Genomic DNA, 144,179 nt, shown 5'->3' on the forward strand with positions numbered 1-144,179 from the left:
TACACATGCCACATCTTACAAGATGATAATCATGTTAATTTTAAAATTTATAAGATTATTGCTGTACTGTAATGCGATATTTAAACACAAATGCAGCTTTGTTTGTTGGAATGTTGATAATGGCTAAAGTACCGATTCCACATTCAATATCAATGCCTGTTACGGCGACTGATAGCAGGCCGCACAGTGCTCCTCCAACGATTGCGATGGTTTCCAAGGCAGCTTTGCGTCTATTCATCGTTGGACGTGTCAAATATATTTAAAATATGTCAAATATATTTAAAATATGACAAATATATTTAGAATAAATATACTTAGAATATATTTGACAAGTAGAATACTACATCATTAGACCTCCTTTGCCAGTACCAAAATATAGTAATAAGGTTTTTCCCATATTCTTAGGGTTTTTTTCGGTAAAGTCACGTAGATAGAAAATAAAAATAAAAATTAATGAAAGTAAAATAAAAATAAAATAAAAATCACGACGTTTCGGAGGCAACACAAGCTTCCGTCTTCAGGTGGAACCGTCACAGCACGATAGCTGTATCAAGTAAAACCTTTTTTACAAGGAATCATGTCTGCATTAACCACACTACTTGTGGTCAAAATGCAAAAAAAAAAACACTCTTGATAATATATGCATTGTCCTTGAAACTGATTGATCCAATCATATATTATCAGTGTGTTTTTTTTTTATTTTGACCACAAGTATTGTGGTTAATGCACACATGATTCCTTGTAAAAAGGTTTCAGTTTTGTTGCCAAAAAAAAGGAGAAAACCCTATTTTTATTATCAGTAGAGTACTGTAGCATGTGTGAACTAACCTCCATTTGTTCCATCTGTATGTGATCAAGTGTTGGCCCCTTTCCCCTGGTGCTTCGGTTTCTCCTCCCACACGCATAAACAACTCGTTATTTGGCTAAAAACAGGTTAATTTATGAGCGCTTCCGAGTGCTGTGGATTGTGTAGCATGTGAGATGCAGTTTGGACAAATTACGCTATGATGCACTGATGATTATTATTGTTGTTGTAAATGTTTATTTTGTATTGATGCAATGTTCACTAGGAAGAGTAGCATTATGCTAAACATTTGTGTATTTTAGTAATTTGTGTGCAATTTGTATTTTGAGTATATTGTGAGTATAAATCAACTAATTATAACGTAAGTTACAACAAATAAATATTCACATCAACTAACATCCATGAAAGAGCAATGAGCAGGCTAAGGTTTTTCAGTATTTTTATTTTATAATGAACGAAGTGACTCTTTGATACAATTGCAGTTGTAAACCGCATGAAATGGCAATCCGTGAATTAATTCATCTTGATTTGAATCTTGATTTGAAGCTTTCGTGACTGCAGGAATCCAGCAGTTTTTTCTTGTTGTGGTTGTCTCACCTGATGACAATTGCTTGTGTTGCGATCGAAACGTCGTGATCTATTATTTTTCTACCTACATGACTTTACCGAAAGAACCAAAGAGTATAATTAAGTCATCGTCGTACAACCTTTCATAACTTTACATTGCATGTAATTCATGTTTAACACGTCTTTCCAGATAGCTTAAAGCTATCACCATGGTGTAACAGTTAAAGGAGATACCGTGAATATGTTTTTTTATTACCATGCTTCGAGAGAGTTATACTGGCATGACAGCTAAAATTATTTGGATATCAGGCGGGGGCGTGGGAAGGAGGGTTGACGGTGGGGTCATGGTTAGCGCACAGCACTTTGAACCTAGAAATCTAAGTTCAATTTTGAGCTACAGCAAACAACAGCAGCACATGGCTACCAATAGGTCGCCTTAAATGGGTGCCTGGTACGTTGTGCAGTTGAGCATGTTAACTACCAAGCACTTTGGAGGCAAGTGGTGGGCATTGCTAGGGGTTCGTGGATTTTATGGGAGGAGAGTAGGAAGGGGGGAGTTGATGGATGCAAGTGGTTTGTGGATAGGGGAATGGTGGCTTATCATTAGCTAGCTTATCATCTCGTGTGTAGATGATGTTGGTGATGATCATGGTGATGATGGTGACTGAAATGGGTGAGGTTCAGGCCTGTGGCTCATGTAGCTGCAATGGCAGCTTTGGGTACGCAGTAAAGTCGTTCCCAGATACCCCGGCTGAGAGAAACGGCAGACCCGATTCCACGGTCTACAACATGTCACATCAGAGAATAAGTAGGCTTATCACAGGCTTCTCTCGGAGGATCGGAGAGCTGTGTAGGAGAGTGGAGAAGTTTACATAGCTGGGTAGTGTGCCTATGAACAACTCCCGTTTGGTAGCAGAGGTCTCACTCCGAATCATCTGAGTGGCATATTTGCATCACTCTGTGAAAATTGCCTGGTTTGTTGCTCCACACGAAACTCCTGGTCTTCTCGGCCACAGTCATGCCCTGCCTACCCTATGCTTGCAAGACGTGGACCCCTCTAATGGAACATTTGCACCGGTTTGAAAAATTCAGCCTGGCCTGTCTACAATTCATCCTGGGTTTCACCAGGCTGGATTTTGTGAGGAGCTCACAAAACCTTGAAAGATATGGACACATTCCCATCAGTGAGCTCTTCCTCCAGCAGGCAAGGCTGCATTGGCTGAGTAATGTAGCCCGCATGCCCAAGCAGCTTCTGTTTAGCCGGATAGAGGGGACTAAACGGGTGTGTATCGGCTGGAGAACAGATTGAATGATGCAGTAGAGATGTGGAGCTGAGTTGACTTGCGGAGACTGGTACCAGCAATGTCAAGATCAGCCTCTATGGAGGAGAATCGTGAAGGATGCTACTGGATAGTTGGAGGCAGTCGCCCTCCAACAACAGCGGAGACGCAGAGGAGCGATGCTCAGAACAACGAGCGGAGCACCGGGCGGCTAAAACACAGCAAGATGGCACAGTAGGGGGCACAGGTGGCGCATCTGACAGCCATCGCAGTCAGTTAACCCTTGGCACTTGGGTCTGTCATGTGACCTGCCAGCGAGTCTTTGCCACTTCATGTCGTCAAGGAGTGCACCTGGTTTGACACAAGTGAGCGCTGTGGTCACGTCACCGCCACTTTGTCGAGAACGGTGGCTGTTGTTGTTGATGGTGACTGATGGAAATGACAATGATGATAATGTCCCACTTCAGGCAGTGGTTTTGTGAAGAAAAACAAATCTCATTATGCTGAACGTTTCTGGAAAACACTGGAAAGTTTTTGGAGTGCAATGCACGACTGATGGACTGTGGGATTGTATGTACAAATTAGCTTTATCCATTTTTCCCAGCTCACTGGGCCAAAAACACGTACATAAATTTGGCAAAATTGCTTTTATAGAATTTCTGTCCTTCGGTGGAATGCTGCACAAGTGTGAAACCAGATCACACATGAATCAGCCCCATTTTTTTTATTTTGCCCATTTATAATATGGCCAATATTGGTCAAGTCATTGAGCAATAAATTTACTGTATTGTTTCAATTTAGACTTACTTGATAATGTCCAGCTGAGGTAATATTAATGTGTTCGAATTTGTAAGCTGCATTCAGGCTCTTTCCAAAATCCACATAACGGCAGTCATGCAGAGTGCATTTATCACGGGGGAGATCAATCTTGAGTGATCCACATTATGAGACCAACAGGCAAATTTAATTGCCGACTGAGATGAGAGACATCTGTTTGGCAGGAACATAATTGTTCATCTTTCCATGCCTACTAATGATAAGTAATGTTTTATTTTGATTTAAAGCTTTCGTAACTGCAGGGATTCATATTCTTGGTTCTTTCGTAAAGTCACGTAGAAGGGAAATAATAAAATAATATTAATATAAAACAATAAAAATTCTCACGACGTTTTGACTGCAACACAAGCAATCGTCATCAGGTGTGAAATCCACGGCAAGAAAATTTGAAAAAAGTGGCGGTAATTTTCTTGCTGTGGATTTCACACCTGATGATGATTGCTTGTGTTGCAGTCGAAACGTCGTGAGAATTTTTATTGTTTTATATTTATATTATTTTATTATTTCCCTTCTACGTGACTTTACCGAAAGAACCAAGAATATGATAAGTAATGTGTATAAAACATAAAAAAAAATTACAGCCTTTGTCAAGCCACTGTTCGATGAAGGCAATTCCCACACCTTGCCGGGCATCAATAAAATCTTGACTTCTTCTTCGTGGGAAGTTAACAGAGGCCTTCCTATGGAGCGATTACTTTCCGCCGATCGTAAAAGACGTTTGTTAAATAATTCGAGATATCTGTCGGACGGAGACAACTGGAAGACACAGCAGAGTACATGTGTACCTAACGACAGCGAGTCAAAGACGAACCAAAATCAAATATATTAAACAAACAGGTGGACGAAAGGGGGTTGGAGTGCATTTGAAAAGCTGAACTTTATTATGAATATTAACACACCAGTGCGCCTAAAGAAGAAGGTTTTTAGTCAGTGTGTCTTACAGTATCTGTGCGCTGAAACTCAGACACTGTAAGCATAGAGAGATTCGTGTCTAGAATTCCACTAAGACCCGGAAAGAAGACGAACACACGGATTAGAGAACACTGTGCAGGTGAATGACAACATCCTAATAACTGAATAAAAATAACTGGGCTTAAGCAGGACACTTCTCTCGACGGGACGACGAACAGCGGTGATGAATAATTGTGGAGTGGCAGCCTTGGAATGGAATGCGTCCAAGGGGATGTCCAGGAGAAGAGTGATGAGGTCAGGTCATGTGCGGGTGCTGGATAGATTACTGCATCGCAGGATCGTAGGATGTGGTGGCGGCTTGGAAAGCATTCATTCAGCAGTGGATTGATTTCATGGCTGATGATATTATAATAGATTTTTTTATTCAAGTTTTTCCACACTCCAATATATTCAATGATTTTAATGAAATCAGTGTTGCCGTTTAAACCCTGTTCAATCCCCTATCAAGTACCCAGGCTCTTGCCTGATCTTTCAACTGCCTTGTTCTTTCTCGATTTAAAGCTTTCGTGACTGCAGGGATTCATCTTCTTGGTTCTTTCGGTAAAGTCACGTAGAAGGGAAATAATAAAATAAAATAAAAAATCATAATAAAATAATATAAAAATAAATCATAATAAAATAATATAATAAAATATTATTTTATTGTTTTTTATTTCCCTTCTACGTGACTTTACCGAAAGAACCAAGAAGATGCCTTGTTCTTTATGAACATACGTATTTAAATCATAAAGTTAAAAACAATCTGTTCTTTAACTTTCAATGCAGTTCAGTGTCGCAAGAAACAATTCACTTGCATGGACAGGCAGTTGTATTAACCAAGTTACACTCTTCATTTACATTTTATTCTCCATGGATGCATATTAACGTGACCCTTAAAATAGAAACAGGGTTTTACTGGTAGGAACGAAGTGGACCAGCCTACAATAGATTATATCGTCCGTCCGTCCGATGTCCGATTAGGTGTAGCAACATCGCCCGCTACTGCAAACACTTGGCAGGACCCTACAAAAACCTTTAGACTCAGTGAGGCTTTCCTGGCTAAACAAGTGTAATAATACATTATGTTTATATTCTTTGGTTATTCGTTCCTACCAGCCCACCCCGCAGGGTCCTGTTTTCGACACCTCGGCCCAGGGTACAGTGAGCATTTCTGGTGTTGGAAAATTCAGGGTGATATATTACGAAACAAATTGAAATAACTTCCAACATAAAAAAGAAGTGTAATGTCTTGCATGTGAATGTATGTCTACGTTTATACTTCAACATAAATATCTCTTTAACGTTTTACAGCCTCTCAAATTAACAGCCTGTAAATGTTGGCTGCGTTGCTGCTCACTCGCCAGTAGCGCTCTCCATCATTCCACCACTGCACTGTGGCAGAGTCTATAACAATAGGCCACGTTGTGGGGGGTAGCTGGTATCAAATCTGGATGTTCTGGCCTACTTGTTTGTAGGAGCAGCTTTCAGACAAGTCAATCCTAGACTTTACACGGATTGCAACATCAAGATTCTGCTTGTTTACTAGTTTGGGCCGTGTGGGATGAATTCCAAATGCCATTTCGAGCCCCGTAATGAGGTCACAGATCGAACCCACATAACACTGTCTGCAACATCAAACTGCTCCAAAACATCTCTGAATAGAGGCAAGGGCTCATTTTGACCATAATGATGGCAGCAACGATGGTGCCACCACGAATACATAATGTACGTCAATCTGTATGATTTGTTTAACTTACATACGATGTTGAACATCATTATGGGGTGGAGTGGTGTTGCATGAGTTAGCCCCTAGCGCTATAAACTTAGTGATCCTCGGCCACAGCTAACATTAGTGGCAAGCGATATCTCAACTGGTCCTGAGTCCCCCTAGTCTTTTGATGAAAGCCTCTTATGTGCAAAAAACGTTTCAGATAAGAGGCGTGATGATGTAAGGCACACAGAGATATAGAGACAGATACATGGAGAACATTACTTGTTTTTTTTCTTCTTGGTTCTTTCGGTAAAGTCACGTAGAAGGGAAGTAATAAAATAATAAAAATAAAACATTATAAAATATTATTGTTTTATTACTTCCCTTCTACGTGACTTTACCGAAAGAACCAAGAAGATGAATCCCTGCAGTCACGAAAGCTTTAAATCGAAACATCACTTGTCTCTCAGTATAATTCCAAGCGTGCACCGCTCCGTGCTTCTTGCAAATTCCATATTATTTCTGGTAATAAAATACGACGTACACAATAACGTTCAAAATTATTCGCTATTTTGTGTTGTTATGCTGTTATCAGTTGTAGCATCGCGATTTCCGTATGCCACAATATAAATTAATGTGTTAGCATCGCACAATCAAACTTAAAATAGAGGATGGAGGTTGTAAATATGATAATCTCTCTCCTATTCGCAAAGAAAAATGTTACCCGTATATTTCGCGGAACATGCTTACATGTGTACAAATGGTTGATAAACAATATAAAAATGAGATGTTTATGTCACCAAGCAGTGTTCAGCAGAGTAAAGTGGGTCTTTTGGCAGAGATTCTACGCGAGTTTCCATCGTTCATGTTGGTAGGATGGGCAGCGATGTCTTGCAGGTGCCCTTGAGCTTAATGTTTTATTTACGCCTCGTTACGTGCCCTGCATAGCAAAGGCGTGTCATCCTCGCAAACTGATTGTTAATGGAGCAAATGGAAATATGCATCTATTAGTGGGCATTTGTAATGTGGTCGGATGACTCAGCGGTCGTGAGAGCCAACTCGCAATCGGGAGGATGCCACTTCAAATCCTAATTGGGGGCTAACTCGGGCCATCATCCCTCCGTAGTTGATAAAAACAAAGTAGCACGTTGTGAATAAGTCAACCAACAGTGGTTGTCGTACGGATAGACTCGGTAATTTCCAACACTGGCTCTGGGCTGAGAACAGTTGATGAGCATCGCCTCAGTGCACACGTGATGAGGAAATCGCTTTAAACTTTGAGGGAGTATTAGATAGGGCAAATATCACCAACTGGATTTTAAACTTTGAGCCCCCCCCTGGATTTTCTAAAATTGTATTAATCTATTTTATGACATTACATTCACTACTTTTGTTCTACAATTGGTAATATTTTACCCCAGGTCTCCCTTGACAAAGGCTTGTAACCTCGGGTTTAAGACCTTTTGGAATGTCACTGAAGGGTGTAAGTTCTGGAAAAGTGATTCTCCAACTTAATTTCGAGTTTATAGCAACTATCCACCAGGTGGAATGGTTGTGACATTATTTTACTCAGGAGCTGGCAATCAGCAGCTTGGGCAGGGGTGGGGAACGTCCGGCCCGCGGGCTGTACAAGGCCCGCAAAATCATTTGGTGTGGCCCTGCCAAGGCAACCGCAGGCAGGACTCGAAATTCAATAAATCTAGGAGCAAACCTGGAAAAGCAGTTGCGAGTAGCAACATCATCAATACCAGCTAACATCACACGCCTCGCCAAAGAGAAGCAGTTCCAGCCCATCGCATTAGGGGTGAGTTAATAAAATGTTTAACCAAGTATAACAGGCACATTTTTAAGTTTATAATTTTGTTTGGCCCGCGAATGATGTTATAAATATCCAAATGGCCCTTGGCAGAAAAAAGGTTCCTCACCCCTGAACTAGAGGAAAGGCAAGGGAATTTGGGGTGGTGACATGGCCCAGAGGTTCGCAGATTCGTTTCAGAGGCCACCCTGGTTAATACTGCAGGTGTACTGACCATAACATATGCTCCGTCTGTATTCACAGTGGATTTTAATGACGTCATTTGAAAAAAGTAGGCCATTGTACATGGGCGTCATGGGCCATATTGGTCACACTTGAAAAGGTTATTCAATTGGGAATATAGACACCAACATTCAGGCCATGTGATGGCTTTGCATTTTATGTGGAGCGACAGGCCAGGCAATGTTTACTTAGTTTTTCGCGGCCAATGAATATATAACGCCACTCGACTGATTAAAAGCGATACCTCCACTTGCAAACAGAAGTTGATCACGCTGCCCAGGTACATACTTGTCAACCCATACGCTTTACCCGTATTCTTGTACAGGGAAATAGAGTTTTCAAGTCCATATGGCATACAGCCTTTTCAATACAGGCAGCAAAAACAATTTCTATTTGTGTTTCTCCCTTGTGATGGGATTTTGTAGGATGAACGTGTAGATATATATGGACACGGGATGACCAATACGGTCTGAATTGGTCTGTAAAAAGGTAGGCACTGATAAGTGGTTGACAGGTATGCAGGTACAGGGAACTCCTGTACCCTCGGTAGTTGAGTTTATGAAATAAAGCACGCAGGCAGGTGTTTTCTCTTGGCAGGGTTAATAGTAAGGACACACCTTTTTTCTAAGCTTCAACTTCAACAGCATTGTCTCCAACTCCTCAGAGTGAGCAGCAAATCACCAAGCTATCAGCATAAATGTCATAGTTGATCAGTAGAGCACCATCCCTTGACGTTATTTTGGCCTAGATTAGCCTCCCATTGTACCTCTACCAGATGGGAATTCCACTGTTACAGCCATGAAAGGCTTCTCAAACTGTGGTAAAAACAACCTACATTAAGTATTTTGTGGCCAGATGACATCCTTGTCGTACCGCAACTCAAACAGTCAATGGCTCTGACTCCTGGCCACAACGCTTTAGACGGGCCTGACCACCATCATGAAGGTCCTTAATGATCACGAGCAGAGGGCCAAGAACATCAGCTTGAGCATCATTGTCAGCTGCAAAAACAACATTAGTGGCAACAGCATCACCATGAACCTCATGCACTTCTTTGTCCTCTACACCATCACCGTCGGTGGGTGCATACATCCTGCCGCGTTTGACCCCGTTAGAGAATGTTAGAAAGTGCTGTCATTTTGGAGCAGGATTTCCGCCGTAAACTGTCAGAATGGTGGCAACAGACCACCGCATGCATCGGGGGCCGAATGGCACCCCACACCACCTCAGCACTCCCTTCTCAAACGTTCACAAACACTGACGGTTCCAAGAAAACTTCCACCCTAGCTCGGCTCCGCCGTCATCCCGTCCACCTTGTGCCTTCCTGCCAGTGCAGAATGAGGAATTGACCTTAGAGGAACGAGAGAGCCAAAAAAACTCTACAGGAATCATACCTACCAAAAGCCTCAATCGGCTCTCAGTAGGTTAAAATAATGGAACAGAACCGCGACTTCCATGGACAGATCACTGACAAGAGACATACACTGTTGTTTAAACTGGTTTGATCAGTAACCACCACCTATAGCTTATCTGCAGGTCGTGTGTGGTGGGTTAAAGTGTGGGTGTTGCCCACCTCCTCTGAGGGCATCTGGCCAACGTGGATGGAGGTTGTGGACCAAATACATCCTTTAGATGGGATCCCGAGAGCTGCCTCTAGCGAAGCAAGCCCCTTCCACCACCGGTGATGTGAGCAAGCATTTGCAGGACTGCACCTTTGTCTCTTCTTTTTGACTGTTACTACGACAGCGCCCGTAGATGCGTGCAACAAAAGCCGTGTTTATGAATCCCTGCAGATGGTGGGGGTGGGTCATTTCAATTGAAGCGTCATCATGTTTATTAAACAATGTGACAAGTACAGTGGGCTGCACGCCACCGTGTTGCCACGCCAAAGGGCCTTGGTCGGCTTTCCACAAGTGTACAATCGTGTAGTTGTGGCTGATTTGAGCCTTTCGATTTAAAGCTTTTGTGACTGCAGGGATTCATATTCTTGATTCTTTCGGTAAAGTCACGTAGAAGGGAAATAAGAAAATAATAATTATTGTATTATTTGTATTTTTATTATTTTATCATTTCCCTTCTACGTGACTTTACCGAAAGAACCAAGAATATGAGTTTAGCTTGTTAAAACAGAGGCACCCCCGTGTTTTCTCAGCAGCCGTGTGTGCAAAGAGACGCTCGTCAAACATTACTCGAGCATAACATTAACCCAAACACCCTGACAGCTTTACGAGTGGACATTCTAGCGCAGATCGCTGGTCACATCTCTCTCTCTACGTTGTCATTTGGCTGGATGAATAGCAACGTATGAATCTAATTGTCCAGTTTAGGTGTCAAGGAAATTTGGTCAGATGGTTGAGACGGTGTGGTGTGTTGCGTGTTCTGTATAAAAAGTGATATTTAAAACAACTTTTTATGAAATGTACTAGTAATGACAGAACTCCACGACTCCAGGAAGTGGCCCCGAAGCTTGCCATAACGTAGGGGACCATGGCCCATTACAGCCAACGTCAGTTGACCGTGGACAATCAGAGCCAAGTCGAAACATCACATATAAAAAAGAATGTTTAAAAAAAATTCATGATATAATATAGTATTGTCATTAGTATGACATAAGTATACCAAGTTTGCAGTCGATACCACATTGGGAAGTGGGTTAAAATTGAGTTACAAGATTTTAGGATACAACAACGATGACAACAACGACAACAGAAAGACAGAGTGAGTTAAATTAAAGCGTGTAAAAAAAATCAAAAATCCAATGCCCGCCTCCTTATTATTTCAGATGGGAATGGGTATCGGTGAAATGGTGAACTACAGGATGGACGACGTTTCAATACGATACTCACGACAACTGCTGCTCAGTGCGGTGCCACGTAAACGACACGTGTGTCAACATTGTGCATATATCGCGACAAGGGTGTCTCGTCTTCGGAGTGGCTCTCTGCTATGTTCTTGGCAACCTGGGTTTCCATTCCTCGCCAGCGCACGCTCGATCAGTGTCGAGTGGTTTAGTGGACGTGTCTCGAGCCTCCTGTAGGTCCACTCGGCCGTAAGTACCCACTGTGGTATGGGGCCGTCCATAAATGACGTCACGCACCTAGGGGGGGGTCAGACATTTGTGACGATGTGTGACGAGGGGGGGTGTTGAGAAATGCGACGTCACATCAAAATGTGTAACTTTAAATAAATATAGACAACACTATGCTAAATTCCTCTTGATATGCAAATTCTTTTGTCAAGGCGCTCTTTCCCCCTCCAACCCAGCTTAAATATACGCTCCAAGCCTGGTGGTGTTTCATTCATACGCTGTCTTTCCGACAGACCTGTTCTTCACCTGAGGACGGCTGCTTGCGTTGTGGCCGAAACGTCGTGAGAATTATTTTATTATGTTTTATTTTTATTATTTTATTATTTCCCTTCTACGTGACTTTACCGAAAGAACCAAGAAGATATAGACAACACGTTCTACTTAACTAAATAGACGATGGGGAGGGGGGGGGTCAAAAATCGTCCAAAATCGCGTGACGTCATTTATGGACGGCCCCTTTGTTGACAGAGCCAGCAAGCGGGGCAGTGGTGTGCTGTGGCTGTGGCTGCTGCTGCTGCTGCCCTTACTAGGTTCTGGCGACAGCACGAGTAGTCAGTCCCCATGGCCTGCGAGGATGAACGAAGGTTATTTTTAGCTCGTTTTTTTACGACGAAAAACACACTCGTGGGTTGTCTATTTGAAAGCAAATTTTTTTTATTCAAATGCATTCATAACGGTTGTCGCCTGAGCTTGCTTGTTGTGTTGTTGTATTTTTTTTACGTGAACATGCGCTTACCGTACACTAGCAGAGGGCTGATTTGGTATTTGCTCTCATATATTACTCAAAGTATGTATTTTATTGTCAGTCGTTTTGAGTCACAGGGCCTGACTCATGCAGAGTTGTTGTTATTGTTGGAAAATATGTGCAAGGCAAAAGCTATGGAAGAATTCCTTTCTTAATCGTGTTACATTTGTCTTAGTTTCATGCAAATTCGCTATGCGGAATGGGCGTCTTTGACATTCTACACTGGACCCAAAGCTGCCAATCAGCACCTGTTGTAAGTGGACGAGGAGAATGAGCCGTGGGAGCCGTGAGTGGCATCAAGATGCTTGGCTCCGGCTCACGAACCGAGGTTGAACAATCAGGCTCTATAGCCTGTCCCACATACAGACACACACACACGGTGAAGATGGCTCCAACCCTGCACAGGTGCTGAAACAAACAGGGAATTGGATACACCAACGATGATGGTGATGATGATGCTAAGGATGTACATGTACACACACACAGAGAAGCAAAGAGTCCCCAGATGGCCTTTATAGACTGTAGGGGAAAGTCCTGTTTATTGGACATATATTAATGAGCACGGAACAGGTGTGTTTGATGAGGTGGCGTGGTAAGTAATACGCACGGCTGCCTTTGCCAAAGTGCCGATGTTTAAACAACTGCGCCGGGTCCTCAATTACGGTCGAGTCAGCTGTAATCGAAACAAGCTGTCAAGCCAATACATTAAGCGCCCGTCTCCAGCTTGATAGGGGATTCCTAGGCTGATACTGGACGTGAAGAACTTCACACGTTGTAGTGACGTCCCAGAACAGAACGTCACAGTGCCCGCTTGGAGTCGATGCACGGCGACATAGGCACGGAAAGGCGCAAACGTCCACACACACACACGCGGATTGACGCACGGTGCCATGTGTTGGTACAAACTAGAGTGGGACCAGCGTGTCACTGCTGCACTGCGGACGAACGACGGCTCTCATTGTGGCGTGGTGCCAAAAAGACAAAGATCCCCCGTATAGCCTTCACAGACTGATGGGTCAAGTGCTGGTAGCGAGCAGCACCTACGAAGGCCGGCACGGCACACGAGGTGGTGGGTGCGTGGCCAAAACCACGCCCGGATGCCTTTGTCTCCCGACTGACGATGTTTACACACCGCGACGAGTACTCATTTGCGGCTGAGTCGACTTAGGGGAGGCCCAGGACCGGTTCACTGGTGTTGGCCGTGAGCGGAAATCGAACTCGGTCCCCCGGGTTCGTAACCGCTGCACGACCGCTCCCACTTGCGCACACACCGCAATGCCCCCACGCGTGGTTGTGTGTGCCGGTACCCTCCGTTGTCAAGCGTCACCGTCTTCATTCGGTGGCTCATGGTGACCCTGGCTCGGAGACTGATCGACGTTTGGATGTGGACGGCATCGGAGCCGACTACTCAAGATCTCATGGGTGGAAAAAACCCGATTTTTCCAGCGACAGGTATCGGGTTTTTTCTTGAATACAATTAAACCCGATTTCGGGGAATTACAACCTGGTTTAATGAACACGAAACTCTGATCCAAGGCTTAGGCTGCTTCCTCGTCGGTGCTGCTATCGTACTCGGGGGGCCATCGGGCACGGGGTAGTCGTAGAATGCGGCGGGCAGGTTGGTCTTGATGAACACGAGCTTCTCCTCCACAATCGTGGACGCCAGTGAGTTCCTTAATTTGGAATGGACGAAGCCCATCGTTGAGAAGTTGGCGAAGTGCGGTTCTGCAATTAGAACCAATTAAACCGGATTTCTCCCAATCTCAGATGATCGGGTTTAATATAAAAAGACAATTAAACCCGATTGTAAAAAACCCGACTGTGCCACCCTTTCAAGATCTACATTGTGGAAAACATTTGGAAAGGCTGTTTAAGTTAATCTGGTGGGAACCAGATAGTCATAGCTGTGGTGAGTTAATCTAGTCAGTCGCGGTCTTCGTAAATACATTCTCGAGAAATAAACATAATTCCCCTTAAAAATTGGAACCTGCGACGGAGCTTCTTGACAAATGTACTTATATACGCGTGTTTACACCCACACACATGCTTTCCAATGCGTGTGTGCTAATCAACCATTATACAGTATCAGGCCACTCGTAAATAATGTGTAGACTAAGTGATTGGTTTTGGGAGTTTTTAGTTTTAATAGAAAAATTGTAGGTGTCCTTGGAAATATGGATGGATGGACATAATAGTTGCCGGACATGTCAGGGATGCAGCCTATTAGCTTCCCATTAAACGTACAAATGCAAAAGCCACGGCACTATACACACAACCGCAATGCACTATTCCGTGAATTATTATTTGGTTCTTTCGGTTAAGTCACGTCTAAAGATAAAATAATAAATTAAATAATAGAATACGACGTTTCGATTGCAACACAAGCAATCATCATCAGGTATAATGAAATAGCGACATAAAATCTAACCAGAAAACTATAGACAGACATATTAGCAGACAGATATCACCAAGATACATAGAGCAACACAGGTAACAGAGAGAGGTGATCGTCTCTGTGGGGTGGCCTTAAATAGACAGAGGGGGGCGGAGGCAGAGAGAGGGAGGGGGGTTAGAGAAAAAATTAGCATATCAATGAGTGGACAACAAAACGTGGTGCTGCAAGTGCGATGACACGGCAAGCAAGCCTGAAAATCAGGAGGACACACTCAAATTAAATAACCTAGTAAAATATCGAAATGTAATGTAATCCAACACAGAGGGTCGGTCAACACACAATTAACGCATAGCCTGGTTGATTACGTATTTAAAAGATAGCTAAGTTAGAATTTAAGTGTGAACATTCCAAAGAGAGGACACAGGCAGAGAGAACAAGTAGTCAGAGAGAGAGAAAAAAGAAGATAAGTTTAAAACTTCCCCGTAGAAGTGGTTCAATCTTAATTTTATGAATTGAAAAAATAGATATACATCGCACTTGCAGCACCACGTTTTGTTGTCCACTCATTGATATGCTAATTTTTTCTCTAACCCCCCTCCCTCTCTCTGCCTCCGCCCCCCTCTGTCTATTTAAGGCCACCCCACAGAGACGATCACCTCTCTCTGTTACCTGTGTTGCTCTCTCTATGTATCTTGGTGATATCTGTCTGCTAATGTCTGTCTATAGTTTTCTGGTTAGATTTTATGTCGCTATTTCATTATACCTGATGATGATTGCTTGTGTTGCAATCGAAACGTCGTATTCTATTATTTAATTTAATTTATTATTTTATCTTTAGACGTGACTTAACCGAAAGAACCAAATAATAATTCCTGCAGTCACGAAAGTTCTAAAATTAAGACCGTGAATTATTGTCTGCATACACAAGAAAAAATGCACAACACGCTGTACATATAAAATATACAATAATGAACACGGTGTGATATTGTTGAATTCATTCCTGTCCGATTAAAAGTATATCTATTTTTTCAATTCATAAGCAAGGATTACAGTGGTGGGGTGCTAAAATATATGTACAGCTCTTGAAATCGCCTTGCTCACTCACGGCCAATGCTGGCAGGTCTGTCACTAGAGGGAGCTTTCGAGAGCCCTTCAGAGAGAGGAATGCTCTTAAGTAGCTGTCAACAGTGGCTGTCGCCAATCGTGAGATTAGGCGAATCTATCGCGGTGTGAATACCGTACATGAGAAATAATCGGACAAGCCACGTAAATGATCTTAACCGGTGTTCCTCAAACTGATGGTTGGTTACCTGTGTGGGCAATAATTACGAACATAGTCTGAAATGTTTGCATTGAAGTGGTGGCGGCTGACAACATTCCTCGTATAATCCACAGAGTCCACAGGTCAAAGTTTGGCCAAACGTCGCTTAGTAAAGACACTGCCCTGGCAGAAGGAGGCTACGGATAAAGATGAGATGATGGATACAATGAAAACAATCTCACCGGCACTAAATTCATCTTAGTGATCACACCATTGGAACCTCATTTGCCAGTAAAAAATATGATAATTGGTTTTTTACCCTTTTATCTGGCAACAAGACTGACACCTTTTTTACGATAATGTATACATTATCAGAGTTGTGTTTTTGTTTGCATTATGACTGCAGGTATTGTGGTCTATGCAAACATGACTCCTCGTAAAAAAGGTGTCAGTTTTGTTGACAGATAAAAGGGTAAAAAACAATTATCTCATCTTAGTGATGTTTCACCGGTACACGCAGAAGAATATGTATACCCAGGGCAGTCATTGAAGGTAAACCAAGATTCAACTGACAGAATAAAGAGGCGAATGAGAGAAAGTTGGAGTGCTTTTGGGAAATGGAACTTAATAATGAAAATCAACATATTCTTGGTTATTTCGGTAAAGTCACGTAGAAGGGAAGTAATAAAATAATATTAATATAAAACAATAAAAATTCTCACGACGTTTCGACTGCAACACAAGCAATCGTCATCAGGTGTGAAATCCACGGCAATATTTTTTTATTTTATTTTTCTTGCTGTGGATTTCACACCTGATGACGATTGCTTGTGTTGCAGTCGAAACGTCGTGAGCATTTCTATTGTTAAATATTTTTTATTATTTCATTATTTCCCTTCTACGTGACTTTACCGAAAGAACCAAGAATATGAATCCCTGCAGTCACGAAAGCTTTAAATCGAAAAGCAACATACCAACGCGCCTAGAGACGAAAGCTTTCAAGCAGTGTGCGCCATCTGCTATGACATACGGATCAGAGGCATGGACAAGGATGAAGACGGCCGAACAAAAGCTCACAAGTTCACGAATAAAATATGCTTGGGCGTGAGACACTTGGGAAACTAACAGAGAAACACATGGATCAGCCATACTTCGCAAGTACGGACCATCATGCCGACGTCACGCGAATCTTTTACATCAACCGCAAAGCAGGCGGCGCGTATTGTTTTAGTTAATACAGTTGTACCCGCATTGAATACGATACATTCCCACTCTGCAATGTTCTGTAACTGCCGTCACTGGCGACTGCCGTGGGCTGTGGTCGTCTTTGTAACATACCTGCTTAACTCAATAGGGCCTTAGCAGCTGAAATAAAGTCTAAAAGAGTCCAAATCTAAATACAGTACAGTACTTCAATAAGACACATAACCTCCTCCCTCCTCCACTTACTCATCACACACGCGCCACTCCACTCGCCCCTGCGGGTTTTCCGTGCGCCACCAATTTAATTACTCACCGGCCACCACTGGGAGAAAATGATACCTGAACCCGTCCTGTGACTCTCCTTCACCGACCAGCGTGGTTAAATACGTGGCGAACCCCACGACCGATCATTATGAATGATTGTAAAGATGTCACATTCGTTGCCATATCTCTATATATCCTGGATATACGGTATGTATATATAAAAAAAACTCTACACATTCGTCAACAATGTGGCTTTAAAATAAAAATATGTTGGTGACGTTTCAGGCAATGTCCCTTATTCATCGCACATAAAAACAGAGGCCAGAGTTACGGAGTGAATAAGGATTGTAAAATGCACTTAACTCCATGGGGCCTGATGAGAATTACACGTTTATCTATATTCCGTGCTCCAGCCACAAAATATAAAATGACACTCCAAATGCACAACACCCTTCGGCATTGTAATCACCCTCAGCCATGGTCAATCCACTGCTAGATCAAGGCCACTCCAAGCTGTTGCTATCTCTCACATTTCTACAAGCTAAGAATCCACTTAGCATATGCACACCGGGCTGATTTCATCATTCCATCTCCTTGGACACCACTTCATCATTATACTTCCATCTGCCATCATCCCTTCCAGATATAATGCATTACTAAGCAGGTAACATGGCGTGTTTGACGCTTGTTGCAGAGGTTTGCAATTTGAACTTGGCAGGTAGCCCTGGTATATACCATGGGTGTATTAACCATAAATACAAGCCATATGCTTCATTAGCGACGTTAAAGAGCACCTGACGTCATTCAAAGATGTGGAAGCCATTGTTTGTTGGCATCATGATCCAAAATAAACCCAAAAGCTCGGAAATTACAAAATTTGAAACCCAGAGCAATCGTCGCCCCTCCTGTGGACACTTAACATGACCCTCCTGAACAAAAGTTTTGAGACTCAGGCTTTTTGGGTAAATAAGTGTAACACATAACATCCATTCTGGTGATGTGGACAGCCTCGTTTGATCATTGGCAGTGTGAATAGTTTGTTCTCCCGGTGGGCATAGTCTATTATGCTGCATTGTCCTGTACATCTACCGGCTTCCCTTGACCGTGAGGGACGGGCGGGTTATTTTTAAAGCAACCACATGTCTGGGTGGCTCAACCAGGACGCAAACTCAGCTTTTGTAATATTGGTGACCCACGCCGTTCTTGCAAACGAGACTTGTCCTGGTGTCTTGAGTTCTCATCAGATAGTAAACTCGACACTTGGATTTGAAACAGCGAGTGGCCTCCTTGCCGTATGTGCGTTGAATTTCTTTCGATAGGCCCTCCGTATCTCGAGTGGAGCAAAAGGCCGGCAAAATTTCGAAATCTGGAGACAAAATCCAGATTTGAACAGGGATAGACTTTCTGAACAACCAAGACCTTCGATAGCTTTACGTTATTTGAAAGGATGAACTTGGGGTTTCACATCACTTAACGGAACGCTTTTCAGAACGAAGGTTTTCATATTTGAAGTTGTCCAAACTGGTTCAACACCTTGCTCAGCGATCGCCATTGGTCAGCACGTTTGGCTACGTACGGCGCGAAAGAAGTTCAACATATACTAATAGGGTAATAGGGTTTTCCCCCTTTTTTCTGGCAACAAAACTGACACCTTTTGCAAGGAATCATGTTTACATTAACCACAATACTTGCGGTAAAATGCAAAAAAATAATACTCTGCTAATTTATGCATTGTCCTTGAAACTGATTGGTCCACACCAGAGACAGCTTTCTTTAGAGCCTAGTCTCATATGGTGTTCGACCAGATGACGCCAAAAGGCGCACAGTTCAAAGACAACGCCTTTAAGGCGTCATCTGGTCGAACACCATATGAGACGAGGCTCCAAAGAAAGCTGTCTCTGGTGTGGACCAATCAGTTTCAAGGACAATGCATAAATTATCAGAGTATTGTTTTTTTTTCATTTGACTGCAAGTATTGTGGTTAATGTAAACATGATTCCTTGCAAAAGGCGTCAGTTTTGTTGCCAGAAAAAAAGGGGAAAAATCCTATTAGTATATTTTGGTACTGGCAAAGGAGGTCCCATGATGAAGCTCAACATACATACACGCTAATACGTAATTTATGGGCAAAATGTTTTTTTTTTACCAATATGGATATTGTATGCCTTCATGATTATGGTCGAAAACCGGGAGGAAATCGATGCAGAACAGTGGGGGGGGGATTGGAGGGGGAGAGAACATACCCCCACCCCACCCACTCAGAATCGAACCCAGGCTCTTCTTGCTTTGATGCACAAGTCATGCCGCCCACAAGGTGACCATACTTCACCACTCTGGTCTCTTCTCTACGTGCGGTGGCTTGGTCACAAACAACCGGCCGACCCGAGCTCGCGCACGCGCTGACCCGCGTCACGTGATCCATCGCCCCCTCCACCCTCCACCCGCCCCCTCCATTCGCCCACCCCCAAAGACAAAGGTCCCCCGTGTAGCCCGTAAACAGACTGATGGGAGGCAAGTGCAGTTCGCGAGTAGGCAGCAATCTATGAAGGTCGGCACGGGGGTAGCCCAGCACCACGTCCGCCTTTGTCTTCCCGATTTTTATTTTTTTAAAGAGACCCACCAGGTAACGAATTTGAGGCTGAGTCGACCTCGGGGGAGGCCCAGGACCGGTGCAGATAATCGTCGCTGGTGTCGGGGGGAGCCGTGAGCGGGAATCGAACTCGGAGTCGCCCGGGTTCGTAGCGTGGTGCGCTCACCGCTACGTCACTGCCCCCCCCCCAACTCACCCCCCCCCCCCAACTCACCCGCCCCTCCCCCCCAACTCACCCGCTCCCTCCCCCCAAACTCACCCGCCCCTCCCCCCAAACTCACCCTCTCCCCACTCACCCCCACCCCTCCAGCTCACCAGCCCCCTCCCCCCAAACTCACCCGCCCCTCCCCCCAAACTCACCCGCCCCTCCCCCCCCAACTCACCCGCCACCGCCCCCCAACTCACCCGCCCCTCCCCCCAAACTCACCCGCCCCTCTCCCTCAACTCACCCGCCCCTCCCCCCACTCACCCCCACCCCTCCCACTCACCCGCCCCTTCCCCCCCAACTCACCCGCCCTCTCCCCCCCAAACTCACCTGCCTTTCCCCCAAACTCACCCGCCCCCTCCCCCCAAACTCAACCGCCCCCCCCAACTCACCCGCCCCTCTCCCCAAACTCACCCTCCCCCCACCCCTCCCGCTCACCCGCCCCTTCTAGCCCAACTCACCCGCCCCTCCCCCCAAACTCATCCCCCCCTCCCACTCACCCACCCCCTCCCCCCAAGCCCACCCTCCCCCTCCCCCAAACTCACCCGCCCCTCCCCCCTAAACTGACCCCCCCACTCACCCCCACCCCTCCCACTCACCCCCACCCCTCCCGCTCACCCGCCCCTCCCCCCCAAACTGACCCCCTCCCGCTCACCCCCACCCCTCCCGCTCACCCGCCCCTCCCCACATATTCACCCCCACCCACCCGCTCACCCGCCCCCTCCCGCGCATGCGCAGTGCGCGGCTCATCGGCCAAGGTGGGCGAGCCGCGCGCGCTGGAGGAGGTGGTGGTGGCGGGGGGGTTGGGGCACGGAGATCGTCGTCCCTTTAAAACATTGTTTTATTTCTCTCTCTCTCGCTCGCTACTTCTTACTCTCAGCATCAGCATGATTATTATTATCATCGCGGTACCACTCGGCGTGCTCTCAACTTAACGCGGCTCAGCATCATCATCATCGGCATCGACTCTCGCTGCTGCTGCTGCTGCCCCGCGTGAAGCTGAGACCGGCTGCGCTACGGACGCAGGGAGCGGCGGCGGCCAGGAGGAGTGGTGGTGAGTGGTGATGAGTGGTGGTGAGTGAGTGGTGGTGAGTGAGTGGTGGTGAGTAAGTGAGTGGTGGTGGTGAGTGAGTGAGTGGTGGTGGTGGTGAGTGGTGGTGGTGAGTGGTGGTGAGTGAGTGGTGGTGAGTGGTGGTGAGTGAGTGGTGGTGGTGAGTGAGTGGTGGTGGTGAGTGAGTGGTGGTGGTGAGTGGTGCTGGTGGTGAGTGAGTGGTGGTGGTGAGTGGTGGTGAGTGAGTGAGTGGTGGTGGTGAGTGGTGGTGAGTGAGTGAGTGGTGGTGGTGGTGAGTGGTGGTGGTGAGTGAGTGGTGGTGGTGAGTGGTGGTGGTGGTGAGTGGTGGTGGTGAGTGGTGGTGGTGAGTGGTGATGAGTGGTGGTGAGTGAGTGGTGGTGAGTGAGTGGTGGTGAGTGAGTGAGTGAGTGGTGGTGGTGAGTGAGTGAGTGGTGGTGGTGGTGAGTGGTGGTGAGTGAGTGGTGGTGAGTGGTGGTGAGTGAGTGGTGGTGGTGAGTGAGTGGTGGTGGTGAGTGAGTGGTGGTGGTGAGTGGTGGTGGTGGTGAGTGAGTGGTGGTGGTGAGTGGTGGTGAGTGAGTGAGTGGTGGTGGTGAGTGGTGGTGAGTGAGTGAGTGGTGGTGGTGGTGAGTGGTGGTGGTGAGTGAGTGGTGGTGGTGAGTGGTGGTGGTGAGTGGTGGTGGTGGTGAGTGGTGGTGGTGAGTGGTGGTGGTGAGTGGTGGTGGTGGTGAGTGAGTGGTGGTGGTGAGTGTTGGTGGTGGTGAGTGGTGGTGGTGGTGAGTGAGTGGTGGTGGTGAGTGGTGGTGGTGGTGAGTGAGTAGTGGTGAGTGAGTGGTGGTGGTGAGTGGTGGTGGTGAGTGGTGGTGAGTGGTGGTGGTGAGTGAGTGGTGGTGGTGAGTGAGTGGTGGTGGTGAGTGGTGGTGGTGGTGAGTGATGGTGGTGAGTAGTGGTGGTTGGTGAGGTGGTGGTGGTGAGCGAGTGGTGGTGAGCGAGTGGTGGTGAGCGAGTGGTGGTGAGCGAGTGGTGGTGAGCGAGTGGTGAGTGGTGGTGGTGAGTGAGTGGTGAGGAGTGGTGGTGAGCGAGTGGTGGTGAGCGAGTGGTGGTGGTGAGTGGTGGTGGTGAGTGGTGGTGGTGAGTGGTGGTGAGTGAGTGGTGAGTGAGTGGTGGTGAGCGAGTGGTGAGTGGTGGTGGTGGTGAGTGAGTGGTGGTGGCGAGTGAGCGAGTGAGTGGTGCACGGTTCGAGGCCAAAGTGAAGTGGTCGGGGCAGTGTGGGATGACGGACATCGTGGACGAGGGGCATTATCAGCAGTAACAGGGACGGGGGGGGCAGCGACCTCGTGCGAAGCTACAGACTGAGCAGCACGGGGGGGTAGAGTGAGCGGTGGCGCAGCGGTTAGCGCACTGCTCATGAACTAAACCAGAGTTCGACAGGGCCAACGCAGCTGAACGTGAGCGGGGAGTGAGAGAGTGACTGATGGTTGGAGGTGTTTAAGGGCCACTTCTTATAACTGTGTGTACCATACCTCCATACCTGTCAACCCATGCGGTTTATCCCCTATTCGTGTGCAGGGAAACTGAGTTTTCAGGTCCATACGGCGTGCGGTCGTTTCAAAAATGTCTTATTTGTTTGTGTTGCTGCCTTTTGATGAGACTTTGTACGATGGACGTTGAGATTTATATGGACACGGGACGAACCAATAATGTCTGAATGTGTCTGTAATAAGGTAGGGCTTTGATAAGGGGATTAACAGGTCTGTAGTGGTGAGTGTACACGTGGTGAGTGTAGTAGTTGTGATTGCGTGTTTCTCCCTTGTTGTGATAGGACTTTGTACGATGAACGTTGAGATTTATATGGACACGGGGTGAACCAATAATGTCTGAATTTTTCTGTAATAAGGTAGGGCTTTGATAAGGGGGTTAACAGGTCTGTAGTGGTGAGTGTAGTAGTTGTGATCGTCTTCGTGTTTCTCCCTTGTTGTGATGGGACTTTGTACGATGAACGTTGAGATTTATAAGGCCTGAATTGTTCTGCAATAAGCTAGGAGGGCACTGCCAAGGGGTCGACAGGTCAATGGGGTTTAGTCAACCCACAATACCGAAACTGGGGGGGTAGAGGGCAGTCCTTCATCCAGCAGTGGACTGACTCCACTTTGATCACGAGACACGAGCAGCAGCATCAACAGCAGCAACAGGGATGGACGTTCGAGCTGAGAGAATCGTGGTGCTTCTCTCTCTCTCTCTGGCACGAGAGTTCAACTTTGCACGATGTCTCTCCTCTCTCTCTGGTGGACGAGAGTTCAACTTTGCACGATGTCTCTCCTCTCTCTGTCTCTGGTGGACGAGAGTTCAACTTTGCACGATGTCTCTCCTCTCTCTCTCTCTCTGGTGGACGAGAGTTCAACTTTGCACGATGTCTCTCCCCTCTCTCCTCTCTCTCGTTGTTTACTCGCCCACGACCTGCCACGACTTTGCGCGCCTGCCAGGAGGTACACGTGCGCGCACGATCACCCCTGGGCTGCTGCTGTTGTTGATGTTGTTGATGTTGTTGCTGTTGTTGTTGTTGCTGTTGTTGCTGCTGTTGTTGTTGATGTTGCTGCTGTTGATGTTGCTGTTGTTGATGTTGCTGTTGTTGATGTTGCTGCTGTTGATGTTGCTGCTGTTGATGTTGCTGCTGTTGTTGTTGATGCTGTTGTTGTTGATGCTGTTCCTTATGCGGTTGTTGCTGCTGCTGTTGTTGCTGTTGTTGCTTATATTGTTGTTGTTGCTGATGCTGTTGTTGTTGCTGTTGTTGTGGTTGTTGCTGTTGTGGTTGTTGTTGCTGTTGTTGTTGATGTTGTTGCTGCTGCTGTTGTTGCTGTTGTTGTTGCTGTTGTTGTTGCTGTTGTTGATGCTGTTGTTGCTGCTGTTGTTGTTGATGTTGTTGTTGTTGCTGCTGCTGTTGTTGCTGTTGTTGTTGCTGCTGCTGCTGTTGTTGTTGCTGTTGTTGTTGTTCATGTTGTTGTTCATGTTGTTGTTGATGCTGTTGTTGTTGCTGTTGCTGCTGTTTTTGCTGTTGTTTTTGCTGTTGTTGCTGATGCTGTTGTTGCTGATGTTGTTGCTGCTGTTGTTTTTGCTGTTGTTGCTGTTGCTGCTGTTGTTGTTGTTGCTGATGCTGCTGTTGTTGATGTTGCTGATGCTGCTGTTGTTGATGTTGTTGCTGCTGTTGTTTTTGCTGATGTTGTTGCTGTTGTTGTTGCTGTTGTTGTTGCTGATGTTGTTGCTGTTGTTGTTGATAATGTTGTTGTTGCTGTTGTTGCTGCTGATGCTGTATTCCCCATGGTGTTGATGCCTCCGAGCTCATTCGTCGTCAGCTGTGGTGCAGCAGTGTATGGGTATGTTGCCTTGCGCGACATGGAATACGTGCGTCAATACAGGTTGACATAGACTCACGCAGGATGATCATGATGATGATGATGCTGCTGGGCTGTGCAGAAAGAACACAATTGTGTACTGTGCGTATCATTGTTGGCCTCCCTGTGTTGAACTTCTTTCGCACCGTACGTAGCCCACCGTGCTCGTCGGGAGGTGTGCAGGGGAAAGGCAGCAACAACACCTTGTTACAAAGACTAAGATCCCCCCTGTAGCCTTCACAGACTGTAGGGGCAAGTGCTGTTAGCGAGCACCTGTTGAAGGCTGTCACGGTACACGAGAGGGGTGGGTGGCCAGCAACCACGCCCGGCCGCCTTTGTCTCTCCACCCAGTGGCGATGTTGACACACCGCTACACCAGTCACTCATTTGAGGCTGAGTCGACCTAGGGGAGGCCCAGGACCGGTTCAGATAATCGTCACCGGTGTTGTATATACTGTACCACAAAGCCGCTCACGACCAGGGTGGTGAAGCATGGGTGGCTTCTCATCCAGCAGTGGATTGTGTGACAGAGAGCACTACTATGTTGTTGTTGTTGCGTGACGATGTGGCCAGAGACGTGTCCCCCACAAGTCACTGCTTGTGTGCGTATTTCAGTCGTTCCGCGGCAGTGGTGGCCGAGAAAGAATAACACTAACAACAACAACACAAACGCGTACGGTATTTTAAAGAGACGAACTCCGTCTTGCCGGTAAATGGGAACCTTCTTGGAAACGTGGAGTGGATGAAGCTGGCAGACTTGGAGTGATATCCTCCTCCTCCACTGTTGTTGTTATTGTGTCGTCTCATCGGTACGTGTAATCACCACCACCGTGTGTGTCCTCCTCCTCGTGGTGTCTGCGTTACGTCTTGCGCGTATTATCTGAACAGGTCCTTACGCCTCCCCTAGGTCGACTCAGCCTCAAATGAGTACCTGATGTGTAAACACGGCCGGGCGTGGGGCTGGCCACCTTACCCCCTCGTGTGCCGTGCTGGCTAACAGCGCTTGCCCCAACAGTCTGTTAATGCTTTACGTGGTGTCGCTATGTATGTGCCTGCGTGTGTTTGTGTCTATAGATAATGTGTGCGATGTGACTATGTGTGTTGTGTCTTGGTGTAGCAATGTGTGTGTGTGTTGAGAGCGGTGGTGCATCGGTCTGCGCAACGAGGTTCTACAATCTCGGCAATACACAATGGATAATTGGTATCCGAATTTTAGTACGCAAAAATTCGTACGGGGGGGGGGGGGATACAAATGTGGTCGTGGAGACACCGCGATGGTGAGATGTCAACTCCCTCGCCGGGTACGCAGGAGTTCGTGGGTTCGTTCCCGACCCTGACGCCTGCTGCTGTATATACTTGGAATTTGCGTGTCTCTCTCCCCGTTGTCGTGCGGATTTCTCTACGGCTCCTCCGGTGTTTCCCTTCCACATCTAGGCACATGCGTTTCGAGTCTTTGGCTGTGATGAAGATTTCCGCGTGACAAGTCACTCCGTTGAGCCGTCATTTGTGGCCAGGTCGCTTTCCAAAACGAGCTACACCACTCAGTGGGCCTCACCACTTAGCTGGTATAGAGACAGCGACTTGAAGACACGGAGAGACATCAAGGCAGGAGATGAGGGCTATGTCTAACAGAGAAGCTGGATCTCAGGATTTACCCCCAGCCCCACTATGCGTGTGATCTCTGCTGTGGAAGGATGCGTGTGTCGTTCAAACGCTGGTCTTGCTCGTCCCAAGAGAAACCCCACAGGAACAAAACACAACAATCGTTTATAAGATACCCAAAGGGTTACCTACTCCTGATGGGGACAGACTTGCGTGACTGACTTACTGGACATCCGTGAAATACTGGGACATCTGTGAAAAACATCTTTATAGCTCATCGGATTCCTCCAGTATAAATACAGATGTTGATTCTGACTGACCTGATAAAATAAAAGTGGATTATTTCAGCCCAGGCGTGTTTACTAACCACACCGCCCCCGTGTGCTGTTTGGGTCTCGGTAGGCTTCTGTTCATATATCATGGTACTATTCCCCCCCTTGGGGCGTTTATGGTGAGACACGGGGCATTTGGGTGTGTTAAGTGTTGGTGTGTCGTCGCAGGTGGTGAAGTGTCTATGTATGCTGCACAAACTCGCACTGACGAGGCTGGTGAAGTATGACCGAGAGTTGTTGATACATGCTGATGTTTGTGGTTGTGTGCCAGTTTGTTCCCTGCATGTGTGTGTGAGCGGTAGTGCAGCTGGACCATGAACCCGGCGACAGGAGTTCGATTCCCGCTCACGGCCAACACCAGTGATGATTATCTGAACCCCTCGTGGCCCTCCCCTAAGTCGACTCGATAATGTATGCACTGTCCTTGGTGCATTGTCTTTGAGTTGTGCGCCTTTTGGCGTCATCTGGTCCAACACCATGTGAGACTAGGCTCTTAAGAAAAGCTGTCTCGGGTGTGGACCAATCAATTTCAAGGACAGCGCATACATTATCAGAGTTGTGTTTTTTTTTTGCATTCCGACCGCAGGTATTGTGGTCAATGCAAACATAACTCCTTGTAAAGAAGGTGTCAGTTTTGTTGTCAGATTAAAGGGTAAAAAAACAATTATCAATGTATGTGGTATGTGTGTGTGTTCATGATGGGTTGGGGAGGGTAGGTGATGACGTGCGTCCAGGTGTTTTCTCTCACTTGTTTGTCAACAACGCCCATGAACAACATCCGAGGGCACATTCTACATGATAATGACTATACTATACAGGAGTGTGGTGCGGAAAAAAAATGAATTCACTGCCAAAACGCACTTATTCACTGATCTGCACAGTTAATCACTATAAACACGGAATATTAATGATGTTTTCCTGCGACTCCTCGCTATGAAACACTGTGGCTGGCAGGATGAATTAATTACTTACCATGACCACTTTTTGGCAACTGTTTAAATGGGAAACATAGCAGATAATAGCGAGACAATCTATAACCAGCAAGGGTTATTGCAGATTGAGAGGCTTTGCAAGAAAAGGAGAGAAGTTTACGAATGAAACACGAGTGTTTATATATTATATTAAACACTCGCATTGCTTTCGTGACTGCAGGAATTCATCTTCTTGGTTCTTTCGGTAAAGTCACGTAGAAGGTAAATAATAAAATAATAAAACATAATAAAATACTTTCTTTTTGACATTTTTTGTATATTTTTTATTATGTGGTATTTTTATTCTTTTATTATTTCCCTTGACTTTACGTGACTTTACCGAAAGAACCAAGAAGACTCACATTGCTGCTTTTTGAAAGGTTTTCTCTAGCCACGTAAACAGTTTGGGGGAGTTATGTTTGCGTCTCAAACTGGAGCTAATTAAGCGAGAAGGTGTCCTCGCCAGTTAAACTTGTCATATGAGAAATAGATAAATGTGGTCAGAAGAGTGAAAAGGCCAGCAACGTCCAGCTGAGCTGCAGGAGTTGGCCACGGACTAATATTGTCCAGTAAGTTGTAGACCGCAAATTGACACCTGATTGAAAATAAGTTAAAATTGTATAAATATGTTAAACGTGACTTCGTGAATCTTCTAGTTTTTAATTAACTGCAATTCCAGAGGTGTTAGAATTTATAAAGTTATTCAGCACTGGGAATGTGGAGTTTGCAAACAGTTTAAGACGAAACTTAGGGGGAGAGCGATTGAGGCGACTATAACAGTATTAACATTGTAGCTTACGTAGACTTAAATAACGACCCGGAGCTTAATTAAAAGTAACGTTTTAGTGAACGGTCTCTTGAGAGGAAAGAAAGACATTCATATTGCCCACCAATTAGTCTTCTTCAAGCATTCCCTGGGCCAGTCGGCCAAAACGTCGAGCTCTTAAGAACGTGAAGAGGTTGTGACTAACGGGTTAGAATAATAATATTAATCTATTCTAATGGATTAGCTGGCGTTTTGGAAATAATGAAAGTAGTCCGCGTAGAGTGGAACAATACGTTTTGTTGTTATTCAAGAGCCCAATGCACATTAGCAGAGAGAAGCTCAGGCAAGAGCCCAGGAGCAATGCTCCGTCATATAAGGAGCCGACTGGAGGCACATGGGCTCAATGTCCTCTACCACCTTACGATCGGGAGCAGCGAGTTGAACAATACGTAAAAAACATTTTTACGAAGATATTTAGAGGCTAGTGTAACGTTGTACATTGTGGAATGTTGCGATGTTGAGACTGAATGCGTTTGCCGTGTGATGATATTCAAATGTTTTTTAAACAGCGAGCAGGGTGTAGCTCAGAATAAAAATGAAGATTGGTCACAAGTGGAAGTTGCCGATAAGGAGTGAGGTCGCATCTTGCTATCCTGTCATAGAAGGTCCCCTGGAGTAATTGGAAAGTTGATTTTGCAGGGGACGAAGGGAAGAGGAAAGGAACATGATTGGTTCAGGAGACAATGTGGGGCAGTTTGATGGGACATTCCATGAGAGAAGCTGGTAATCACAAGCAGAGCATTTATCATGGGCATTAACCCTCATCTATGAGGATTACGGATAAGCGCAATTGAGTTTTTGAATCTGGCGTGTGGCACTGTCGCGGGGCATATTACCCGTGGCAAGGTTGGCCGCTAAAATCCGAGTTGGGGTGGATTGATTCACTTCATTAACTCTCGACTGATAAAATCAGCCCCCTGCCTCGTGGGAAGTCAACAGTGGTTGTCCTTTCCAGAGGGACTGGCCCCTCAACAGGAATGTGGAATTTCCACTTTTTTTAGTTGTTGCTCAACACTGTTAACCGAGTTGAACACTGCCCTATTCTTGTTTTAGCTGGACGCCTTTTTTAAACATTTTATTTAGCTCCTACAGAAAGATGCTCTTCTAGATTTTCTGGGATAAACACAGTGCATGTATAATGTAGCCCAATAGGCTCCACAACCAGAAGGCCTGTGGTTATAATCTTGGTAACAAATGAAATATATTGGCTTCTTAGAATTACAAGATGTTTGAATTGATAAATATTTTTTAAAGTTGAAAATATATGCTCTTTTCATATCTCAGGGTGGAGAGAAAAGGAAGTGGACCAGCGCTATACCCAAAGTACTGGACGTAGATTGTGAAGTCACAAACTCGTGAATTATTCATGAGCACGTGACGACCAACCGTTCACTTCTGTGCACCCGCGAGGTTATGGGGGCCAGTGTGAGACGTCAATGTCGTGATTGATCCCAGGACATTTAAGGTTCTACTCATTTTTTGCGAGCCTCACACCGTGCATGTGCAACATCTTGACTGATTAGGAGATCAGCATAAATGGCCATATTATATTATGCGTAATAGTGCAATATACCATTATGGCTTGAATGGTATTAAAACTGCTTCTGATTTGTTATTGTGATATTGATTTTCGCATTCCGCTTATAACTTGAGAGGCTAAATTAGAACAACAGTGGCGCATTACACCAAAAAATCAGCAAAAAGTCCCTTCTCGAAAATGCAGGCTTGTGTTTTTTTGTGAGGGTGTGATTTCAGCTGTAGAGAGCGGGCAATAAAAGTGAATGAAGTGATTGGTTGGTTGTCCTTGCTTGTGAGAGATGCTTTTTATTTTATTTCAAAGCCTCTACGCCCCCCACCCCTCCCCCCTAAAACTCCATGCACGTATTAAATCCCTGAGCAAACTCCTCTGTAAAAATTGGAGGAAATCGCTTTCGAAATATTCAATCACCTGTTGTAGAAAATAGGTTGAGAGACTTTTAGAAATCATTGGGATGTCTGTAAGATGGGTCCTTTAAAAAAAAAAATCAAGCTGCTCTTGATTTATGCAAAGATTATTTTTCATCCTCCATTCTGTTTTTTTACTCAAACACAAAGAAGAGTTTCGATTTAAAGCGTTCGTGACTGCAGGGATTCATCTTGGTTCTTTCGGTAAAGTCACGTAGAATGGAAATAATAAAACAATAAAAATAAAACATAATAAAATAATTCTCACGACGTTTCGGCCACAACGCAAGCAGCCGTCCTCAGGTGGAGAACAGGTCTGTCGAGAAGACAGGTCTGTCGAGAAGCCTCTGTCTCCCCGACAGACCTGTTCTCCACCTGAGGACGGCTGCTTGCGTTGTGGCCGAAACGTTGTGAGAATTATTTTATTGTTTTATTTTTATTATTTTATTATTTCCATTCTACGTGATTTTACCGAAAGAACCAAGACGACAAAGAGTGTAAGGACGAGCCCCCCCCATCCCCCATGTGTTTGGCCCATGGTGTTGGCGTTACAATGTTGTATTTTAGTAGTTAATTATATCTGTCAAAAAATGTTCTGTAAAATTCCTGACATTCAGGTCGTGTTTGTAATTCTCACGTTTAAGTGGACACTTCCAAGACTCATTGGGGTCAAACCTTGGTATACACTGGGTCTTGGGGATAACTTTTCCAGCTTACTGATATCTTGTTCAAGTTCATTTGCACAATGTTCAAAACAAATATCGTGCCCTCGATGTAAGTAAAAACTATTAGAAAATCTTAAATTGGATGTATTGCGAGCTGCACTGATTGGGGTGCACTTCAGCCAGCCAATAAAAAAGCTTACATGCTTATGTACTTGGCTTGTGAGCATATCAAGTACCAAAGCACTCTCTTGTTGAAATGCGTGCCCTTAATGAAATAGGTTAAAGCCCATTGAGATTAATTGTCTCTTGTTGTGTTTTACTTACAGAGCGTATCCACACTTTACCCCATCACACACCATCAAGTTGCTGTGTTCGTAGCGCAGCTCGATAACCAATATCCTATGACTATCACTAACTGTGGTGTATCCATTTAACACACTCTTGTCACCAAAATAAATGGACAAATATCCCCCAGATAGCCTTTTTAATAGACTGTTTGGGCAAGTGCTGTTAGCGAACACCTTTGAAGGCCGGGATGGCACCAAGCCTGGCCACCTTTGTCTGCTTCGTGGTGATGTTCACAACACTGCACCAGGTACTCATTTGAGGATGAGTCAACCTCAGGGAGGCCCAGGACCGCTTCAGATAATCGTCACCGCTCCCCACACACACACAATCACACACAATCACCCACGCACACAACAAGATGTAGAATGATGGGAGCATAGCGCTGCACAGTGTGGGCGAGACGGATGTGGTGAGATGAGAAAAGATGTAAACAGGAGAGAAAAGAGTGATAAATATAGCGAGGTGCTTGAAGAGAGATGCATTCAGACAAGCAGCGAAGTAAAGAGGGACAGAGTAGAGATAATGGTGATGAGAGATTTAGTCAAAATAGGAGTGAGATGACCGGAAAGATAAAAAAAAGTGTTTTGAAGAGCGGAAAAACATGTGGAGGCTGACCAGACACAACAACATTGACCAGCCCCCACCAACTTCTTACCCCCCTCCCCACTCCAATGGGACGTCTCGTGACCACCGTGACCAGCGGGCTGTGTGGCTCAGTGCTAATTTAACGATTTCACTTGCAAATGTGTAAAATATTGCAGTGAAATCAATCCACTTCCTTAACGGAGACAATTCGAGTTCAACAGAAAGTTCATCCGGAATATCCTTATCGGTTTTTTCCCCATTCACGGATAATCCTACGGATAATCGGATCCGCAAAAAAATCACCCCCACACACATCACAACGGATGTTCCTTGTCTTGTAATTATTGAATTCTGGATAAATGAAGATGATCTAAAGGATCATTGTTTTTTTACATTAATCACAAACTTATAAAACAGAGTCGCGCAGAAAGTGGATCATATATCTCACTATTTAAATCGTTTTAACGTTGATGAACATTTTCATGCCCGGTGTCAAGGAGAAGGGATGGGAAAATAATTAGTGTACTGTGTACATTTTAGATAGTTCTGGTTATGCTGAGCACTTCGTATTAGAGAGAATGCAGACGTGTTCCATCGCTGCAATGTTTGTTTTATTAGTTGCATGGATAGTGTCGTTTATGCAGTTGCCCGGCTATTTTACAAGGGAGATCCGTGGTGCTGTTTGAGTACAGCATCAACAACAAAATGAAAAAAAACCACATCAATACGAGGTATTTAATGGTCGTAAAGGAAACGCAAGAGAATAAACAAAAACTTCGCAAATTAAATTTGAGATCAAGAAGTGCCATGAAAAAAGTTAAGTGCAGGTGAAAGTAAGAGCTCTCTCTGTGTTTTAGTTTAATGGGGGGGGGGGGTGGTGGGACGGGGTGGAAACCAATCTGCAGATGAAGGGGGCAAGGATTTAGCAGAAACTTGGAGCAGCAATGCAGAAATGTTTTTTTTACCAAACAATTTTTTTAGCAAATTGATTTTTTTTTCTTCATTAAGTACCCGGTTATCTATAACGTCCACTTCACAGCAGGAGTGATGCTTTTACGTACGTTGAACTTCTTCTGCACCGTACGTAGCCAACCGTGCCAATCGGAGGTACGGAGGAAGGACAATAAACTAAACACAAAAAGCAATTCTAAAGTAATTAGCTTTCTATCTAGATGGTAAAGTGCCATGGCTTCCTTTTTTAAACACATTGCCTGTACGTGAAGTGCTACATTTCACCGTCGTCGTAATGCACAGCACCGTATAAAACAGTAGCATTGACAGCTATTGCCCTTTCGTTCTGCATCATAACACAGCACTGGTTAAGAACGTAAGCAAGTTGTTGCAAGCAGAGGAAACGTTGACTCGGAGAGATCTCTCAATTTGTCTTGCAGTGCCTGCTTTTGAGACTGCACGTAAAACTTGGTGATGCACCCTTTTTTTATTTACACGCTTTTATTGAACTCACTCTGTGTGTTGTCGTTATTGTATCAAATCTTGTTACTCAATTTTATTGAACTCACTCTGTGTGTTGTCGTTATTGTATCAAATCTTGTTACTCAATTTTAACCCACTTCCCAATGTGGTATCGACTGCAAACTTGGTATACTTATTCTATCATTTAAAAAAATGTAAAAAATCTTTTTCATATGTTATGTTTCGGCTTGGGTCTAATTGTCCACAGTAAACTGACGTTGGCTGAAATTGGCCACAGTCCCTTGCGTTATGGCAAGCTTCGGGGCCACTTCCTGGAGTCGTGGAGTTCTGCCATGACTAGTACATTTTATAAAAGCGTGTTTTATAAAAAAAAAGTTAAAAAATATGACTTATTTGAGCATCACTTTGAATGGGATCACACCTGGCATGTTTTACGGCCAAACTGAATGTGCAATCGGGGCTCGTCTTAGCCATCTCGGGCCTCAACCAGCACGCGTACATTCATTGGACACTTTTTCTCGTGGCCCTATCGCTCTTCTCATGAATCGCCACGTCTTCAGCGGCGTGATGGTGGACGCGGCGACCAGCGGTGTCATCTCGACGGAACGCATCGCTCTGCGACACCTTCCCTTATTTCGGTGCAACTAACGAGCGCCGGGGAGTAGATTCGCAACGCAGTTCGTGCGCTCGTGAAAGCGACAGGAGTGTTTGGCGTGTTGGCATAAGTGCCCACTGTACCAATGAACCCGCCGACCTGAGTTGTCGATTGCCAAGCCACACCGCTAAGTTGGCACGGCGTGGTGACAAGAGGTAACCCATAAACCGGTTCGGCTATCGCGTGTTCCACAGCGTCACAGAATCCGGACAACGCATGTATGGATTTCAAGAGCAGCAGGGTTCTGACCGTACTTGTTAATTCATTGAGATCCTTTTTGAAACTGTTAAATCATAAGGCTTGTAACACCGCTTGCCAGCATATTCCAGTGATGGAGTGCAGGGCCAAGTGGAGTGTCCTGATTTGAACCGAAGTTTGTCCTGTTGCTTGGCTCGCTCGCTTGTTGTGTCATGTGCCAGTGCAGGGGCAAGCGTCCAAATGTCCCAGAGACTTGGAACGCACAGCGTACTCTCTCTCTCTCTGCACCAGCTTATATTTGTGTGTACATATGTTTAAGAGATGCTGCTGCAACAACAACAAGAAGGATAAAAAAAACCACGCGCTCTATAAGCTTCACCGTGCTGAGCGGATCCACAATCCAGGTAGTTTTTTCGGATGGTTATGGTGGTGCTCTGTTGTTTTTCAGTTGTGGGGTGGGTGGTGGTGGTGGTTTGCATAGCTCCCTCTTGTGCGTACAAAATAATTTGTGGCTCCTGGGGTTTTAGCAGCTGGATGGTGTCCATGTTATGGAGTTAAGTTAGACGCAGCTGTGGCTTGCCATAATTATGGGCATTTCCCTCTTCTTCCACCCCCCCCCCAATCCTTTCATAATTTGTGCTTTGTGTATGTTGGACTTGTGCTCGAGCACAGCTTTTTTTTGTAGTCCGTTATGGTTAATGAGCGTGTAGGAATGTTCTTGTACAATTTCATATGTAGGCAACGTACAGAGTGAACCGCTCGATTTGCCAGTACTTTGTTATGCATCACAACGATGACTTACAATTGACGGGGGGGGGGGGGGCACCCACTGCTGTCGGACGATAGCCTCCCCAATGCCTCGTTGGCAACCTGGCTTGTTTTGACCATACTTCACCACTTTTTGCCCGGTTTGGGTTTGGGCGAAAGGGACTCGTTTCAAATATTGCTTCGCCACTGATGTTAGCCGTCGAGGGTGTTTCAACCCCACCGTGCCACTAACTTCTGCACCCCCCCCCCCCATTACCCTTTAACTTTTATAGAGTCCTGACGATGTGTATTAAAAGAGTGGCTGGGACATTTCAGATTGAACGCCCGATGGTTTGTCGCTCATTAAACCGGCGGAATCGTTTGAGAAACATTTCCAACCGGGAACAATTAATCATCAAGTCAATGTGCTGTAAAAAAAACCACCACATACAAGCATATAAAAGAACTTAAAAATGCATAATGAGCATCTACAGTATATTTACACACGTACTGTACAGTGTGTGTACTGTACGTACAGTGTGTACTGTACAGTACACACACTGCATTGTCGAGGATGTTTTCCTGCCTGTTGCTGTTTGTTTGGCGCAAAAAAACTCACAATCGGAAGTTGAGAGGTCACATCCCCGTGGGAGTCGGCTTTGGCCACCGTCCTTCTGGGGTAGAGTCAGCAACGAGTGTCATTTTGTGTGGGGAAGCCAAAACACAACGGTGACATCGCCCTGCGGAGATGCTGGTCTCTTGCCATGGGATTGGCGAATTTCCCATCGCTCGTTCAGCGATGCCAATGGAATTGAGCACTGTGTAACGCTTGTTTGAGACGGGATACACGGTGGCATTTAATATCGGATGTGTTGTACACAACACAGGGCGTGACAAACTAAGAGCCAGTGTACTAGGGCTACATTATTACACACAAAAAACAGGGTAACTAAATGCTGTGAGTTTGTTTGTGAGTGTACAATACATTTTAAATTCTTAAACTTTCATTTAATCCCAAGAACATAAATGTATACGTGTATTAAAATTAAACATGTTAACAACCCATCTTTGATGCGTATTCTATGTGCCCATCTGGCACGGGTTTATTTGTACAAGAAGATACTTTTTTATAATGTGTTGGTCATCCAGAGAATTGCCCTTCTGTAAACTGATATGACATTTGATGTTGCGTAACCAATTGGACTCATACAATGGGAGAGTTTCTGGACATTTAAAAACATCACCACTTCCATCACTGCCCTGATCACTGTTCTGTAAGATTTCACGCAGCATATCCTGGACATTGCGTAACATTACATGAATTTGAGTATGTGTAAAGAGCACAACTGATAACCAAATCTTCTTAACTCACCCCTCTCCCCTCCAAAAATGCTAAACATTAAAGTGCCTTCATTATTGCAATATGTTCTGAATAAATAAACAACCTTTTAATCATTCCAACTTACATTTATTGCTCACCAGATGCTGCGCATATAATTTTTTAAAGCAGACGTTTAACAAAAATGTCTTTTAGTCCATGACAAGGTCTTGTAAACAAATTTCAACCTCTGCAGTGCTGCAGATTTAAATCGGTGGTTTAGCCTCACATTGCAGCCCATTTTAGGCCATACCTTTCGGTACATTTTTTAAAAATACAGTACAGTTGAACTCCTCTTATCCTTGCTGATATGGAGCAGATGCTGTGTGGTGTTGGATCCTAATCGCGTTTATCTGGGCGTTTTACTGTTGAAAGAGGTGAAGGTAAACAGGCACAATCGGATGATTTTTCTACCACTTCTGGGCTACTATTGTTCACGCTGGAGCGCAGACAATAGGATGAATCACATACTTCCATGGGAACATTTCAAGGTCCATTCTGAACATGTCCAACACGTGGGTAGGTGCAGACAAATTTTCCACCAATCCCTTACCGATCCACTGCTGGATGAAGGCTTTCCCATGCTGTGTGTGGGGCATTGGGGTTCTTTGACCATATTTCACCATTCTAGATTTGAAGCTTTCGTGACTGCAAGGATTCATACTCTTAGGTTTTTTTGGTAAAGTCACGTAGGAATTTTTTTTTTAAAATTACTAAAAGTAATAATAGAAATAAAATAATAAATCACGACGTTTCGGAGGCAACACAAGTCTCCGTCATCAGGTGGGACCGTCACAGCTAGATTTGCTGTATCAAGCAAATCTGGCTGTGACGGTCCCACCTGATGACGGAGACTTGTGTTGCCTCCGAAACGTCATATTTCACCAGCTGGTCATTGTCACTTGGTTAATTGGGTGTTCCAGGTGCATTTAAAATATTAGCCACCACTCACGTTAGTCATGGCTGGGATATTAACCCGGGTCACTGGCTTCATATTGAATTGCGCTGGCCATATTGGGTCTCCTATTTCGTGCTTTGTTTAAAATATTCTTGAACACTGGAAAGTCAAGTTCGCATCTCCCTCCTAATACGAGTATCGTGATGGGCTCCAGTGGTAGATTCAATACGGGAGAACCCCTTATCCACAGCAATGAGGAGGACCAATTTCACACATCCTATTATATGTGGGGTTACCTGTGTTTTTTTACTGCACTTATCTGTGAAATAATTCACAGATAATAGAAGTTATGACGTATATGCTCACAGTGAATGCCAGAAAAAATTGCTATTGAACAGCTGTGTGTATAACTGTGGATAATTGGAAGAATTTGCTCAACTCCAATTACGCGCAAAAAATGTGCGCATCTTTGGAAGTCTTTGTAGCTAGGTGGTGGGTCGATGTGCTTCAAAGGCATGTCTCTCTGTGCGTTCATGTGTCGGTATCTTCCTCCTAGATCTCTCCTTGTGTTTCTCTGTCAGAAGAGACACTAAAAGCAGAGGGACGTAGGTACGGAGACACAAAAAGACAAAGGTCCCCCATGTAGCCTTTAACAGAATGGTGAGGCAAGTGCTGTTAGCGAGCACCGATGAAGGTCGACACGGCACACGAGGGGGTGGGTGGCCAACACCACGCCCAGCCGCCTTTGTCTACGTGGTCGAAATAGATGTTAAATAAGGTGGGAGCCAGAGGACATCCCTGTCGCACCCCAAGCTGAACAGGGAATGACTCCGACTCCTGGCCATGTAGTTTTACCCGGGCCTGCTCATCATCATGAAGGTCCTAAATGATTGTGAGCAGAGAGTCAGGGTCTCCGAAAACACGAATAATGACCCAGAGCCCAGGCCTACTGATGGTATCATAGGCCTTGGCCAGGTCAATAAAGCAGAGATATGTAGGTTCTGTTGGAATTACCTACACCTCTGCTGTGTAGCAGACAGACAGGAAATATGGCATTTTTTCAGGACCGCCCTTTCCTGAAACCATTTTGGGGCTCTGCAATCCTCTCCTCAGCGTGCCTGGCAAGGCAATGTTGAATAACTGTGTAACAAAACAAAACATTGTTCCTGGGTAGTAAGTGTTATTTCCTAATTGCCTATGCCTCAAAAGTACAGAAAATGGCTATTATTCCCCAAAACTTTGATTTTGTGACCTGGGGCTTACAGCTTCCCACACCTCACCGCCATGCTCCCACGCCCCCTTCATTCATTGATCTGAAGAAAAGCCACTCCCTGTTGTTTGGCAGTCTCCTGCCCCGAGTAGAGGACTGTCCACCTCTCATGGTGGCAGGAGCCAGAGCCGGTCCATGCACACACATGTACACACACACATACACTTCTTAAGCATCCTTGGCACATCTGGTCCCTGAGCCAGATTCAGCGCTCGTGAGGCCAGCGCATCACAATTTTGTACTGGCTCGGCTATACCATGAGGGCCTCGTGGTAACTCGTCTTGGATATACCAGTTAAAAGTGTCCCCGTGTCTGTCTGTGTCTTTGTGTGTGTCTCCGTGGGGAGCGGTAGTGTAGCGGTTAGCGCGCTGTGCTATGAACCCGGAGACCCGAGTTCAATTCCCGCTCACGGCCAACACCGCCAGTGACGATTATCTGAACCGGTCCTGGGCCTCCCCTAGGTCGACTCAGCCTGAAATGAGTACCTGGTGCGGTGTGTAAACATCGCCACTGGGGAGACAAAGGCGGTCGTGTGTGGTGCTGGCCACCCACCCCCTCGTGTAACGTTCCGGCCTTCATAGGTGCTCGCTAACAGCACTTGCCCCTACAGTCTGTTAAGGCTATACGGGGGATCTTTGTCTCCGTGGGTGTCTGTCTCTTTGTGCGTCTACGCATATCCATGTCTCACACTATGTCCCTGGGTCTCTTTGTGTCTCCATGTCTCTGTGACAGTATGTGTTTGTTGATTTGCATGTGGTGTGTGATCAAAGCATGTCCTGCTGGTGGCACTTGCTTTGATCGCAGCACGTTTCAGTCACTCGGTGTATCTATGGGCATTTTTTTCTTCCTTATAAAACAATTCACGGATATCTCATGAGTCATGAGAATTAATTTCTGCACGGCGGATAATTGGAAGAATGGGGCCACAGATAATAGTGGTTTTCTTGGACCCTACTGCTTCTGCGGATAATAGTCTCAAGTAATAGGGTAACGGATCATAGGACTTCTCCTGTATTGGTCCTGACGTAGTGGTTGAATATGTATATTCCCATGATGAGAACCAGCATGGTGTAAATAGAGCACTGTTTATTGTGTAATACTCGATGTCAATCAATAACACAGTGCTTTTAAAACTCAGAGTTTACTTGAATATTCCAAAGATTTTTCCAGGAAGTCACATGCCGGTTATTTTATCTGTTGATGTGTGTGACTGCATTTTCTTTTATATTGCAGAAGAATGGAAACATTCAGCTGTGCATAACTCAGATTATTGGGAAAGAAATTTCTGCCATGGGCATAATCCAATTAACAGATATTTGGAATTCTACAGCATATGAAATAATGAAATCGGACTACATTACAGCCATGTACCATCGAGTATTTATACGACTGGGTGTTACTGTTGAGCACTCGACTAACATTTGAAAGTGAGCCAGTTAAAATCCCAGTCTGGGGTTGAATAGGTCCAATATGCTTTGGGCTCTGATAAAATAAACTGCACTTTGTGGGAATTTAACAGTGATTGTTCAATAGAGACACTCACCAATGTGACATGGGGATATTGAATTCTTACCACGCCCGGCTCGGTCCCGCACATGGAGATGAGTAACGGAACACTTTGACCCGACTATTGGCCACCCAGTGAAGGTTTCATGTCGGAGTCTGAGAGAGGGGGCATGGTGTCAAGGAGCAGACTTTTGGTACATTTGTGCCACGTACTTCATTTCAGTACAGAACCATGGTCTTTTTCTTACATGTTTTTTTTGAAAACCAATGGATATATGTGCATATACACCTTTGTACAGCATTGCAATTATGGAAATACACAAGCGAGACGCATCTTTGGGTTACAATTGCCAATTGCAACTAGATGAATGTATGATTGGTACAGGAGATTTTTATTGCTTAAAATAAAAAAAACTAATAAGTTGTCTGGTGTGCTACTAATGTGTATGTGCTCCCTTTACTTTATGCAGAGTATTGCGCTGTGTGTTTTCATGCTGCCCGTATGGTTTACCACTGCACTACTGCAGAGTATTGTTCCAATTTCCCTGTAATATGCCCCACAAATCAGCCAATTTGCTGCCATTTGACCTCGGTTTATGTACAAGCCCCCACACAGTCTCGTATCAGGACTCAGCCTTGGTGGTGAGTGTGCCTTCAGCCTCTGCAATGGCCAGATATCGTTTCACCACAGTTCTTTGGCATGAGGGATCGCAAGCTGCCCGTACTTGTCAGCGGTCAGGATGCCCTGGGCTTTGTGTCGATCACAAATACCGTACCAGGGGCTGAGGTGCAGCCTAAAACTTTTCCTGATCCTCCTCCACACTTTACTCGTACATTAACCTTGGTGTCATGCTTCCCTATGGGCACTGTGTACGCAGTGATCTGTGTTCGATTCACACCCACGGCTCATGTCAGTGGCGAAACGGTATGTGAGCTGGTCCTGGGGCCCACCCTTCACCAGTCCACATTGGTGAAGAATGGTGCTAATAACTTCGAACAAGTACAACAATAGAACAGCATTAACAACATGCATACGTACATACATGAGTTACTGGAGTTAGCCCATCGTGTGTCCTCCGTTAAAACTCATCTCTTCTCCCTTGGTCATCTTAATGCCCTGGCCTGCCCCCCCCCAGCCCCCAGCTATGACCAGGTCTACCACGAGCCCTCCTTACACACTCCCACCTGTCCTCCTGCCACCACAACTATACCACCACTTTTAATAACCACACTCTTTATTTTATCATCTTATGTACAAATACAATTGTACATAAGTGCCTTTATTTAAGGCGATATGTACATCTGCGTTAGATAAAATCACGTGAGTTGGGCAGGTTCGCTTGCTTGCAAGTCAAAAGTCAAAACTGATTTGTTGGCAAAATAAATGTTATATTGCAAATGTAATGTTTACACTTGCAACGTGTTGTTATTTGCTTTGTGATGTTTTTCAGCTCAGCCTGCATTCTGACCTACAGAATTCAGGCCAACCTGTGAAGCAAAATCGGCCTAGAGAATTTCGGCCCGAGGCTAAAATGGCAGCCAACTTGAGTTGATCAAAACACGGAATGGTGGGGCCCCAAATCGAATTCCGTGGCTCATGGTGAATGGTATTGCCGTAGTTCCATCTACCGGCCCCCTTTACAGCTCTGCAAATACAGCCAACTCTCAATTATTTCTAGAGTAATTTTGGGGGAAGGGGGGGGGCCTGGTGACCTTGATTAATAAAAAAATGCAGATAATGCAAAACACATGCCAATTAGGATGCAAAACATTTGTTGATTGGGGCGCAGACCTAGAATGTCTCAAGTCTGTCTTTATTGCTGCTTGGAGTAATATGTTTACTTCCCAGCGCGTGTGTTGGTATTTGCGGTGGGCACGTGACAGCGGGCAGCAGCTAATAATGAAAGCAGTGTGTGCTTCGAGATATTTTATTGATTTTGTTTGCAAGCACAGTCAATCGACCCAGCCAGGGAATCTGCCCGCGGATAATCGAGAATTAACACGGGTGCCTTGGTGTATATGACTACGTTTGGCGTGATCCACTGATGCAACGGAAAGATTACTGGGCTATGGGCAGGCTCAGAATACAGAGTGTTGAGGAGCAGGATGGACAGGTGGCTAAGCACACACGCGTGCGTACACAGCAGCCTGGCCACATGGGCATCCAGGCATGAATACAAATGTACACATGGGAAATCGTGAGACTGCCACTGAACACAATGCGTATTATCACAAAGCATTTGACTGTACTTTTGTGTTTATAAACGTGTTTTTATTTTATTTTACCAGTTTTGGTGGCGTTCATTATTGTGCGCACGTGAATTCTTCTTTTGGGGGGTTGACGGTTTTTTTACTCTTACGGAGTTGACGGAGTACGAGCTTACGGGAGTAAAATCCATTTCCCCTACTCAAAATAGTCAGGCAAAATTTAAACCTTCCTGTTGCAAATGAAGATCAGACGTGAATACGTGGATAAACGCAGAAAATAACGTTACAGAATTTTACATTTAACAAAAATATCTATTGAGGTCCTATTGCTTATGAGGGTTTGGGGAAGGGACTGTTTTGTGGATGAGCAAAATTAACGGAGAAGATGAATTTTTACTTTTATCTGCGTTTTATCCATGCCAACACGGATATTGGGATGAATTTCAGATTTATTCCTCTTTCTTGCCGCAAATATTTGGATAATAATGTGTTTCTCACGCCGTTCATTTAAATGGCATCTCACAATCGCCAAGGAACCACTAACAAGCTGGAAGTCAGCCACACGCAGTTCTCTATATATGAAGATGTTTTCAGCCAATTAATGAGTGTTCATACATGTGGGAGGAAACCGGAGAGCAACCAGCGAAAATAGAACGATGCTGAAGTGTAGTGGTGCTGTATAATGGAGTTGTATAGTGTAATGTGCCTTGTGTGACGGCTGTGATAGCGTCAGCAGTGCAGGAGGCAGCAGTAGTGGCATCGCCATCATGATATTATCTTCTTGTTATCATGGGCCATGGTCTATCCACTTACGGATGAAGGCCTCTCCGTGCTGCCGCCGCCTATGGTCTTGCGATGCCGCAGTATTTATCTCGCTCCTGTGCACAAACTTATGTCATGTCGCTCCATCAATGCCATTGGAGTTGTTGTGGACCGCCGGTGAATCGTGGATATTTAGGGCGTGTACATTTTTTGGGGGAATGTATTTTTGGAGTTTAACTCCACGTTCGTTCTGTTGCACTATTGCCCAATTATTTAGCACCATTGCCTCCACAGACAGAATGGTATACAGTCCATAACAATGATTGTGTAAGAAAATACAGCGTCTGACTGCTTTCCCTGAGCCGCAAGTGGCAGAGTCCAAAGTCACATCCCCCAGAATCCGCCAGAAGTCCCATCAGATTTTTTGAGATGCAATGAAATGTTTTCATGACGATTATAAATCTAAACTGGCCTGTGCTGCTGCTTTCCTAGAATGGCATGACGTGGCTCTTTCCTGTACCAAAGCTTCAAGGATAAAGATAAGCAATTGCATTTATAAAATGTGTAAATACTACAGCATCTGATACGAGCACAGCACCACCAACAACGAATCCACCACAACATTTCAACAACCATGGAACTCACAGGCACCGAGCAAACCTGACAACACTTATGTACGCATGTATGTTTAACTTCTTTCGCATCGTACGTAGCCAACTTTACTAATCTGAGTAGGTGCAGACGTGGGATAGCAGAGGGGAGTCCCCACTGTAACAAAGCCCCCCAGCAGCAGCAGCTCCTAGATGGGACGTGGCACAGTCGCTGCATGTCTCGCGTAAGCCCCAGATGAGCCAATTGCTGCCCAGGCGTCACCCAAAACGGACCCCGCGAGATGCAAACAACCCCGCAGAGCACAACATCGGCAGCCCCCCCCCATCTCCAGGGATGTCGAACACAACCCTGAGATTAACTATGGCCCAAACCAAGCAAGAGGTGGTGGGTGGGGGGGGGCGGAAGCAATGGCTAAGAAAGAAAACAGGGCCCAGCGAAGAGTGAAAAGCAACAGCGAAATAACACGTAAATAAGTAAAAAAATAATATTCTACAAAATCCTAATGAAAGTTGTGTGTGGCTCTTGTGGGCTCAGCCCCCATTGCCTGCACTATGCCCTCCCTGCACCCTCCTCCCACTCTGCGTCCAGGGTTGGAGGGGGGAGTGGTTTTTAACTCACGCCGCCTGTCCTACTTGGCACGTGGCGCTTGGGTTTAGATAGAAACGCTTCACTCCGGTAAGTGGAAAAAAAATTTTGGTCGGACGACAACTCGTATCCGTTCATACGTTGATTTGTGTGCGATGGATGACACGTGTCATACTACTAATAAAACACCTCGTCCCAGGGTCGATGAAAAGGAGTTGTATTGTATTTGGGGGTGGAGGTATGGCTCTGTGGTTCGTGCACTGCGCGACAAATCTGAGCTTGAGTTTCGACCACGGTTGACATCAGTGGTAAGTGGTATCGGAACCTGTACTGAGTTACCCTTTTCGTTAAGGGGCCGTCCATAAATGACGTCACGCACCTAGAGGGGGGGGGTCAGACATTTGTGACGATGTGTGACGAAGGGGGGGGGGGTTGAGAAATGTGACGTCACATCAAAATGCGCAACTTTAAATAAATATAGACAACACGTTCTACTTAATTAAATATACTTTTTAATACATGTTTTCTCCTACAGTATCAGAGTGCAGCGCCACATTAAATACGCACTGCAATGACAATAGTTTAAAGCGATTTGAAGCATGTTTTATATTTGGGGGGGGGGCAGAGCTTTGTGACGTCATATTTGAGGGGGGGGGGTCTGACTTTGTGACGCCGTATGACTCGGGGGGTGGGGGGGTTAAAAATTCTCCCAAATCGCGTGACGTCATTTATGGACGGCCCAACCTGCACTGACCAGCATGATGAAGTATCGTCAAACAACCGCCATTACCAACACATGGAGAGGCGTGTTCTTACGGTAGTTGTTGAAATGCTTTTCTTTAATACTTACCCGTGTTATTTTTTTAAAGAATCTTATCTGTGTGGACCTTGGAGTGGCAGTCCCCTCGTATACATAGATTTGTCATGAGTAACCATGCCAAACATGAATACAATTGGCCAAACATTCCAATGCAAAGACCTGCCTAGGGAAGAAAAAAGCTTGATACACGTTGAGGTTTTCCTGGGTAATTAAAGGACACAAGGCCGTAATTATAATTTAGACACATCCCCCCCCAATATTCAAATATGCTCAATGCCTCCCCCCCTAATATATTGCTATAAAATAGATTTCTGTTTATATGATTGTGGTTATGGTTGTACTTTTATTAATCCCGAATCTCTGCCATTACATACAATGAAACAAGAAAAAGTAAAATAGAAAAAACAGAGCAATGTAATACAATACACTCTTAGACATTATTGTAAAAAATAAATAAAAAGTCCATCCTATGTGTTAGTGAATTTTTTTTTATATTTTAGGCAGAAAATGGCAGGAAATAAAATTTCGATTTAAAGCTTTCGTGACTGCAGGGATTCATATTCTTGGTTCTTTCGGTAAAATTTTCAAATGTATGATTTGGTCCCCCCCAATGTTGACTCCATGGCTACGGCCTTGAAAGGACAACATCTTCATTATTACTGGTCATGTCACGAATATATTGTTGACTGCCACCGAATTGTGGAATTTTAACATGCACTGACTCAGTGCTGCAAGTAGAGTTTAGAGTTTATTTAATTATGTTGCCTAGCTATTTTTACAAGGGAGATCGGTGGTAGTGAGTGAGCAACCACAACATGAAGACAAAGACACAAGCAGTCCAGGGTCCTTGCAGCATATTGCACAAATAACAAACAGGGCGTGTAACGATTGTCAACAAAGATTAGCACTGTCCAAACCCATTTTTGAGTGTTGAGACACGTTTGACTTTTGCCATGCATTCGTCTACCTGTATACCCGTAGACGTGTGTGCCACTGGTTAAGCTAATACTTCGTGCCAAACAGAATGTTTCATCTGGTTAATGCAAGCATGAATGGTGACTGCTCATGACCATTGCCGAGCTGTCGTGTATGTAGGTTGAATTTATTTCCACCGTGCATAGCCAACCGTGCTAATCGGACAAATAAATGAGTTGAAAATCTTGATTTAAAAAGTGCATAGCGCCAGTGGCTTTCTAATATCGGCAGGAAGAGCGTTCCAGATGGCCGCACAAGCGCATCTGAAAGTGCGTGATGTGGTGATCGTCTTTGTTCGATGGATAGCCAAAAGTTGCTGCGAGGAAGACTGGAGTTTGCGTGATGGTTTATGCTCCTTGATGAAATCAGCAAGGTATTGTGGTCCATTTGTGGCAAGCAATTTGTAATGAGCGCGACCTTATAATGTATTTGTTAACATCCACACGTAAGCTGCTAATACAGTATGTGTGTGTGTGATGCTCTAGCTTCACCACAAAGGGCAACGGCAAGTGAAAACATCACTGGACAGTATCTCATGCAACCGCCTCTGACGAAATCGCCCGGAATGTGCCCGATATCATCAGATCTCGGAAGCTGAACGGGGTTGAGCCCGGATAGTGCTTGGGTGGGTGCCTCCATGCGTAGCCACTAGTAGCAGTCCGTGGGGCTGCATGGCGAGCAAGAGGGCAGTAAAACCAAATCTGTTGTTGTCCTGTACTCTGCTATGCTCCCAAACTTACTCGCCCTGCCTTCACCGATGCGCTCTCACCAGCGCGGTGAAGTTACGGTTCAAATAACCCCCATGACCCGCCTGGTATGGGTGTAATCTCATCCAGCAGTAGATTGACAACAGAGCTGTACATGTACGTCAAATAATCTAAGCAAAATGCAGCTGTGTAAAGGCACCGTGGTGATTGATAAAACTGGAGTTTTGCTACTTAAAATGTGAAACATTACGTTTCGGAGGTCTTTTTGATTCTCCACTTGAATTGGCAAGTCTGCTTTAGTAGGTTGTATGAGGTTATCGTGCTATATTAAGTTGTAAATATCCAGCTCTGTGCTTTGCAAGGTTTGCATGTTCTCTTTATTTCTGTTCTGAAGATTAATTAACTTTTAATATGTTATTGGGAGGGCACTTGAAGTTACAGTTGTGGGTTTGTAATCTTCGCTGTAGTTTGAGCAATCGTCACTGAATAGACGTCGCTCTATGTTTGATTTTTTTCTATTTTGAAAGACTGCACAGACTCCAGATGGGCACTGCTCAATTTGCAATTGATCCATAGTGATTTGACATACTGGTCAGGAGTTGACTTGGCCCATCATCACTATCGGGTTGATAAAATAAACACTCAGGCAAAATGCTTGCTCTGTGGATAGTTGGCCCTGTCATAGCGATGTGGACTTGCCACCGTGAAGTGACCATCTCACCCACACATTTGTTGAGCAGAAAGGAAGCCAGGTGTTTCTCTCGCAAAGAAGGCATTGCCTTTTGTGCAAATAATTGGCACGTATGCAATATATGTGCTGCAATTACAGGTTTTAAATTAGTGACCGTTCAAACGCTTCTACAAAGTCCTGTTAAAATCGCTTGTATTAAATGACCTGTACTGATACCAGTTGACATGCCGTATATGGATGCTTGTGTAAATGTATTTTATTTAAAGTGATGTTCAGTTTAAGTGTTTTTTTTCTGGTTGCTGCAAAGAAACGAATTCCTATTTATTGGAATCAATAGTTTTATAGGAATATACTCATTGAAATGTACTACTCATTGCACTTTGCTGTCATTTAAATATAGAGTCGAACTGTCATACTATTCTTGCTGTGCGGAGTTGGCAAAGGTATTTAGGTGGGTTTCATTGAATTTCTCTCTCATGAGCAATCCAACAAATAACTTTTTGTTGGATTGAGGTCACCGGCAATATCCAACGTGTTACCAAATGACACGAGCACTTGGCAATAATGAATCCAGTGGCTTTTGGGCTAAACCCCTAATTAAAATTGATAGTTGATTAAAATAAAAAGGCAATTGATTACTGTGTTCGTTCAGGCATCCTGCAATCTGACTTTGCTGTAGGTTACTTAATTTGGTTCCAGATTCAAGCTGAAAGGCAAAATCAATGCGTCTTCAATCCCCCCCAACGATACAATGGAGAGGAGACACTTGCGTTTTCGTAACCCCCAGAGCCGGTGATGGGAATTCCACATTGCAATGAAGTTGTACGATTTGTACTGATCACGGATGGATAACAGGCTGCGTCCACCCCTAACTGGCATTTGAACTCACAACTATCACATTGCAAGCTCAGTCCTCTTTCCACAACGGCATCTGGCCAGATATAATATAGCAATACCCCGGTTTACATCAGAGATGCAATCCTGAAAGGTGCGACTAATATCGAAACAATATTTATTTATACCGGAGGAATCCGCTGAGCGATGAAGCTCTTTTTTTCACATGTCTGGTCGGGGCGTTGTCAGAACGTCACGACGTAAATCCAGGCGATTCACAGTGATAGGTGGAGGCTGAGGCGAGGGATACGAGAAAGGGCAGATGATGCTGACAGCCACGTTGGTGTGTGTTGAGGCGACGCAAATCGGGTCGTGGTATTGAACACATTCCTGCGGAGGGAGCTGGTAGGAACGTTGGGTTGCTCGGTCAATGGCCAGGGTCAACGGCGGCGTGGTGTATTCCGCAAATATGGCCGACTGTGAGGGCGGGCACAAGCCGGCGTGAGTAGGTTAAACGTTGATAAGGGCACCACGGGGTGACCAGCCCCTCCCCACCCAGCCCCACCCCTCCCACCCCCCACCCAGCCCCACCCTCCCCACCCAGCCCCTCCCCACCCATTTTTGGATGCACGACAGACGGACGGACACAATAATCCCCTGTGGGCTGGTGTAACCAGGAGGTTCCTACCAGTATAAAGTGACGGCATATTTGCGAAACAACGTCAAAGGGAGAGACGTGAATCGGTGGCATTGCTGCATTATTTACCATCCAACATAAAATTTGCTCTTGTGGAAACAAAATTCATTGTTCTCTTCCTCTCTTCTGCCATCCCTCATTCTTCTCACACCCGAATTTTTTTTGTAAGTTGGTGTCAGTGCTCACATTGGCCCATGTCCACTATACTATTCGCATATATTCCCTATAGCACTAACTATCTCTGGGTCCACCAGAATAATAAAAAGTCTACTGGAAGAGGTCGCCTAGTAACGTGGTTACTCGGAACCAGCATCCACCACACCACAAAACCATCTGACACCCCTTTTCAGATTGGCTGCAACACTCACCGCTGCACGAGTCTATATTGTTGTTTGTATTATGCTTGTTTACCCAGGATAACCTCACTGAGTGTCATGACTCGTTCTTCAGGGGGGGGTCCTGCCAAGGTTCCACGGTATGGGGCAATGGTTCCCATGTATAATTACAAATTCGGACTCAGTCTGGCACACAATAGCGTCCTCTTGCCAGATGACATCAAGTGCTCGTCATCGTCTGCAGTGAAGCAGAGGCGCACGTTTTATGGTAAATACACGGCGCAGTATTAGTCGCGGCGGCCGCTGGATAAGAAATGCGCTCGAATCTCTGCAACAAGCGACGAGCGCGCTACCGCTAGGCCATGTCACCATTCATAAGAACTCGTGTAGCATTACAGTACTCCTAATTTATCACAAGCTTATCACCACAGCCTCTTACATCGAAGGGGAGAGGAGGATGTTAATTACCTCGCCGGGTATACAGGAGGTCGTGGGTTTAATCCCGACCCCGACTCCTCAATATTTGGAGTCTGCGTGTTCTCCCCGTAGTCACGTGGATTTTTCTCGAGGTCGTCCGGTTTTTCCCTCCACACTTCGAAGCAACATGTGTTTCGAGTCTTTGGCTGCGATAAATTTCTACGTGATGAGCCAATTCGCTGAGTGAGCAGTTGTGGCCAGGTTGCTTCTGAATAAGAGATATGTAGCTTTAAATCTGCAGAAGTTTTTTTTGTTATATAGTGGAATCCATAGGCAGTGTTACTCACGTTATATTACAGTGTACTGTTGGCCAAGATACTTAACAATCCTGTACTTAATGCTTTTGGATTACAGTATTTAAGAATTGCTGCACATGTATTATATTATTTTATATTATATTATTTTATTATGTTTTATTTTTATTATTTTATTACTTCCCTTCTACGTGACTTTACCGAAAGAACCAAGAAGATGAATCCCTGCAGTCATGAAAGCTTTAAATCGAAATGTATTATTCCATTCAGATTACAGCATGCAGTTTGTCTACGGATTATGGTACAGTTTTAGAAACGTATTATTGAGCAGTGCATCCAAGTCAACACACATTTTTATTCCATGGACATTAACATCGTGTACGCCCGACACTATGCCGATTATCTCCCGTGTACTGGCATAATGCATGGACATTACCTTTCCACATACTCTTCCACAAGGGTTGTAATAACGTAGATTACACGAGAGACTTAATACCCATGGATTTTCATCATCTGTGCTGTCATGTCTGTTGTACGTGGTGCATTATGCCGTATAGTGAACCACCTTAATCTGCACTCCTTCAATGGTGGAATGGCAAAATGTCACAAACTCTCTTCGAAAGCCCTTTCGTGGCTTGAAGACCTCCACCGTTCTTGGCATTTAGCTCCTGAACATATTGCCATCATGCTCAAGGATAGAAGAGTATAATTATCCGCAGTGTCCCTCAGCACTCGGTGCAAAGTGTATCCCCTAGCTTAGCACGCCGAATTGTGTGTATGTGTGCATTGTACAGTGCTGAATTATTTTCTGGAAGCAATTTTGCCCTTCGTGGAAAATCGAACCATATATGTGGAGTGTTGTAAAAGCACTAATGCACAATGCAAATAATTGTGATTACTTTATTGTTTAACGGCTGTGGATGGTGATGATTATTGTGACATGCACTTAAGTGCAAGAATGTTTTCAATTGCACATTCTAGGAAATGAGCCTTTAGATTGCAGCCTCGCTGTATTGTTTGTAACTTTCTATCCTTTTGTACGATTGCATCGTGTGTGAGCGCATTTTTGTAAGCGGCCTATTTCTGGTTTCAACGAATTCTGTTCACGTCTAGGCAAGGGCTGTCCAGTTTAACGACCTTTTGTAATGAGAGGTTGTGGTACAAATGGCGAGATGATTGATGTTAAGACATCGTCGCGCAGCTGTCTATGAAAACTGCATCAACAGTGGTTGTCCTATGGATAGACTTTCCCCACCATAGAAATGTGGTATTGCCAGCACGAGCTCAGAGTTGCCACTGGGGATGAGCATTGCTCTATGCCCATTGAAGCATGGGGACGTTGAGCACCATGTACTGAAAGCAAACAGAAGTCCATTTCTTGTCGCTCAAAATTGGACGAAATTCCAAAAATCTAAAATCCGCATTGATGTGGGGGTAGGGGGGGGCTTTTAGCCGATTACAAAATCCACAATGCACCTTGATAGTTACTCGTAAAGCTTGTGGTAAACATTCACAGAACATCTTAAATCTTAGGAGTTTTTAGGCATGCGACTCCAAAAATATAAAAAACCCATTGTTATTAAGTCACATAGCTAATAATGAGACTTACTCATCATTATTATCATCATCATTATTCAGTTTATATCTACTGCTGGAGGAATGTCACCCACTCCATGCGTCCAGTGCTGTAATCAATCTCCTGCACTTAAGGCAATGTTGCCTCATTATGGGCTTCGTTTACTTTCAATGTCATGAGTCTGTTGCCGATTTCCCTGGGTATATCAACATATATTCTGCTCCATAGTAGAGTTGTGCTCCTCCTCAGTGCGTCTTATTTCATCTCCAATTTTGCGGCCGTCTTTACCGCGCGAAGCAGTGACACGGGGGTCACTCCTAATGCCTGACAAGGAAAAAACCCATAAAAACACATCCTTGTGGGAGCTGCTACACGGCACTGTAATTAATTGTTCTTGCGTCTGGAACTCGATTCGTACACAACAGGCAAAGAAAAAAAATTCACTCGTACGACGAATTCTTGTTGCGCTATTTCCAATATCGTACATTGTGCCCTGCACGAGGCCACTTGAGTTGAGGTCTTTTCGTCATCGGTTCATATTCTTTCTCTGCGGCCTCCTTCAACAGTCATCCTGCACAAGTGCCGTCGGCAAACGCAACTCGCAGCCTTGGCGCTTCGGGGTAAAAGAGCGACGTTTGCTGAAGGCCGGAGGAATTCAGCCCGTGTTGGAGCGTTGAGTAACATCAATCGCGCCTGCGTGCGTGTGTCTTGTCCAGACGGCAACGGGGCACGCAAGACGCATGCACCCAAAGTCCAGGCGGAGCTTCAGGTGCAATGGAATCCGTGTGCGAGCGTGTCTGACGGATCATGCTCGGCGTTGACTGATGTAAAAATGTGAGCTTGCATAACAAATATAACCTACAGTGTGTCGAGCAGCGGAGCATATGCTGTAAATAGTGACTAAAATATCCTGACTTTAAAAATATATTTGGAATGCAAGTACTGTACAGTGCTTCACTGAGCATCGTCACCGGCCGATGTTGGTTCAGATAAACCAGCAGATCCAGTTCAGCGTGAAGTGTTTCAATCAAAACAATGCCCGTGATTTTAAGCAACAATCTTTTGCGGGCGGTCGCACGGCGTTAAATCCTTTATGCCAAACGCTTTGGTGCATTGTGCGCACCGTTAAAACGAAGACATGCGGCCAGAGTGTGTGCGTTTGTGCGACAGCACGTATAGTGCCTGTTTTTTTACCCTGTTATGAATATACAGCAGAAATCCGAAGATCCATGATCCAGTCGTTTGCAAGGACCCGGTAATTTGCGGATTATTGGCAGTTCACAACTGCCCCTTTTAAGCGGATCGAAAATGATTTGCGGATCGCAGACCGCGATCCGTTGAAGTGCGCCGCGCTAACTTGGAGCTGCAGGAGCGAATGTGCCAGGATATGCGGAGGTAAGGTAAAAAATAATAATCATAGATATTTAGCAATTGATAAATGTTGCATCTGCTCAGATTAGCTGTGCTGGTGTGATTTATCAGTAGAAAAGGATTTTTGCGAAATTTTAGAATCGGATATCAAGCATTTGGTTCTTAGAAAAACCGGTAACCTCATCCGCTAATTTATCGTGAATTCATTTAGCCACTAGTCACATGACTGCACTTCCCCTGTAATCTGTGAATGTTTAACGGAGTGCCGGAGTAGCGAAGCTCTTTCCTCCCACAATCAGCGGTACTGCTCGTCGGCGCAATACAAATAGCGGATTCTTTGGTGGGAACCTCTTTTGAGCCCCATGCCCCCCCCCATATCAAAGCAGATTATTGTTGATTTCTGATTTAGTTCGGTGGTGGGAGATGGTCTCGTGCAGTGGTTCCCAGCCCTATCAACTGTCCGCTTAACACTACCACGGTTTTCACGGTTGGTTACGTACGGTGCGAAAGAAGTTCGACATACACACATTGTCATTCTTCTCGTAATTAACACCATTAAAGACTTTCGATGTAAAGCTTTCGTGACTGCAGGGATTCATCTTCTTGGTTCTTTCGGTAAAGTCACGTAGAAGGGAAATAATAAAATAATAAAATACAATCGTTTTTTATTATGTTTTGTTTTATTTTATTATTTCCCTTCTACGTGACTTTACCGAAAGAACCAAGAAGACCATTAAAGACATTTAGTTACACTCAACACACTTCAGTGGGAGTGTAATTTAGAAACAGTACAGTGAATTTAGAGTGACCCCCTCGCTTTATTTTTGGTTCTACCACACAGCCTTGGGACATCAACCCCACCCATTGCTCTCTGGCCCAATAACTTTAGCATAGGAATGTGGAAATTACACATTTGAACCTGCTGACGCTTTGCTGCCAATGGGTCATTTGAGCACTTTTCTCTGGCCCTTGTAGCCCCTTAATTGTGTCATCATTGAGACAGTGAATCTGCATTGCTCAGAAGTACAATGGTGACAATCGAATTATGTTTTGGTATCTGCGTTGTTATTTGCGACAAACATTCAACGAATGAGCTTCCAAATGCATGTGCAAGCGCTTGCATGCAAGGTGTTTTTTTTGAAATTTCATTCGTAATGGATTTTTTTTGGCTTAGATCGCCTCATTAAGCAAAATATGTGTCGTGCATCCCTCCTCCACCTGACACAGCCAATTAATAAAGTTCTCACGAGGGGAACAAAACGTTACAAGTTATTGACCGGTGTGTTGCAGAGCAACCACAACCTTTAACAATGTGAAGTTGAAGGGGTAATAAATGTTCACGTGGCAACTTTATTAATTGGTCGTGTCGGGTGGAGGAGGGTGTACGACACACAGTACTGGTAGGAACCCACTGGTTCCATCAGCCCACAGGGGATTATTGTGTCCATCCGTCGTGCAGGGAGGGGCTGGGTGAGGAGGGAGGGGCTGGGTGGGGAGGGGCTGGGTGGGGAGGGTGGGGCTGGGTGGGGAGGGGCTGGTCACCCCGTGGTGCGCTTATAAAACTCAACGTTTAACCTACTCACGCCGGCTTGTGCCCGCCCTCACAGTCGGGCATATTTGCGGAATACACCACGCCGCCGTTGACCCTGGCCATTGACCGAGCAACCCAACGTTCCTACCAGCTCCCTCCGCAGGAATGTGTTTAATTACTCACCCGTCAATCTGACCCACAAATCAATCGTGAATCGTCATAGTGGTCGCGAAATCCGACTACGCGTTACGTTAGCGTTGGCTCTTTTCACATTTATCTTCAACGGACCTTGTTGTTTGGCGAGTTCCTTGTGTTTTTGCCAGTGTGGCTTGTTTGTCAGAAGCACTCATTCGTGTCCCTGCAAGCAGTGTGGGTGTCCCTGCACCCGCTGGTAGGTGATTAAATAAAAAAAAACGCACAGCGGTGTTCATCTAGTTCTATCCCCGAAACAATGGTACAGCAAGTGTTCTTCACGTAGAACATGCTACAATCGTGTCTGACGGAATTGATGTCTGCAAAAGCTTTTACTGCAGTTCAAAGCAGTGCATTGGGTTGATGAGGTGACGTACGTTGCAGCGATGTGCTCTGGTTGTGAGCACATTAGAGCAGGCATCGTACACACTTCACATGCATCCGGGTGCGGTGGTGCGCGCCTGCAATCCAGCACTCTGGAGGCAAGGGGTGGTGGATTGTGTGCAAGCGTATTGCAATCCCAAATCCACCAGGTTGTGAGGTGGTGCGCAAATGGCAGTACAGCAAGTGCGGTGAAAGGCATACGTGTGCGGAGCTTTGAACGTTGCCTTCATATGCAATTGGGCATCTCTCGGGGTACTCGAGTTTCACGTTCACATACACAACTCAAGGGTGTAGGTGTACTCGGTACCTCACAATCACACGTGGTATTATGTTTGTGGTGAGCTCACAGTTGGCGCAGTCTGTCAATCTTGGGTCAAGTGCCTGCCCCACCCCCCCCCTTTCCCAGCCTCTCCTGCAAGTTGGAATCGTCAAGAAGAGCTGAATCGCTCGTCATTGGCTACCAGTTAAGACTTGTTAAGATCAGCGTGACAAACGCCAGTCTCGGTGGGGCCCAGCGCTTATCAACTGACCTCACTGAAAGATCAGACGATTAAATTCAATTAATTGCACAAACCTTCGGTACCTCAAATCACCCCGCTGTGGTATAGAATGTGTAAATGACAACATGCAAAGGGGTCACAAGAACACTTTCTTACAGGAAGAGACAGCCAACACGGTAGAGTGGTTATTTTTCAGAGTGGAGGGTTGTTAGTTTTCTTTTTTAATATCACCCCATCATAACCTTGCTGAGCTCTTCAAGGAGCATTGACCATCACGCAAACTCCGGTCATCCTCGCAGAGGCTTTTGGCTTGCGATCGAACAACGACGGTTGTTACCGCATCGCGCGGCGCTTTCAGGTGCACTTCTGCGGCCGTCTGGAGCGCTCTTCATTCCAATATTTGGAAGCTACTTGAGCCATGCACTTTTACATCTCTTTTGAAAACTAATTTCTTCAGAACTGCTTTTTGTGTTGAGTTTGTTGTCCTTCCCCCGCATGTCCGGTTGGCTACGCAAGGTGTGTCGGCAATCAGATTGTGTTTGTTTTCAGCGGCAGGCCTTTGTCTGCCTTTCTCCCACCACTTCGTCAGTTTCTACGCAGTTACGCAATGCACCAGAGACCAGCGGAGACTGGAAGCACGGCCGCCTTGCCCCAGTCTCGCCGCGGTCGCCCTCACGACTCTGTCAACTTGCACTCGTCTTCGACGCTCGCGCGCTCTCAACCCTGGAGATCCACTTCACGCGAACCCTTGACGGTGTCCCGCCGCCAGACCCCCGGACGCTAAAATCAAACATAGGTAGAGTACTCTCAGGTTCTTTCGATAAAGTCATGTAGATAGGAAAATTATTATTATTATAATAAATCACGACGTTTTGAACGCAACAATAAGTGATGGTCCTCCGGTAAATGAGAGAAACATGCCTCTGTGACGAAGCATTATATAGAGGGGGGGGGGGGGAGGCCGCAAAGGGGTGAGAGGGTGGGGATACAATTCAAATAGGGCTTTGGTGAGAGAGAGAAAATAAATGTGACAGGGAAGCTTAGATATCAAAATTAACATCATTTAGAAATGTAATGCAACTCAGAGAGTCGGCTAACACAGCAGTTAACACTTTACCTGGTTGATCAACGTCCTTCCAAAGATTGCTAAATTTTGCATCCATCTTCTCGCTTGAAATTATGTCCGAGTTGTGTGGAAAACCTCCCCGTAGAGGCGGTTCAATCTTGATTAGAAGCTTTCGGGACTGCAGGATTTCATACTCTTAGGTTCTTTAGGTTGCGATCGAAACGTCATGAGCTAATATTTTTTTATTTTATTTATTTTCCTATCTACGTGACTTAACCGAAAGAACCTAAGAGTATGAAATCCTGCAGTCACGAAAGCTTCTAATCAAGATGGGTAGAGTAATACCTCAGTTTTACGTCTTCCCCCTTTCTACATCACTTTGCAAATGTGTCGTCGCTTTTTGAACACCGCGACCTGATTTGCGTCGCCTCAACCCCCCCACACTTGCGTTGACCACGGCGTCATCCGTCCTTTCTCGTATCTGTCGCCTCAGCCTTCGCTTCCACCTACCCTGTACACACAAACTACTTTGCGCCGCACATGAAAAAAAGTTCTGTACTGTAGAGTACAAAAAACTATCTACGTACAGCGTTTTGGCGATTTGGAAATATTGCTTTGGTTTATGTCATTTTTAAATCCTTTATATTAAGTTCGCTTACTTGCTTGCTTGCGCGCTTACGACCGTGCAAATCTTTCGGTCGTTTTTTATTTAAATCCTTTATATTAGGTTCGCTTGCTTGCTTGCGCGCTTACGACCGTGCAAATCTTTCGGTCGTTTTTTTACCCACTTCCCGTGATCCAATCGAGCTGACATTTTGCACACAGACTCGTTGTGCGTGACAATTAATTTTCGTGAAATTTGTTTTCAAAAATTTTACACTTTTTAGGAACAAAAAATTATATGTAATTACCAATTGCTTAATGGTGCCAAGCAATCATCTGACCCATAGGTGGCAGCCATCTCAAGCCAGAGGACGAGAGGACTCTAGCCACCACGCATATAAAGGATTTATAGTGAAAAACTTTGTTTTTACAGGTTAATTTTTTATATCCGTCGTCACACCTTTCAGGAGCGCATCACCGACGTAAACAGGGGTACTGCCGTGCGTTTCTTTCTCATCCTGCACATTGTTGCATTTACTCGCCGCAGCCTGAAATGTGAATGTAATGCAAGTTGGACCGACGTTCTTTCTCACATTCAGCCCTTTCCTTGATAAGATGCCCACGACATTGTCAGCCTGTCTTGTTGGGATGTTCCTCCTCTGCAACGTGGCTCCCACTTTCATCACCAAGGCATCAATGAATGCAAGGAAATTTTGAAACACACTATTACATTGGAAAGGGGCTCTCCCATCTGTCCTTCTCTTTATGTTGAAATTATTTCACACTCTATGTAGCCCACTGTGCTAATCCGCGGTGGGGGGAAGGTCAACAAAGTAAACACAAAAAGGAGTTCTAAAGAAATTCGTTTTCAATCTATATTTAAAAGTGCATAGCTCCAGTGGCTTCCTAATATCGGCAGGAAGAGCGTTCCAGACGGCCGCAGAAGCGCATCTGAAAGCGTGCGATGCGGTGACCGTCTTTGTTCGATGGCCAGCCCAAAAGCCGCTGCGAGGATGACCGGAGTTTGCGTGATGGGTTATGCTCCTTGACGAGATCTGCAAGGGATTATGGTTCATTAGTGACGAGTACTTTGTGTGTAAGGAGTGGGACCTTATAATCCCTCCTCCTCCACCTGACACACATTCACACTTCGAGTTTGTTTCCCCTTGCCTTCAAAGGGTTCCTTCTTCCTTCTAGATTTGAAGCTTTCGTGACTGCAAGGATTCATACTCTTAGGTTTTTCGGTAAAGTCACGTAGGTAAAAAAATAAATAATAAATAATATAATTGAAAAAATAATATTAATATTTTTTTAAAACTAATAATAAAAAAATATTATTGAAATAATAATATAAATATTCTTTCATTATATTATTTATTATTATTTTTACCTACGTGACTTTACCGAAAAACCTAAGAGTATGATTCCTTCTTCCTGTTTTGTACGGCTGGATTCCTAACCCGTGTTCATTCTTTTGGTCGGTATCTTTTATGACCACTTTGCGCTTCTCTCCAACACCGATTCCCCCCAAAAACAAGTCGTAAAACCCATCAAATACCCGAGTGGGGGTGGTCTTCAGTCAGCAGTGAGTTAATAAAAATCAACGCTGTACACGTGCGTATGTGTGTGGTGGAAATTTGATTGTGATAGTGGGTGTTGGATGCTCGGGTGAAGGAATAGCCATGGAGAGGTGATGTCTAATGAGGAAGTTGGTATGCTCAGTAAATATTATTAAACATGGTTCTTGTGCAGTGACAGGCTCATATGTATGTGTTCAAACAGATGAAGACTAAATAAAAAAAGGATATTCCTTGCAAATGTTTCAGTCTATAGTTTAGAAAATGTGCGGGTATTAGGGATGTGTTCCAGAATTTCAGATTAATCTGTAAATCCAGCCTAGATACAAAGCTTTGGATGATCCGGAAATAAAACAAAAATCTGATCGATCTGAAAGTATGTCACGTGAAATGTCGTCAAGGAAATGTTTAATGTAGTTGAGATTATGGATGTATAGGTTACACATCAGCTGCATCTATTTGCAAGTGCTGCAGGTAAGAGAAGCAGAGTGAAAAGTAAAAATGTTGACAGATCGCACTTGCATCGTCGACTGTGTTTAAGTGATTTGAAAGAAAATTATTAGAATATTAAAGCCATGTATTCCATGAAGATGTAGGTCAGGATATGTGTGCGATCCACTGCTGGATGAGGGCCTTCCCCATGCTGTGTGGGTCACGGGGGTTGCTTGGACATAGCTTTTGCGCACGGGCACAGTGTGTGTTCGTGCACATGGGAGGTATTGACTTTGGATCATGGTGCAGCACGACACTGGATTCTGCTGCACTGCCTACTGTTGACAACTTCGCCCTGCAGCAAGCCTATAACACATGTTACTGGTAGGAACCTCCTGGCTACACCAGCCCACAGGGGATTATTGTGTCCGTCCGTCGTGCAGGAAGGGGTTGGGTGGGGAGGGAGGGGCTGGGTGGGGAGGGTGGGGCTGGGTGGGGGGGGTGGGGCTGGGTGGGGAGGGTGGGGCTGGGTGGGGAGGGTGGGGAGGGGCTTATTGGGGAGGGGCTGGTCACCCCGTGGTGCCCTTATAAAACTCAACGTTTAACCTACTCACGCCGGCTTGTGCCCACCCTCACAGTCGGGCATATTTGCGGAATATACCACGCCGCCGTTGACCCTGGCCATTGACCGAGCAACCCAACAACGTTCCTACCAGCTCCCTCCGCAGGAGTGTGATATGTACGGTGGTGGTCACCCATCCAAACACTGTCCAGGCTCACCCCCAGTATAGCCTCCGATAAAGTGGTGAGATTGGATACATTTCGGGCTATTTGGACAGAGGTGGCAAATATGATAGACGCATGAAATGTGTATCGTCATGAAACAAAAACATCACCTTCAAGAGCATAGTGAGATGCACGTGTTCTTTTTTTTTGTTAAATGAATGCATTTAGGAAGCGTTAAACACACTTGAAGTTATGTTACGACACGTGCGATGAAATCCATACAATTACCGACACTTATTATAATCAGACACTGCGGTACTTTAAAAGCCACAGCATAAATAACAGCACAGGATGCCATTAGCGGCTGCGAAAAATAAACATTTTACAAATACATTTTAACCTCATTCGGTCAGTAATGCATCGGTGCAGAATGTTGCTATGAGCTGTTATTAAGTGTGCGTGTGTGTATTTTAATTGCCATTTATTTGTAGTACTGTGGAGAGTTCAGTAGTGCATTAAAGCACTGCCTTGCCCGCCTGCCAGCTCTGCAAATATCCAGAGGGCTACTGGCAAAACCCCTCAACTTTGACCGCCCTGTTATTCATTGGCAGGGCTTTGTGGGGTAGGTCCGTGCCAGCAGGTGCAGCTGCGCTCAGGTGCGTTGCTTATCAGTGTGTGTGTGGAGCATAACCACTTTCATATGGGTGTGGCCAAGCCACAAAAAAACCACGTGACCTTCAGGTATTTATTATAAAATCTATATGTTTATTTGCGGTCTGTCCAAGCCACTGCAATCATCGTAAATAAATTCACCGCAGTCTGACACTTACAAGTCTCCGATTGTCATGAGCATTCACGATTGATGTAATGCCTAGATCACCTATACACGTGTATCCTTTCCTGCCTTACAACATTGGCTTGAAATCTTTTCGTTTAACCAGTGGCACGCGAATACATCCGTCGCAAAAGTCAGTGGTCTCCCCTGCTCAGAAGAGCCGTGATACAGTGCCCCAAACCGCTGGCAACCCAGACTAGTGAGTGGTTAAAGTTCCGCATTGTATAGGTACATTGCTTTGAATGCTGGCTTTTAGTGGATGGCACAGATTTGGTCATGCAGTGAGTGGTGGCCAATCTGCTGGGCTTGTGATCTGACCAGGGCTTGGGAATCGATGGGGCACTGACCCTCACTGTGGCACGCACGTGGGTTTTGTGTGTTGTCCGTGAGCTTTCTCAGGCTATTCTGGGATTATTTCTCGAATGCACCATTCATCGCTCGTTCCGCGGAGAGGTGGCCAAACATCTCGAACAACGGCACGTTCAGGTGTATTATCGGTCACGTGAAATTTGAATTGATTTGTAATGTTGTGGTTTAAAGTTGTACTTTGTTTTGGCCAAAATGGCATGTTTTACACGTCCGCCGTAAAGTTTCAAGTACAATATTTATATGTGTCTGCCAATGATTAACCACATACGTGTTCAAACAACCTTTGGAAAATGCTCACTTGAGCTCCGCTCTGCCTATTGCTGCATTATATCCAAGTGCGTAAGAGTGAGTAAAACCATTTTCACCTCTCGCTTTGCTTTCTATATGCCGTATGACGATACATTTAATTTGTCCGTCTTCACTGCTGTTGTTAACGTTGTTGCTTTATTTAAAATGCATTCATGTCAATGGTTTAACGTAATGTTGTATGCATCGTGTAATGCTCTGCATTGCGACATGTCACATCGAAAATCCCCTCTCGTGTCGGGAATATGAACACCGTCTGCGATTGCATGCATCGGCTTGCGGTGTGGAAAATGAGCTTGCGCTTAAAAGGGCTTCTTGTGTACACCAGTGGTACATTTTCAAATCAAATCTACGTAATCAACCGACTGAAGTTACCCTCGAAATCTTAGTATGCGCTAAAACAAAAAATACATTGATAAATCACGCAACAACAGTATTCGGCGTGTGCCCAGGCATCCCACGTTGTATTGCGTCAATTGGTTGGTAACAAGTGAGAGTGGAGGGAGGGACAGGCCACAGGGACTAGAGACTAGTACTATCCAACCCACTTCCGCACTCTTCATGAAACTCTGCGCTTCGTGCAGAGCAAAGTCGATCTGTGGGGAGCATTTCATGCCTTGGAAGACTGCTCGATTGCAATGGTTATTTCTGACACTATTTAAACCGACGTCTCCCCTTTCTACGTTTGTAAGAGCATTGCCATATTTCTGTCTGATGCTGCTTAACAGCCAAGCGTGCAATCTGCTGGTAAAACATTGCTATGTGACGGTCCCGATGCAGTATCTTTAGCAGTTGCCTCTGATGAGTTCTTCACATTGGGACGCATTTATTCCGAGCTGTTTTCAGTTCGCTGAGTCTGCATGTTGCGTAGCCAAGATGGCTCTTGCTGGACTGACAGCATGTGTCAATAATGGAAGGCACATAAATCAGACGCGGTGAATCCAGGGGCCTCGTTGTGCAAAGCAATACAAGTATAAATGTGATCCGTAGTGTTTTGCGAGCGGTTTATATTGTCTGCATGGATAGCCGTGTGGTCAGCTATTATCGTGACAACTGTTAATGGATGTGTTGGGGAAGGGGGGCGATGCGTGCACAGCAGTAATAGTACACCACCAAGAACACAGCCTGCAAAGACTCTGTGGCAGATGGGATGTAAACACAAATAGTCGGATCAAATCCTCAGTGGCTTTTTTTGGAAATGCTGTAGTTAAAAATGGTATTTTGAGGTTACTAAGGGAAACATTTAAATGGTAATATTATTGGGTTATTTATGCAGTGAAAACTATTTGCAAGATTTTACCGGGAGAGCTGTGCTTGGATTATTTAGCGAACGTTTTTTTTCTGCTTATGGTAGAAAACCAGACTGCCCAGTAAAAAGTCTCTTGTTCTCACTCAAAACACATAGGTCATAAGTATATATATATTTTAAACTGATATCAACTGGGCAATTATAGCAATTAATAATGCAGCAAAACAAGCATTGAATACCGTGCATGCAATGTTTTCTCGTGACGCAGAATAGTCTCGCGTATGCTGTATTATACCCAAGCAACACTTTATTGTGAGCATATATGCAATGAGTTGCATGCAGTTTGGTTATTGGGATATCCTGCTGTTACTAGAAAATAGTAACCCTACACACAGAGTGTCCACGCTATCTTCCTGCAGTGAGTGAAGTGCATTAATAATTAATCTTGGGTATCATTAAGTTTCTGCCTATATGATATGCAGCGGTTATCGTAGAAATATCATCCTTATTAGTTTACTACCACGCTTGATAATTACCAAAGGCTTTTGGCTGGCCATCGAACAAAGACGGTCACTGCATCACGCGCTTTCAGATGAGCTTCGGTGGCCGTCTGGAACGCTCTTTTGATATGAGGAAGCCACTGGATCTATGCAACTTTTAAATCTCTATTGAAAACTAATTTGTTCAGAACTGCTTTTTGTGTTTAGTTTCTGCTTCCCCCGCGCATGTCTGATGAGCCACAGTTGGCTCCGTATGGTAAGAAAGAAGTTCAACGTACTGTACATGCATACAAAGGCAGAGTTTCACCAAATCTCGAAATGCTCTTTCAGGTGTGTCCTGCTAAATTTGGAGCAAGTGGTTTGCGTGCCTCCGTACGTCTGGAGCTTGAGTGCTGTTACCCTGCTTGTCACTTCTCTTTGGGCATGCTGGGTTCTTCCTACGTTAGCAGGCACATACTGATGTATAATCGACCATCACATCTATTTCACAATTGTTTTTTATTACCAAGTAAGGCCCACTGAGCTACATACCTGGCCACAAACGATAGCTCAACTAAAGTGGCTTATCGTGTGCACATGCATAGCAGCAAAATACTCTAAAACGCACGTTACCTTTAAATGTGGAGGAAAAAACCGGAGGACCTGGAGAAAAATCCACGTGACCACGTGGAGAGCATGCAAACTCGCAAATATACAGGTGTCGGGGTTGAGATCGAACTCACGACTTCCTGTATACGAGGCTAGATGGTTAACATCTTGCCACCGTGATGCCAATCCTCCTGTTCTGGTTGCTTGCAAGTGTTAAAACATCCTAGAACAAATTCATCGTTGATATTTTGGCTAGGCTATGTAACGATCCGACACAGCCAAACAAATAAAGTTGTCACGTGTAACGTGCCAATTATTAATGTTGCAGGACATGTGACGTGCTTAGGCTGCCATGTACATTTTACATAAACTGGTGTTCCTCACCACTGAAGCTTGTTGAAGTTCCGTGTATTTGTCATTGTGGATTTTGAAACTTGCAGTTGAGTGTTGGATACCCACTATAACATCAATGATTAGTGACACCATGGGCTCTGTTAAATGACTAATTTTTTTTATCACCGTACTCATTATTTAATTCTAAAGTGCTGACTTTAGCGACATGCTTAAAATACCAACAGCATCTGCAAACATCGGAGGGTTAATCGGTATTAATCTTCACTCTTTAGACGATTCCTTCAGTGAAACACCAAGCACGCTGGGCACAGAAGGTTAGCAGTAACGTTCTGCAATCGATAATTACCAGTTGCAAAGGACTTAAAGTGGCACATGTACCGCTCTGAGAGCGGTAACTCTTTTCCAGTGATTACATGCGTCTGTCATTAACGGCTCCCTGCACATGAAATATCTAGAACACCTGAAGTTGGCCAATATTTACAATTATCGTACGAGAAGTGCAGGTAATTGTTGGAAAATTGTAAACGAATACCCAATACATTGTTTGAAGGCACACCTGGATGGACACACATGCAAACAGATGGCTCGTATGAATGTGAGTTTGGCATGCACCCACATGCACAATATGCACGATCATGCACCTACCCTCTCAGTTTCATGGACGGGGACGTACAGTAGTTCGCGCTCCTAATTTGAGTGAACACGCGCAAACAACTTGTCTCGCTGGCTGATGGCTAATTTTAGCCAAAACGAAGCCAGTCAATATGCCAGGTTGGAAGTAGTGATTTCTCCTAATCGTTTTTGCATTATGGATGTCCTTAACACTTTCCCCCACGGAGGTTGAACGTGTTAATGCGTGAGCTCTGTCCTGGAGGTCTGTCTGAAGCGTGGGGGCATGATATCTTGTTAAGAAGATAGATCCAATGTGAATAAGACGTTTGTGCAAAGTTTTGTTTCCATGATGGACTCGCCACTTACAAAGGTGGCCACATTGTCCTGGAACTTGGAGATAAAAATTCAGCGCTGAAGAGGATTCGCGTTGGCGTTTGTGTCTTACCGCTGAGGTCCCCTTCCCATGCCCTCTAGATGAGGTGATTATGTACGTAGTCATATTGCAACGTCGCACGTTATGCGACATGTTACGTACGTCATATCATTGTGCGGCCGGACGGGTAACACTATTAGCGTTGATGAACTAATTGCAAGGACAAACGCATGTATGAAAGTCTTACAGAGGCCACGTGTATGCATGGTTTTTTCTCCTTGCTTTACAGTGCATCCCATTATGCAGTACAGATAATCCCCGATTTACGATGGTCCGACTTGAGATATTTCGATCTTACGATGGCGATAGCGATACGACAAAATTGTAAAATATTTTAAATTTCGCGCGGCAGGCAAACGCAGCAGCGTACGAGGTACGAATGCATGTTAAAAGTTTTTTTTTTATATAGCAGATAGGATTGTTTCCTGAAAAAAACTTTCTATTAAATTGCAGTTCATATAGGTAGTCCTAAGAATTGACCTTGTTTTTTTACTTTACATTCTACTGTGCAATACAGTATTGTAATTAATAAATGCATACATTATATAGTTTATGCAGTACGGTACTGTAAATTCCTCTGTTTTGCTAAATTATCACCATTCTTTAAGACTCCTGGGTAGGCTAGGCCATCTTCGACTTACGATATGTTTGACTTACGATGGGGTCGTCATAACGCATCTCCATCGTAAGGAGAGGACTACCTGTTCAGCATTGCATTTATATTTGTTTAGTAGTCTCATTCTTTGAATCATTTGGTTAATTGTGAGTGTCTTCATTTTTGGATATTGTATTTGGTGAGATATACACAGTGAAAGCACTAAAGTCTGCAATGCACTGCGATAAACTGAACTTTTTATTTTACTAGGTAAGGTGCACTGAGCCATATGGCTATTTTACAGACGCGACCTGCCACAAATTATAGCTCAACAAAGTAGATCGTCACGTGAAAATATATTGCAGCCAAATACTCGAAATACATTACTGCGAAAATGTGTGGACTTTCAGAGATTTTCATAGTTTTTAGTTGCGCGACTCCAAAATGCTCAACATTTTAGAAACGTGTGAATTGCGTCAACCCCTTGCTTGGGATTTTGTCACGAAGGGCCCTGCATCAGAATCGGCTCCAAAGTGTTCTGCCACCACGGAGAGCTGACGAATATCAAGGCGTTCCTTACAGAAACGCAGCTATCCTTGGCTGGTTATCAAAGGTTGTTCGTAATCGTTGCAGCCACCCGCTGAGCTTCTCATGGAAGGCCCTCTCGCACTGAATGGAGCCACTCGTGACGAGTCGTGGTGCAGATATTTGAATTAGAACCTTGTGGATATTAGGAGTTTTTATCCACTTCCAAAACAATCTGGACTATTTCCCCCTGTGGACGACCCAAGTTGCCGTGAACTGTGGGTGCCTCCATGAATTTTGGAATTCATGGATTTTATTTTTGCGGATTTAAGGATTTTCACTGCACGGTGTTTGCCGGTGAAATGTTTCAAGCGCATTTGTCAAGTAACACACTGGTCTTATGTTGCAAAGATTCCAAAAAGTTGAATGACTGGCTTGGCTACATGGAAACATTTTATGATTTTCACGTGCAACTATAAAAAAAAAATGGATGTGTTTAAGCAAATCACTGTCCAGTGATCTCTATACTTCTTACAGCGAGTTCAGGTACTGTTAAAGAGGCTTCCTGGCCCACCCACTTTCCCCCTCGACGCGGCCTGTTCATTGCCGACCTACCCTGTGACAAGCGTCTGTTTGCTTAACAAGCTGCTACCCATAGCTACTCGTCCACAGGGTGCTTTGCAACTTTGCACTGCAGCCGTCACAAGATGCCACAGGTAGAACCGTTGGTGTGAATTAAGAGTGCATCACAGCCGGCGATGGCTCATCAATAATTGTCTTCCCTTAGCCAGCGGTGAAAATAAAACATTCCCGCGCTAAAGGCCAGCGTCTCCATAGCGCAAGCATCGCCGTAAAGGCCCTCTGGCGACAATGCCACGTTATGCTGTGAGGGCCTCCCCACGCCGTGAAGGTATGCGTTTGCAAGTGGAAAATGGCGCATTCATTCCTAAAATTCCACCGTGATTGATTGCCGGCAACTCACTTCCAGAATCGGCAATCGATTCTGAAAACGGATATTGGTTTCCAGTTATCTCACAACAAGCCTAATCACGGCAGAGGTGATTCGGTAATAACTCAAGCGTGTACTTGTTTCCCACTTTGTATTATTTCGAGCGATACGCAGTTGGGTGATAGTCACATGGACTCCTCAGTCATATATCATTACTGGGCGGTTTTCACCTAACTGAGGTACAGGTTTGTCTGGTCATGTGACTCAGTTGAGTCGTAGTAACCGCGTGCTGTATTTGTGTGATAGAATCCCAACAGCCCCTGAGCCTGGGATAGGCTGCATCGGGTGTGCATCCTGTAGCTCAGACTTATTGGATGAAACCGCTCAAAAGTGTGAGCCAAGATTCAGCACGCCCCCCCCTCCCTCAACTTTCTTTTACACTCAGCGGTCATATTTAATCATTGTTATGTACAGTGATTATTTCACGATACAATGGTTGTTTCATCATTCACTTTCATTGGTTCAAGCAAGTCTGACTGCTGGTGAGACGCTGTATGCTAAAACCGGTCCAGAGTTTGCTGGTGTTGGTCCGGTGCTGCTGACGTTATGCACTCCCTAAAGGCCTTGTGGTTGACAGAAAGGGCAAAAAATGCGTATTCTTGGTTCTATCGGTAAAGTCACGTAGAAGGGAAATAATAAAATAATAATAATAAAACATAATAAAATTAAATTCTCATGACGTTTCGGCCACAACGCAAGCAGCTGTCTTTCCGACAGACCTGGTCTTCACCTGAAGACGGCTGCTTGCGTTGTGGCCAAAACGTCGTGAGAATTATTTTATTGTTTTATTTTTATTATTTTATTACTTCCCTTCTACGTGACTTTACCGAAAGAACCAAGAAGATGAATCCCTGCAGTCACGAAAGCTTTAAATTGAAAAAATACGTACTTTAATTTTTTAAGTCGCGGGACAGATACAGTGCATGAAGGAGTTAAGTTGCCTGCTTATTTATTATTGAGTATTGCATCATTGCACACATTTGTGTTTATGCTTTGGTCTCATTTGTGTTTACGTTTAGGCTTATGTTATGTTTATTAATTGCCATTTGATTAAACTGGCCCCCACCATACGAACGTGGAATTACCACCAGACTTATGACTGCCAACAGGTGAGCGCTTCAGGAACACTTAGACCACATTTTAGATTCAGCTTCCTTTAATGAAAAAAGCATTTAGAGAATCGTCCAACTTTCTTCTTTCCAGGGAGACCTGGGAAAGTCTTATTCTACAGAAAAAGTAATGTCGTCGACAGTTGGGCCAATCAACTAAAACAATTAAATCTGAAATGGAAGGAGTTGAAACTGCCGTATTAGATGCTGCGGTCACAGATATTTGTTGAGCTAGGCAGACTTAATGGCTGTGAGCATCCTTCCTTGATGTAACGCCTTCCAAGATGTACGTTTGCAGCATATTTCCCGTCATTTTTCAGTGGAACTCCTCCATCCACGACGCACATCTATCCTCGATCACTCGATACAGCACGTGATCACAATAATCATCATAATGCAGTTCTGTATTTATCGTCATAATGCGCGACTGTATTGTGAAGGTGGATTGTTGAAGATGATGCTTGTTATGATAATGGTAATGGTGGTGATGATAATGATGATCAAACATTTTTATGGGGACTAATTTTACGTGAAATGCTTGAAACGCTTGGTTTGGAAACAAAATGCCTCTGCTTTGTTGCACTGTGCCAGTGTAAGAAGTTAGGGGACAGCGCCTGGTAGCACACCTTGCTACAGCTGCAGAATGGTGAAGCTGTCTTCTTGTAACATGGAGTTGTTCGTCAGAACCTTTTTAATTGTTTGTCTTGCACGTTGACAACTGTGGGAAATAGATTCTATAAAAAAGAAGCCAGGCTAAGTGAATTAAAATAATGTATACAGAGTATGAGAAGCAAACATTCCTTTCAGAAAACTCAAATATAAACAAAGTTGTGCATACATGTTCAGAAACTTTTCTCATGCAGTTCAACTTCTGGTAATACATGGTGTTGGCTGTCGCGCTGATACACTGGTTAACACACTGTGCTATTAGCCCCACCACCTGAGTTGGATTCCCTGCTGTGACCATCATCGTTGGTCCACCACCTCCTTCCACCTCCTCACTGACCAATGAAATGTGGCCGTGACTTATGCCGCCTTCATCGATCAAGCTCTTTAGCAAGGCCTGAAAATTATATTCATATCATCGGCATTTACAATTAAGCATTAAACTATAAGTGCTCCAGCAATTTGAGTTGTCGCGACTAAGAGTCAAGATTTGATCCAAGAATACATTATTTTTCATCTTGCTTGTATTGCAGACATTTAACGTCTCCTCTGCATGTGTGGCAGCGTCCGTGCTCTATAAAAATGCAGCCCAGCAATTTCCCAATCGCGAATGAAGCTAAGTTTGAGTAATAAAAAACAGCAGCCCTCAACATGTTCCTCAGATTTCAACCCATAACTGAGCTGCCCAGACAGTCAATAACGAGGAGACATTCTCAAGTTTAAAGGTCAAAACCACCAAACTGAAAATGGCATCCCTTGAAGCCATCGTGTCCCAACCGTGATGTTCCACAAATGTGTTGAGGGAAGGCCCCAATAGCCACCTTGCGTGTTATCCCTCTACGTCAGGTGTTTCTCGAACTTTTTTGGCTCGCGGACCCACTCAGCCTGTGGAAACATTTCCGCGGAACACCCAGCACCCCCAACCCCTGGTGACAAAACGCATTCACTTCTCTCTAAAGGCCACTAATACAGCAGGATTAATATTGCCGGAACATCCAGTATTTTTTTTTTAAACGTGGCTGGAAGTGTTTTTTCTTCTTCTTAGGGCTGCATTTAGATCTTAGGGTTAGAGTAATCAGGGTAGGGTGGGGAGGGGCTGGGTGGGGAGGGGGGGGACAGGCTGGGTATGCAGGGTGGTGCTGGGTGGGGGGTGGGAGGGGTGGGGCTGGGTGGGGAGGGGCTGGTCACCCCGTGGTGCCCTTATACAACTCAACGTTTAACCTACTCACGCCGGCTTGTGCCCGCCCTCACAGTCGGCCATATTTGCGGAATACACCACGCCGCCGTTGACCCTGGTCATTGACCGAGCAACCCAACGCTCCTACTAGCTTTGTCCGCAGGAATGTGTTTATTTCCGGATTAACCTGCGTATGCATCGCAGCCCCGCGGACCACCTGGAGGACCGTCGCAAACCAACACTGGTGGTACCAGTGACTGCCCTCTGAGAACCACTGCTGTAGATGGACAGAACAAACAAGACGGAACACGAGAGAGAGAGCACAGATGAGAGACGTGCCCTCAACGTGAAACAATGCATTTGAAGGGAATCAATGGCAAAGTGACTTCCTGCTCAAATGAGCATTGAGTCTTTGGTGTTCATCTCCTGTTCACAGCCCTGCAGAACCAGTGGTGGAAATTCGACATTGCTGTGGTGGGGACAAGTCTTTCTATTGAACTTAAAATGAACTGAATATTTTTTTGTAACGGAAATATTCATGCTTTTTTATGCATTCAATAGGTTTTATAATGACATACAATGGTAGTGGTGGGCTCTATGTAAATACAGATGGTTGTACTCATTAAGCCACTGTAAAAACAAAACTATTAAACACATGATAGCAGGACTGGTCCTTGAAGAGACAGTTATTTTGGAAAACTGTAAGTGGATCAATGTATTCATATTCTGCATAAGCAGGACAATTTTATTTAGTTATTTATCTTATTAATGGATAGCTAATTATTGTACAAAGTGAATTGAAATGTTTTAAGTTATATTTAGAATGAATCTTGTTGGTTTTCATAACTCCTAAGGTACGGGGGCAATATGAGTCGTGACTCACTTAAGATCTGTCGCCAGCGTCCTAGTGTGCCACAGTACAGGACCCAGAAGTGGTCATTTCTGCAGGGCGACACTTTAAATTCTTGGGTTCCGACAGCCTGCTGTTCAAGACTGTTAGAGAGGAGCATACTGACAGCTGCGTAGAGAAACCCCGGTTTAGATAATCATAATAATGATCGCGCGCTTTCAGATGTGCTTCTGCGGCCGTCTGGAACGCTCTTCCTTCCGATATTAGGATGCCACTGGAGCAATGCACTTTCAAATCTAGATTGAAAACTCATCCTTTTAGAACTGCTTTTTGCGTTCAATTTGTTGTCCTTTCCCGCACACCTCCGATTAGCACGGTGCGAAAGAAGTTCAACATACACGCGTACAGAAATTTAGTTGAACACGTAGGCTTTCGTGACCGATATTCATAATAAAGGCTTTTTTTTGGTTAGATCACGTAAATATAAATGTGTCGTTAACCCACCACCACCCGACACAGCCACTCAGTAAGGTTTGCCACGTGAAGAAAGCGTGCCAACTAGTTACTAGCTACTTCAGCGCACCGGTGTGTCGGAGAGTAGAGCCACAGCATTTACAATTTGAGCAGCAAATCTCGTTGTGTGGCCAGCTTTTTGTGAGGAGATATCGCTCTTTGGCCTGGCCTTGTGCCAAGCATGGTTCTCTTGCTCGTAGAACTGGGCCAAAAGTGTCTCCGTGGCTCCAATGAGTATCAGGTGGTGTGCTCATCTCCGTTGGCATTCGGCAGCCCAGTGGGTGGACATTTCGCAATCCCATTGCCCGGGCAGGGGGTGGGTGGCAGGCCCATTTTTTTTTAGGACAAACATTCTGGGGTTCATTCTAGATTTGAAGTTTTCGTGACTGCAAGAATCCATACTCTTTGGTTCTTTCGGTAAAGTCACGTAGGTGAAAAAATATAATAAAAAGTTATAAAATAAAAATAAAAGTAAAAATTTAAAATAAAATAAAAATAGAAATAACTAAAATTTATTTTTAATTGTATTCTTATTTTTACAAATTTTTTTTTTTTAAATTATATTTTTTCACCTACGTGACTTTACCGAAAGAACCAAAGAGTATAAACATTCTGGGCTTTTAGACAAAGTTGTGCTCGTATTGCAGGACCTCCAATAACCATACGGGCTTGAGCTCACAACCATCGGGGATTCAAAGTTGCCCGAACCACCAGAGCCACATACCCAGTCAGTGGGCCTTGCCTTGTGGGCCATGCCTTGTGGGCCATGTCTTGTGGGCCATGCATCTGCACGCCGCTGAAGCTGGTTGAGACACCGTGCCGGCTCTTCTGGTAATGGTGTCGGCTGCAGGAATTGTTTTAATCGTGGCATGTGCTGCACATACATGTCGCCCTAATGGCTCGTGTTGTATCGTTATGCGTTTTGCTTCTCGCTGTAATGTGGCGTTCCTGCAAAAGCTTTTGAGCATTGGGCGCACCATGCACATTTTAAAAACATTCTGCATATTTACATTTTTTTGGATCTCCTGCTGTTTTGATACTTTAAAAAAATGATTACTTTCCCGGCGGTAAAATAACTTGCGTTATGTGGTAGTGGATATTAAGTGCACTCGGAATCCTTAATCAGTCCTTGTTCAGACGGCTGTAGTGTTCGAGGTGGTGGCCAAACATTTGTGAATATCAGGATAAGAATCTTTATTTGTACTGGACGATTCCGATGAGTTATAAAGCTCTTTTTTCACAGATGTGTCAGGTAGGGGCAGAGTATAGGAAAAGTAAGCAAATCACAAATTGTAATTTTTATTTTTATTTTACCAGGCAAAGCCCACTGTGTGTGTATGTTGGCCTTTCACACCATACATCGCCAACCATCCTAATTGGAGGTTCGGGGAAGGGCGACTAACGAAACACAAAAAGCAGTTCTAAAGAAATGAGTTTTCAATTCAGCTTTGAAAGTGCATAGCTCCAGTGGTTTCCTAATATCGGAAGGAAGAGCGTTCCAGACGGCCGCAGGAGCTCATCTGAAAGTGTGTGATGCGGTGGCCGTCTTTCACTAAAACGAATGCAGTATGGGAAGCTTCGAGGCCGAGTGAAACTGATTGGGGGACTGGGTGAGGATCGTCAAGTTGACGGGGACCATTTGATGGTTGACGGAGAGCATTGTGCCCTCTCAGGCCACGTGGGTCTCGGCGAATTCTGTCTTCGCAAATGTACCGCACCCGTGCCGTCCTGAGATCGTCCGACTGGAAGGCCGCGTGAAACGGATTGATGGAGACCGCACCTGCCCCTTGATGGGGTTTGATCGTGTAAACTCTGCGCTGAAAACAAGCGGCATTGCAATGTGCTTGCTTTAATGATTAAAACTAATTATAAAACTCGCTTTCAAAGCTCGCGTTGTGTAAAATGCGCCGATGAACGTGTTTTTTCTAGAGTTGTAATTACCCGTGCCTTTTCGTCTGTGTAACATGTTGATAGACTGCAGGGGCGCACTGCACATGCACATATTACTGCTGCTCTCTTTGGGTTTGAAAGTTATCTATTTTAAATACTACCTCCCACTGATGATTAAATCCATTATGCATGCTCCAGTTGGGAGTTTTAAAATATATATTTTAAATAGCCGACTGGAACTTGTAAACATTTTTTTTACAAAGAACGTTGAATATAACACAAAAATGGTTACATAGTTCGTAGGGGACTTACACATCATGCTGTTATCACAGCCGACGCTTGTCAAATTGATAACAAACACGGGGTATTTTGGTCATCGATATATCCCAAAAAAGTGTCACCGGACCAGTATCGTCTTGGCTTCGCAGAATAAATACGCTTCAACACTCATCACAGAATGCCTTGCCCATACACGTAATGACCCCCACCCCCTCCTCCTCGCTCACACACACGGAACTTTCCATAGGTGCGTGCCTGCTTGCCGGGCACATTGCTACTGAGTGATCACATTAGCCAGTGTGGCGAGGGGATGCTCACGAGCATAACCATAAAAAGAGAGTCATGCAGTGTGTGGGGTTAAGTTGTTAGAGTCTCTTTGCAGCGCATTTTGCTGCTACGTACGTAACGTTACGGCCACGTTATATCCGTGTGGCACAACATTTTTTGCGAATTCAGTCCGAATGAATGCCATGCAAAAGAATGTATCTATTTGCAGAGTTGTTAAAACAATGCCCCAATGAACATTTTTTACCGTTAGATAGGAAGGGTTTGGTTTTGGAATGTGAGAAATCGAATTTTGTTGCCAGAATTGACAGCACACCTGCGAAATAACTTTTAATAGTAGCGATTAAAGAGGACATTACTAAAATTGGGGAGGGGATGTATATGTCAATACAAATCAGGTTTGGATGGGCTGATTGGGTAATACGAACGGAAAGCATCAGATGCACACGTGCGCAGCTCTTGTAGTGATGGTGGGACCATAGACTGTGAAGAGTAGTATGAAAAAACAATGATTTTTTTTCTTCACTTCCATCTGTTACCTTCTAAAAATGAGCACCCATGGTAAAATGATACTTGGGTATGTTTGTGTGCGTGTCATGTGTGTTTTTGCATGTAGAGAGCAATGTGTCCCATGATGGCGAAAAAACAAATCACTTGACATAATGCCATGAAACTTGTCACACGCCTGCCAAATAACAATTCTAATGAATAAGTAAATGTGCTTTCCTGAGGAATTGGTTTAATCGAAGGATAACAAATGATGTAAAATTAATGTTAAAGTCGAAATCTGTTTTGACAGCTGTACAGCCCAGCGGTCAACGAACCTCGCACTAAATGAGTTCACATCACAGCGGATGATTCCATCCGGCATATTTCTGTAAATGTATGTGGACCATTACCAAAGCCAACACCATCATTAAAATGTAACTTTAAAGAGACCCTGTTACATTATTTGCAAGATTGGGCTACTGGGGGAGATGCGGGGGCATGCACTTGCAGTGGGAATATAAATTAGTGTGCACTTTTATTTATTTTGGCCATAGGTGCATTCCTCAATCTGCATACACCCAGATCCCCTTTCTGGACGCACTTCTCTACGGAGAGTGAGCTCACAGATTCCTTTCGAAGGTGGAGCAATTCTTTGCAGACCGAAAAACCTTTTCGCTGTTGAAAATTACTTTCCCTTGACAAGAAGCAGACGTTCTTGGGACGACGGTGGCAGGCCCTGTGAAAGTAGAGGGCGAGGGTGCAGTGATGTCGCAGATCGGATCCAGCGTTCAAAACTCACCGTTCAAATCTTCCGTGGCATCCCTGTGGCCCGTGCCCTCTATGGGAATGGATGCTTCACTGTCCGTTTCAGAGTATTTTGAGTGGACCACGCCAGACGAATGTTGAAGAAGGGGTTTCTCGGGGATTGGTATATTTAAGAGTTCAATTAGCTACAGCCGTGGGAATGTCTGTCTCGGCTGCTTCGGTGACAGTGACCAGAGCCCTGGAAAAGGAAATGCAATGGTTGGAGGGGGACCATTTGAAAGGTTCACATGGCAGAATTGAGGCAGAAGATTTTGAACCAGTATTCCAGGATTTGTGAATTGATTCCGCCAGAGTAGTTTTTTTCTGCTGCTATTGAAGTCCGCATAGTAAGTAATTTGCACTTCACAAGGAGATAGCTGGAGTTTTGCTTGCTGCCTCCCAGGTAATGGTTTGACTGCTGAATGCAAGTTGATTATATCAGCCCTTGCTCCATTGAGTATTCGTATTATTCTAAATGGTCTCTTGTGAACATCCTTTTGAACTGCTTGCAGTTTATTATGATGAGGGTAATTTTTTGTTATCCACAGATCTGGGCAGCCGTAACTATATTTACTCGAAATTTAATCGCAGCGTTTGTTTTCGCTTTAATGATACAATCCACTCGAGCCAGCTTTGTGTCGGACCCCCCCCCCCATCCCGCAGTGAGTGGCTTATCGCGTCGACCTACGAGCGTGACTCTGTGTGGCACTAGCGGGGTAACAACCGCTGGGGTGAAACTAGACCAGCGCCACTGAACCCCCGTGGTGGGTGCGTTGGGGGGGGAGAGGTTGAAATCCTTTCGAGGGAGGTGCAGGCTGCGGCACGGATCATCCCATGCAAGAGAAATGTCACGTGTGCGCGGCGAACGCGCAGCGGCAAAACGAACCCCAATGCACAACTTGAAACGAATGCCTCCACTGACAACGCGTGGACTGGAGGAGGCGTGCACGGTGTAATTAATCTCTCCGTGGATTGTGGGGTTTAGTGGCCTGGGGGGGAGGGGTGCCGGGGGTGTGCAGAGGGGCGTGGGGTGATGGGTGTAGGGGTGCAGGGACCATTGGTCTTGAATGAGGAGGGGGGGTGTCACCAAACAAAACAGGTCGAAACCCACTGCACTACACACAGGGCGTGTGCAGGCTTGGCACGTGTTTTGTTTGGCGAAATGGACTTGTGCAAGGGGACTTTCGGTGCACACCTCATGCTTGTCTCGCCTTGATTGACGTTGAATAACACGCGAAGCATCGAAGCTGACCATAGCAAAGACATGAGTAATACGTGTGAAAGATATTTACATCTTCTTGGTTCTTTCGGTAAAGTCACGTAGAATGGAAATAATAAAATGATAAAAATAAAACATAATAAAATAATTTTCACGACGTTTCGGCCACAACGCAAGCAGCCGTCCTCAGGTGAAGACCAGGTCTGTCGGGGGGACGCTGTCACCTGATGACGGCTGCTTGCGCTGTGGCCGAAACGTCGTGAGAATTATTTTATTATGTTTTATTTTTATTATTTCCATTCTACGTGACTTTACCGAAAGAACCAAGAAGATGAATCCCTGCAGTCACGAAAGCTTTAAATCGAAAGATATTTATATATAAAATAAAACTAGTTGCGTGTAGATGCGCCTTAGTTATCCGATTTATGGACGTGGCATAATAGGTAAATGGAAATCTTTATTTGACCAGATAAGCGTCCATTAAGATGCATGTGTCAGTATTGGGGTCACAATTACAGAATTAATGAATGACACAGTGTGGGTTATTACAGTAGAAACACCTCTTAGCGTCGGTAATTGGTTCCACGAGACCGGTCGTTAAATGATTTGGTCGTTAAGCGAGTTTAGGAAATGCATGTTAAAGGCTTTATTCGTTCCGATAGCATCGAAAGTTACCCTTTTTCACCCAAAAAAAAAGTACGTTATGATATCTAAACAATGTACTGTATTGTCTCGATCGTCATTAAATGATGGGAATTGTACTTCAGGCAAAACTACAACAACAATATGCAAGAAGGTAAACATAGGTCAAGTGATCTCAACAGTCCAACCTGGACTGCATTTGTGAACATTTTACTCGCCCTTGGGAAAGTCAGCTCAATAAAGTGTGGACTGTGAACTCGTTGTTATTTATTTTACCAGGTAAGGCCCACGGAGTTGTAACGCTCGTTGTCAGAATGGACCTGGCCACAAATGATAGTCCAACTAAGTGGCTCATCACGTGGAATTTTATAGCAGCCAAATACTCCAAGCGCATGTTTCTAAAAGTTAGAGAGGAAAAACCGGAGGGTCTGGGAAAAAGATCCACGTGATCACAGGGAGAACATGCAAACTCCAAATATACTGGCGTCAGCGTCGGGATTGAACCCACTACCTCCTGTAAAGCGGGCGAGATATTTAACATCTCACCACCGTGGGACATTTGATAACGGGCGCTTGCACATGGAAACACAAAATCAGTCGCATGTGGGATCCATTTTTGATCCGTCATCTCGGCATCCCAAGTTGGTCGACTTAATTCGTGCAGTGTCAGAGACGTACAAAAAAATGGCTTAAAAAAACAAAGCATATTATATGATTTTATTATGTTTTATTTAATTATTTTATTACTTCCCTTCTACGTGACTTTACCGAAAGAACCAAGAGGAAAGCATGTATCGGTTTAGATATATATCTTCTGAGACTTTGTCAACGTCGTGTGTCACGGTAATAAGCACTGTGAAGTGTAATGTAAGTTGATTGCCAAAGCCTCGAACTGCCTGTAGGCTCTCGTGGGAGGCGCAGGGAGGCATTTACTGCCACGTCTCAAATCACAAAGGTGGGGGGTGGGGGGTGCCCTGAGAGAAGGGGAACTGTGACGTTTCATCCACGGAAGAAGGAACTGAACCACAAAAATCAACAGAAACTGAAACTTGAAATTACAATGAAAAGTAATGGCTGCATCATAAAACTGATACGTTATTTGAAACTGACGAGTGTACCTTAATTTTTAAATTAAATAACGCCGCTATGTGCATTACAAAAGTGAGTGACCTTCCCTTGAGTCTAGCAGCACTGACTGTGAGCGCCTTTGACATCATGCAAATGCAGTGTATAGGACTGTCAGTTTAACACGTAGTAGGCTTTCACGACCAATATCCATAATATAGTTTTTTTTATTAGATCGCTTAAATATAAATGTGTCATTAAACACGACACATTTATATTTACGCGATCTAACCCAAAAAAAAAAACGATATTATAGGACTATCATTTGGTTTCCATAATAAATTGTGTGTAAACTCTTCCTGCCTCTACAGGGAGGGATTCCACACAACTATTAGATCTTTTAACAAACTTCGAGACAAGAAGGCCCATATGATCGAGTCTCGCTCACTTTTCTGAAGAGATGCCACGACACGAAGGTAATACTGATCGTCTTTACACTCACGTCTGCTGTTGTCACTTCTCCTAATGCTAAACAGATCTTGTTCAGGGCCGGCTGTGCCCTGATCTCAGAGAGAATGAGATTGCTCCGATTCGAACTAGATAATTTAGACAAGACTCTCTTGCAATCACACTTAACATTGACATAAAAAAATTAACCCGTAAAAACAAAGTTTTTCACTATAAATCCTTTATATGCGTGACGGCTAGAGTGCTCTCGTCCTCTGGCTTGAGATGGCTGCCACCTATGGGTCAGATGATTGCTTGCCACCATTAAGCAATTGGTAATTACATATTAAAAAAAATTCCTAAAAAGTGTAAAATTTTGGAAAAAATGTTTCACTAAAATAAATTCTCACGCACAACGAGTCTGTGTGCAAAATGTCAGCTCGATTGGATCACGGGAAGTGGGTAAAAAAAACGACCGAAAGATTTGCACGGTCGTAAGCGCACAAGCGAGCAAGCAAGTGAACTTAATATAAAGGATTTAAAAAGATCTACATCTGATTGGGACCATGTAGATAACATGACAGCATCTTCAGCCGCCTTGATGTCAGCTAAATGCGAAGAGAACCTGATTTCCAAGTTCAGCCTCCTGTCTAAGAAGAAGCCTCAGCCACACATTAAAAAGTTAGACGTTGATAAGATTGTCATCAATCAGAGTAACAGCCCAATTTCCGACAGCCTACAATCGGTACTAGCTAAAGGGTTGAATTTCACAGTCACTCCTAAACACATCCCAGTGGATGATATCATTGAGTGGATGATATCATTGTCCAGGTCAACGTAGCCACTAAAGCAGGGGCGGGGGGAACCTTTTTTCTGCCAAGGGCCATTTGGATATTTATAACATCATTCGCAGGCCATACAAAATGATCAACTAAAAAATGTGCCCGTTATATTTGGTCAAACATTTCATTAACTCACCCCTAATGCGATGGCTGGAACTGCTTATCTTTGGTGGATTTTTGTTGATTTTGGTGTAACTGCCATCATTAAAAAGGTCCTGGATTTTGTTGTTATATGTGGCTTTATCCATGATGACAGTAGCATTGCCCTTGTCGGCTGAGAGGATGACTATGTCCTCTCTCTTTTTCAATTGGGCGAGTTCAGAGCGCTCGTCTTTGCTGATGTTACTAATGGATTTCTTAGCATTTTTAAGGATGATGGCAATTTCAGATCTTGCCACGTCTGTCCGGATGTGTCCCAAGCCTTTGAGGGATACATCTACCTGGGCAATTGTATCATCCACTGGGATGTGTTTGGGGGTGACAGCAAAATTCAGCCCCCTAGCTAGTACCGATTTTAAGCTATAGGAGATTGTGCTGTTACTCTGATTGATAACAGTCTTGTTAACATCTAGCTTTTTAAGGATGTGATTCCTGACATGCAATACCCCGGTGTCTACAAACTAAGCTGTGGCTGCGGCAGTAGTTACATTGGGGAAACTAAGCGACATGTCTCGGACCGTGTTCGTGAACATAAGGCAGATCTGAAACACGGCAGGACCAATTCCTCGGCTGTGGCTGATCATTGTTTTAACGCTGTGGGCACTGTCGAAATTTATTTCTCCAAGACGAAGGTACTCTGCAAACCTGGCTATCAACAAAGATTCGTTCATGAAGCCATCCAGATATATAAACGGACAACATTTCAACCGAGAAGATGAGTACAAACTGAGCAATAATTGGAAGGACGTTATTAACCAGTTTAAGCCATAACTGGCTGTGATGTTTCCATCCTACCTGCCGATGTTAGCAGTTATTTCCGACTCTCTGAGTTGCATTCCTCGATGTGGCAGTGGCTACATTGACATGCTAATCTCTCACGATACAACGGCCAGCCCAACAGCTTTGGGGTGCCCTCTATCTTCCCTCTCTAACCCCGCCCACTCACCCTTGGGCTGCACCCATCTCAGGCCTATATAACACCCTGCTGCTTCAGCAGCTCTCTTGCTATTTTTTTCACCTGAGGACGATTGCTTGTGTTGTGATCGAAACGTCATGAAATTTTTTTTAATTTCTATTTTTCTATCCACGTGACTACCGAAAGACCCAATGTAGTTTTATATTTGTAACATTGCTCTAAAGGAAACTAATGTAATTGATTTAAAATACAACTGCAGTAAGTTTTTAATTAAATTGATACTGGACTTGCCATGGCATTATAAAAAAAAAATGTAATAAAATACGGGGTGAATAAAAAAACACATTGTTTTTTTACTGTCGCTGAAAGGTTATGAAGATCTCAATATTTCGGCGCACGTGCCCTTTCCAGCAAATATTGTGGTGTAAAGCAATAGGGTCTGCAGTGTCAGACGATGGTCTCGGTGGGGTCCCAATGTGTCATTGGCATTTGACATTTTTAGGAATGAATACCGAAAGTTAATATGCGTTGGTGCAACCGAAGTATAATGAGTTTTTTTTTTATTGCGTGAAAAATCATTCACGGGGTCAAACCGTTGGCCAGATGTGCTTAATTAAACCTGTTGTAATTAATTGCATAGCACTGTGCATGAGAATCGATCTTTTGAAAACAAAAGGCCCTCTGGCAGAGTCTTTATATCCCTGCAGTCTTGCGTATGATTTATTGTTATGCATGTTTATCCAGGAAAAACCTCACTGAAGTCCCAGTGATTGCTGTGTAGATCGAATTGAGTAATTTACGGGTCATTTTTCAAATTTGGACCTTGTTGACGCTTGTACACAAACGGCATACTGTTACAAATGACGTCACGTATGTATGTACGTACTTTGAACTTCTTTCGCACCGTACTTAGACAACCGTGACTGATTCGAGGTGCGTGGGAAGGACAATAAACTAAACACAAAAAGCAGTTGTAAAGAAATTCGTTTTAAATCTAGATTTAAAAGTGCATATCTCCAGTGTCTTCCTAATATCAGAAGGAAGAGCATTCGCACCTGAAAGCGCACGATGCGATGGCGAGCCAAAAGCCGCTTCTGCTGCGAGGGTGACCGGAGTTCGCGTGATGCTTTACGCTCCTTGAGCAGATCATTACGGTATTGTGGTTCATTTGTGGATAGCACTTTGTATGTAATGAGTGTGACCATATAATGCAGTGTTATTCACTCATTTTCACTTTAGCTGATAAGGCATCCGTGTGAGAGCCGCCACACATTTGAAACCATTGGGTTTGACAGCATGATGGGTTTTTTTTATTTGTGTTTATTATCTGGGGCCACATTAGAGGAGGCCACACTAAAGGCCACCAGGGGTGGCCAGCAGCCCGCGGGCCTTGCAATGAAGAACGCGCATGATGTGTTTTCTTAGGTTTTTTCGGTAAAGTCACATAGGTAAAAATTAAAATGAATAAAAGTAGAATAAAAATAAAAATCACCACGTTTCGGAGGCAACACAAGCTTCTGTCTTCAGGTGGAACCGTCACAGCACGATAGCTGTATCAAGTGAAATAAATTCCAAGAAAACAGTCCTTGTATATATATACTGGTTGAGGGTGGGAGGAGCCAAGGTAGGCCCTGAATATTATTTTTGTGAGGTTCGGTGCGGCTGAAGCACGCTGTTAGGAATGAGCCTTTGTTGTGTAAACTAGGTGCGAATGATGTAAAGGTGCGTGTAATGTGTTCGTTCGGCAATTATAAGCCAATGCAGCTCAGCGAGCACTTGACAGACACGGGATCTTTAACGTCCACTGTCAGGCAGATGGTGCGTATTTATGGTTAATGTGCCCGCGGGTATAACCAGAGCGGCCGCTGGGTTCAAGCCGCGAACATCTGCAACAAGTGGCAGACGTTACCGCTCGACCATGCCCCCCTCCCCGCCCACGTGACTGGGGCTATGTGAAACGCTCACTGCCGTTTTAAAAAAAATGATTGTGCCAGATGTCTAGGCAACGTACAGGTCAGCAAACCATACCCTACTCCACAGGCATGACCCACAGCAATCCTGACATACGTGCATGGCATGTACAGTACATGCATCGCCTAGGAATGCAAATTTAATCTGTGTGCATGTGGGTATCTAAAGGTATGTGGGGAGCGTTAGTGCAACGGTTACCGGGCTGCGCTACGAACCCAACCCTCTGAGTTCGATTCCTGCTCCTGGCCAATACCAGTGACGATTATCCGAATTGGTCCTGGTCCTCCCCTAGGTCGACTCGACGTAAAAAAATCAATACCTGGTTGCGATATGTAAACATTACCGCTAGGGGAGACAAAGGCGGCCGGGCGTGGTGTTGACCACCCACCCCCTCGTGTGCCGTGCCGGCTTTCAGAGGTGCTCGCTTAACAGCACTTGCCCCTGCAGTCTGTTACACGCTATACTGGAAGGAGGGGTATCTTTGCCTTTATCTCAAGGCATGAACTGTACAGGTAAGTTGCATTCCAAGCCTCAAGACGAGTCTTGCCCTCTCCTGGGTTGAGAGAAGCGTGTACCTGTGAAGTCGGGCGACGGAACCACACGTGTGGTTACGTCCAGGGGCCTGTGCCATGTGGACGTTTCGTGCACAGTAACCGGTTTGTGGAGGTCGGCAATGACAACACCTCCCATCGAAACACGGCGAAAATGCGCGCCAAGTAGCTTTGCATTCACGGCTTTTTGACGTCCACAAGGGGACTTAAGACCCTCCCGGGATTTTAGAACACAAGGATGCTATTTATTCAGAATGGTCCTTTGCAAACTTCGTAGATGAGGGATTTCAAACATGAGCTCCCCAAGTACATTTTGTATGGCTCGGTGACCCACGTTCCCTACCCGTTTGGTTTAATTAATCGTTTGACTATTTTGTTCGGATGTTACCTGCTACGTTGTTTTGAATCTTAACATCTCAACTTTGTTTTAAAGGGCATCGCCTTCTTCGAGTGGATAAACATAAACAAGTTCACAAGTATGAAAATCCTGTGCCATTAATAATATTTTATCACTTGACGATGGGTTTTCATCTCCATCGCTATTGGTTCTTTCATTGGAGTCTGCCATTGCTCCGACTTTGGTTATGCGAGTTCAAGATTTCTGGTCAGGGCGTTGGCTCGGCCCATCATCACCCTCAAAGGTTCATAAAATAAATACCGATAGGTGAGAGGTTCTGATTGGCTGTGCTATGAATGGACGAGTTTCTGTGATGGGCACGTGTTCCAGTCACTGGCTCAAGGCCACCAACAGAGGTGGTCACCAACCAAAGGCCCTTTTTGTGTCCAGCTGGTGGGGAGATGCTTTGGCTCAGCTCGCTTGCTGTACTAGTATGTTTATAGTATTCCTTCCAGGAGCCTTGTGATATTTTTAACGTTTGTCCCACTGGATTACAATTTATGAACCTATTAGGATGTGTGCTGCAGACTGAGAATAGAGCCTTAATTACTGTATCTAATTTGATCTCCCAGGAGAACTTTAGTTCATGTTTATGACAGTGGCTGTTAAGTAGTCCCTTCGGTTATCATCAGGGATTCTTTGAGTCTATGATGTTGTGATTTTATTTTTACTTATTAAGGTGTAATGTGAACACATATAAGCAAAGGACATTTAATTGAGCTGTTTTCGTCTTTGGCGCATGCATTTGAAACCTGAAAAGGTCATTTTGGAATTCTGTCATAAAATTACTTTTTTATTGTTGCAAAGGCCACACTTACATGACCAACATTTACAGTGAAATGAACATGGCATGTAATAGTTGGTCCATCTTATTTTCAGTTGATACTCTCCTGAAGCATTGGACTCGGGTTTGATTCTCATCAATGCTTGTTAACCCTTTCCCATTCCGATGACATACGTGTATGTCGTAAGATAAAAACACAGTTTAGCGCCAGCTATCATGGAGTGCAGGCGCGTCGTTTGAGTTCTCCGCGGTGATGTAAAATTTATTTTAAAAAGCGCCGCTCTGTGTCTCTCTAAATAAAATCACCGCTGAATCGGTCTCGCGCCTTCCGAGATTCAGCGGTGAATGGGACCCACCCTGCAACTTGCAGATGCCTCCGAATGGGAAACGGTTAAAAAAACATTTTCTTGACTGTTTCTCAGGTCAAACGTTCAGAGACATTTACAGCCAGAAGCACCACTCGCTTTGGAAACACGCCCATTGGGACACGGTCTTCTGTGCAGCTGCCATGATACGCTTGAAGAACTGTTCTTTGAAAGTCAGCCAGTCCACGAGCAAACCCACACCCTCACCTGGCCATAGTTGCTGGGAGGCAAACGCTGCACGTAGAATGGAAATAATAAAATAATAAAAATAAAACATTATAAAAATAAAACATAACATAATAAAATAATATAATATTTTATTATTTCCATTTTACGTGACTTTACCGAAAGAACCAAGAAGATGAGCTCTTGCATTCATATCTTCACCTAGCCTCTCTTGTGCAAAAACAACGTGCAAGATCGTACGCCGTTCTACGTCTGCACGAACCTATCCTTCGCGGGTGCGGAATGCTTCTGGTTCGCCCGCCAAGTTTTGCCTTGAGGGCTTTGTGCCCTCGCGTACAACACGGGGCCACTAATGGGCTGACCCTTGGCACGCCGCTGTGATTAACACCGCCGGCGCGCGGCACGTCTTCCAGCTTCCGCAGTGCTGCTGGCCGGAGCGCTTTTCTGCTTGGCGTTGCTCGAGGATGCTGACGGCTTCCAAAACAAATTTCTGAATCTCGTCCACGTCGCGGCGAGTGCTTCTGGACTTTGTTTCGACGCCAACCCGGTGGCGGTTTTTCAAAGTGGATTCTCGCTGCCCCGAGCTTGCTTGACACTCTTCGATCGTGTTCTTTTTAAATCCTTTATATTAAGTTCACTTGCGCGCTTGCTTGCTTGCTTACGACCGTGCAAATCTTTCGGTCGTTTTTTAACCCACTTCCCGTGATCCAATCGAGCTGACATTTTCCACACAGACTCGTTGTGCGTGACAATTACTTTTCGTGAACATTTTTTCCAAAATTTTACACTTTTTAGGACAAAAATATTATATTTAATTACCAATTGCTTAATGGTTGCATGCAATCATCTGACCCATAGGTGGCAGCCATCTCAAGCCAGAGGACGAGAGGACTTTAGCCGCCACGCATATAAAGGATTTATAGTGAAAAACTTTGTTTTTACGGGTTAATTTTTTATTATCACGGCAGCACCTGGCCTCAGCAGTTCGTGGAGAAGGGTCGGCTCTATAATGTACGGCAATGCATTCACATATGCATTGCTGTTAGGCATTGAGTGTATTGCTCGTACGGGAGCAGTTTGTACAGACACGGCACGGGGAAATCAATGCAGCCGCGAGACGGGACACGATGTTAGCCACTGTTCGGTGCAGTGGAGCCCGTAGCCTTCCCAGCCGTGACATGAGGGCAAGATTGACGTCAGCTGCTAAAGGGCACCAAGGTGCATTCGTGTGTGTGTGTGTGCCACGGCTGCAGTCGAATTAAAAATATATATCCGTTGACATTTGATCCGTCTGGCTTCCATTTAAATGAGGCCCTCTACATCAATATACATTGTGTTTTGCCGTACAAGTGGAATTTCACTTCACGTGGTGTATCATTGCATCTTCGTGGCATCGTGTATCCCTTTTGCAACGAGTCGTTTTCGTTGAGGTGAAAGCCGTCTAAATAATGTCCCTATAAAAATCGTGTAACTGTGTCAGTGGTTGACGAGTCAAAGTGTCTCCAACCCCCACCACCACCCCCGGCTCCATCGAGTGTGTCTGTGGTGCCTGTCTCTCCAAAGCACGCACACTGTGACCCAGTCTTGTAAATTCCACTTTTGCGTGGCTAGACCATTTCCTCCACTTGACAACCAACCACTCTTGACTTCTCGCAAAAGTTAGCACTCATTCGTATTGACCCAAAGAGCGGTCGATGGGATAAAAAGCATGCCCCCCACTCCAGGATCTGAATCTACAAGTTTACAATTGATCACAAGGGGTTGGCTGTTAGGAGCTCCATTGTGTCCTGGCAAGGCAGGTGTGGAATACATACCAGGAGGATTTCAGGAGAATACAAATACAATTATTGATCTTTTATCACGTAAAAAAATATATAGAATTCACTATTCGAATGTTCCTGTTATTAAAAATAAACATCTATAATAATTTTAAATATGCACAAAGTGTCACTTACATTTTTATTCAGGTCTGTGAATATGTTCTTTATAAGTAATGTGCTTCTCAACCGTTTATTATTTAATGTATTTACTTCTAAATAATGTAATTTGTAGGTATGTTGAATTTCTTTCGCGGAACCTACGTAGCGAACCGTTGTACATACCTTTTGTCTAAACATGACGAAACATTTTATCTAAACTTTCCATACAATGTTCGATAACAAAGCAAATTGGAGGTAATGTCAAGGGAAAACAATGAGGGGGCAGGGGAATATAACAAATATTCTTCTTATCTTTCTCACGAGGAGAGAACATCAATATTTAGAGGAATATTTGTCGCATTTTGCATTATCGGAGGCCAAACGTTAACATAACCTGCATTTTTATTTGGCAGGGTATGCCGATATGAGATCTCTAACTTCCGAATGTTCTCTGACCCACGTGTTCCTCTTGGCCGGCCCTCTGTGTGAATCCAAGCACATGCTTTCTACATGTTTCAATTTGCACTTGACAGCTTTGGTTCCATTTCCTTCATCAATGTCCATGCTCCCGATATGCGTTTTATCACGTGATATATTCATTGAAAAAAAAACATTCTTCTTAAGTTGCGTTGGTAGTATATTGCCAAGTTTCGTTATTTAAATTCAGTTTTCCAAGATATGTCTATCACGGAGATGGAGCAAATAAATCAGCTTGAGTTTAAGAGCTCGGTGAATTGTTGCGCTTCATAGATGAGAATAATTTGGGGGGGGGGGGGGGGCTTCCTACAGCAGTTGATAGATCATGGCTGCTGATGATGAGCATGTGTACAATTATATGCCTACCAGTATAGTGGGTTTTTGTTTTACAATAATATCTCTGACCGATTGGTGACCATTACATTCTCTTAGGTTTTTTCGGTAAAGTCACGTAGGTAAAAAATAAGAATAATAAAATAAAATTATAATAAGTGAAAATATCTAAATTCACAACTGAATTCATTAATTATTATGTTTTACATACGTGACTTTGCCGATAAAACCTAAGAGTATGAATCCTTGCAGTCACGAAAGCTTCAAATCTAGGACCATTACATTCACTGCACTCTGGAGCTTTGCTTAACTTTTTGTGTACCTGCTTGGCTTCGAATCCAGGGTCTCAGCCGTGGGTAAAGTATAACCCTGTCGTGATGCTCGTGATCGATACCACACACATCACTTGGTTTGTGAGTACACAAGGACTATGGGAAGGGGAATTAAAGTGCCTCCACTACTAAAGTGTTGCCGATGCACTCGCAGCAGTAAAAAGCGAGGATAAGTTTTGTCTCCAAAAATTTTGGTCGCTACATTTTTAATCGACGTGTACCATCGGCTGTGACACATGGTTCAGGAAACGTGGTCATTAGCTAAAGAATTCAAACAAAAACGGAAAAGTGCTCAGAGGCGTGTTTGGAATTACACTGCGAGACAGAGGGGGAGGGACATATGGATTTATAAAACACATGCAGATCGATGACTTCATTCAACCGATTAAGAAAAAATCAGGCCGAGACACAGGACCCTGCACTGGAAGGGACGTTGGCTGATGGTCAAGAATAATACGAGTGGCAGCCAAAGAAAAGAAACGCGTCCATGAGGCTGTCCAGAGAAGAGCTGCAGCGATGAGATCAGTTCGTGTGCAGGTGCTGAGTGGATCGTTGGATCGCGGGAGCATGAGGAGGGGTGGTAGCGGCAAGGGGAAGCCTTCATCCAGCGGCAGATTGGGCATGGCTCATGATGATGATGAGGGTCAATTGTAGGCAGTTTAAAGGGCTCTCGTGCCACATTACACTGCCTCGTATGGATGTTGTTTTGGGTGCATTTGAGGACAAGATTAATAATTGCATTTCCAGTATTCAAACCTTTATAGTGCACCACAAAAGATCTGTTCATATTCATCGATTTTATCCAATTGAAAATGCATAAAGGATGGGCTGCAAACTTGGATTCTATGCAAAGCATCTCACCGTTTGGAAATGTACATCGCAAAATTCAAAATATTGTGTTTTATAGGCAATAATTATTTTGAATTTACCAATATGGTCCATTTCATAAAAATGTTCTGCAACGTAATTGATTAGGTTTCAACTTGCATAACACTGTCCAGAACGTGTACATGAAATTCATTGTGTATATAATTGATCATCAGTATTAAAAATAAATGCGTGTAATATATGCACGTGGAAAATTATATCCAAAATCGTTGTCTTTCAAACCTCTTGCATGGACATTGTACAAAGCAACCTGAAGCCAAAAACCGCATCTTGCAATTCTCAGTAAACTGACATACTTGAATATTAAAGTGCGGTTAATCGTTTCTCCTTGTAGCAGAGACAAACATACTCTGCCTTAATTGACTGGCTTTCCATTTCTTTTTTATTCTGCTGTGAGCAGCGCAGTATGCTTTCAAAAGACAAATATTTACGGTGCTGCACTTTATGGAGACGGACGAATCCGGAGCCTTTTGGCAAAAACGAACATAAAGATGTTTTCAAGCATTTACTCTGTAAATGTGTAACTGTGTGTGTGTGTGTGCTAGGGAGCGGGGGTGCAGCGGTTAGCGCATTACACGATGAATCCGGCGACCCGAGTTTGATTCCTGCTCACTGCCAACACCAGTGACAATGATTTGAACCGGTCCTGGGCCTCCCCTAGGTTGACTCGGCCTCAAACGAGTACCTGGTACGGTGTGTAAACATCGGCACTTTGGAGACAAAGGCGGTCGGGCGTGGTTGCTGGCCACCCACCCCCCTCGTGTACCGTTCCGGCCTTCATAGGTGCTTGCTAACAGCACTTGCCCCAACAGTCTGTTTAGGCTATACGGGTACATCTTTGTCTTTTTTGTGTGCTGTGGTGGGGAGTGGCGGTGTAGTGAGTGGTGCGCTGTGCTACGAACCCAGCCACCCGAGTTCGATTCCCGCTCACAACCAACACCAGTGATGATTATCTGAACCGGTTCTGGGCCTACCCTAGATCGACTCAGCCTCAAACGAGTACCTGGTATGGTGTGTAAACATCGGCATTTGGGAGACAAAGGCGGTCGGGCGTGGTTGCTGTCCGCCCACCCCCTCGTGTACCGTTCCGGCCTTCGTAGGTGCTCGCTAACAGCACTATGCTTAGGCTATACGGGGGAAGGGGGGGGGATCTTTGTCTTTTTGCTATGGGCATATTTGGTGACTGAGTTGAGATGATGAACCCTGCGTTAGTGAGTACATTCTGTTTCCTGGAATACCAAACGAAGGGAATGGAATGTACTCTGCAACGTGAGTGCTTGGTCGAAGCTGCTTCTCGGTGTCACGGGCTGTTGCCAGAATACTGCGAGAATTAATTCTCTGTGCGGCAGCTTGGCTTCAGTTCTGAAAAATGGCAGTGGGGTTGACAGCCCTGATGGTGCAACCGTTGGCATTGTGAAGTAATGCTATGCATTTGAAAAGTGATATTTTTGTTGAATGTTTTGCCTTTGCAGAGGGATCTCTTTGTATATATGGACCATGATGAGCAAGGGCAGTTGAAGTGCAGGCTATGGCAGGTAAGCTGTGCAGCTCTTTAACATTTCCATTGCTGTTGTCACTCATCAGGTCTGGCTGTCTGTATATTGATGATGCATATTATATTAAGTAGCAGTTGAGATCGGTGGTTATTCATCGGTTCCTTTGAGTACATTTGATGCCATTGTAGCCTTATGGAAAATTTTGCATTAAATTTGCTGTTGCAATTCAAGGACAGTTATCATGCTGTTACAATTCAAGGGCAATTATCATGATCTTTTTTTTATGCAGTACTGAGTAGTGTGCGTGAATCATGCACGCATTCTGAGTGCCAGTGCAAAACAAATGCCGTAGCCTGTGCGCATGAAAACACAAATCTGAAAATTTAAGTGACCAAAATGTTTTTTTTTACTGTCATCCTGCACGTTTTCATGCTCTGCAAAGGTTATGTACGTGTCAGGTACTCACTGTATTAGCTCTTAGCATGCGCTTAATTTTATTTATTTGTTTTATATTTTCAATAACCGTAAGTGGTGCAGTGTTGCTCCGTAACGTATTTAACATTCTTAACATTCAGTGTAAATTCCTTCCAACTGAATCGGCCAAACTAAAGCAGATCATCGAAGATCTTAAAGGTAGTGGGGTGGGGTGGGGAAACATCCCATGCTGGTCTAACCCAGCTGCCCTGTTCTGGCCAGCCTCATTGATTTGCATGTAAAGTGAATAAGAGCACACACATCATGTGCATGCACATACATATCAGTGGGTATCCTGGGCTGCAAATTGAATCATCCCCGTACATAAATGGGAACTCGGTGCAACTTTAGTTTCAGTAAATGGCATGCAAAAGCTATCTAAGGCTTAATTAGCGTTAACATTTCCTAGTGTATGCTTGGCGATTTGTTTGGCAGTGAATTATATCCGTGACCTAATTTACAGTTTTATGACCGCTTGCCATTGCATTTACTGGCAATCGCAACAGCTTTAGGCGCACATAATACAGATGGGTGAAACTGGCACGAGCGAAGAGCTGGAGGGTAGATTGACATTGCACTCCTCAGATCTGGCTGTCCGTATACTGATGATGCACTCACGCAATGTCTATACCGACTGACGGACCGTGTTCAAATACGCGTTGTATCTTTGACATGCATCTTCCAGTTCTAAAAGCACCAACTATGTTAAAACGAGCAGGTTGAATTTCTAAAAGTGTTTCTTCCACCCCCCCCCCTCCTCTCCTTTTTGTCCCTGATAAAAATAAAGAAATAACCCAAAGTTCTTTTGAGAAACGGTACATTTAACAGGCTGGGAACATTGGTAATTTTACCCCAGCCGAAAATTGGTAAAGCCAAATTGTCAAAGGGCGAATTGTGTAATGGCTAATTTAAATAGCCTTTTGTGCTTGTTTTTGTGAATTGTGTAATGCACAACTGAAAATGGGTGCAAATTGGCTTCCTCATAGCCAGGGCAAACAATTCAGTATTCCACATAAGAGTCAAGTTAAGTGCCATTGCGTATCTTGTCTCCCTACACACACAAGAGTACGCTCTGCCGGTTGGCTCGATACATCGTTCAAAAGTAAGAGCACTTGTTAAGCGGGGGAGCATACGTGGGTGGCATGTACCAGTTTTTATCTTTAATCCCCATTTTATTTATGCCAGTTGTGCTTTACAGGTGTTACATGGCGAGGTGAAGAAAGACCTTTAATTCTCACCATTTGCATTGCCTCTTATTCTGTAACGAGTCACTTCGGTAGGTTACGGTGAAATTCCAAACATCCGCAAATCCTCAAATGTATGACCCTTCCCGCAGTTTGTGGCAACTCCCATAGTCAAAAATCCCAACTCCGCAAACATTTTAACACATATTTGGAGTTGCACGAAGACTTGAGAGGCACCGCAATGGAAATTATTAGAACTTTTTAAAACAAGGCGGGCTTCAAAGAGATCTGCCCCACAAAGCTAGTTGGCTACTCAGTCCCCAGGCTGCCGCCCTATAAGGTAGTTGAGTAATGGCGCGGTGCTGCACTGCCGACTGTCCTTCCTGCTTTCAGGAGCGGTGGCGATGAGTAGCCACGGCTGCCTGACTCACGCTCCGCCCATCAAGCGCCCGCCCGAGGACGATGACATCGACGACTATGGAGGCATGGCCAGCTCTTCGCCTTCCTCGTCCGACTACGGCATGGCTTACCAAGGCCAACCCAGCCCGTCATCGTCATCGTGCGATGCCCCGAAGCGGGACGGCTCCAAAAAGCACAAAGGTACGATGCACGGCTCGGCCGGCGAGCGCTGAGCGAGATGCCGATTGGACCGACTGCGTTATTTTAAGACCCACAACGGTTAGACGCCTTCGCATTTCTGGGAAATGCCTGGTGGTGCTGGTTGTAATCGGCAACGTAAATGTCGTACGGTAAGTTTTCGCGTTCCTCCGTGGTTTTCACACTACAGCGCGTTTTCGCTCAAACGCAGTTTTTCCATTCGGGAACACTTTTCTCACGACGCGGAATGCACACCATTATGACGTGGAACACGCACCTTTATAACGCGGTTTCTGAGCGGTCGATAACGAACTACTTTCTTGGGTTGCGTGGCTGAGCGGTGCAGTGATGCAGTACGTGGAATGATAGAGTAACGCAGCGGCGTACCCTCAGTTATTTGTCCTAACCATCTTACCATATGTGCGTAGTAGTAGTAGTACATCGTATCTCACTAAACGTTATCATTACGTTATTTACGGGGACATTTTTTTGCTTAACGCTTTTTAAGGAACACATCTACCGTGCTAAACGAGGGATGCATAACTGTACTGAATTGTAACACACCGGTGTGCTGAAGTCGTAATAAATGTTCACGTGACAACCATGTTAATTGGCTGCGTTCGGTGGAGGTGGGCGTACGACACATTTACATTCACGCGATTTAACCCACATTTTTGTTTATCATGAATGCATTTTCATCGTTGTGTTTCTTGGTACATGTTTCCTGTTTTTTAAGACAAGTGTCATCACTGTCTGGGCTTCTTTTGTTCAAATATGCATGTGGTGGTGATCATAAATATTGGCTGCCCTAAGACAGTCATGTAAATTCCACTTTCCTATGCCAAGGGGTAATCCCCTAAGACTACATCCCACAAAGAGATGGGCTTAGCCAACACACTCTTCCATCGTAAGGACAATTCAATACACCCATCTATCAAATTCACCATGGAAGTGGAAAATGATGGCAAGCTACCATTCCTGGATGTTTTGATCGAGAAGAGACCTGATGGCTCGTTGTGACACTCTGTCTATAGGAAAGCCACCCACACGGATTCCTATCTAAAGCCTGACTCCCACCACCATCCAGCCCAGAAGAATTCCCTCATCAAAAACTCTACCATAGGGCCTGTTGCATCTCCGACCAGCACCACCTAGCCAGTGAGCTTGATCACGTATGCCAGGCTCTCAGGAGGAATGGATATTCTGACCGCACAATCCGCAAAGCTGCATCCCCAACCATGGGTAGAGAACCATCCGAGGACCAAATCAAAACCATCACCTTGCCATACATAGCAGGGGTTACCAAAAGGATTGCCAAAATCTTAAACAAACACAAGATCCAAGTTCGGTTCAGTACAGTACACAAAATCCGGGATTTCATCCCATCGGTGAAGGATGCAATTCCGGACATGCAATGTCCTGGTGTCTATAAGCTGAGTTGTGTCTGCGGCAGCTGTTACATTGGTGACACGAAGCGACATGTCTCAGACCGGGTTCGTGAACACAAAGCTGATTTGAAACACGGCAGAACCACCAACACCTCGGCGGTGGCGGATCATTGTTTCAACGCTGTGGGCACACACGACGTTGTTTTCTCCGAGACTAAGGTGCTCTGCAAACCCTCGGGCCACCATCAGAGATTTGTTCACGAAGCCATCCAGATATACAAACACAGACAAAACTTTAATTGAGAAGATGGATTCAGATTGAGCAACCATTGGAAGGATGTGATAAACCGCGTCAAATTTTAACTGCTGTGATTTTCACTCACCCACCCGTGTGTCTTGTTATCCGATTACTAATTCAAGTTAATTTACTTACTAATTTCTCCAGCCCCACCCGTCCATGCACGCCACAAACCCTCCCCCCTCTCCTCTGTGAAATCCTACAGCCAAACTCCTCCCCCCCCCCCCCGTGCCTATATAAAGCCACAACAGGAGATAATTTTTCTCACCTGAAGACGGACGCTTGTGTTGCGACCGAAACGTCGTGGTTTCTTTTATTATTTTTTCTATCCACGTGACTTTACCGAAAGAACCAGAGATTATGGATTTCTGCAGTCACGAAAACTTCAAATCGACAATGATAATGATGATGACATTTATTTTTTAAGTTTAAAGAGGATCTTCTGCTTCGTTGAATTGAGTAGCAACTATGTGCCGGGCATCAGACTGTCCCAGGTACAAGAGCAAAACCATTGCTTTGTTCCGGTGTCCTAAACACATCTGAAGGTAGCCAGGGTGTCTGGAGATCCAAGCTGTACTATTTTTTACGCGAGCACAGCAACAAGGAGACATCCAGTCAGTCCAGAAACTACCGTATCTGGCCATGGTAGTGAGATACTAACTACCTCGCCTGTTATACAGGAGGTTGTGGATTCGATCCAGACCCTGATGCATGTATATTTGGAGTTTGCATGTTCTCCCCGTGATAAGCCACTAAATTGTTCTTCTCATGGTCGTATGGATTTTTTTCTGAGCCCTCCGATTTATCCCTCCACATTTCAAAACGTGCGTTTGAGAGTATTTGACTGCTACAAATTTCCACACGGATGAGCCACTTCATTGGGCTCTCATTTGTGGTCACGTCGCTTCTGAAAAGAGCCATGTAGCTCAGTGGGCCTTGCCTGGTTAAATAAAAATGGATTCGTTTACTGTGTTGATCCTGAAATCTGGTATTCGAGCATATTAACATCGTTGATTGCTGGGATTTTTCCCCAGCAGTCATTACGCAGGAGGGAAAATGCCATTGGCCAGTCTCTTCCCTTGGGCCAAGATTAAACAAAACAAACCACAATTCTGGGAAAAAGGGGCCTTAAGCGGTAGCCCTGTGGCATCTGCTTCCGTGGGCCATTCTATAACACGTGGGGAGCACCGCCGTGCGAGAGATCCCTGAGGATACTTAGTCTCGTGACGTGACAACGAGAGCACACAACCAGGGTGCAATTTGGATGAAAATCTTTTAATGAGAATTTGACGGTAAATTAATAATTAGCATGTTCATTTTTTTTACATTTTCATTGGCATTGATAAAAGGAATGCAAATGACGCACAAATCAGGAACACATTTTTTTACAGCTGACGCAAGCTGCTAATGAGAACGGCATGACTCAAATTGAACGCACGCCTGTTCAAGAAAAAAAAAAGTGAAATAGGCAAAAGTCATAAATGCATCACATTGTGCATGTGCTTATAATTGACTTAAGGAAATTAGGTGACTATATTGTTTAAAAATAGAAATATGTGTTATGGACATTATTACTCAATGGGGAAAAAGTACCACAATTCCCCTCACAATTTCCAATTACACATTAAAACAGTCCAAATATCAGACTGCCGAAAAAACAATTTGCAATCTAAGGTGTGCCACAAATCCCCCACTGTCGCCATACAACAACCACAGGGAAAACTGGGTGATCACAAGTCCTGATAACCTGCGGCTGTTGTTGGCATACCAGTCCGTTTCTTTTGAAAAGGCCTGGGATCTATCTCCACCACGTCCTTGAGGACGCTTTTGCTTATTTCCACAATGCTGACTCAAGACTCACAGGTCCCTGACCGAGGGATGCATTTCAATCTTTAAATCGGGGGATTTATATTGGAGTGCACTCAAGGGACAGTTCAAATCCCAAGGTTCATTAATTTTCATTTGCTGGTAACAAATCAATTCGCAACCATAGTAGCGCGCGACACATGCATAAGCCAGAATTACAACTGGACCATTGTATGTAGATTTGTATTTTAAACTTATTTCGCACCGTAGATAGCCAACTGTGCCATTTGGAGGTGTGGGGGAAGGACAACAAACTATACTCTTTGGTTCTTTCGGTAAAGTCACGTCGCTAGAAAGATAATAATGGATCACGACGCTTCGATCACCACACAAGCACCTGAAGACGATTGCTTGTGTGGCGATCGAAATGTCGTGATCTATTTATTATTTTCCTACCTACGTGACTTTATCGAAAGAACCAAAGAGTATGGATTCCTGCAGTCCGAAAGCTTCATGTTTGTTTGGTGTAGTATTTGTTTGTTGTAGTACAGAGTTAGACTGATGGCCTTAATCTAAGTTGTCTTGTGGTTGTTGTTGTTTGACTTGCATCCCACTGGGATATTTGCACAGGGTTGGTGTACGGAGATTTTTCTGCAATATGTTGCTGTCTTTTATTGGATTTTCTGTTTGCACTTAGTCACTTTAAGATGTTTTCTTGTTCATGTTTTTGTTTGTTGCGGTTGCACCCAATTAAAGAGCCGAATGGCTCACAGGGCTATATCTAATAAATGAACTTTAAAATTTGAACTTTCAAATCAATACAACAAACTCTCTACAAAATGACAGAAAGAATCTCCCATCGCACTCGACGGATGTGGTGACATCATTGTAAGAAACATGGGAGTACTGTGGTGGTCTGTAGCCAATTCCAAAGAAGCACTTCTGTGCAGAATGCTCGAGCACAGCTTGATGTGAGGCGACCAGTGACCGCAGCATACCGGCTACCTCCTGTGTCTGCACAACATCCGTCACGATATTTGAACACCCGAAGCCTCCTATGTGTGAGAAAGTAGTTTAACACGTAGTAGGCTTTCGCGACCAAAATTATTCATAATCAACGTTTTTGGGTTTAGATCGCGTTATTTATAAATGTGTCGTAACCCTCCACCACCCGACACGGCCAATCAGTAAAAAAGTGTCACGTTGACAAAAGACAAATAGTTCACTGCTTTAGCCCACCGGTCTGTTGAAGCGTGAAACCACAACATTTACAATTTGAGTGCGACGTTTCGCTGGTAATTGCATCCAGCATCATCGGGCAATTCGCCAGAATGGTGAGGCTCTGCTGTGTCTCCCGTTCTTATATAGAGCAGCAGCAGGGTGACGTCATTATGAATATGTGAGAAAGTACTTAATAGGTTCACATGGACATCACTGTTTGGTAGCATTTGTGGAGAAAGATGTGTTCAACATGTAGATCTTGGAGACATGTTTAAACAACTGCACCAGAGATGACCATAATCCATCGCTATGTCTGTACAGCACTGCGGCAGTTAGACTGATAATCCGCAAACATTTTGGCGCAAACACAGTGTACCACGGATTACGGGAGGACTTAGCCACGCGGTTATCTTAATGGATTAAAAATGTGCAGATTTCAGGGGAAGTCTGGACAGCCAAATTAATCAGTAAGAATTTCTCATATCATAAGGTGCCAAGTTTTTCTAAGATCCAAAAGGTGCATATCAGCTGTATGGCTCTGTGTTAAATAATTTGTTTGCAGTTTTTACAATGGATATCCAAGTCTAAAATAAAAAAATAAAATAAGAATCTAAATTTGTGGATTGTTGGCACAGCTGGTCTGTGCTAATGCAAAACAAATAAATAAAAACCATCCCTCCACATTTCCCCGCAGCTCTTCGTTAGCACCATCATCCACTATCTATGGATCGCGGTTTTCTGTGCGCGAAGCATTTTCAATCCACTTTCAGAAGCAGTCGCGAACTTCCAATAATCCGCAAAGGGAAGATTTCACAATTCTGGCGAATCTCCTGATGAAGCTGGTTGTATATCATCAGTGAAACGTCATACTGAAGTTGTACATGTTGTGGTGTGCTGAAGTAGTAACTAATTGGCATGTTTTGTGCCAGTTATTATAGTTATGAAATGTATCGTGGATTTGCAGAGGGTAATTCAGTCAGTGTGATGACAGCTTGCGTGAATTGTGGCAAACGGAATGGCTGCATTGAGATAAAATATATTGCCTCGACGTAGCAACCTGGACAGTAAATCCGCAACAAAAGTGAATTCTATTCACTTCACGGTTGTTCTGTAAATATTTTTGTCAGCCATCCCATGCACAGATTTCAATGGACTGTTCCCGCACTCAAAGCACATGTACACAAATTCCTACTCGCCTGCCACCCAGAATGGTCCTCTTTTACGAGTGATGCTGGCTCGATTTGAATTATCAACTTGGTCTACCACTCACATCGCCGTCAACGTGTTTGTGATGATGATGGCATTCCGTACACGATGAACATAATCGCTATATTTGAGAAAAAGAGTTACGCTGTGTGAAGAAGTTATAGGAGAGAAGTATTTAGAAGAGATATGAGGGAAAAGAGAGATATACTGCTTGAGAGAGAGTTGTACAGAGATAAAAGCACATTGGCACTGTACTTACTAGATCCTGAATTTAGGTTTCTCCCCGAAACCCCCACCCATGACCTCCATCCCTGTGACCTCTACCCCATGACCTCCACGCCATGACCTTCACCCTATGACCTTAACCCCTATGACCCCACTCTGGCCTCCACCCCCCCATGACCTCCACTTCCATTGACCTTCACCCTATGACCTTAACCCCTAAGACCCCACCCTGTGACCTCCACCCCCCCATGACCTCCACGCCATGACCTTCACCCTATGACCTCCACCTCATTACACTACTTGACTGTAAAGGCTACATGCTTAGCAATTTAATTAGGGACGATTTCACTCAGTGGTGTGACATGACTAACATTGTTGAATTTAGTTTCGTTAAAAAAATATTTACACACCATCTGTGCATATTTGGCCCATCTGCCGTAACTTGTACCGGTTTGACCTCCATGATTCACAATTGTTTACGAAAGTGCACATCGCCGCATCAGTACCTAACCCTTCTGGCACCTTTGCACCATTTTTCTTGTTATCGATTTGCATGTGTTTTGTTTACGGCTGTAAAACCCCTCGTTTGTGAGTTGTACAATATTCCTTGAGGACCACGTACTCACTGTCTGCAATATTGATGTTTTTGTCTTTTGCTTTTGTTATTGTGTTCACACACCACAGATCTCCCATGTAACATAGCCGGGCAACTGGCCACACCGAAGCCACAGGAGTCCAGGCATTTTTAAATCTAAATAAATAAAAACTCAATTCTTTAGAACTCTTTTCGTGTTTAGTTTGTGGTCCTTAACCCGCACCTCCAATTTTGCACGGTTGGCTACATACGATGCGAAAGACGTTCAACATACATACATACAAATTTGATAATCCGTGTAACAATTCAAATAAACTGAATGCAATGTTACATTTCACAAGAACATCTATAAACATGTTTGAATAAACATTTCATTAAAAGTCATTGTAGCCGCCATGGAGAGACGAACCTCAGCAATTGGATTGTGGAATTTCCATCCCTGATCGAGGGCTGCCAATGGAAAGATAAGATGACTGTCCCACACAGGATGGAGGCGCTGACATTTGGAACATTGCCATGTTAAGCTTTGAAGATGGCTTGCAACAATGCAATATCGCTACATCGGAAATCAAATTACCTCTCGCTTGCAGGTGCCTATATGCCCAGCTACCTGGACAAGAACGAGCCCTGCGTGGTATGCGGGGACAAGGCAACTGGCTATCACTACCGGTGCATCACCTGCGAAGGATGCAAGGTTTGACGCGTGCCCACACAGCCGAACGGGAGTGATCTGCGTGACCCATGGGTGGAAAAAACCCGATTTTTCCAGCGGCAGGCATCGGGTTTTTTCTTTAATACAATTAAACCCGATTTCGGGGAATTACAACCTGGTTTAATGAATACGAAACTCTGATCCATGGCTTAGGCTGCTTCCTCGTCGGTGCTGCTATCGTACTCAGGGGGCCATCGGGCACGGGGTAGTCGTAGAATGCGGCGGGCAGGTTGGTCTTGATGAACACGAGCTTCTCCTCCACAATCGTGGGCGCCAGTGAGTTCCTTAATTTGGAATGGACGAAGCCCATCGTTGAGAAGTTGGCGAAGTGCGGTTCTGCAATTAGAACCAATTAAACCGGATTTCTCCCAATCTCAGATGATCGGGTTTAATATAAAAAAGACAATTAAACCCGATTGTAAAAAACCCGACTGTGCCACCCTTGGCGTGACCGGGTTGTGTTGTGTACGTGCGTATGCACGTATGTTGAATTTCTTTCGCGCCGTACGAATCGGAGGGGTTAGCCCAAACCACGCCTTGTGCGGTGATACGGCCAAGGCAGCCCTATTAGGGTCTCCAACCCCCGAGGATCCGGAACCGGTTGCTCGGTGGCAGACGGTTTGTTGACCCGTCATTGAGTCTAAGCCAGTTGTGCAACAGACTTAAAACAGCGTTGTTATTCCAGAGAGCTTACCGAGTGTGTGCGATAAGCGCGGCGTATTCGTGATTGACTGGGAGCATGCAGAGGGCGCGGATAATAAGCGTTCAGTCTTACGGGTGCGCCGTGGCAAAACATACTAAAAGTTTGTAAATAACAACTTCCTTAAAATAAAATGTAATCTATCATAGTTGGTATTACGGGCAGTGGCCGTTTACAAAAATTAAGTGTGTGCACGTGCATTTGTATGTGTGTTTGTATGTGTGTAGGTGTGTGCCTGTGTACATGGCATGTGTATATGTGGGGAGTGGTAGTGCAACGGTCAGCGTGCTGCACTACTAGCCCGAGTTTGATTCCTGCTCACGGCCAACACCGGTGACGATTATCTGAACCAGTTGTGGGCCTCCCCTAGGTCTACTCGGCCTGAAATGAGTACCTGGTGCGGTGTGTAAACATCGCAATGGGGAAACAAAGGCGGCCGGGCGTGGTGCTGACCACCCACCCCCTCGTGTACAATGCGGCCTTCATAGGTGCTCGCTAACAGCACTTGCCCCAACAGTCTGATAAGGCTATGGGGGGGAGGGGAGCTTTGTCTTTTTGTATATGTGGGCTATGCATGGAATTATTGATGTAATACAGACTTATGTAGAGTAAACACTTCGTATTTGTTGGGGAATACTTACCTGGAGAACGGCACGAATCTTAAATCCGCGAATATTAATACTCAAAGCTTGAGGAAAAATAGGTTTCGGGGGGCATAAACATACGTTGCGTTTAAACATGAACATTTGAACTGTGTGTGTGTATATTAATGAATACATATATTGTAGTGTAGCATTGTGTTATTCAGCTGAGATTTGAGAGTGATGAACGTAAACACATTTTAACGTGCAAATATGAATCAATTGATGTTATCGAGTAAACGTAATTCCACGGTTGGCTACGTACGGTGCGAAATAAGTTCAACAAACACGAATGCAGAGGAAAAGCACTCATCTGTAAACGGTGCGGCCGGGAAAAGTCGCTCCAAATGGCTCGCCACTTCTTGTCGGTTAGTTAGTAGGGAGCTATTTAAAAAGGGACCGTCCATAAATGACGTCACGCACCTAGGGGGGGAGGTCAGACATTTGTGACGATGTGTGACGAGGGGGGGGGGGGTTGAGAAATGTGACGTCACATCAAAATGCGCAACTTTAAATAAATATAGACAAAACGTTCTACTTAATTAAATGGACTTTTTAATAAATGTTTTCTCCTACAGCATCAGAGTGCAGCGCCACATTAAATACGCACTGCAATGACAATAGTTTAAAGCGATTTGAAGCATGTTTTATTTGGGGGGGGGGGGGCAGAGCTTTGTGACGTCATATTTAAGGGGGGGGTCTGACTTTTTGTGACGCCGTGTGACGATGGGGGGGGGGTCAAAAATCGTCCAAAATCGCGTGACGTCATTTATGGACGGCCCCAAATACAACCCCGTAAATTTTAAATAACACTGCAATAAGTTTACGCGAAACGCGACGAGTAAAAACAAAAAACCCCACGAGTATTGAAGGGTTTTAGCTGTATTGTTGGGGCGTGAAAACAGTTGGATTCCAATAACGGGGTTTGGGGGAGGTTGTTGGGGTTCATCAACCTGAAACGAATCGGGGAAACGCCGTGCGAGGAGATGCCATCCTTGCTCGAGGGCGCCACCTTGTGGATGAACTTTAAACTAAACATTTTTATTTTACCAGGTAAGGCCCACTCGAGCGATGTAGACAGCTCCTTTTCAGCAGCGACCTGGCCACAAATGATGGCTTGTGCGGAAATGTATAGCGGCCTGAATACTTTAAGTGCATGTTGGTTCTAAATGTGGAGGGGAAAAAACCCGAGGACCCGGAGAAAAAATCCACGTGACCACGGGGAGAGAGACACGCAAACTCCGAATATACAACAGCAGGCGTCAGGGTCGGGATCGAACCCACAAACTCCTGCATACCAGGCGAGGTAGTTAACATCTCTACACCACGGCACCCTGAAGCGGTTTATCACATCTCCCTTCTACCCTCTGAACTTGACATTTAGTAAACCTTAGTGCCCCAACTCATGTCCTCACTTGGGGTAAATATCACCTATTTTACTTTGTTGGTTGGGATAAAGTACATATGTTTCCTTTTTCGGAGTTTACTTTGACCTATTCATCTCATTGATATATGCCGCTCTCTGTCAGATCTTCTGATCTACTCGGTTAGAACAATGTCATAACTTAAAATATAAATCCTCTTTTGAGAAGGTGGAGTCCATCAGGGGAAAGTTCACGGCGTGGCAGGGTGACAAAGCCAGCACTCTGCCAAGTCCACCTTTGTCTTCGTTAGTGTGATGTGCTTTCACACTGCACGATGTTCTTATTATAGGCCAAGTGATACTCGGGAAGGCTCATGCCAGACACAGATAAAATTAACCGTCACGTGCACAGATGCGTGTGCAGGAGCAGATTGTATTCGGTGCGTCCCATAATAACTGTGCAGTTAGTGTAAGTGGTGGTTCATGCGCTATCATGGAAACGTGCCCCCAATAAAGAGTTTATGCCAGAAACTGCAATGCACTTAATTATCGCGCAGTAACTAATGTACGTGTAACGATTCGTCGATTTATCAATTGAAATTAATTCTCATGGTCAAGATACACGCGTCGAATATTTAGATGTGAGAATCGTTTATTTTTTTACAATTAATGCAAATCGGAGTGCAGAATATGCTTAGGTTGAATTGAGGATTATAAAAGCAACCAAAACTAAACAAGCAAGAGAGAGAAAGAGAAAAGCAACACAAAAATACAGTAACGATGATAATGTAAACAAGGTGGATTCTGGGATTGAACCTTGACCCTGGATCATGACAACCAACTGGACGTATTGACGGTGCAACGGTGCAGCATAACACACCGGTTCTCATAAAAATCTGTAATCAAATGTTGAACTGACAATCGTCTTCCGACGACTTCGACATCACGAGGACGAGTTTTAACGCACCCCGCAGGACTTTCGGACCGGGGCTGCAAATGGCGGGGAAATACCGCACACGGGTGTACCGCCAATATGTGCAAATCGTCAAATCGATGAGAGGAGAGGTAAATGGTTGTTACGAATCATGGTGATTCGAGGGACCCCCCCCCCGTTGTATCTCTTGCGCTGTGTTTTATAAGATGTCAAGCATGCCGCGCGCGCTTTCCTTGAGAAGCGCAACTGAAGCGTGCACAGTCCTGGGAAGTGAGGCGACCTTCGGCAATCGCTGTACATTCATCATTTCACGCGAACTTTACTTAACAGAGATCTTGGCAAAGCCGCATTTTCGTAGGAAACAAGACCACCGCAAAAACTTGTGGTCTGGTGTTATGAAGAATGCCAAGCTGAAACTGAAATTACTTCATTACTACTCTTAGGTTTTTTCGGTAAAGTCACGTAGGTAAAAATATAAAATAAAAATAATAGAAATAATATCTGGCGCCCGACATCAGCAGTGTAACTAACGACGCGTCAATTAATCCATCGATGGTTAAAGCGCACGACACGTGGATCGAGTTGCGTGCGTAACAATCTGCGGTTATCTCTTTTGTATGTTGCCCCCCTACTCCATAGCCACCAGAGTCTGCTACGATGACCGCAACATTAAAAGAGGATTGATTGTTGAATTGAATTGCCGGGAGGTGGTGGGGTGAGGTTGTAATTGCTGCCTGCCGCCTCCCAATATTCAGCAATGTAATGATTTGGTCACATGACTGGCATTCGTGCTTGAGAGTGCAGTCTGTTAAAATGTTTCGTCGCAGAAAAACCACAACCAACACGAACAGTTGTTATGGGCGGCATAATAATTTTATACATTAAGGGAAATTGGTGTATGTTGGGCTTGAACAAAATAACAAAAATAAACGTTGGCCTTTGTGCATGCAGAGGATGCTCATATTATCGGTCAACTTGGAAGTTCATATATCACGTGGCAAGGAATATGTATGTATGTATGTTGAACTTATTTCGCACCGTACGTAGCCACCCGTGCTAATCTACAATATGCTATGGATGTGATCAGGAAAAGGAAGTCGTGATAGATGGGACATGACTTCACACTCGAGCAGCAGGTTGTGAAGACTGTAATTGCGAGCTTGTCGCCGAAGGGAACACCGAAAGCCAGATTGTGGGATACTGTCAGAGTAAACTTTGTTTGTATGCATGTTGAACTTCTTTGCGCACCGTACGTGGCCAACCGTGCTAGTCGGAGGTCAGCTGTCAATTTAACAACGGCAGTACCTGGCTGAAGGAAACAGGTGAGAGTGAGGTGTGGAGCCATGGACAGCATTGGCCAAGGTGATTTCTTGACCTTGATTAAAGGCAAGACTCATCTTCTTGGTTCTTTCGGTAAAGTCACGTAGAAGGGAAGTAATAAAATAATAAAAATAAAACATAATAAAATAATTCTCACGACGTTTCGGCCACAACGCAAGCAGCTGTCCTCAGGTGAAAACCAGGTCTGTCGAGGCGACAGCGTCTGAAAATCGAAATTTAAAGGCAAGACCTTTACAAGGTTACCCACATTTTTGCCCGAATTCACTTAATGCCTTAATTTCTGCTGTGCAATCACTGCGACCTTTTTTGCGGCATTAGTTAATTAGGGTGAAGTGATGGTGCCAATAGGAGGTGATCTGGAGATGGGAGTGATTTACAGATTTGCGTACCAAAATACATCGAAGTGAATGTGACCACAAAACCATCATGACGACCCACACATACGACGAAGCCTCTCCGTGAAGAATGACCAGAGCGGTTGCCGCTTAACAACATGGGAAGCAAATATCCTTATTTTTGTCGTCGTTTGGGTTTCATTGCTAAAAACCCATGAGTTTGCGCGCACAATCGATTGTTTTTCCCAAAACCCGTCGCTGTTGTACTTCATCAAAGTCGCGGAAGCAGCACCCATGTGTGGTACCGCGGATGATGCTGCGGTAACTTTGCATAGGGGGGAGTGCAAAACATTTTCTAAGAACCCAAGCCGTGTGCTTTCATTGCAGGGATTCTTCAGGCGCACCATCCAGAAAAACCTGCACCCCTCGTATGCGTGCAAGTACGAGGGCAGCTGCATCATCGACCGGATCACACGCAACCAGTGCCAAGAGTGCCGCTACCAGAAGTGCATCGCTGTGGGCATGGCCTCTGACCGTACGTTACATCCACGCGTCCGCCACGATGCACTTGATGTCACACAATGTATGTATTATGTTAAACTGCTTTCACGCACCACCATTGGAACCTCCTTTGCCAGTAGCAAAATATGATAATTGTTTTTTTACCCTTTTATCTGGCAACAAAACTGACACCTTTTTTTTTACAAGGAGTCATGTTTGCATGGACCACAATACCTGCGGTCGGGATGCAAACAAAAAACACAACTCTGATAATGTATGCACTGTCCTTGAAATTGATTGGTCCACACCCGAGACAGCTTTGCTTAGAGCCTAGTCTCACATGGTGTTGGACCAGATGACGCCATCTGGTCCAACAACGTACGTAGCCAACCGTGCTAATCGGAGGTGCGGGGGAAGGACAGCAAACTAAACACAAAACGCAGTTGCAAAGTTTTCAGTTGACATTTAAAAATGGTTTCCTAATATCAGAAGGAAGTGCTTTCCAGATGGCCGCAGAGGCGCATGTGAAAGCGTGCCATGCAGTGATCGTCTTTGTTAGATGGCCAGCCAAAAGCCACTGCGAGGATGACACAATGCGTACCCTGGAAACAACGTCGCAAATGGAATAGCCGTAAATCGGACCCTATTTTCCCATGAATAGTAGAAACGTCACTTACCGGTGTGTTTTTCCTTTTATAAGCCATGTTTAACAGGGTTTAATAGATAATATCGTTTTTTTTTGGGTTAGGTCCCATAAATTTATAAATTTGTCGTTAAACCCACCACCACTCGACACAGCCAACTAGTAAGGTTTGTCACGTGAACCGGTGTGTTGGAGAGCACAGCCGCAACATTTACAATCTGAGTACGACGTTTCGACATGAATTACAACTTGCATCATCAGGGGGACAGCCAGATTTGTAGATAAATAATCCTGTTTCTTTTCCTAAATAGAGGGATAGATGTGATGACATCACTTGTGAGCCCTTCGCTTGCGAATAGGTTTAATAGTTAAAAAAAAAACACTTGAGAATCACAAAAGCTCCATGCCAAGTCACATCGGAAACCAGACCGACTCTGTTCAAATGTGTTCGGAGTCGTATCGGAAGATGCATCGTAAATCAAGTTTCTGCATCGTAAATCGATTCATGGTGGCGTTATATAAATGTCGTGAATGCGGATCGCCGTAAATCGGACTGCCGTGAATTGGAGACCGCCTGTGTTTTATATTTATGGTTTAATAATATGTTCCCTCTCTTCTGGCTTATAAGGTGACCACTGTTTACTTTGTTATAAAGTGGGGCCCATTCCGTTTATGTTGAACTTCTTTTGCACCGTGCCAATCGGAGGTGCGGGGAAGGACAACAACAAAAAATCCCTCCAGCGATAATAGGCTAAATATAATTACGACCCCACTTAAACTCCACAACATATCGGTTTTAAGCTCCACCTGATCAGATTACGATTCTGTACAGCATCTCCAATGTTGATAAAGAACCCAATAGCTGTAGACAGCACCTGAGCACCGCCCTACAGAATGTATTTGTTTTGGTGTCGGCAGCGATAATTGTCTCAGAATAGCAATTCTTTCAGTGCTGCTTTTGTAAATTGTAAACAAATAAAAAACATAATCAACGTTTTTGGGTTTAGATGGCGTTATTTATAAATGTGTCATAACCCTCCACCACCCGACACGGCCAATCAGTAAAAAAGTGTCACGTTGACAAAAGACAAATAGTTCACTACTTTAGCCCACCGGTGTGTTGAAGCGTGAAACCACAACATTCACAATTTTATTGTGGTTTCATGCTTCAACACAGCGGTGGGCTAAAGCAGTGAACTATTTGTCTTTTGTCAACGTGACACTTTTTTACTGATTGGCCGTGTCGGGTGGTGGAGGGTTACGACACATTTATAAATAACGCGATCTAAACCCAAAAACGTTGATTATGAATAATATTGGTCGCGAAAGCCTGGTACGTGTTAAATAAAAAACACACAAATCATAAAATAGTAGTTTGTGCCAGGAGGGTACAAAAGGCTCGCGATGAATGTGCTCGTCCCCCCTAATGCTTACGTCCGTAGCGGGGTCACTCTTCCACTTGTTTCAACTTGACAGCCGAGGGCGATAAGAGTGCAATACTTCTGCGTCCCTGTTATCGCACGCGGGGTGCGTAGCAGATGTCCCCCGTTGCCCCCCCCGCCCTCCGCGACGTTTAACCCGCGGCTGCGTCTCCCGGCTGCGGCGGCAGTGGTGCTGGATGACGGCAAGCGGCTGGCCAAGCGGCGTCTGATTGAGGAGAACCGGCAGCGGCGCAAGCAGGACGAGAAGCGGCGCAACGTCATCGAGCGACCGGGGCCCAGCGACAAGGAGTGGGAGCTGATTCAGCTCGTCACGGCCGCGCACTGCACCACCAACGCCCAGGGGAGCCAGTGGAAGGAGCACAGGCGATTCATGGTCAGCAACTGCGTTACTCTCGCGCCGTAACCGAACAGTGCACTCCAGGAATGCCGCGGGCGCGCTGCTCGACGCAGTCACGTTCACGCCAGAGGTCGCAAACAGGTTTTGATTCCTTACCCGTACCCGGCCGCACCAGGGTCGCAAATGGGTACCCGTTCCCTACCCGTACCCGTACCCTACCCGAAATGAGTGACAAACGGTTACTCACCAGTGACTCAAGGTCTACCCGTACCCGGCCGCACCAGGGTCGCAAACGGGTACCTGTACCCGTACCTGGCCGGGTACGGGTAGCCGGGTATCGGGTAGGGTAGGGGTATCGGGTACCCGGTTGCGACCTCTGGTTCACGTGCTTCAGTGCGCAACGGGCAGCGCCGTTGTCTTGATGGCGCTTTACTCTCCAACACACCGGTGGGCTGAAGTAGTAACCAATTGGCACGTTTTGTTTACGTGACGAGCCTTACTAATTGGCTGTGTCGGGTTGTGGCGGGTTTAAGGACACGTTTATACTTGCGCGATCCAACCCCAAAAAAACCTTTGTGACGAATAATAGTGGTCGCTAAAGCCTGCGTGTCAAAGGGGCCATCCTTTTACCATTTTTCCAGCTTAAAAAAAAACAGATGACATTTTAGAAGTTCAACACATTTATGTACACGTGTGGTTGTCAACACACACGTTTGTTAGACACTGCTTTGTCCTCGAGGGATGCGAGCTTCGCTAGAGCAGTGCTCTCAGGGGCCATGCGTTGGTGTTTTGAAAGGGTTGTGGTCGCCTTATTCGCCTGCTTCCAGAACGCTGCTATTACTGGTTCACAATGTACGGAACCTTCCGATGGCTGCCGAAGATAAGTTAAACTTTTTCCGTGTTCCAAGGTACACTTGAAGATATTAAAGCACCCAGTCATTCTCCTCTGCTGGTCACATGGTCTGGAACTGTTTTCCCCCCTGTTCATGTCGAGGCTCACGACTTTACTTTATTCCTTTACCAACAACTAACTCCTCTTGTCTGTAAAATAAATATGGCCACAGTTTTTGTACACGACATTCAGATGTGATCACATTTACTGACTATTTTAATTCACACTGGATGGTAACCTACTCTAAAACCTACTCTTTAGTGATGAAAGTTTAAGGGTGTAGTCATTGCACACCTGAATTTAATTATCTTGCATAACATTTCTTCTTGCTGAAAATCATCGCGACACGTTCAGGGAACATCGGTTACGGGAAATATCAGCCCGTGTCTAAAACGTGCCGCGTCTTTTTTTTTTCAGTGTGAAAAATGCCCCTCGCATCTTCGGCAAAGTGGGGATAGTCTACTGATGCGCGTGTTGGTTTGTTGTCTTCTATGTATGTGCACCGTCAGTCTGAGGATATTGGCCAGGAGTCCATGCTGTCCAGCCTGGATGGGGATGACAAGGTGGACCTCCAGGCCTTTACCCACTTCACAGCCATCATCACTCCGTCCATCACCCGGGTCGTTGACTTTGCCAAGAAGCTGCCCATGTTTACCGAGGTCAGCTGATGCAACTTCTTGCAGCGTTGTTATTTATTACATTACTTTGGTGTTTCACATATATATGCATATACACACAAAGGCAAAGACGTACAGACAAAACAGGCTCATACGTACAATTAAATACACACAGACTACACACAGATGCACATACACGGATTGCACACATCATTAGACCTCCTTTGCCAGTACCAAAATATAATAATAGGGTTTTCCCCCTTTTTTCTGGCAACAAAACTGAAACCTTTTTACAAGGAATCATGTGTGCATTATAGAGGTGGAAACAATGCAAATGTATGTAATTGTGTTGTAAGATAGTTTGGTTTTATTTATTTGTCATCTTTGATACCTTGTTTATGAACTCTTGCTGCCCTGTCTGTCTGCTGGCCGAGTCGCCCTTGAGAAAGAGCTGTATACCTCAATTGGTAATTTACTCGGATAATACACTTCTGATTCTGATCATGTACACCCAAAACACACATAGAACAATCTGTTATTATTTTATTTTTCTTTCTGTGGGCTTACCCATAAGCCCTGAGCCCTTTGTGGCCTAGTTTGTGTGCCCAGGGCAAGCCTGGCAAGGCATATGGGTAAGATGGGTTTAGAGATAGGCCCACAGAATAAAAGAAAATTATCGGTCATTTAACAATTTGCAAATCCTAATTCTCAGTGCCCATTCGGTTCGCAGAAACTACAACTGTAAGTCGTGGGGGGGGGGGGGGTGGAAATCTGAAACGTTTAAAGGATTTTGTGTGGCTAAAATTTTCTATTATCCACGAAAGTTTCCCGATAGTAGTGAATAATTTGTCCTATAATTGAGACACTGGAAATGGAGATGTTTTTTGTTTTTACTGCAGCGGTGTTTAAAGTGTCGCTGGCTTCTTGAAAATATCTACGTTCGCATCACAGAAATGCTTCGAACCCGTCTCTGTTTCTCCGAGATACAGAGAGACAAACAGAGAAACAGCGAGCAACGGAGATTCAGCCAGAGATGGTTAATGGAAGGAGACAAATTGAAATGGAGAGAGAAATGGAGATGGGGAGAGACAAATGTAGAGAGACAATTGGAGATGCAGAGACAACCAAGATGCAGATTGACAGTAATGCAGTTGAGGATAATAAAAACTTGGATAATTAGTTTTAAAAATACTTAACTGCAGAGCCATATGGAAGATTTGCGACGTGGCAACTCCTATAATGCGTAAATGTTCTGCGGGTCAAGAGAGTGGTTCGTCACATGCTCTCGTTGCTCCTATAACCTGCACATTTTCACGGATCCTTGGGAGTCAGGCAGCCGCGTGTATTCTCGGAGTAATATCTCAGTGTGCCACAGGTTACATGGTTCGCTACACGCGTGTCCAACATCGCCACGGAATTTTGGAGTTCTACTGTGAGCATTGTTTTGAAATGCGCATTACTTGTGTGGGTGACGTCATCCGTTATTGGCTGAAATAGCAGTTTAGTGATTGGCCAACAGCAGGCAATCCTGGAGCTGCTCGCTAACCACAGAGCCTAGTGTCGACGAATCCTTTGTGGACCAATCAGAATTTTTATTTAGACTACCGGAGGAATCCGATGAGCTATGAAGTTATGTTTTAACAGATGTCCAGTATGAGTGGGTCGGCAAGTTACAACGGCGAACAATGCAAAAAACGATAGTGCAAATAGATAAAATGCTAAGTAAATAATTATCCCAATATATAAGTACGATTTATCGACATTGGACGAGGCAGCAAAAACAACAACAGTCCCAGACCACAGCAAGATAACACCACGCTGCAGTAGTCCCTCAATAAAATGGCACATGAACATTGAACTATACAGGTATGATCAAAGTTACAAATCACATCGGCATATGTGGCTGTATCCAGGACTAAGCGTCTGCTTCAGGATATGTTTTTAAGGAATATTTACGATGTCGGGGGAGGAAACAAGGTCGTTTCAAAACGGTTGGTGTGGCGCAATGTCAAAGTCTTCGTCACCCATTCACATTCTTGTCCTAGGGATGTTTAACAAGGAAACTGGATAGACGCCTTGGGCTTCTTGGTAATGGGGATAATGAGTTCGCCAAGTATATATTCTTGGTTCTTTCGGTAAAGTCACATAAAATAATAAAAATAAAACATAATAAAATTATTTTATTATGTTTTATTTGTATTATTTTATTATTTCCATAATAAAATTTAAAAAACCATGATAAAATTAATTTATTATGTTTTATTTTTATTATTTTATTATTTCCATTCTACGTGACTTTACCGAAAGAACCAAGCAGATGAATCCCTGCAGTCACGAAAGCTTTACATCGAAATTTGCCAAGTATAGTGCAGCATTTGCCAACGAGGTTTATTATGAATGAGCAGGGCCCAATGTGGAGCGTGCACGCCCTTTCCCCGCAGCTGCCGTGCGAGGACCAGATCGTGCTGCTCAAGGGCTGCTGCATGGAGATCATGTCTCTGCGCGCCGCCGTGCGCTACGACCCCGAGAGCGACACGCTCACGCTCAACGGCGAAGTCGCCGTCAAGAAGGAGCAGCTGAAGAACGGAGGCCTCGGCCTTGTGTCGGACGCCATCTTTGACCTGGGCCGCTCGTTGGCGGCCTTCAGCTTGGATGACACGGAGGTGGCGCTACTGCAGGCGGTGCTGCTCATGTCCACGGGTAAGTGAGAGCATGACGGAGCCATGCTGCGAGATGTTAACTACCTCGCCCGGTATACGGGAGGTTGTGGGTTCGATCCCATCAATTTACACGTGATAAGCAATTTCCTTGAGCTATCATTTGTGGGCAGGTTGCTTCTGAAACAGAGCGAATATCGCTGTGAGCCTCTCCTGGTAAAGTAGAAATAGTTTGATCATTTTATAGACTCTTCTAAACACACAGTGTGATATTTCACCTACGCACAGCAAAAGTAGCAACAGCAGCCCCCATTCACCAGTGAGTGGTTGGTGACGTCACCAAAGTGACTAGGCGTGCCTTGCGCCCGTGTGAAATTTCAGAGGCTCATTTGCAGGAGGTCATGGGACATACCCAGGTGTTCCATGTAAACTCACTGAGATTCCTGGCAGGAACAAGCTATGAGATTCAAACTATATATTACTCATTTGTCAATGTATTAACTCTAAATATTTTCAATTTAACTGGACCAATGATTATACATTTTTAAGAAGCTGGGTCAGGTGACACGGTTATTCTGACTTGATTTTCTTGGAGATGCTTGACTTACTCTCAAGCGAGGTGTCGTGCATCTAATTGCTAAATTTTTAGTGTGAGAATTATTCTTCACTTTGCCAGTTAGCGAGGCTGAAAAGATAACAGTTGGTGAGTTAAACCCTTGTCAGCGATGTGACATTTCGGTTTGTTTGGCCGTGTCGCGTGGTCGGAGGATCTTGCCGCAGTTATCTGGCCGGATCATTCCGCAGCCAAACCAAAAACTCAATTGTCAATTCGAACATTGACTGCGAAAGCGTGCGTGTGAAGATTAGTACGTGGCTTTAGATGTTCAAGTGCAGAAACGGACGTCTGTTTCATTTATTACGATGGTCGAGGATTTTGCGTCTTACACACCCAAATCTAGATCAGCACGTCTAGAATTCCCTTACACACGATTTGCATAGAGCTCTACGCCGTATCCCACTGTGTACAGCGTAGTACGTTTTTTGTGTCTATTTTATTGCTATATAATTGTTGGTAGTTATTCACTGCTTTGCTGCATGGGAGGTTCAACAAAGCTGACGACCGCATGCCAACCCCAGGGAGTGGTGCGCCGCCTACTGGCGAGAGTCTGCCCATGCCCGAGTTTGATTCCCTCTCACGGCCAACACCGGTGATGAATATCTGAACCATTCCTGGGCCTCCCCTAGGCCGACTCGGCCTCAAATGAGTGCCTGGTGCAGTGTGTAAACAGCCACTGGGGAGACAAAGGCGGTCGGGCGTGGTGCTGGCCACCCACCTCCTTGTGTGCTGTGCTGGCCTTCATAGGTGCTCAATTACAGCACTTGCCCCAACAGTCTGTTAAGGCTATATGGGGGATCTTTGTCTTTATTTTTTTTATTGATGTACTGCGTAGAGGAGTGACACCCCAATGGGGTGTGCAGTGAAACTCCTCGAGTCTGCGGTGACGTGGGCCGTGGTGGCGAGATGTTAACTACCTCGCCTGGTATGCAGGAGGTCGTGGGTTTGATTCCCACCCTGAAGATGCATGTATATTTGGAGTTTGCATGGTCTCCCCATGGTCGCATGGATTTTTCTCCGGGTCCTCCAGTTTTTCCCTCCACATTTAGAAACATGCGTTTAGATTATTTGGCTGCTATGCATTTGCGCATCATAAGCCACTTCGTTGAGCTTATTGTGGCCAGGTCGCTTCTGAAAAGGAGCAATATAGGTCAGTGGGCTTTAACTGGTAAAGAAAATAGTTTTATTGTAGTATAGTACCACTGGTGGAAAAATTCCTGAAGTCTGCGAATAATATGTAGAAAATTCACAAAGTACAGACATTTCCGCTAAGTGACCCAAATTCACAGATTTTAGGAGACATGCCTTTTTAGCCATGTCTATGTCTGTGTCAGGTGGGTGGACCCTGGTGAGTGTCACGTGAGTGGTTAGTGTCTCATAAGTAAGAGGTGAGTTTGGTGAGTGTCAGGTTAATCTTTTGAGTGGTGAGTCTGGTGAATATTGCATATCAGACCATTCGTGTCAGTTGAGTGGCTGGTATTTTTTCACGTCTAATGAGCGAATGGTGAATAGTTTTAATTTACAGCATAACACAAATACCATGATCTATAGGGCTGCTACCACAATTGCTATAGCCACATCGTGTCGCTATACGCACGCACACCACAGGTAGAACACACGTTTATTTTACCACCTATTCCGTACCCAACTTGCCCACAGTTGGAAAGTTGGGAGTAAAATCCTCGTTAGATGTGGTCCTGGCCTGTAATCTCTTTGAGGCGGACGAACTTAGTTCCACAAGTTAGGAAGTTAAAGTGGTCATCCTTTGGAGAGACTGACCTTAGGAATATGCAATATCGACCACTTGCACGTGGAGTTCGAGTGATGCTTTGACTCCTGGGCTTTTTTGCACAAGTCGTATTACTCTATATCACACCACGAGCACAGCAAGATAATATTAGAATCTTTATTTAGAGACTGGAGGAATCTGATGGAGTCATGAAGCTCTTATTCACAGATGTCCAATAGGGGGGTGGGTCGGCAAAGTTACGTCAACAAAATAATGTTGGAACACAAAAACATAAAAAAAAGTTTACTCGACGGGGTGGGGGGGGGGCATCGAGCCTCATTAGGGCAGATAAGCTGCAAAGCAGCCAGACGCCGGTGCCAACACATCTCCAAGCTCTGTGCTCTGCCAGTCGGGGGGGGGGGGGGCGGGGGAGGGATTTAATCGCAGTTAAGTATTTTGCTGCTAAAGTTTATTATTTGGTCAATTTGGACAGTGACGCTGGCACACAGTCGCCTGCTCTTGAAAATAAAAAATGTCACGAGATCTCTAACGCCCACTGGTGCAGCTGCCGGCGTTGAATCGCTGGTGTTTAATTCACCCGCAGCATTAACCGGCACCCATTGTTTACGTCTACTGGTCTACGACACACCGCGAGGCGCTTTCTAACCGACGGTCACTTGACTCGTCAAGTGGTTTTGCGGCAGTTTAAGAAAAAAAAAAAGCCTTGACACGTTTTGTTTCGCTGGGCCCTTGTTTGTTTTGGGTGACCGAAGACCGGCCTGGGCTGGTGAATGTGGACAAGGTGGAGAAGCTGCAGGACACCTACCTACTGGCTCTGGAGCACTACATCAACCACCGCGAGCACCGCCTTAACCACTTCTGGCCCAAGCTGCTCATGAAGGTGACAGACCTGCGGCTCATTGGGGCCTGTCACTCCAGCCGCATCTTGCACATGAAGGTGACGTGCCCCTCCGTGCTTTTCCCTCCGCTCTTCCTGGAGATCTTCCAGGACTGACGGGGAGTCGAGAGAACTTGAGCGCACAAGATGCCCGTCCGCCTCTTGACCCTTGAGCCGATCCCGAGGCATGTGCTGACGTGTTTGCCCTGCGAGCCGTGTCGCTGGGTTAATGAGGTTAAGGCAGCCAGGTACACTACAGTTTTGTAATTTAAAGTTGTCATCATTCATGTACATGGACAGTTCTAACACTTTATTCTTACAAAGATGTGTCGCGGTCTTCTGGATGAGGCTGTTATTTTTTTGTGTATGATGTTTCAAAGCTGACTTTATTATCTAAGGTTAAAGCATTTAATTTATGTTTTTAAAATTATGGTTGGAGAACATTTTATATACCACATTTATACATAGTCTCTTTTTGTGGCATACGATAACAATCCTATATGTGTGGCATATAACATGCAAATATGTTTGAGTCATGGCCAAATGTTGAGTGGGTTTTGATTTGCTGCGTTTGTGATTGGAATCAGTGCTGTTAGGGGTGGTTAAGCAGTAGATATAAAACTGTTTGCGATTGTGGTTAATGAGATAAAAGTATCGGCTTTTGTCTGCTTCAAGTAAAACATCATTAGAATTTAAATTGAGCTATTATTATTTTGCTGTTTATACCAATGCTTGCTGTTTTTCATTGGCCTACTGTGTGACTTCATTGTATACCGTAGTGAAATTTTACCTCTATGCATAGTTTTTCATAGCTTTTCATGTTCATTATTCCAAAATCTATTTTTGATGCCTGTATTTAAATCGAATCGCTATCGGTGACGTCTACAATATGAGGAGAGTAATAATCTGCATTATTGATGATGGCTCTTTCGTACATTGAGTTAATTTGGAAATATTTTCATGATTCTGAATGTCACTGTTTTATGAGGCATTTACCCTAAATATCGATTCATAAAATGTTTTAACAGTATACAATTTTTAAACAATGAAATGTGAAAACAGTGGTACATAAAATCCATTGTACTTGGAGTAAAACCTCTGGAAGCCAGACTAATTGTGGGGTGGGGGGGGGATAAGCCCAGTTATGGGGGATACCCAGTAAAACTACAATTTAAATAACACACTGAACTAAATCTAAACTATTTTTATTTTAACAGGTCAAGGCCCACTTAGCTACACGGCTCTTTTTCACGAGCGACCTGCCCATAAATGACAGCTCGACCAAGTGGCTTATCGCGTGGAAATGTTTCGCGGCCAAATACTTTAAACGCAATTATTCACATTCCATTACGTGCAGCGGAGATGGAAGAATGGATGATTCTTTAACCCAATAAACAGACTGATTATCCCAGGCTTGAATAAACTTTTGTTCCTTTGGAACCTCATTTGCCAGTAAAAAGTATGATAATTGGTTTTTTACCCTTTTATCTGGCAACAAAACTGACACTTTTTTTTTACAAGGAGTCATGTTTGCATAGACCACAATACCTGCAGTCATAATGCAAACAAAAAACATAACTCTGATAATGTCAGAGGACAGTGCGTACATTATCAGAGTTGTGTTTTTTGTTTGCATTATGACTGCAGCTATTGTAGTCTATGCAAACATGACTTCTTGTAAAAAAAGGTGTCAGTTTTGTTGCCAGATAAAAGGGTAAAAAAACAATTATCATAAACTTTTGTTGTGAAATTAAAACAAATAAAAACTAAAATGAGAGTGAGAGAGAGAAATCTAACACGAGTAGAGCATTGCAGCGCGTGCACGGTGCAACCAACTCCAACCAACAACGAAGTGAAAGCGTGTTTTATAGCTTGTGAATTGCTCACGCACATACGCGCGTCAATTTCAGTGAACCTATTGCAATGGTCGGAAGTAATTCGTGCGTTTTAGAATTTTCCGACACAAAATAAGCGTAGAGATTTAGGCCACATCATAACCGCACGCAGTGTTTGTTCCAGTTGGATTGGTTTTTGTTTATTTGTAACATTTTATTGTTTTTATTTAGGGAGCCTTTTCCGGCTAACCGTGAATTTTGGCTTAAACAAGTCTGGCTTCGTGAGGTTTCTCTGTTTTAACAATTATCGATGCATTTCGGTATCAACTTTTGGTCTGGCAAAATTGCTGAAAGTTCACTTTATGAACGACTGTACTGTAGATTGTGACTTTTATTCATATTGTAATATAATAATTTAAATTATAAATCATGATTTGTTGCCTGTAAAAGTGACATGTAAATAAAATATTAAAATGACATTCTAAAAAAAGAAGAAACATTGGTTAAATATTTGAAGAATTAAACATTTACGAAAGTGCTAAGAGAATAAAAATATAAATCATCACAATGTTGTCACGAGCATCATGGCATTATCATGGCATAGTGAGTGACATGTGTTTCATAGTGAATTTCACGTTTCCCATTTTTTTCTTGTCAAAAGGACTCGCCGTGATTCCTCTCGCCGCGCTCAGATATTTCCGATCAAATTTAAAACAGTGACCCGCTCGCCGTCTTGCAATTTTCCAAAGCGTACAACAAAGCAGTGTTCTACCTCTAACCTCACGCGTTTAGAAGCAACTGAAGGCACGAGTGCAACCATTTGAAATGCATATCTTTATTCGGCAGGCTTGACGTCTCCCTCCTGCGTCAGCTGTTCCACACAGTCCAGGCTTGTCCTCGAGTAGCGGCGTTGGTGTTTCATTTTGAGTCTTTCGACATTGAAAGTGAACACGGTGAGCGTACAAGTGGACATGCTGGTAGGGCCAGTGTAGAGCGGTCATGTGCCGCCCATACCTGCGAGGCTGTGCACCGGACATATCGTTTTGTCCGGTGCTAATGCACTCTGATTGGCAATGAAGTGAGGAAGGGGTGTCATCCCATCGTTTGTCTCTCAATAGCACGTACATTAGTTTTTAGTCGACAAAAAAATGCCGTAAATACTGTTTGCTGCTCACAAAGTCGTGATATGCAATGTTTATACTCGATTCAGCGACACTGCTGTGGTGATCGCGTACACGAGTCTTGGAGCGAGCGCGTGAGCCTGTTCATTTTTTCACAGCGGGGCGGTGGGTGGGGGGGATGCGTGCAGCGTGTGAGGTCCGTAGTCGTGACGCGCAATGCCGACTAACCTCACAGCAGCTATCATTTATTTTGTATCGCTCGTCAAATACACTTTGCAACAATCGGCGCATATTCCTACGGCATTTGGGCACAGATCTTATACCTGCAACCAAACCTTGCCATTGTGTTAGTGCTCGTTCAGCTTGTCTTCTGACACGTCCCTGCTGGTAATTGGCAACGCACTTCTCTACCGGGACATCTGCATTCTCCGGCATTGTGCTTGTCTTGATAACAACAACAACAACGACAAAACGTTGTTGTATGCCTTAAAGTTTGGTTGACTCGCCGTACAAGGCTGCTGTGTCACTCGCTGCTTTAGGCCAGGGAGACGTTGGATTGTTTAACACTAATTCATCAGCTGATAATGATTAAAATAAGTCCTATTTATATCACGCACGGACGCACGCACATACACTGTGCGACGCAGTCTTTAAACGCAAGTCAAGAGGTGCCGGACAAACCCTCCCCCCCCCAGCGTTTGCTCGAGCGCTCTTCTGCACAGGTGTGCAGTGCCCATGTGACTTAGCCGATGACAGCATCTCATGATAATAATTGATTTAGTATTTAAACATTGCTCTGCCTGACTGAGCTATTACGTGAGAAAGTCAAAGCCAGGGTCCTTTTAAGCATTGATCTAGTCAAGACTTGCAGCCTAATGTGACCCAGACTAGTCCGGAGCTCTTGCTTACTTATGTATAATTGCCACAAATGATGCTTGTAGAATTTTCAGTAAAAGCATTCTACAGGGATTTTCAGAGTACCAGTTTAAGTAAAACATGAACCAGATTGTAGCCTTCCTTGACACGATTGAATGCAATGTGTCATACGAGGCATCTGTGAACGGAGTGGTAATACTGCATAGGAGTTAATAAGCTGTGTATTGAACGTAATCGTCAAACTGATATACGGTACAAAAAAGCATAATTCCTGTCAACTAACTTTCCACAAGCCTCAAACCTTGCAGAGAAGTCACGGAGGACGCTCACCTGTTATTGATCTCGCCGATTTAAGCGTTTACATTTGAACATGCCATGAATGATATTCCTGCGGAAGGAATAACGCACTGTAAATGTACTACACTTAATGTTTAAACGTAAACGAGAGTGTTCAGGCACCTATATCTCAATCTGTAAATGTGGCTTCTCAAAGGATGTTTAAATATAGCAGCATGTGACCTTTAGTAATGTCCAGACCGATTGTGAGATTGTATCCATTCTGATGCAACAAGTAGCTTAAACACATAATTGGAACACACCAAAATAGGATATTTGTGGAGCAGCCAGCAAAGGTCTTGGTTGTGTATGAACTGTGCCTATGGTTTACCCTGTTATTTATTGGTATTTAATATTTTCACTGGGTTATTATGATGGCACGATATGGTGTTTCGTACAGCAATGTATTATCTCAACAAGAAGTGGTTTCTAACAGTGAGCTTCACGGAGCAACTGAATGTAGTTCACACACTCGTAAACAAGTTGAACGCGGCACATTATGATGCTTTGCGGCTTGTTTTCACGTCCCTGTCCAGAATGTTTTGTGGTTTTTGATTGTTCAAAAATCCACACCTGACTTTGTTGGATGTGAGTTAGTTACAAAGGATTAATTTTCATTCAGATAAACCGCTGTTCAGATGCACTCATTAACAGCGTTCGTATCATTCAGCGCCACCACCCCCCTAATGTGACAATCTACAATGTATGTTCTGATGCTGCCCGGCATGCTTCGGAAACTTCTGAGGCGTGAAAGTCTTTTTCAACCTGGGTTTTTTTATTGAGATGTTTTTTTTGTTCAGTTATTCTTACCTCTTTGTTTTTTTTTCCTGCAAGGAATAAACTTATACTTATCATGACATGGCAATGTAAATCTGACATATACTTTTTAAGTCAGGAAATACATACGATAAAAAAAACACCCATCGATGTGTTTTATGCTTTACCGGCATAGAATGTGACGTGTTTTTGTTGTGTGTTATGAAAAGAACAATCGTAAACATAACCAGCGGCTTATTGTTAGGTGTTTCCACTGTGTTGTCCAAACTGTAGTTGGGTGAAACTCCTGTGAGTCCGCGTCAATGTGTGGGTGGCCGCGTTCGCAGATTCTCGAATCCACGATGCACTACGGTAACAAAAAAACACCTTGAGAGTGACAGAAAATGATGAAACCCTAAGAGGTTTTAGCTACGACTCATTAAACCCGTGAAAATGTTGCGTGTTTTGTGAATCGTGCCTCTTAAAATGCGCAACACTAAGCACGTAATGTATAGGTGTGGTCAACAATATTATTAGCTATACAGAGATATAGTATATATCCTAAACTTAACCAAAAAGTGGAACACGTAACATTCTGATTTAAAGCTTTCGTGACTGCAGGGATTCATATTCTTGGTTCTTTCGGTAAAGTCACGTAGAACCAAGAACACGTAACACATTGTATACATTTACATCTATGCGTACAGCTGTCGTCTTCTGCGCGCCATCACGATGTATCGTGAAAGAAAGTAGTGTTTCTAGCCGCGCGACTCCCCGCGTTTGCGATAAAATAGCGAATGTTTAGGATTTCTTTTGCCCCATACACAATTTAGGAGTTTCCACGGAACGCGGAGGGGGGGGGGCGAATTTTAGGATCCGTGAATTGGAGGAGCGCAGACTTTTTGGAGTTTCACAGAAGTCTGGCATTTGTCCCTTCAAATGTTGTACAAGTGTAATAAAAGGTAAATGTTTACATTTGTAGCTGGAATACAGTTCACTGCTATATTTTTTTCAATAAAATTACGTACCATTTTTTTTAACCCCCATAACATACTCATTGAACTTACGGCAGTTATTTGCATTAGCTCTCAGATTAGCGCAAATGTAATTTGCCGTGTTTTCCATGATCGCAAGCAAGCGCGGCGATATTTTCGTTCACTTGCCAAGCTCGCTGGCTCCAAGTTGTACTGCGGGTGGGCAACCTGACCTCAAGTGTGCTCCAGTGGAACACAGAACGGACCCGTGGCACGCGTACCGTATGAATGTATGTTACGGCGCCACGGTGGCGAGATGTGTTAACTACCTCGCCTGGTATACAGGAGGTCGTGGGTTCTATCCTATCCCTGACGCCTGCTGCTGTATATTTAGAGTTTGCGTGTCTCTCTCCCAGTGGCCGTGTGGATTTTTCTCCGGATCCTCCGGTTTTTCCCTCCACATTTAGAAACATGCTTTTACAGTATTTGGCTGCTATAAATTTCCACGTGATGAGCCACTATCATTTGTGGCCAGGTCACTTCTGAAAAAAAGCTTGTATAGCTCAGTGGGCCTTACCTGGTAAAATAAAAATATTTGAATTTATGTTGAACTTCTATCGCACCGTACGTAGCCAACCATCCCAATTGAAGGTGCGAGAACACAGCAAACTAAACGCAAAAAGCAATTCTAAGAAACGAGCCTTCAAACTAAATATAAAAGTCATATCTCCAGTGGCGTCTTAACATCAGAAGGAAGGGCGTTTCAGACGGCCGCAGAAGCGCATCCGATCAACGATGCACATGCGTCCACCCAGGATGACCTCTAAACCAGTAGCAATGTCACAAGGTCAACAGGAAAACGGGGATTGAGGTCAGCGATGTCCATCACTTGGTTCGACTTCAGGGCACAGGCAGAGCCAGTGGGGGGTGGGGTGGCACGTGCCCCCCCAATGATCCAATCGAAATCCCTAATTTCGATCGGATCATTTGGGTTTATTAGTAATAAATCGGCATTTTGCGACCCCCACTGCCACTGTGTAGCATATTATTACGTGTCAGGGACTCTATGAGATGATAGGACAATAGTCTGAGTCCATAATTGGCAATAAGTAACGGCAAAGCGGTTGTAAGTGACTCACAGAATTGTGCGCAGTTGCGTTTTCAGTCCACGACTTCCCTGAAGGCATCAACACCTTCAGCGAGCGCGATGCCGATCACACAACGCGGTTCGAATTCGACCCTCGATCGATGGCTGTGCCATCGCCACACACGCGTCGAATATACTTAGTAACAACTCCTATCATTTTTAATTGCTGGAGGGATTGCCCTCCCCTACCTGAAAATCCCGGCTCCGCCATTGCTTCAGGGCTGCATTAGTGTTCAAAATAACAAGGCGGTAAAATTAGAAACCAAAGCCCTGGGTTCAATCTTGTTGCAATAAACGTTTTAAAGATGGCTTGCTGACCCTTCACCCCTGACCCTGGAGGAGGAGGGGGGGGGGTCCAGGAAGCATCGGGGCTCACGAAGTGTGGGATCGTTGACCCGGGGGGGGGGGGGGACCCTTGCTGCTGATCCCGAAACGCAACTGAGCCATTCCTGTCGGCAGTGGTCAATGAAACTGAGCGATTAAGAATAACACGCGGAATAGCAACCCAAGTGAAAACGTGACTGCTTCTTGGGTGTAATCCAGGTAATTGTTTCATTTATCAGTCGTAAAGAAAAGTAAAGGGTTTTGTTAACGCTCAACAATGGTAAAATTGACAAATTCCCGTAACTCAAATATTGCATGCGCTTTCACCCCCCCCCCCCCCCCCCATACGTGCTTTGTAGACACTGCTCATTTAGGTATCCCCAATTTTCTCACTCGGTTGCTTTACCTGCAAGCTAACCAACCACTTGCTTCACCATATTTGCGATGTCTTTGTTACGTTCAGTAAGTTCTCGCCTAACTGCTTGGCATTCTCACAAAGTGCCGATTCACAGTCGCACAGTAAACTCTTGGTCAGGAGTTAAATCAACCCATCATCCTTCTCGAGTCAATAAAATAAGTACCCCCTTTTTATGAGTCTCACAACACTGTCTCAGGGCTGATAGAACGTGCATTCATCTGCACTATCTGAAGATCGCTCTGTTTCTAATAAATCTATACCCACAGCTGTTACACATCTTCTTGTCTTTTCAAAATACCATGAACCGGCCCAGCTTTTTACCCACCTCATCATCGTCTAGGCTCAGTCATATGCCATGCTTACACAGTCGTTGCCTATGCAGGTATATTCACTCACAACATCCACCGTAGTCGGATCATGTATAGCAGTCTTGATAGCATTAAAAATAAATATATACATTTGAATTTCGATTTAAAGCTTTCGTGACTGCAGGGATTCATCTTCTTGGTTCTTTCGGTAAAGTCACGTAGAAGGGAAATTATAAAGTAATAAAATAAAACATAATAAAATAATTATCACGACGTTTCGGCCACAACGCAAACAGCCGTCCTCAGGTGAAGAACAGGTCTGTCGGGAAGACAGCGTCTGAATGAAACACCACGAGGCTTGGAGCGTATATTTAAGCTGGGTTGGAGGGGGAAGAGCGCCTTGACAAAATAATTTTTCATTTGCTTAAAATTCCTGCAGAGCCAAATATTTCTTATCAGGACACCTGATCATCACATGGAACCTTGCCGAATACCGAGACATTTTCACCCCCACCCCCTTTTTTACATTTGTATAAATACACATCTCTTACTTTCTTGGATTGTGGAGCCATAGGGCAAGTGTAATGTTATCGGGTAAAACTGTTGACACCTACGGCCATGCAACAAAATGTGCTGTCAGAAACAAAAGTTGCCGTAACTATCCATGAATGTAGGCTAACGGCACGTGGGTGGGGCAATGATTGTTGGGCCACGCGAGCTTACGGAGGCTGAGAGCTCTTGGGAGGGCGTCGAATGTATCTAATAAGCCATTACTATGGGTTGACAATGTAATGTAAGCGCAAGGCTCAGGATGGGGAGGCGGGGGGTGAAAGCACACATCCTGTCGAAAGTCAAATCGTTCTCTTACCCATTTGTATTGATAATTACCGACTCCAGACAACGCCTTGTAAAAAGAACGCCGTTTTAAATACGGCGACGCATTCGGCTTGCAGCTAAAACAACGTTGGCGGTGCTTGATGTTAACCGGGTGCTTGGAATGAATCAAACGCAGGTGCCCCACCGCCACCACCACCACCACCAGGACCGTATTCGAGACGGGTGAATCGTCGTCACCCTTTGTAATAAAAGTCCCCTGTAAACGGGGGGAGGGAGAACACAACTGCGTTACGCGTGGAGCCCTTTCGCCTGCACAGTCAAGCGGCAGCACTGTGAATGGTCGCGTCTCGGTTGTGCATTGTCGGGTGGGAATTGCGACGCTTTTTGTGTTAGTAATGCGTCAATTCCATATTTCGCGAGACGCTTTCTTTCTCCGTTGCTGCGATGTGACAATTCTTGACACCTTCAAAGTGTGACCAAGCACGGTTTTTGTCGGTAAACATTTTCCATCCACGATGTCACTCGGCCATTCCCGTCGGCATTAGTCAACAACGTGTGAAGCTGCTATGCCTTCTTACCAACAGCCCCGATTCTTGTATGTAGGTTGTATGTATGTTAAACTTCTTTCGCACCGTACGTAGCCAACCGTGCTAATGGGTGGGGGGAATAACGAACTTAACACATCAAAGCAGTTTCAAAGCAGCGAGTGTTGGTCATCTGGTCCAACACCATGTGAGACTAGGCTCTATGAAAAGCTGTCTCGGGTGTGGACCAATCAATTTCAAGGACAGTGCATACATTATCAAAGTTGTCTTTTTTGTTTGCATTCCGACCGCAGGTATTGCGGTCAATTCAAACATGACTCCTCGTAAATAAAGGTGTCAGTTTTGTTGCCAGATAAAAGGGTAACAAACCAATTATCAGATAAACTGTTGTTTGCCAAATTTGGACATATGTCCACCCAATTGTTTTTGTTGACTTCTCAGCAAAACATGAATTGGGCCGCGGTTTACTACTCGTGCATTATTGGAGTGATCACGACAAACAGGTTCTAATGTTGTATGTACAAGGCGATCCATTTATTTGACACCGAGCTAAGATGTTGGAGAGAAATTTGAGGGTGGTGGTGGGGTGGTGGGGAAATGCATTTTAGTTCAAAGCCTCGGCACTTCTCCCAGCAATCTCAATACGCGTATAAATATTTGAGCACTGTCCTGCCTAAAATACGGGGAGAAGCAGCCCCCCTTTGCTATCACGGCATTCGGTCGCACGGTGAGAAGAAAGTAAACGGAACATTCGAGATCGGTGGGAAACTGTGGATGGAACGACCCGTGTGGTGTATGATGAAAACATATACAGTACATGCTGACATTTTTCGATCAAAATGCGCATGCAACATTTTCCCCGCATCTATTTGTGCTCTAACATGGGAGTGTGGGGGATTTTGTTGACACTTACCTGAAATAGTCAATAGAGTCCTGCGGTATATCGCTAATTTTAACGACACGATATCCCACGCATAGGTCGAAAACCTGAAATAATTGTGATATTTGTTATTACATGCATACACGTACGAACGTGGTTAATATTTTTATTTTGTGATGGTAACAGGCATAGCAGCTTTAAGGCGGTGACTTTAATAACGGACACTATTATTCAGATCCTAAATTACGTATATAAATGCACTGATTTTAACTGATAAAATAGCTTTAAACCTCTCCACATTATGCACAGTGGCTCCTACACATTGAGTTATATAGGAGGTTATCTGTACTTTGTGTGTACCTTGAATGTGAAATAGGATAGTACAAAAAAACCCATTGTGGAATATGTAGTTTTATACAAAAAAAAATGGTGTTTGATTTGATATATTTTATTAAAGATGAATGTATAGCTCTTTGAATGTTGGTGGTCATTGGGAACACGAGGTTGAGTATCGTTTGTGCATATCGTTTGTCCGGTGGGGGGGGGGGGTCTCACAATTGTGCTGGGGTGGTCTGAGAGAGTGGAGCATTAACGTGCGTCTGGCATGCGTGAAGAGGCACGGATGTAAACAATAGTTAACGGATATGCTTATGCCTCCCACGGCTCTCCTAGGGATAAAAAAAAAGACATAACACTGTGTGTTGGCACTTGGTAATACAGGTGTTTAAATTCAGTGGTGGGGGGGGGGGGTTTCACCTTCTAAACGACGTTGTTTAATGTGTTTGTAATATCGTGTGTTGTGAATAGGCGCCCGCGCATCTACTGAGAGAACGTACGTGTTGGTGCGGATTGGGGACGCGGGACCCTTAAAAAAACGTTTTGTTTTACAACCCATACAAAGTGGAGTTGTGTATTGTTTGTATTATGATAGTCAATGTTATATATTAAAAAATACATATATAGATTTCAAATTCATGTTAACCATGCAACTTTATGGACTGCTACTAAACTATAAAAAAAAAAATCCATATCTATGATTGAGGGCTCTCCATCTGTACACACACACACATAAAAAATAATAACAACATCACGCCAGGTCGCACTCCAACAGAGCGCACCGCTCGCAATCACTAGACGAAAGTTCACATCCTCATTGCGGGGTCAACTCTTCCCAGCATGCCTCCAGTCGCTCACGTAATGAGACCACGTGATGCGAAGTGTCCCATGGAGAGGGTCGTCTCTTGTACGAACGTGGACGTGCCCTCACGGGAGGGAGATGCTTGTTGGAGGATGCTGGGGATAGGGGAGGGGTGCATTAAGCGTTGCTCTCTACAGCATTGCATGCAGTAGCGTAGGTATTTCCACAGTAGTACACGCCTTTGCTGTTACCATTTACCTGCTTGTAATTTATGTATGCTGAACTTCTTTCGCACCGTACGTAGCCAACCGTGCTAATCGGAGGTGCGGGGGAAGGACAACCAACTAAACGTTCACTTGTTTAGGAGCCTTGTATTATCACTGGTCAACACACTTTTTCTGGCATAAGGTATTCAAACGGTTTTTAAGGTAATTTTGGGGTGCTGATTCCAAATCTGGCATCAGTTTTTGTCTATCACATAAGGGTTTTGAGATATCAAATATTGAATTTTCAATGAAAACTGCAGAAAAAAAAGATTAAATAAATGTGGATATCTACATAAAATTATATTATAAACACACTATCCTAAAAATACAGCACCATATTTTAACACTAAAGCAGTCACTGACTCGCAACAACTTGCAATCATAAGTGACAGAGTTAATTTCGAGTAAAATCAATGAAAATTGGGTATGCCGATAGCATAAAAATGAGATGTGATAGAGCAAATCTGAGATCAGATTTGGAATCAGCACCCTGAAATTAGTCTAAAACAGCTGCAAAAGTCCAGGCCAGAAAAAAATGGGTTTTTTTTGTTGACCAGTGTTATGGTAACATTCAATCGGCTTAATATGTTTGGTCGCTGTGTACGGCATACGGACCTGCATTGCCCTCTGTACAGAAACCCTCTTGCGTTGCCTGGCACACATGTTATGTTACGTCGAGCTGTGTGTTTTATTCCGAAGCTTCATCGGGTGCTGCATTGGTTACTGGTTGAAAGGTTAACGTCTTGATTTGTGGGTTGTCGCTGTTCAGACGAAAGTGTTAGGGTTGCCACGGTTGGTGAGATGTTAACTACCTCGCTTGGTATACAGGAGGTCGTGGATTCGATCCATAACCCTGATGCCTGCTGTATATTTGGAGTTTGCATGTTCTCTCCGTGGTCGGGTAGATTTTTTTCTCCGGATCCTTTGGTTTTTACCTCCACATTTAGAATGAACATCGCACGTTCAGAGTATTTGGCTGCTGTAAATTTCCACGTGATAAGCCACTTCGTTGAGCTGTCATTTGTGGCCAGGCCGCTTGTGTAAAAGAGCTACGTAGCTCAGTGGGCCTTACCTGGTAATATAAAAAATAGTCGTAATAGTTAATTGTCAATCGCCCACATTGGTGCCGCATGCCGTCACATTGAGTTGCGATCATGTAATGAGACCACGTGCAGCACTGCAAAGCAACTGCAGAGGGTAGCTCATTGTAACGAAACAGTACAAAAACAGGTTTTCACATTAACAAAAGCTCAGTTCATTCAATTGTTGCATTTTCATAGGGACAAATGTGACTTTCTTGGTGTTTGGTTTTTTCTTGTTGTTTTGAAGTTGTACTCTGAGCCGCGCTCTAAATCTTCGTCGTTTCCATCTGAAGCACTGCGGGTGTGCTTTGTGTTCATTAAAATGACAGCATCGTTCATGGCAATGTCTCCCAGTCTGATCATGTAAGCCACGGTGACACGTGAAGACACGCATCTTGCGTCAATGTTTCTAAAATATGAATGTCTACGTATGGTACACACTGTGAGCACACCGCGCTGTGGTCGTGCACAGGTAATACAATTTTAAAGGAGAGTGCTCTAAACATCACAGATGCCCCTTACGTGATTTCCTGAGAGGACTGAATATTTAGCAGTCACCTTGCTCACAAGATGCTTGCGGTCGACACGTCCGCGAAAGAAAACGTGATCTGGCTAAGGTACGGTCCACTCTTCCACGTATTTCCCAAGGACAATCAACACCTCTGCCACCATGGCATCAACCATGATTGTAGGCCTCCAGTTTGGCACAACACAACCGCCAATGTACATCAAATTGGACCCGCGAGGTCGTCGTTACTCATCAGCAATGCCCGTGTTGCTGTGCTCGAACCAAAGCTGTGAAGGATAAGAACACCCCCATCATAGCACCATAACAGAGTGCAGGTGGGAAAACCCACGAGTTGAAAATATCACGCAAAAACGTGCAGAAAGCGCCCACAGCCTTTTTTTGTGCAAACGCCACTCGAGATGCACTGCAGAAGGGCTTTGCGCTCCCCTTGTCTTACTGGACATCTATGGGGTGAAAAAAATATCTTTCTAGCTCATCAGATTCCTCCGGTATGAATAAATAGTCTGATTCTGATTATCATTCAATTTTGATTTGAAGCTTTTGTGACTGCAGGAATCCATACTCTTTGGTTCTTTCGGTAAAGTCACCTAGTTAGAAATAAAATAAAATAAATCACGACGTTTCGATCCCAACACAAGCGGTCGTCATCGTCATTGCCTGATGACGACCGCTTGTGTTGCGATCGAAACGTCGTGATTTATTTTATTTCATTTCTAACTCCGTGACTTTACCGAAACAACCAAATACGATGATCATTGCTTCACTGCTGCTGGCTGTCATTCGGTCACACTTGCCCAAATGTATTTTGATGGTGACCAAAAGGCAAGAGGGCATCAGTGCACCTCTTCAGCAAACGCTGATGGGGTTTCACAAATGGCTCTGTGCTTTGTCCACGTCTTTGTGTGTGTGTGTGTTTTAGCATTTGCTCCGCGTGGATTGCAGAGGCCACTTGTTGGCACAACGGGTCACACAATGGTGGTTATGCTGCTCCATCTACCACAAGTCGCAGACGTTTTTAAAAAACGTCGACTCGAAATTTTTGATCGGAGATTTGTTTTTTTCTTGAATGAAGCCGTTTCCTCCTCCCATTTATCTCATCTTTAGAAGACCACCGCGGCTCCTGTGTGCGGCTGTGATGACGCAGAGAAGCACACAAACACACACACACACAGAGGCAGTTTGTACTCTGCAGACGGTATTTTAGCGGAATGGATTTTTAATGGGGGATTTCGGTACATTCCTCATCGAAGCAGCAGCAGCCCCTTTCACATGCTCGCTTCAGCAGTACATTGTAAAACAAACCCAACGAATATAGTCTCATACTTTAATATCATTTTGAAAAGTCATGAATATAGGAATGGATTCATGCCGATGTGTATTACTCGTGAAAAGTGAAATTATGTAACGGGACATAACGGGACGTAGGCATTCATCGTGAAAATGAAAGTGATCGGGGCGTTTTGTTTGTTATACTGTGAACGAAACGTCTACGTTTGAACACGACTCTAAATTTACTTCGCTCTGGCACGATAGTGGATGTAGGAAACGTCATAGACGATGCGAGTAACTGGTGCTTTATAAGTTAGAACACTTTTATAATGTTAGGAGTGTGTGCTTTGCTTATCCTGTGCCCCTCGTGTATAAGATTAGTTTATCCAGATTTGCTTCAAATTATGTTTTGGTTGCCCAATCAGAACGGGTTTATGTTGAGATTATACACAAAGAAGCCCCTAACCAAAATATCACTTGAAGCCCTGTATAGTGTTATATATTGGTGTTGTAATTGTTACAGAGTATATTGTAAATCTACAGATGGCCCTCATACTGCATAACCTGATAGGTTATATTTCTGTACAGAGTCTATTGTAATCTGATAATTGTCACTATTTTAGTAGAGGTATTGTATTTATGCAATAAAATGCATTAAAAAAAACACCACTTGTGTACTCGTTATTTGCTTGGAGCTCGCGTTGCTTTTCTCATAAGTTCCTCTCCTCAAATCACAATTCGGCAACTTAACTACATGCTTTTTTTGTCGGTAAAGTCACGTGGGTATAAAATGAAATCTATCACGACGTTTCGGGCGCAACACAAGTCCGTCATCAGACCACGCTTTCCCACCTGATGACGGACCCTTGTGTTGCGCCCGAAACGTCGTGATTCATTTTATTTTCTACCCACGTGACTTTACCGAAAGAACCAAAGAGTATGGATTCCTGCAAGTCACGAAAGCTTCAAATCAAGATTACAGACATGTTAAAAATTTTATTTAAAGCTTTCGTGACTGCAGGGATTCATACTGTTGGTTCTTTCGGTAAAGTCACGTAGAAGGGAAATAATAAAATATTATAAATATAAACAATACAAATTCTCACGGCAAACTGCCAAATCGCTGTCTGTGGTGCTGACGTTAGGACAAACCGCCACTTTTTTCAAATTTTCTTTCTGTGGATTTCACACCTGATGACGATTGCTTGTGTTGCAGTCGAAACGTCGTGAGAATTTTTTTGTTTTATATTTGTATTATTTTATTATTTCCCTTCTACGTGATTTCACCGAAATAACCAAGAATATACATACATGTTGTTATCGTGTATGTCAGGCGTGGTGACACACGGCCGTGGCTAAGAAAAAGATGGAGACATTCTCATCCGTGTGAGACGATGCGTCCGCATGGCAGTGCAGCAAGTAGATTTGCTGCCCTGTTCGAGTTTTATGTGGGAACTTCGGTAAATCTCGAGACATATCTACGGTCACTCTGGGTCAAGTGGCTTGCGTGCGTTTGCTGTCGAGCCCCGATTCGGAGTCACCTGACGTCTCCTGCAGCCGCTCAGCTTCTGTTCGCCTTCATCAGGACCTCAATGGCGTTCCTCGTCATTGCTTGAAGTCACGCAAGCCCTTTCAGACCCATTCGCTAAACCTTAAACAATGCGAATTCAACCCCGATGTATGTATGTTGAACTTCTCTCGCACCGTACGTAGCCAACCGTGCTAATCGGAGGTGCGGGGGAAGGACAAGATGACGCTTGGATAACTGAATGGAGTTCAAGAGAACTTGCAAACAAACACCTTGTGAAAGACCCAATGCAGAAGATCCCTGGGTTTGAACTACCACAAAGCTCATGGTCCACCCTAAACCGCATTCACCGCACATACCTGATGATGCACAAATTGAAAATTAAAATCTCTCCAGTGTGCGACCGTGGTCATCCAGCACAGACCGTACAACGGATAACGACGCAATGGCCAGATCCACAAATACTGCGGAGACATCACGACGACGGTGACACACTCCGCTACTGCTCCTGGCGCGGTCGTCTGTGCTTCACCACCTGCATGTGAAATTGTAGTTGTCGCTCTGCGTCTACATCAGCAGCCGTACGAGAGAACAAAAAGACTCGCCTGCTTGCTGGCACCTGTGTGTCCATGCTGTTTGCTGCGTCCGCCAAATCGCCTGTCTCCGTTTTAACAAATCGGGCAGCCGGCAAGGGTTCGGATATTTGTTCTTTTGTATCCAGGCGAGAGCCCATTTCGTTTCAAGAGAAAAATGTTAAAACTGACGCACTTTCAATTTTGTGTAAAGAATTGCAGAAAACTTGGCAAGACCAGCTTGCGACATTGTAATAAAACTACTACAATGGTAACTTGTAAAGGAAAGCATGAGTCATTTATTCCCAATTGTTAACGCTAGGCTACAAATACCGCACTGGAACGGGTAATGGAAACACAAATGGTGTTTTGATTGTTTTGTTCTCTGCTTAGTTTATCAAAAAATCATTTTAATCTCAGGCGTCATGATGCAAAGAGACCACTGGGCACAAGTCACAACGCGAAGCGTGATTGAATGGAATGGAGATGCACCACTGCATCAGTGTGTGGTCGACGCGCTCCCCTTCTAAGTACGCAGCCCAGCAGACATGCACGAGTCAACAGTGGATTCCACGTGGTGGGGTTTAGTGGGGTTCTCAAAGATTCACTTTCAAGGTTATGAAACTGTCCATTAATCAGCACACATTTGATGTGCCTTTCAGAACATAACATGGCTGAGAAAGCACATTTGTTCAATTTGTATTTGGCCGTGGCAAATGCGAAGATCCATTTTCCAAATTGCACGCACAACTTGCAGCGTTATGCTATTCAACTCGAAACAAGACATTGGGTAACGTGGCAAATCAGATTTGCCGTAACTTATTTTTCAATAATATTTTTTTCAAATTAAATTGGCAAAGGCACCTTAAAAGCACACTATAAAAAAGAACATTGCTGGACACTGCTTCATATAATGAATAAAAACAATGATTCATAGGTACGTGTTGATTTGTTACGTGGCAAATCCCCGTGTAGACAGTTGCCTATCTAGTTGGGGTGGCAGCAGCCACTAACAACAGAGTTACTTTTGGGGTGGAGAGGCGCCCAGACCGCAGCCAGCCAGAAACACTCGAGGCATAGATACCTATTTTCAATATCAGCATAATGTTGTGTGTGTGGGTAATAGCAGTTTTCACAGACCCTGTGGGATTCTAGGAGTCGTTGATCATATGATTGCGAATGTGTTCTGTGGTGTGTCGTGACGTGGATTAATAATAATAATGCAATTTGCTATATGTATCTCTGTGATATCTGTCTCTACTTATATGTCTGTCTATATGTCTCTGGTTCTGTGTTTTATCTCTCTCTCAAATTTAGCATTCTCAGGAAGAACGTAATCAACCAGGTAGGGTGTTGACTGTTATGTTATCCGACTCTCTGTTGCATTACATTACATTTCTAAGTATACTGCAATTTGTAACGCGCGCAAATTTGCGGACGTAACGGCCGCAACTCAGAGGCGCGGAGCCAAGCTCAGAGTCGCTCGAAAGCACGTGGTTGTAGAGGTGAATTTTTAAGTGTCTCTTGAAGGAGGCGATTGAGGTGATGCTGGGAATGTGCAGAGGGACAGCGTTCCAGACTGTTGGGGCTGCCACCGTGAAGCGGCGCATAGACATGACCATCCTGGATCTTGGTATCAAGAGGCATCTGCCGTGTGCTGCGCTGCAAGTTGTCAATAATGAAGAGAGCTACGGCGGACAGGCAGAAGTGAAGGCATTGTGGCAGAGGCAGGCTGTGTGAACGTTCGTGCCGCATCTCTTCTGAGTGTAACTAATGAAATAATCAAGACAGTGTCTTCTCCTTCACGAATCCGTCTCTCCACGTGAAAACAACAACACTAAACTAAGTATTTCTTACACATCTCATCAGTCGGTGCGGCGTGCCGTGACTGGCAAAATTTCAGTGGCATTAATTCGGCACGAGCAGAAAAAAAATGTGGACCGGTTTCTACACGCAGGGTCTTATCAGCAGAGTCTGGCTTGCCTCAATCAATGCCGTTAAACTGAAGGCCCCTTCTGAATATCGATGACTCGTGTGCGCAATTATTTATTAAATTAGTGGCCCGGTGGCACTTCAAGCATTGCGAGTCGATCCAGCCCCCTCGCTGATGAGACTATCGACACACGGAGACAGAGGTCTCCCAACTCCGGGTGCAATTGCATCTCGACGAGTTACAACTTTCACTGAACGAAATAGATCGGCGGCTGGCGACGTCTTCAGACGTTTCCAAATCGGCGTCTCCGTGCGCAACGGAATATACGCGAATGCTTCGGGGAGGCGTTTTGAAATACCGCACGTAAACAATAGCTATTGTATGATAATTGGTTTTTTACCCTTTTTATCTGGCAACAAAACTGACACCTTTTTTTTACCAAATCACTTAACGACCGGTTTCCTGGAACCAATTATTGTCGTTAAGAGGGGTTCTACTATAATAACACACACTGTGTCATGCATTCATTCTGTCATTATGACCCCGATACTGACACATGCATCTTAATGGACTCTTATCTGGTTAAATAAAGATTTCCCTTTACCCATTATGCCGCGTCCATAAATCAGATAACTTTGGCACAAGCTGCACGCAAAAAAGTTATTTGTTAAATATATCTTTCATACAAATTACTCACGTCTCTGATACGGTCAGCCTCGATGCTTCGTGTGTTATTTAATGTCAACCACGACCGCTTTCGTGAAACCAATGGTCCCGTCGTCAAGAAGGATGTGTTATCTATACCGCTACAATGTATTTCACGACCCCATCGGCAGGGCGCTCATGTCGCCAGATGGCACTAGAGCTGCACCCCTGCGTCTGTGTCTACTGACCGCTCACATCCAGCGAGTGAGACGACGCGGCCTCGCTGTGCCCGAGTCATCATCTCAACCCAGAGGTCGGCAACCTGCCGGCCTCAGGAACCGCACGCCGTGGTCTCTTCAAGGACTGCAGTGGCGGCTCTTGGAATTCGAGAAATGAATGTCTCTTCTTGTCATTCTGGTTGCCAGTTCACCACGGGAGTCCAGTTTACCATGGAAGTCCAGTTCACCATGGAAGTCCAGTTCGCCATGGAAGTCCAGTTTACCATGGAAGTCCAATTCACTATGGGAGTCCAGTTTACCATGGGAGCCCAGTTCACCATGGGAGTCCAGTTTACCATGGAGGTCCAGTTTACCATGGAAGTCCAGTTCACCATGGAAGTCCAGTTCACCATAGGAATCTAGTCCAATTCGCCATGGGAGTCCAGTTCGCCATGGGAATCCAGTTCACCATGGGATTCCAGTTTACCATGGAAGTCCAATTCACTATGGGAGTCCAGTTCGCCATGGAAGTCCAGTTGACCGTGGAAGTCAAGTTTACCATGGGAGTCCAGTTTACCATGGAAGTCAAGATTACCATAGGCATGTAGCTCATTAAGGACTGCTTCGTCACGTTAGGGATGAAGGATCACCGTCTCGTATTCACATCGCGTAGCGGCTCTTGAAATATCGAGGCTTTTTTACCGAATTTGAAAAAAAAATAATCTTGTTATTTAGATTTGCCAACCGCTGATATAAACTAAACTATAAACTTTTTTATTTTACCATCACGTAGAAATGTTTCGCAGCCAAATACTCCAAACGCATGTTGATTCTAAATGTGGAGGGAATTCGTGGAGGACTCGGAGAAAAATCCACACGACCACGGGGAAAACTCAAAATACACAGCAGGCATCAGGGTCGGGATCGAACCCACGACCTCCTGTATACCAGGCGAGGTAGTTAACATCTCCTAGCCACCGTGGCGCCCGTCCACCTGGCCGATGCGCTCATCTCCTTCATGAATGGGGAAATGAAAGACAAGCCACGGTCGTGCGGTCGTGGAAATTGAACCAAAACTACGGACCCAAACAACTGTTGTCTGCGCCTTTCCAACGGAGGAGGAAGATATGCATGGAACCTTTTTTTTGCCAGTATTAAAGTGTAGTGTAATAGCGCCGGCTGGTGGACAACGGCGGCAACTGTGGTGGACACACATTACACACGCCGGTGAGGGTGAACGCGGCGTGTGTTGGCAGAGCGGAGGAACTAGGGCAAGGGTCACAAGAGGCCCCTGGAACCTGCTGGCGGGTTCGAGAAGGGAGGCGCGGTCAGGGCGGAGCCAGGCCGCGCTGGGAGCATAAAAGGAGCCGAGAGCAGGGAGCTCAGGGCTGCCGGTTCTGGGAGTGGACTCGCCTCGTCATCGCTGTCATCTCATCACCGTCGTCGCTAAACATCTCCGCTTGATGTTGCGCTACGAAGGATAGTAGTTGGCTATCTAAGTCAGCGCCGTCAGCGTTAGATGGCTAGCGTTGTGTACAGGCTAGGCTGAGCTACTGTGGAGAGTGTGCGGACGAGAACATGGAAGTTGTTAATCAAGAAAGTGCCTCCTAGAAACTCTGTATTCGAATCGCTGACACTACAAAAGTATGAAAATGTTGAATAGGTGTTTCGGGAAATAAAACAGATGCTCAAGTTTTCAAATACAGAATAGATTCCTTTTTCCAAAGAATCAAGTACCGCATTCATCACACGTACTCGTGGTAAAACATGCAAACAAAGCATGCTCTATGAATACATGCAGTGTCTTTGAAAGCGATAGGCCTAGACCAGAGACAGCCTTCACCATGGCCTTGTCTCACTGGTGTCAGACCACCTATAAATGCTCTGATAGGTGTGGCATTGTCTTTGTGCTGTTCGCCTTTTGGCGTTCTCTGGTCTGACACTGGCTAGACAAGGTCGTGCAGAAGGAGGAGCAACAACAAACCACACAAACGTTTTCCCGAAGCCCTCTCGGGGCGAGCAAAAACGATATTTGAATTTAGCTCGCAAACACGCTTGCCGTACGCAAAAATAAAATGGCGCGTACATGTTGTTTACGCGTACGCATACAAAATATACATTGATGTGTTTTAATTCACGGGGAGATTTTTGAGTCGCATTAATGACGCAACACGTGATTTCCCACGGATAAGGAGGGCGACCGCGGTGGGGGGTGGGGGGGTCTCATTCAAAGCGTCGCAATTCTATGAGCGCGACCCCTTTCCTCTGCCGAATGGTCCCATCACAGGCGCGCAGGGAGTGCCGCCATTGACTGGAGCTGCTGTTGCTGCTTGTGCTGCTGCTGACGATGACGATGATGATGACGATGATTAAGACGATGGTTAAGACGATGACGACGATGACGATGATGATGACGATGATTAAGACGATGGTTAAGACGATGACGACGACGATGACGACGATGATGATGATGATGACGATGACGACGATGATTAAGACGATCGTTAAGACGATGACGACGACGACGATGACGACGACGATGATGACGACGATGATGACGATGATGATTAAGACGATCGTTAAGACGATGACGACGATGATGACGACGACGATGATGACGATGATGACGACGATGCTTAAGACGATGGTTAAGACGATGACGACGATGCTGACGATGACGACGACGATGATGATGACGATCACGACGATGATGACGATGATTAAGACGATGGTTAAGACGATGACGACAATGATGACGACGACGATGACGACGATGATGATGACGATGGCGACGGTCACCCGTTGAAGTGTAAATCAGGCAGGAGTCACGTGGCCCAGGATGGCAGCCAGGGTGGCGGTTGGTGATGATGATGAAGATGGGTGATTGATGGTGATGCTTTCAAGATGACGATGTTTCATATCGCGACTGATGCTGCCGACCGTGGTGATGATTATTGTGATGATTCTCTTTCGAACTGCTCGTTGTGTTGAATTTGATGTCCTTCCCCCAGCAACTCCGATTTGCATGGTTGGCTACGTGCGGTGCGAAAGAAGTTCAACATACATACAGTGAGGGGAAAAAGTATTTGATCCCCTGCTGATTTTGTACGTTTGCCCACTGACAAAGAAATGATCAGTCTATAATTTTAATGGTAGGTTTATTTGAACAGTGAGAGACAGAATAACAACAACAAAATCCAGAAAAACGCATGTCAAAAATGTTATAAATTGACTCGCATTTTAATGAGGGAAATAAGTATTTGACCCCTCTGCCACACATGACTTAGTACTTGGTGGCAAAATCCTTGTTGGCAATCACAGAGGTCAGACGTTTCTTGTAGTTGGCCACCAGGTTTGCACACATCTCAGGAGGGATTTTGTCCCACTCCTCTTTGCAGATCTTCTCCAAGTCATTAAGGTTTCGAGGCTGACGTTTGGCAACTCGAACCTTCAGCTCCCTCCACATATTTTCTATGGGATTGAGGTCTGGAGACTGGCTAGGCCACTCCAGGACCTTAATGTGCTTCTTCGTGAGCCACTCCTTTGTTGCCTTGGCCTTGTGTTTTGGGTCATTGTCATGCTGGAATACCCATCCACGACCCATTTTCAATGCCCTGGCTGAGGGAAGGAGGTTCTCACCCAAGATTTGACGGTACATGGCCCCGTCCATCGTCCCTTTGATGCGGTGAAGTTGTCCTGTCCCCTTCGCAGAAAAACACCCCCAAAGCATAATGTTTCCACCTCCATGTTTGACGGTGGGGATGGTGTTCTTGGGATCATAGGCAGCATTCCTCCTCCACCAAACGCAGCGTGTTGAGTTGATGCCAATGTGGCACATTAGGAATGGATCACTCTTTTAAGTGTGTCCTTGTACAGCAAGGGAGTAAAGTGTTGTTCTGTGAAAGTCCTGATGTGCTGTGCAATGCATCAATGCATGTGTGTACAGCAGCATGTAATGTCTGAGTCGGGCCTGTAGGTGGCTGGCAGGGTTAATGAATAACCGCACGTGTAGACTAGCCACATGGTTAATGGCGTCTCGGAAGGATTGCTGCGTGTAACACGCGCTGTTGCGTTTTACAGGTAAAGGACCCAAAGGTTGTTTTTGATCGTTATATAAATGTTCTAGATTTGTTCTAGACTTGTTTTAGACTTTAAGCTTGGCTTTGAATTGTTCGTTTGTGATATATGCAATTAGAGGCGTTTTAGCACTGTGCATTGTAAAGGGATGACGCACTGTAATTAGTTACTGTCATTGTAATTCTCTAACTCTAATACTGTTTAGTCTATAACCATGCCCATGTACCCAGAGTATGACTACTTGCAATGCTATTGAGCATAGAACACATGTAAAGTAGTAAGCTGTACAATGGTGATATACAGTACGTATACTGTACGCATACAGTACATATAATGGGTGTAAGATACCGATAGAAGTGGATGGTATAGATAGACATACAGCTTAGGATTAAAGTAATATTCGAATAGTGATGTGCAAATGTGATTGTCAAAGATAAGGATGGTTTATCAGTAGTAGAATTAGGTTTAAGAGAAAGGGTTCATGAATAACCGCACGTGTAGACCAGCCACATGATTAATGGCGTCTCGGAAGGATTGCTGCGTGTAACACGCGCTGTTGCATTTTACAGAGTGACGGTGCTGTTCTTCCCAAGATTCATATGAACCACAATAAATAAATGTGCTTGCCCTCGATTTGGAGCACCTGCCCACGTTCCTTCATCTCGAGTGTGCAACACCAAAGAGCTCCATTTTGGTCTCATCTGACCACAACACTTTCACCCAGTTGTCCTCTGAATCATTCAGATGTTCATTGGCAAACTTCAGACGGGCATGTATATGTGCTTTCTTGAGCAGTGGAACCTTGCGGGCGCTGCAGGATTTCAGTACTTCACGGCGTAGTATGTTACCAACTGTTTTCTTGGTGACTATGGTCCCAGCTGCCTTGAGATCATTGACAAGATCCTCCCGTGTAGTTCTGGGCTGATTCCTCACCGTTCTCATGATCATTGCAACTCCACGAGGTGAGATCTTGCATGGAGCCCCAGGCCGAGGGAGATTGACAGTTCTTTTGTGTTTCTTCCATTTGCGAATAATCGCACCAACTGTTGTCACCTTCTCACCAAGCTGCTTGGCGATGGCCTTGTAGCCCATTCCAGCCTTGTGTAGGTCTACAATCTTGTCCCTGACATCCTTGGAGAGCTCTTTCGTCTTGGCCATGGTGGAGAGTTCGGAATCTGATTGATTGATTGCTTCTGTGAACAGGTGTCTTTTATACAGGTAACACGCTCCTAATCTCAGCTCGTTACCTGTATAAAATACACCTGGGAGCCAGAAATCTTTCTGATTTAGAGGGGTTCAAATACTTATTTCCCTCATTAAAATGCAAATCAATTTATAACATTTTTGACACACGTCTTTCTGGATTTTGTTGTTGTTATTCTGTTTCTCACTGTTCAAATAAACCTGCCATTAAAATTATAGACTGATCATTTATTTGTCAGTGGGCATACGTACAAAATCAGCAGGGGATCAAATACTTTTTTCCCTCACTGTACATTGTGCAGATGCTGCTGATGATGATGATGTTTTTTTAAATACAGAAAGCCTCACTGAGACTAAATAATATTTTTTTAATGTTTTGCGTGGAGGAGGAAACAGGAGCAGCTGGCGAGACCGGCGCATGCGAGGCAAGAACAAAGACTTGGCACACGAAGGGTCACGTGCCCGCGAGATGCGCTCGCAGTGTGCGCTGACATCTCCTTGCCATTCTCACAGTCCCGTTTAGGAGGTTCGCCACGTCTCCATGCGACCCACAAACCTTTGCTCCAAAGTTGCCGGATTGCAAACATGCGAAACTGCGCCCAACTGCTGCTCATATTTTTTTTATGATTTTTCTGCCGATGACCTTTTTTACTTTTCGTGATGATTCTGCTGCTGCTGCTGAATAAGCCAACGCCACTCAATCTCCCATGCTCATGCACGCTATATCGTTTGTACAAACGATCGCTTGCTCTCCCGTGATACAAGTAAGCGAGCTTTGTATGTATGTATGTTGGAATTTTTTTGCACCGTACGTATAGCCAACCGTGCTAATCGGAGGTGCGGGAAAACTTTTGATGGACGCATCACAAGTAGGGATGATGGCCATTGGATTAGACTGGTATATTTGTGACGTCAAAGTACCATGACGAATGGAAACGTTGTGGAAGGGGCCTTCATCTTACGGCCAATGATGCTGATGAAGATCATTGAGAATGGTGATCGTGCTGACGGTGTAGTTTTTTTGTTGCTCTTGTCGTTTCTAGCCACTGCAAATGCCACCATATCTGCGAAGACACACTCCACCACATCAGTAGCAACTCCACGCCGTAAATTCTGCCTCCCACAAAGATAATGTAATCCGTGCCTCTTATCTGCGAACAGCACCCCCACCACGCCACATTTCAGCGTGAATCATAGGAGTGGTCATCGTATTTATACTCGAAGCCACCCTCCACGTGTTCACTTCTGCAGTCTATTGCAGATATATTTTCAGTATTTCTCTTTCATCTATTTACCCAGAAGAGCCTCACTGAGTCTCAAGACTCTTTTTTGTTGTTGTTGTTCATAATGGGTGCTGCTAAGGTTCGCAATAGGGGGCACACGCATCGCGCCTTTCCCAGTTGAGTAATTTTGCGGTGCAATTTTTTCGAATTTGGCAAACTCGAACGGAAAACGCGGCCGCGCAACGGCCTCCTACAATTTCAAATGACGCCACGGGATCTTTCAACGTCCGCCGCGAAGCGGACGAAGCGCGCCGCGTTTAAAGGTTCGTACCGCCGCAGCATTTGTCCAATCCGAGCGGAATGTGCATCCTCGTTGCCGCTGCGAACTGCGATTCTTCGACAGGTCAGTGCTCACCGAGGGGCGGCGACGTCGACGTTGATGAGTGGCCGCACATCGCTAGCGGCACCCTTGAGTCCTTCCTTGCGGCGGAGAGTCTCCGATAAGCCATTCGGGTGCCGTTCCCTCTCGGGTTTGAAGGGAGGAGGAGGAAGAGCAGCAGCTCCTCTTCAGGGAATCTTTCCTATCTTCCTCGACGTGCAAGGCGACAGCGCGTCACCGTCCACGGACAGGGGACTCTCCGTCACCTGCAGGGGATACGCACGTCACCGCGTCTCCTCCGATTTGGCAAACGAGCAGCCGTCGTCGTCGAGAGCGCAGGGGCCGCCTGTGCCAACGGGGATTGTGACCAGGGCAGCGACACCCCCCGCCCGCTTGCCACCTTGCCCCATCCCCGTGGAGCCTTGCTCGGGGTGTTTCCAGCGCGCGGGCCAAGTGACGGGGAGGTGATCGGTTATCAACCTGCATAGCTGATGGGAAAAACATATATATGAGAGATGCGCGTGAATTCGCAACGGCGCTTTCGCGTCCGCAGAAATCCACGCGAGTTGCGTGCCGGCGATTTACCACGGTTGGCTACGTACGGCACGAAAGAAGTTCAACGTACATACATACACAATTTGCAAACGATTATTCGTGTTTATTTGTTGCCCATCTAGTTAGGGTGGTCAGTGGCCCGCAGAGTCGGGGATGGAGAGGTGCCCAGCCAGCAATGAGGAGTGCAGACGGGCAGGCTTGATTTTGGAGTGTCCTTCTCCCGGGCACACAAAACAAAACGCTCAAACAGATTCATCTCCTGGGGAGATTGCCAGCCAAGTCTGAAATCCCAATCGGCCCTGCCCTTACTACGACACATTTTATTTTGCCAGGCAAGGCCCACTGGGACCATGGAGGCAATTCACTGTAGTCCTACGCTCCTCGGCAGTGGTTCTGAAGTGGCCGTTGGCTCGGCGAAGAGTTCGTCCGCATCTCTGTTGGGTCTCGTTCTTGGTTCCGCAACACTTGCCCAGAGGTCCCACCTGTTGTATATGTTGTAATTATGAAATTTTGATAAAAAATTTTCGAAAAATGCGCAAATCGCATAAATTATGTTAATGTGTGTAATTATATTCATAAATTATGATAATCGTGGAGATAATCGTAATAATTTATGCGGATGTTTGCGATTATGTTAACGTGTGTAGTTATGACAATTAGGCTTAGCTTCGTTATCCAGAGTTGTATCAATCGGGATAAAACGATTATCTTTGATTAAACATTTATTGATTATCCTAGTGTGTTTATGTTATGTTAGGTCTCCAACTTCATATCTCATCGCAGGTAACAGTTCTTATGAATAAGATAGTTTTGCATGGACTTGGAAGAAACACTCGAGATACTTTTGTGTTAACAATTTATTCTAAACAAACACATGACACTCTAATATGCAAAGGCGAAAGCATACGTCAATAAATCCATGAGCAAGATTATGCAATTAACGAAAATGAATGACTAAAACATTTCTTATTCATGTAACTCGACGGCAACAACTGCTTTGCATGATCAGTTGATATTGAACGCACCACCTTGAAATGGCAACCCTTTTTGAAACGCAAAGATAACTTTTTGAAAATCTTATTCGTGTGCGTGTTGTGTGCGCGTTGTCCCCTTGTAAAATTAATTACATTTCTTAGAGCCGGGAGTTGTGTCGTTAGCTTGTGTGGTGTGGGAGGATACAACCCGCCACCAGAGAAGTTCCTCTCGCTTGGGTGTGGCCGCAGCGAGCCCGTGCTGCCTTCCTCTCTCCACTGCTCGATTGAGTTTGGACGACGTTCGCCGTCGTGTTGCGCGATGATTCCGTCGTCGCTGCTGGACGTCTTGTCTTTGTTCTCACTGGGTGTTGGTCGATGTGTGTGTAGTAAGTTGCAGGAGGCTCGGACGACGTCGTTGGAGGCACACGTATTTATTAACACCAACGTATTTACAGAGCCGGGGATACACAACACTTGAAGGGGTATCGGCCCCTTCACCCGTCTAACAGGGAGGCCCCACGTCTACCCCGGCTAGCCTGCTCCCAGGTCCTCCACTACAGAGCTAAGGGAGGCTATCTATCCCAGCCCTGGTCAAGCTGGGATTCCCGGCACCCTGAGTCTCCAGACCGGCTCTTATAAGAACATCAGTCTGAGCTCTTGGGGCCACGCCACCGGCTTTCCCTGGTCGGTCCTGACAAGGACAGCGAGCCAGGGGAGTTCTGGGGCCTACTCTAGCTGGTCTTCACTCTTCGCTGGTTAAAGCTAACACTCAACCTCGAGC

At 44.7% G+C, this 144,179-nt stretch overlaps 1 protein-coding gene across 1 annotated transcript; it reads left to right on the plus strand.

Annotated features, from left to right (window-relative positions):
• The first annotated feature begins 20,743 nt into the window (after positions 1-20,743).
• On the plus strand, positions 20,744-117,042 carry THRA (thyroid hormone receptor alpha). Its single transcript, XM_078871588.1, has 9 exons — positions 20,744-20,994; positions 90,075-90,137; positions 92,150-92,356; positions 99,683-99,786; positions 105,506-105,653; positions 107,872-108,077; positions 109,443-109,592; positions 111,992-112,250; positions 115,326-117,042. Exons 2-9 carry the CDS (start codon positions 90,131-90,133, stop codon positions 115,565-115,567), a joined length of 1,323 nt encoding a protein of 440 aa, XP_078727714.1. The 5' UTR covers positions 20,744-20,994; positions 90,075-90,130; the 3' UTR covers positions 115,568-117,042.
• Positions 117,043-144,179: the final 27,137 nt, after the last annotated feature.

This window comes from Lampetra fluviatilis, chromosome 2, assembly GCF_964198595.1.
Source record: "Lampetra fluviatilis chromosome 2, kcLamFluv1.1, whole genome shotgun sequence".
Lineage (NCBI taxonomy): Eukaryota > Metazoa > Chordata > Hyperoartia > Petromyzontiformes > Petromyzontidae > Lampetra > Lampetra fluviatilis.

Coding starts and splice junctions, on each gene's coding strand:
- THRA (XM_078871588.1), top strand. Junction 108,078..109,442: donor AGGAGCACAGGCGATTCATG/GTCAGCAACTGC, acceptor GTGCACCGTCAG/TCTGAGGATATTGGCCAGGA. Junction 112,251..115,325: donor GGTGCTGCTCATGTCCACGG/GTAAGTGAGAGC, acceptor GGGTGACCGAAG/ACCGGCCTGGGCTGGTGAAT.